This window comes from Meles meles, chromosome 6 (genome assembly GCF_922984935.1).
Source record: "Meles meles chromosome 6, mMelMel3.1 paternal haplotype, whole genome shotgun sequence".
NCBI lineage: Eukaryota > Metazoa > Chordata > Mammalia > Carnivora > Mustelidae > Meles > Meles meles.
This window is the reverse complement of record NC_060071.1, coordinates 5,351,418-5,471,570: the sequence shown is the minus strand read 5'-3', so window position 1 is coordinate 5,471,570 and position 120,153 is coordinate 5,351,418. Positions and strand designations below refer to the sequence as shown.

The window sequence follows — 120,153 nt, the reverse complement described above, 5'->3', positions numbered from 1 at the left end:
ATTTTGATGTGTGTGTGTGTGTGTGTGTGTGTGTTTTTTAAGATAAAAAACCCATTTTGTTTATTTGAGAGAGCGCATGCATGCGTGTGCAAGCTGGGAGGTGGGGAGGAGGGGCAGAGGGTGCAGACCCCCCACTGAGCAGGGAGCCTGACTTGGGACACAGTCCCAGGACCCTGGGATCATGACCTGAGCAGAAGGCAGATGCTTAAGAAGGCGCCCTTGGTGGGGTTTTGAATCATAAACAGATATTTTTTTCTTTCCAGAAAGAGAAGCAAACGATACAGCTGCATGGTGGTATTACATGGTTTTTCCGCTTTCGGAGGAGAATCGGAACCATAGGGGCTCCTGGACCATCTTCAAAGCCAAGTTTCTAGGAAGCACTGTTTCTACCCTGACTATACTTTCTCACCTATTTCTCCCGGTTCTGCATTCCCACTTCTGTCATTTCCATCCACCCACTGAGGCAGCTCTCCCCCGGGACCTCACCAGCGTCCTCGCCACTGTCACCCAACAGACTCCGTTCGGTCCTCGTCATTCCTGGCTTCCCAGGGCCACCAGACATCTGGGGCCTCTTCTTCCTTGAAACTTCCTTGAGTGTGGGACACCACCTCCCCAGGCCCTCTTCCCTTTGTGTCCCCCCATCCTGGGGGCCTTGGTCACTCCGGGTCAGCCGGGGATGTTCAGCAAGGGGCTCTCTTGAAGTCTAGGTGAACCACCTAGGTGAACCACCTAGGTAGAACTCAGAGCCTCCCCCAGGCCGCTTCTCATCTCCAGACACTCTCGGGCTCTATCTTGGGCTCAGGCTTCCTTGCGTGTTGTCTCTCTGTCTGCACTATGTAGACACTAATGAAAAATGCAGCCTCCTCTCGGGTTTCCCATGCCATGTAATCATACCCCCCACTGTGGGGTTATTAGACTTTGCTAAAGGTTTTGGGATGTTCCAGGTCAGGGGTCACGTTAGGCTTTGCACAGCCTCGCACCATCTTGCTCACCCCCTTTTCCTTTCATTTTTCTGTGGCAAATCCCAGACCTCCCCATGCCCTCAAGTGTCTCCTGGCCTCTGAATCCTGAGGGCTGCTGACTCCCACGCCATCGGGAGCTGGGGGTCTCACCTTCCAAAATAAATGCTTAGCACGATTTCTAACAAAGATTCTGCAGTAGACTGTTTGAGCGGGCACTGGGTGGCTCAGTAGGTGAAGCGGCGGACTCTGGATTTCGACTCAGGTCATGATCTCAGGGTCCTCTGTGCTCAGCTGGGAGTTTGCCGGAGACTTTCTCTCTCCTTCTGCCTCTCCCCCATTCATGTTCTTTCTCTCTAAATAAATAAATGAAATCTTTAAAAAAAAAAAATAAAAAATATATTTCTCCACCTTGTTCCAGCCTTGCTGTTTTCTCCTCACTCCAGACCTACACATCCTACGGATTCCTCAGACTCAGGGTGTCCAAACCGGAGCTCATCATCTCCCTTGGAAACCAGCCACTCCTCTCTCTGCTCCCATGATTGGCGTCCCCACCGGGTCAGGTATCTGGGGTTTCCCAGATTGCTGGGTCTGGGGTCCAGGCCTGCACCACGTCTCCGCCAGGGAAACTGCTTCGGCCGCCCCTTCCATCATCCTCACAGGGCGGCCACAGGTGCTCTTCCTGTGATGGGGGAGGGTATTAATAGCTGCTTTTCCCGTCAGAATATGTAAACACTAAACTCTCTGCGGAAGGTAAGGGAGGGGGAAAGGTGTGTTTATGTGTGGGTGTTGGAGTGGGGGGGGGGGGGAGGCACAGCCTGAGGGCGAGAATCAGGAAAGGATGATTCAAAGGGAAAAAACCAATGAATAATCATGGGAGCTTATCATTGAAGATTAGGGAAGTAAATACCAAAAGAACTAACTTAAAGAATGGGAACTTTGCGGGCTAGATCGGGGAGTGTTGCTGTTGAGCCAATATTTATTGTACCACTGACCAAATAAAAACTGAATTAGGAAAATAATTGAAACAGATCAACTCCAAACCACTGAGCTTGGGTGAGGAGAGCTGATCTGGTCCCACCCATCCCCAGGACTTTGACGGCACTTTTGGAAACTAGACCAACCACGGTTTCAAGAAATGCCCAGGAAACAAGGAGGAGAACCTCCAAATGCCTTAGATAAGATGAAGCCACTTGAACAATGAGTCTCTCTGCGAATCAGGATGGCAGAATTTTGCTGCACTTCGTTTCTGTAACGCAGACATCTCTCTTTTGCAGTTTGCTGGGCATTCGGATCTAGAAGAGGCTGGAGTCTCTCCCCCAAGCTGTTTTCCCTGAAACCTACCGACTGTCATGGCCCCACATTTAAGAAGCTGTGTTTATTGGGTGGTTTCTCCTGGCGGCAGGGGTGCCTTCCCAGTCCTCTGCAGAGAGGTGAGGAGGAGGAGGGCTTGCACAAAGGGGTGTGTGTGTGTGGGGGGGATGGGGAGCACCATTCCCAGAGCTGTCTTAGGCAATATGTAGGATTTTTTTTCAGACGTGATTCTGGCCGTTTTAAATCCAGGAAACTGCATGTTTTGGTTTGGTCCTTCCCAGGCCAAGTCTCTACACAGATTTTCAGCAATGTCAATGCATGATATATAATTATAGTATCTTTAAATTAGGAAGAGGCTGCGTGAAGATGCTAATACAGCTTGCTGCATTTAGAAAAGCTTTCAGCCCGAATCGTGTAGAACAGGGACCTATTTTACTATTTTATTTCACAGTCACATGTGAACTATGTCTTTTTTAAGCCTTAGAAATTCGTATGTATTTCTAAAGCCTGCAAAAGGGAGCATTACCCGTGTGGCCCGCCCCAGAGACTTCCAAGAACACCTCTACTGTGTTTGTTACACTGAAGACTTCTTGGAGGTGTAGCCCCAGGGTTTGTCCCCGTATCTGAGAACTCTCACACCCGCCACCATTCCCGAGAGTGGGGTTCTGCTGTCCCCGACCCCATGTCCAAGCACGCATGCTCCCAGAGCCCTAGGACAGTGGGGAGGGCTGGCCTGATGGAAGTGCTCCCTCTGGCCTGCAGATTCGGACCGGGGACACCCGAGACCCCATCAGCCGGCATAGGCACCAAACATGTTAGGGTCATGAAAAGAACCGTCATGGTTCAGCAGAGATGAGAAAGCCACTCTGCAAAGAGAGGGAGAAAGGAAAAGCAGATGCTCTGGGCAAGCAGAGAGGAGAGATCTCATGTCCTGAGAGAGGCCAGCCGGCAGACACCTACAGGCCCAGGAGACAGACAGACAGCAAGACAGAGAGACAGAGGCATAGACGTAGGAGACAAAGGGACAGAAGATCGGCCTTGGCTCCCCACACATCCCCCTACCCTCCCCGCTTGGCTACTCTCCGCCAACATCCCTGGGCTGGCCCTGCCACCAACAGGCTCATCATCCTTTCCTCTTAACCTAACGGACGGATGGGACTCTGTCCCTTCCGAAAGAGTCCTGGGTGAGTCAATCACCAGACAGTGCTTGGCATGGAAGGGAGCTAGGGCTGCTGTTTTGTGTCTGTTCTGGCAATCTATTTCATCCTTTTTTGGGGGGGAGGGGGAGGGTGGGGGAACACTCGGTGCTTTCTTTCCCCCAGAGGGCTGGGAATTCAGTATGTCAGTCAGTATAATAAAATTCCCCAAATATGTCGCTTTCTCCAGACAATGGTATTTTTCTTCCTAGTCATTAAGTCAATGCTGCTGTAAGGGTTGACACTGAAGTGACTGGGTTTTATTTTTGTCCCCAAGGTACAAAAAGTGCTGCTTACTTTCTTACTGTGTACAGGCGGGGTGATGTGTCCAAGGCGAACGTTCCGGAGCTTCGGAGGACTGGGAATGGTTGATCTGTGGTGAAGATCTGCCTTGGTCACGACCTCTGCAGTGTCAAAAATTCCACAATGGCATGTTGAGACGTCTGCCCACCAGCTCGTAGTGCACAGTGGGAACTCAGTAAACACACTGGAAAGGCTGGGCAAGGGACGCACATGTGAGTGCTTTGGATGGAATGTGGCCAACAGCCAGCAGGGGGGAAGGAAGGAGAGCAGGGGGCCGAGGATCTGGGCTTCAGGGGGCTTTCTTCATTGCTGTTCCTGCCCAGCAGGCATGTTGAGGTTGGGTCAGGGGCAAGCACCTGCTTGCCTCTGGTCTGGCTTACCTGGAAGGATATGAGACTTTTCCAGGTCCACAGGCACTGAGCTCTGGAGGGCGGGGGCCACAGCGGATCCAGGAGAGGAACTGAGCTGCCTGTTCCACATCACAATAAACACAAATGCGCCCGCTGGACTCTGAGGACGTCATCCCCATGAAGCCCTCCATGGCCTCCAGCGTCCCCTCCCCAACTCTCCTGGGGGAAAGGGGTACCCAGCCTGAGCCCACCCAGGGCACAGCATGATCATAGGTTCTAGGAAGATGATCTTGTGGGTTACTCTCCGGGGCCAAGGGGCCTGCAGGATCACAGAGCCGAAGCTGCCAGGGATGGGCTGGGCAGTGATCTGCCCAGCGGACTGCCAGGGAGGGTTGAGTCTGCCCTGCCAGGCCCGTCAAGGGCCAACCCTGCTCTGAGCGTTGGCTCTGTCTTCCTTCCCTTGTCACTCTGGGCCTGGACAGAGAAAGGACAGGGTGGGCAGGGCTCAGAAGGTGCTCCAGAAGTGTTGCTGGAGGGAGGAAGTGCTCTCCCTCTGCAGGTGGCCTTTAACCTCTGCCTTTGCCAAAGGCCCCATGAGGCCAGTTGTCCTGCATTCCCCACCAGAGATTTCCTTCCATTGTCTTCTGGGCTTCAGGAGTCCTGGGAGCCTCTCATTCCCTCAGCTCTGCAGTTTTCATTCCATTGTCTCAGGACTTGACTGTTGCCCTGCGAAGTTCAAAGCTGTCTGGGTTATCAAGATTTTGGAAAGTTATTTAATTTTGCATTTTCTGCCCAAAATTTGGGAGAAGTTTTTATTTTTTTTCCATCAAGTTTAGGGATCACACCAAGTTCTTATCTTAGGGTTAGTGGGCTTCTCATTTTAATTAGTGCAAGATGACCCATCTCAGTTCATTATAAAGTCTCCCATTCATTTATTTGACAAATATTAAAGGCTTACTATGACCTAGGCACTGTTTTGGGTTTTGTTGGTTTGGTTGTTTTTTTTTTTTTAAGGTGTTATTTATTTATTTATTTATGAGTGAATGAGTGAGAGAGAACACAGGTGCAGTAGGAAAGGGCAGAGGGAGAGGGAGAAGCAAGTTCCCCAGGGCAGGGAGCCCGGTGTGGGAATTGACCCTAGGACCCTGGGGATCATGACCTGAGCCGAAGGCAGATGCTTAACCGACTGAGCCCCCGAGGCGCCCCTCTTTGTTTTTTTAAAGTATACTCTAGGCCCAACTTGGAGTTTGAACTCGGCACGTGGAGATTAAGATCACGTGTTCCAGGGACTAAGCCAGCCAGGCTCTGCTGGATGAGGCACTGTTTTAAGTTCTGGCGAGACAGCCGTGAAGAAAACAGACAAGACTCTCTACCTGTGAGTGTGTGTGTGTGTGTGTGTGTGTGTGTGTGTGTGTGAGACAGACAGACAGCAGGTGGGGGGCAGAGAGAGGAGGGAAAGGAAGGAGGGAGGAAGAAAGAGGAAGAGGGGAAAGGAGGAAAAGGGAGAGGAAATATAAACTTGTTTTGATGATTGATTCTGAAATTTCAGGGACTTTTTTGTCGCCCTGTATGTTCACACTTTCTCCTGGAAGTCTGGCACGGTCCCCAGCTTTCCTTCCCTCTCTCAGTGATTTCCCCCACGTGCCACACAGGTTTCCCTGTCGCTCCTCTGTTTCATCATCCAGCCTCCTGTAACGCGATTCACCACAGCAAACAGTGGCAAGCGGAGGTGACAGGCTCCCAGTTCCCCTGCCCTGTCCTTGTCCTCCCAACAATAGGTAATAGCTGTCTTCTCCAATCTTTTTTCCTTTCAGTTGAGAGATCTATTTCAGAGAATAGGATTATCAACAAGATTTCACTGCCTTCTCCTTTTACTTTTGTGCTGGGGCTTTCTCACTGGGATCAGATTCATTTGCTTCCTCTTATATTCAGACTTCTTAAAATTCATGTGTAAATCCAGTAAAAGCAAGTGGATATTTAAAAAAAAAAATCACCGAGGGGCGCCTGAGTGGCTCAGTGGGTTAAAACCTCTGCCTTCAGGGGCGCCTGGGTGGCTCAGTGGGTTAAGCCGCTGCCTTCAGCTCGGGTCATGATCTCGGGGTCCTGGGATCGAGTCCCGCGTGGGGCTCTCTGCTCAGCGGGGAGCCTGCTTCCCTCTCTCTCTCTCTCTGCCTGCCTCTCTATCTACTTGTGGTCTCTCTCTGTCAAATAAATAAATAAATAATCTTTAAAAAAAAAAAACAAAAAACCTCTGCCTTCAGCTCAGGTCATGATCTCAGGGTCCTGGGATCGAGCCCCACATCGGGCTCTCTGCTCAGCGGGAAGCCTGCTTCTCCCTCTCTCTCTGTCTGCCTCTCTGCCTATTTGTGATCTCTCGCTCTGTCAAATAAATAAATAAAATCTCTCTAAAAAAAAAAAATCACCAAACCTAGTAGCATAGATGTGCTCAAAAGGGAAGAGAAAGAAGAAAACAGAAAGAAGGGGGCAGGGGAGGACAATGGAGGTCGGGCTGAGGTTCTGCCTTTCACACCTCATGGTGGGTGACCCTGAGGGAGCAACAGGAAGAAGGCGTGGTGGCATCTGTGGCTCTCTCAGTGGGTCGGGTCCCCTGTGCCTCTAACGCTGTGAGCGTCTCACGTGTCCTCTCCACACCACACGACCCATAAGGCAAAATCCAGCTACTCCTGGGGCTTCACCGGAGAGACAGTCATCTGCCCCCACTTAGCAGGGAAACCAGCTGAGCTGGATTTTTCTAGGTGGTACTGGAGAGAAATTCGTGGTAACGCCAGGGACTTTCAGGAGTCACTGACCAGACGGCATAATGCCTTACATGGAGAGTTTAAAACCCCATCCTCAGGGAGAGGTGACCCCACTGCACCAGGCACGTCAGCACCTCAGGCCCACTGGGGATCTCGCAGGCCCTTCTGATGGGCCGACATTGGCAGACACCGCCCCCCCCCCCCCAGCCCTTATAGGCCGTCCTGACCATCGGTGGCTTGGTACAAGTAGTCAAGATGACCTGCAAGATTCCTCCTGTCTGGAACCTGAAACTGGGACCAGCCCTCGGAGAAGGGGCGGTTAGCCGTAAAAGAGCTGAGGTTTGAAGGTGACGCACTGTCATTTCTGCAGGTCAGCCTTATTCACCGTGGGAGGGGACATCGTGTACCCGGTGCATTAACTTAACGTCCACGGGCTCTCGGGACGGGCCAGGCACCGTTCTAGGTACGGAGGATACAGAGATAAACCAGGTCTCAGTTCTCACAGCACCTACCCAGAGGCAAGCAGTAAATACACCAGCAAGATGGCCAGAGAAAGGCAGAAAGCCCTCAAGTGTGGAGCAGAGCCCTGAACTCCTTTCCCAAGTAAGCATTTTCTTTTTGGGAGATAGCTCTCAGCTCGCTACTGGGTTTTGCTGTTGTTTCTAAGTTGAAGTAGGAACGAAGGGTTGACGGAAACCACGGACTACTCTTCCTTGGTTTTGAGAATTCCCCATCCTCTGAACTCACGGCTCCCCGGGGTGGGATCAGATAAGTTCCTGGTCTCGTGTGCAGGTGGAGCAGATCATGTGACTCAAGATGACACCAATGAGAGGCACTTGCACGACACTAAGGGACCCTGAGAAGCAGGTGCCAAGGAATCTTCTCTGGAGAATCCAGCAGATCCATCTGGCTCCCAGAGGCGGCGGTAGCAGGCACTGCAACGGTGATCTTCATCCCAACGGTGGTCTCTGCCCACCCGGGGAACAGCTGTGTGTGTGTGTGTGCAGTGGGGCTCCTACAAGGAATGATCCCCACAAATGACCACCAAGCCTGGTTCTCTGCCCTCCCTGACGATTTCTGAGGTGCTTACTATCCCTTAATAAGTTCCTCTTCAGCTTACACCAGCCGGAAAGGAGTCTGTTGCTTAGAAGCAAGGGCTCGCATTGACACGTGAAGGGAGAAGGGCAATAACCCAAAACAAGGACAAGATCGGTTCAGTTCCAGGTCTGTGCTGTGCTGGGAAGAAGTGAGCACAGGGTGATGTGAGGGGCCTCTCCGACGGAGCCAAAGGAAAAAATGTAGCCCCACAGCACGACATTGGTACTGACTGCACATCTAAATACATCCGATCAGAGATTATGTACCATCATTCATGCAGGACCGACAGATCTGTCACAGCGGGGGGAAGAAAGCACGCAAGGTGATGTGAGACAGACACAAGCAGCGGTGGGGGCGCTTTTTGACAGGGTGCTCAGGGAAGCCTGTCTGAGGAGCTGCCATTGAGCTGAGACCTGAAAGGTCAGAGGGAACCAACCATGCAAGGATCTGGAAAGAGACTTGCAGGCAGAGAGAGCAGAAATGTGAAGGATGAGCTTGGGAGGTTGAGGGATGGAGGGAAGGTGGCTGGGTCTGGAGGCCAGTGCAAGGGGGCCAAGGACATGATGAGCCTGGGAAGTAGGCAAGGGCCCGGTCACGCCAGGCCTCCCAGGCCAGGGGCAGGCCTTCGGGTTTCGTTCTAAGGATGGTGGAAATCCATGAGAGGACTTCAAAGAGGGAACAGGCTCCTGAATGTCCCCCGAGCCTCACCTCCTGGTATTTACAGCCTTGTGCAAGCCCTTCCACACAAGAGGATGGCTGGTCTGTGCACCCACCAGGACACTGCAGAAAGGGCGGTGGGTGACTTTCGAGGCTAGGTCAGAAAAGACCGTCTGACTCTGCCTTGCTCTCTTGGTTCACTCCTTCTGGGGAAGCCAGCCGCCATGTGGTGGGGACGCTCAAGGAGCCCTAGGGAGAGGTCCACCGGCGGGGCCCTGGGGCCTCCTGCCCACAGTCCTGGGACCGAGACAGCTCAGAAGCGGATGCTCTAGCCCTGGTCAAACCTTCAAATGACTACAACTTCCTGAGACAGCCCCAGCCGGAACCACCCAGCTAAGCAGCTTCAAATTCCTGACCCGTAAGTGGGTGAGATCATAAATGTTTGTTGTTCTAAGCCAGTGAATTTAGGGATAATTTGCTACCTCTTTCCATTGTTCACAACTGGTGTCTGTTTTGCCTGCGGGGGAGGGGGGGCATGCTTTCATAGCTGTTCGGTATTTGGATTATCAGCGTGAGCAGGAGTCATCACATACAGGGGAGTCATGAGTGAGGTGAGACCAAATGGTAGAAGCAGAGAGAAAGGCGCACTTGTCGGGAGGGCTGAGTCACCCGTGCTGGTTGGAAGAGGGTAGAGCAAAGGCCTGTCACCCACCCGGCCTGACTAGCGTCTTGGCTCTTCCTGTACCCGGGTTGTTCTCCTGGGCTCCTGAGCTATGAGACTGAGCTATGATGCCCCATGACTTGGGGGTGATGGGAGTTTCCTCCTTGCTCTACTCAAGCAATTTTGACTCTGACACTGGAGGGTTGGGTTTCTGTTCTGGTTTCTTCTCCCGGGCTGGGGAGACTGCTCAGTCCAGCCACAGGCACAGGTCAGTGCCAGGAGCTGCCTTCTGTCTCCATACAGTTAAGGTCACATCCTGACCTCACAGCAGCCTCCCCAGCCAGGTGGATAAGGGCTTGTGTGAGAGGAATCAGCTTCATCGTTTCTTTCCATTAGGAGGGGCTGGGTCATAAGGACCCCGCATTCTGAGCAAGGCTCCCCCTCTCTATGCTGGCTGTGTCTTAGAGTTCCTTTGGGTTGATTTCAAGGACAAACGGGTTTCGGGATAGGAGGTACTGGAATTTCAGCTCACTGTAATAATTTCCGGAAAATCACACACAGCATTCCCCCCACCTGGGGCATTAATTTAAAAAATATTAAACAGAAAAATTTCTGATATGAAAACATAAAAAGTGAACCTGTCTTTCTCTTCCACTCTGATTCTTTAGAGCACACCCAGCATTTCTCGAATACAAACAGTGCTGTGATGACCATACTTGTTCGCCCAGCCACTGCCCTGAGTGGGTCTTTCCAAAGAATAGGTTCCTGCAAGTTTATCTAAACGTTTTACATGTTAGTAGGTTCTCCCAATGGCCCATCAAAAGACTCTACCAGCATATAATGACCACAGCACACAAGAACACCCCTTTCCTTTTGCCAACACTAGGTATTACCAATTTTTAAATCTACATTTCTCTGACCCCTAGCGAGCGCACCTGTCCCTTCTCAACTAGCGGCCATCTGAATTCTCCTGTGAGTTGCCTGTTCTTGCCCTTCGACCATTTGTATACTGGAACATACAGCTCTGTATTTATTATGAAGGGCCCCTCTGTATTTAGGGTCATTATGCACGTTGCGCCTGTTGTCTATACTTTGTAGTTTACCTCTGATGTGGTCTTTAGGGCTGCAGAAGTTTTAAATTTTTGAGGCTGAATCTGTCCATTTTTCCCTTTAGACTTTCTAGATTTTTGTGTCTTGCTTTAGGAAGGATTTCCCCACTCCAAGAATGTAAAAAATATATATATTTTATCACATTTTCTTTCGGTCCCTTACCTTCTGTTTGCTAGCTAACGTCCAGTGTCCTCCAGAAAGGTCGTGCTGATTCACATCCCATCAGCCTGTCTGCCCACGCCCTCACTAGCCCTGAGCTCCGCAGTCTTTTCAAATCTTTGGTAAGAGTGAACCCCCACTAGCTCCTTATTTTAATTAGCATCTCTTTAATTGTGAGTGAGGGCCAGGACCTTCTCAAATGGCTATCAGTTCCCAGTATTTCATGCCCGGAGAACTGCCTGATCCCATCTTGGTCCCAGTTTTTCGGTTGGGTGTTGGCCTTTATCTTACTGATAAAGGGCTCATTGTTTACAAGGGAAATAAGCCCTGCGTCCCACCTGTCCCCGCAGTTTGTCTTCTGTCGCTGCTGTCCTGCTGTCCCTTAGAGGCATCTGTCGCCAGCTGCTGGGTGCCCTGGATGGGGTGGCGAGCAAGTCCTCCCCACACGGCACCTGTCGCCTGGTGAGCTGCCTGGACCTTACTCTCCCTGCACCTGGCACACCCCCAGAGCTCCCTCTCTTCCTGACGTCTTTTCCTGACCATTTCAGGCTAGATTTTGACCTTCCACTGTCCTTTATTTCTCATCATCTCTGATACGGAAGGATATCGGTTTGCAGTTTCTAGTCCTATGGCAGAGGCTTTAAACACATACCTTCTCGGGCCTCCCCGGTGACTCAGTCAGTTAAGCATCTGCCTTGCCTCAGAGGATGATCCCGCGGTCCTGGGTTCGAGTCCCGCATTGGGCTCCCTGCTCGGCTGGGAGCCTGCTTCTCCCACTTCTCCTTGCTTGCGCTTGCTCTTGCTGTCTCTGTCACTATCTCTGTCTCTCTCTCTCTAATAAAAAGATAAAATAAAAAACAAAAAACCAAGACTTTCAGTCACGTTTCGAGGGTTGGGCTGGAGCGCAGAGGCCGCAGCGGGCTCTCAGCGGCCATCTTGACGCCATCTCTCCCGGCGGACGCCTACGCGCTCGCTTCCGTGCTCGTCAGCCGGCTTCTCTTCCTGTTCTCGGGGTGTCCGTCTGATGTTCTCTCGTGTGTCAACGGCACTAACGCATGTACATACATGTATTAAATGTTCTCCAGGTTTTCGGGCCTAGAGTCATGTCACGCGGAAATAATGGTCATGTTATCAGAAAAACATCTTAATAAGCCCCGCGTACATTCACACAGACTCGATGGCCAGGCAGACCATTCTGAATGGGAGGGGGAAAAAAATCAACTTCTGAGCCAGAGGCTGCCGGTCGGCACGTCCGCGGGGTCCTGGGGACCGGGACCCCAAGTGCGTAGGGGCCGCTCTTTACAGGCAGCGTCCCCATCTCCGCCCCGGATTCAAGTTTCGGGTGTTACTGTTTGTTGTCACTCGTTTATATTAATGCTGGGGATCAGATTCATAATCATTTTCCCGATGGGTCAGGGGCATCTCTCAGGCTTCCGTGAGCTTGAGCCCACAGGCGTCGGCGCAACCGCCTTTCGTCCTCTTCCGCTGCTCTTTCTCTCTGGTTTGGTTTTTTAGAGCGTCCGAGAAAGAGAGAGTGCGCGTGCGCGAGCTCGTGAGGGAGGGGCCGGCAGCAGGGGTGCGGCCGGGGAGGGGCAGAATTTCAAGCAGGCTCTACGCCCAGCGCCCAGGCCCACACAGGGCTCTATCCCAGGACCCGAAGATCCCAACCTGAGCCAAAATCAAGAGTCAGACGCTTAACTCACTGAGCTCCCCAGGCGCCTTTTTCTCGGTTTCTGATTCCTCCTCCTCTCCCCCCTTTTTGTATCTTTTCCAAGTCCCTAAGACTCCCCTGCAGCCTGCCCTCGCCCATCCCTCCCTGCTTCCCTGCCTTCCTCAGCGTGTTCCACCGAACATCTTACAAGGGGGTCCCACCAAAAACGACTTGGGGGTCCAGTCAGTTTCAGAAAAGCTGCCTTCCACCTCGGCCTCCGGGAAGCCTTTCCGGGAGCCTGCAGGGAACTCAGCTGTGTGTCCCTCTTTAGCATTCTGCTAGCCGGTGCCTGCCGGGCCTTACCAGGGAGGCGGTGAGAGGTGTGAGGTGTGCGACACTGGGAATTCCCCAGAGCTGGGCTGGGGACAGCTATCTCCAGGAAGAGCCTGGAGCAGGAAGGGAGGTGTCTCGGCAGCTCCCACCACCACCGCCTGATCCAAGGCAGTCAGGGGAGGCAGGGACAGCCCCCCAGGCTGGGGACCAGACCGTGCTGCAGTGGTCCCCACAGTGCTCCTCAGGAAGGCAGTCTCTGACTCTCCACCCCAGGGCGCTCCGAGGAGGTGAGAGGGGCAGACTGGAGGGACAGCTGGATACCCAGGCACGATACTGGGGGCCTCGGTGGGACCTTCCCTCCAGGGCACAATGTGACACCCAGACTTTCTGTCTCTCCCCCTCAAGCCTCAGATTCCCCGGAGAGGACGTCTGGCTGGCCCGGTGGATCCAGGGCCTGGGCAGCTCCGGCCTGGCTTCTAGAAGTGGGGGGCTCCGAGCAGACTCCAGCCTGCAGGGCTCCCCTCACTCGGGAAGGCCGGCGTGGGCCAGGTGCAGGGCTCAGGAGCAGAAACGAAGGCCCTGCGGAAGCCGGCGAGGAAGAGTCGGGGCTTACCAGGTCAGCCTGACCAGCAGGCGAGGACTAAGCCTCCTCTGAGGTCAGTGCTGGGCTCTGGAACCGGGGGAGAGCTGAGGGCGGCCCCCGCCCCCTGGCTAGATGGGCGAGTCACACCAGCGCCTTAGGGAGAGAGGGGGGAGGCCCAGCCGGGACCCCTCTGTGCGCTGAGAAAACTCTGGGCCGTGCTTCCTTCAGAGCGTGAGCTTGGTATTCTCAGCAAATCCTTCTGTTGTGTTTCTGAAGTCTAGGAAGAAAGGACCAGTTTAATAACGTGAGTTAGAGCCAACATGACAGATAACAGGTAGGAGGGGCTTACCAGGGCAGGTGCAAGCCTGTGAGGTGAGTCTTGCCATCCCTGTTTCCCTGCTGAGGAGACTGAGACCAGTGCCTTCGCAGCCAGGACAGGTGGGGACATGCGTGAAGCCAGGTCTCTGATTCCGGAGCCCATGCTCTTGGCCCCAGAGCAATGCCGCCTGTAGATCTTGTTCCTCGTGCACAGGCTGACCATTCAACTCTGCTTGCCAGGCCCCATTTACGCCCAGGGAGTGGGCACGCTCTGCCACCAAGCCCACATCAAGGCTTTGTCCCGGCACAGTCACTAACGGCATCTCCTTTCACTCTCACAAAGTGTCCTGGTTTGGATGACAACTTTTAAGGAAACTAGGTTAGCTGGAACCTAGAATATCCTAGCAAGATGCTGGTGGGCAGAGCTTGGAAAACTGGGTCTGCAGCTGCCCCTCACTAGCCCAGAGCTCTGGCTCCTGTGCTCAGTCTCCTGGGGCAGACCTCCATCGCTGCCCCCTGGATATCCGGGCACATTTGCAAACTGGGTTTCCATGATTTCTATGACTCCAAGCCTCTTTGTTTATATTCTCTCTGTCCCCATCCCTCTAATGTGAACTTACCAGAAATTCTCCCTGTTTCCCTTCTTTAGCTGTGAAAGAAGCTGTGTGGTCTCAGTGCTCCCAGGAAGGACAGCTGTGCTCCAAGTGTCCCCCGCCCCCACCCCGCAGTGGATACCAAAGCTTGGGGCTTCTGAATCTTCTTGTCCAAATTTGCAGATGCGTCGTAGAAGCAGACACTCAGACCGAGTTGTCCTGGAGAGGGTGCAGAGGGAAATGATGATGTTGGGTGCCATTTAGTTGGGCCCTGGGTTGTCAGTACTGGTTAAGACACAGTCCTTGCCTCAAGTTTCTTGTAGACTGGAGGGAAGGCAGAAGGCAGATGCTACAACAAAATCAGCCCTACAGTTAAGAAAGTGGATCTGTGGGACAAAGTACAACTCAAGCCCCAAAGAGGAAACGGACCGAAAAAGTGAACTGGTCAGCTGTCACCACAGTGCTGTGTAACAAGTGACCCCATCGTTCAGGGGCTTGCCTTGTGAGCACTTACTTCTGACTCCCACGTCTGCAGATTGCCTGGGGCAGCCCTGCTAACTTCAGCTGGGCAGCTAGATTGGCTCCTGGGCAGGGGTTTGGTTGAGGTCTGCCTTGTTTCATTCTTTTGGACCTGGTGGGTCCATCAAGCCCACGTCAAGGCTTTGTTCTGGGCCTGGTCTCCAAACATCTTGTTGACCAAAGGGGCTGGAGGTATAGTATTCCCACAGCGGGAGCGGGAGGGAATATGTCTTTGCCAAATGATGATCCAAGCTTCACAGAAGGCTGCATGGAGGAGGTGTCATTTGTCCTAGACCTTGAAGAAGAAGCTGGATTTTCCCAAGTGAAGGTAGGATAGGGCACGGCTGTCCAAGGGATGAGGAGCACGGGGGTTGGGGTGGTGATGGGAAGCATGGTCATGGAGGTTCCCCTGGGCTCGAAGCCTGGCATGCGCTTTCCTTGAACGCAATACTCTCTCCACCCTCACCGACCCATCATTTCCTTTATTTCCAGAGTCTGAAACTTCAGCCACGTATCAAGTTCAAGACTCGGTTTTCGACATGGAGTCACAATGGAAAGTGTAGTGGCCGTCTCCAACGGGGGAATTGTGCCAGTTCCCCCCTGCATAAATCAGCTGATGTTATGGTCCCTTACCCCCATTATGGAGCTCAGGTCTCCAGTCCTGCAGCACAGAAGCTCCAAGCCTGAAGCTGGGACCAACACAGCCCTCTTGGGGAAGGGACTCCTTGAAGGCCAAGTCTGGGCAGCAGGAGGAGCACCACAATAAAGCGAACTCAGCAGCGGGACTGGGAAGGCCATTTGGAAAGGGCTGGCAGGGAGCAGAGGACCCCTGTGCACACGGAACTGCGCCAGACAATGGTGGGAAGGATGGTTACAGGACAGGATGCAAACAGCACAAACCTTGACCATGTAAAAATAAGAAGTCACAGCTTCTGGGAGGGGAAGGAGATAGGAAGTGGGTGAGCTCATTTCCTCCTCCTAAATCCCAGGCTGTCAAGAGATGCCATCTACAGGGAAACGTGCTTCAAGAAAGGAATCCAGCCTCTTGGATTCCTTTTTCTTCCCTTTTAGGGAAATAACTTAGAAACATAAGGAGCACAATTATTTGCGGTCCGGCCATTTCTTTGGTTACATTTAGGCTTCCTTTCCTTCTGTGAAATTTAAATACTTTTCCCAGAAGAGCATGTATTGTACGAGAGCCCTTTCCTCAGAAACCTTTCTCGTTCCATCTACCTGGCCTACTCTCCGAAGATGGATGTAGAAAGGGGTCCCCGTCGGCGTTCCTGGGGGTGCTGGCTTTTTGCACCTCCTGGACGTTTTCTGTGTGTACTCCTCAGTGTGACATGAGTTTCTTATAATGAGCAGGCACGGCTATTATACAAACAAAGCCTTAAAAAACACAACACAATTCCGGAAAAGAGACGATCCCACAATGGGGGTGGGGATACCCTCCGAGCTCCCCAAGGGGCTGCCTCCCCATCTCCCCCTCCGCGAGGTCCCCGTGGCTTCCTGAGTTCTGCAGGCACCAGCCACAGGGAGGTCCTCACCCGGGGCTCAGAGCAGGTGACTGAGCCTCCCCGGGGCTGTGTCTTCCTCTGTAAACCTAGGAAGTCACCCTTGCCTTGCCTCGCTCTCAGGTGGCCATGAGGGACACTTGAAGTGCAGAGCCTGTCCTCCGTGGCTAAAGGGCAACGAGACAGACTTCTTAGCGTCCTCTTCAGCAGGGGATCCAGCTGGAACCAGCACTGCCTCCAGCCGGGGCTGAAGGCTGCCTGAGGTCGGTCAGGGGGCTCTCTGCAGCTGTTTCTGGGTCCGGACAGCCACTCTCACGGTCTCAGCTCCATCTAGTGTCCACACTGGGACACGGTCACTTGCGACCGACTTACCCTCATTTCTACACTTGGGAAGGTACAGCATTCATTGGGCAAAGAGGATGTACATAAGATCAATTTAAATCATTCCTCCCCGTGCTGAGATTTGGTATTTCAAAGCAAGCTTTATACAAGTTCAGTACTACCAAAGGTTTGTGCCTCCGGTCTTTGGAAGGATAGATAGCACATTCGCGCAACAAATAATACTTAGGATAATTGACATTTATTGAATGTTTACCATGTGCTGGCACCATTCCAGGTCCTTTAATTGTGTGAGTTCATTGTAGTGATGGGGTGCTTGTTGTCCCATTTTATAGATAGGAACACGGAGGCACGCAGGTAACAGTAAAATTCATCACTCTTGATTTGCGAGGGCAGGTAGAGGCCATGTCATGGGGCTGGAGATGAGGACGGAGCCCGATGGGAAGCTCCTCCAGGCTGAGTAGAGAGAGAATGGGGGCTGAGACAGCCCTGGGACTTGGGCTAGGTCTGAGAGGTGAAGGGGGAGGAGAGTGTGGGATGGCTCACGTCCAGCATTCGTGTCAGGAAGGAGGCTGTGGTGTGAGACGGAGCACACAGGGGTGGGCAGTTAGAGAATGTTCACTGAGCACCCAAGTGCCAGGCATGGAGATACAGACTTCGAGTGCGCAGGCCTGGCTCCTGTCCTCGCGGGCCAGAGCCCCGTGGGGAAGGTGGGTGTCAAAGGTGGATTCTGAGTGCTTGTTGGTGCACAGGCATCTACAAAGGACAAGGGCAGCTGGCGACACGGCCGGGAGTGCAGGTGAACCTGAGCTAACAGGCAGAGGGGTATGAGGCGGAAGGCGGGGGTCGTCAACTTGGAAGACTGGACAGTTGATCTGAAGAAGACGGAGGAGGGTTCGCAGAGGAGAGGGACACGTGAGCCGAAGGAAGGAGAAGGGGGTTTACTGGAGCCAGAGAGGGTTTGGGGGGAAAGTGAGTGGCCGTAGGGCTCGAGGGTCAGGGAAGGGGCAGGGAAGGGGCAGGAGAAGGACTGGAAGGGTCTGGGGTGTACTGGGCAGAGGGTGCTGGGCTGTGGATGCGAAGAGAAGGGAATGAGTAAAACATGAGCAACTCCTCCAGGAGGGAAAGCGGACAAGGTTGTGGTCCAAGGAAGGAGCAGCCGGGGCGAGGAAGGGTTGTTTCCTTCTGTTTGTTCTTCGCAAGGAGGCCACAAGGCATCTGTGTGGGCTGATGGCAAGAACATGGAGAGGGATGAGGTCTGGGGTGGGCAGGGCATCCTCGAAGGTCAGTCACACGTGTGGCGAGCGAGGACTAGACAAGGCTGGGGGAAGGTGCCAGGAGGGACAGAGATTCGGGACCTTTTGGGAAAGGGGACAGGATGGACAGTGGGTGGGAAGCCAAGGGAGCTGCCCCCAGGGGCCTGTGGAATTTCTGGGCCTGAGGAGAGAAATGAGAGTGCTTCTGGAGAGGTCTGGAGCCCGGAGCATGGCAGGAGAGGGTCAGGTCGGCAGACAGCATGGGGTTGCTGGTTTTCTCCTGCGGAGCCCCCATCAGGGAAAGGCCGAGGGTCAGGGCAGGAGGAGGGCTGTGACCCTGCTCGTGGAGGTCGCTGGCCCACAGGACTAGGCCAGGGAGGGGAGGGAAGCCAGGAGAGGACAAGGAGGCTGAGAGCAGGCATCACGGGCAGACCTCTGTGGGGTCAAAGGGCAGGGCGTGTGTGGACCAGAGGACTCGGTGGCTCAGGAAGTTGGGGTCCCAGACGGGATTTCTGAGTAAGACTTTGTGACCACCCGGGGTGTGGCTAATGGGTCTGAAGGCAGCATGGCTGTGGGAGGGGAGGGGACAGGCCCCGGGAACCCTGCGGGAGAGGGCAGGGGACAGGGCTGCGGCAGAAACAAAGCCAAAACCCTCGGTGAAGAGGGGACGGCTGGAGGCCAGTACGGGGCGGCAGGGCACTGAGGGAAGGCGCATCCGTGGCCTGAACCTCCAAAGGGGAGGTGTGTGAGGTGAGGGCTGGAGCCGGGGTCTGGCAGGGGGGCTGCCCGTGGGCAGCAGGAAGTGAGGTGCTGCCAGGCTGCCCTCTGTCCTCGGTCTCCTTGGCTTTGAAGGAACCCTGTGCCCCAACGTCTTTCGCTATAGTTTCTTGGACGCGGGCGCGATAGCACGTGTATTAACAACTCTTGACAGGTGGGCCGCGGGCAGGACCCGCCAAAGCCAAGGACCAGAATCCTGCCTGGGCCGAGGGGCACTGGGGGCGGGGCGCGGGGACAGCTTTCCACCCGTTCGCCTCGCCTGAGGCCGAAGAAAAACACCAGGTGCAGATACAACCTTACTGTGCGCTTTTAATTACGAAAGATGTAAAACGACGTATTATAAAACTTGGGAGCTACTTTATACAAATTCCAATCTTTAAATATTTTTTTTTAACAGGGGACCTGGGCGTTAGGGCACTGGCGGGCAGTCTGATTAGTTGCTGGGACGGTCCCACCGCGAAGCGAAGGAACCACCGTGCGTAACGGAGCCAACGAGGGAGTCAGAGTCGGAAGGGTCTTTAGATACGCGGGTGGGCTGGAACCCACGAGGCTTCAGCTCGGCTAATATACAGTAGACTTAGGAGAAATGAAACAGGACAGGGGAGAATTTATGGTCGTCGAGACGTGATCAAAAAAATTTTTCTCCTAACACCATGTGTCCTAAAAACCACAACTGTACGGAAAGAAAAAGCAGAACACAGGTAGGTTTTTAGTTCTATACTGTTTAACTGCTAGTAAATGAGAGTAGTACAGCCGTCGCTTTCTTGTAACAAGACTAAATATTGGAAGATCGCTTATCCTGATGTGCGAAGCTGCTTCCGATGCCGAGGACCACACCTGGTTTGTTGCAAAGGCAGCAGTGAGGGCAGACTTACCCGCTGAAGGTCAGAGTGACACCCGCCCACGGGTGTCCTTGATGCCATGTGAGCAAAGTGGGTTGGATAATGCCCAAAACCTTTTCACAGGAAAAGACTGGACCGGTGGACCTAAGGACAAATTTAATTCAGTGCGAAACCTTACTGTCCTCATTATATGCCCCCTGGGACACTGCACCGTTCCTTGGGAGCCTCCATTTCCATGAGTCACTGGGAGAATGCCCTGGGGGCAGTGTTCTTCATTGTGTAGGTCCCGGGGCTCCTGCCGTGCAGACAGAGCTGGGACCCCCCACGCCGCTGACCCCCTCTGGGTAAGGCACTGTGTAAAGTGTGGGTTACGCTGGGGCCTCCACTTAAAAAAAAAAACAAAAAAAAAACCAACCAAACTTCTATCATCAGCATCATTCCCTGTCTGAAAGGTCAGGTCAGATCTGGGGGGCCTCTGACCCAGGCAAGGCAGCGTGGAGCTAGCTAGCTTCATTCTCGGCACACCAGGGAGCGGTGTACCACGACAAGGAAAGGGCTTGTACTTGAACAGCGAGAGTCACTCCCTCCTGAGAGCCTCAGGATAAAGGGATCTGAAAAGTCCCCGGGGACTGGGGCTTGGCGCTCAGGCGAGGACCCTGGCTGGATTGCCCAATTCGACAGCAGAGATTTGGGGTGACTGTGAGGCTCAGGACTTGGGCCCCACAGAGGAAGCAGCAGGGACGTGCCATCGGGGTTCTTTGAGAGACCGGAGGTAAGGTGATCCTTCTGGAGACAGGAATGGGATGAGGTCTGGAGAGGTTAACAGCCCAGCATGCCGTTCTAGACTCTTCTTGCCCGGTGGCACTGGCCTGTCCGATTCAGACCTGCAGTACAGCCTTGCTTCTTTGGGCGGGGCAGACTAGCGAGCTCCAGCCACACTCCCGGGGTCTCCTGGAAGGGCAGTGGCTGTCCAGGCAAAAGTTCCAGCATCCTTTAACTCTCCTTCAGCACTCCTGTGCTCTCCGTCCCGTTTCCCATGCCCACACCCCTCCCCAAGGGTGCTCTTTGAAGCCAGCCGTCAGGCGTCTGGTCGGGGCTAAGCAGAGGAGGCAAGCGGTGCTGGAAACCCAGTCATACCAGTTTACGCTACGGTCCTGACGACTAATGACAGCTTCATGAATTAGGTCTTCATTTTACTGTAGATTTTTTTCTTCAACTTCAAAGAATACATCTCCTTTAAAAGCAATTTAGAACAAAACACGGATCTGAAAGGGAAGAACTTTTCAGGTACACGCCTGGCTGGGATCCCCGAGGTCCTGGCCCTGAGCCCCGAGGCCTCAGTGTGCCCAGCCATCCTGGCCGCTCCGAAGACGGTCTCCACCCGCCTGCCCTGGAGAATCTCCTTGAGGAGAACAGGGCCCGGTATCACCGTGGAGCTGGTCTCCTAGCGTCAGAAGCTTACTAAAGTGCAGGCCTCGCTTCATCACAGGCTCAAGTGTTAGAAAGGCTGAAGCTCCAGGATTTGGCAAGGAAGGGGGTGGCCGGGCACGTCCATTCACTTCTCCGTTCCTTGTTCAAGCCTTCGGGGCGCAGTTCCGCAGCATCTCCCCGGGGCCCACACCTGCTTGCTGCTGGGGTTTGGAAAGAGTAAGGCACAGTCCCCGCGCTCAAGGAGCTTACGGACTAGTGGGGTTCCAGGGACACTCTTGCTCCACAGAGAAGCAGCCTCCCCCTGCCGGTGTCAGCGGCTGGACAGGCCGACTCGTCCGGCTTCCCTGCGGCCGGCTGGCGGAGAGGGCGGCCTGCGCTGGTCGGGAGCTCGCCTGGAAGACATCGTGGGTCTGGAGATGCTGCCCCCGCCACCGAGAGGAAGGCTTTCTCCCTTCAGGCTCATTCATCACCGGGGGATTTTTTTTTTTTTTTTTTTTTCAGTGACTGAATAGACCAGTCCTCCTTTTCCCCTTGTCCACAGGAAAAGGTGTCCTGAAGCAACAGAGAGATTGCATCCGTGGAGAAAACAAATGAGCGTTCACTTCGCTTAACTCAAATCTGTTCTTGACATCGTGGTAAAAATTCTTCATGTTGGAAGTAAGGCATCGGGGTGATCGTGGCGCGGCCGGTCCACGGCGGGCGGCTGCCGGGCCGGGCCGGCGAGAGCGGGGAAGGCGTCGTGGTGCTGCGGGGCCGCGGCTGGCAGCCGAGTCAACCCCCGAAGGCCCGCAGCCCCTCAGCGCCTCGCAGGCCGGGCCGGCTCTTCAGTGTGGACTAAGTCAGTGGTTCTGGTGCTGCACACGCTACCGCGGCCCGTGGCACACTTCTGTTCTGCTTGTACGCGCCGACAGACTAGACGGCCGGTACGCAGACGTCCTGGTCCCGGTGCCGCCCGCCCGAGTCGTCGGACGCTCCGAGGTGGCCCACGTGCGGCCGCGTCATCAGGGCCGCAGGCCTAAGAGGCAGCGCGCAGCTCTGTGGTCTCGAGTGAGCCACGGGGTGTGAGACGGGCCTCGTGGGAACGCTGGGACTCACGGAACCGGCTGCTTCCATGCCAGAACCCAGGACCCCTCCGGCCCAGGGGGTGTAGCTGGCTCCATGCTGTGCCGTTCTAGTTCTGCTCCTTCGGCAACACATTCTGGCCCATTCCATCCTGTTCACAGTCGGTCAGCTCGAAACGTCTCTTCCACAGAGGGGTCAAGCAGGCCCATGCTGGAGTCACTTAGCATGTTGAGTCCGTCCAGGCTCAGGGGTTCAATCTGGAGCTCTTCTTCCAGTGGAAACGGAGTGTCTATGTTCAGGTTGACCTCGGGCATGCCCGCCAGTGCGCTGCTGAGGTCCTTGAAGAGGCTGGTACTCGAGTCTTCTGGAAGGAGCAGTGAGAGGGGAAAACAGTGCAGGTTAGGAGGCATGTACAACAGACAACTGCCCCACAAACGCCGGCCCTTCACCTTCCAGCCAAGACAGCGATGGCCTGCATCCCCCCCACTCCCAGGGTCCAGGCAGGACAGCGATGGCCCATGTGTCCCCCCCACTCCCAGCGTCCACTCTGCTCTGGACTCTACGGTCTTTTCCCTCAGTTCCACCACTCCCCGTTTTTGCAGGTTTTCTCCCTTTGAGCAGTTGCCAATCACTAAAGCTAAATACTTGAGAACAGGCTTGGGTCACTGGGCCCTTTCCCCACTGTCTCATGGTCTCTGGGGCCGGACACCTTGCCTTTCAAAAAGCTAAAGTTGAGCCCGGGGACTTTCATTTCTTTGCTTTATAGCATGTTGTTTAAACTCTCTTACAGTGGTGATCTGTGAAAACACAGCAAAATACAGACAGCAAAGCTGAGGGCTGGCCCGCACTCACCTGTCAGAATGGTGTTGGGGAAACTCCCGCAGTTGGAATACAGGTTTGGTCTCAAATGAAATGAGTCCTGTGGTTCTCGGGGACCTTGCTGCACCAGGGGCACCTGGAGGCATCAGAAGACACACGGTAAGGAATGACCTCTGCTTCCCAGGCGTGAAGGACACAACACGCTCCCAGAGCAAAACCAGACATGGAAACTGTCTTGGGGGCCCTTCTCTCAGGGATCCCACACAGAATATTCCTCTCAGGCAGGCAGGTGCTGGGGTGGAGGAGAGCTCCCTGAGGCGCAGTGTGGGTGACTCGTCCCTGCTCACACACAGCCCGGCCCACTAAGCCATCCAAGGAGACACCAGCAGTCATGGTCTCTGTGGCCCTCTGGTCTCACACACCCCTCTCTCCTAGCCACATCGAGGCCTTTGAAAACAGCATCTGTGGGAACCTCTCCAAGACTCCATCTATAACCAAGGAAGTGTTATGACCAAGGGGCTCTTCTGCCCGTTGGTTTCTAGGAAAGTGAAGCAAGGAGACCTTTTCCCTCTTCTGCTCACAGGGAAGAACCTCAGGCCCCTCTCCATGAGAAAGCCTCTGGGAGGACTGGTGAGAACTGGGGCCTATCTTAGGTGCCTTTCCAGAAAGTAATATGCCAAACTATTGTTTTAAATCTTACAAAAGTAGGCATTTCTATCATCTTTCAGGGAGATATTGACTCATCTAAACTCAACGGGCTTCTTCAGAAAACGAGGAGGCCCAGACTACTGGTTTATGCCGTGAGTCTTCACCGCGGCCCACTCAGGAAACATCTGTCTTTATTTTACTGTTGTAATTATTATTAAGATCTGTAAAATGCTCAAAACCCTTCCTTCTCTCCTTAGTCCATCCTAGAACTCAATCCATACTTAATGGACACTACAAAATCTAGAACCATTTTAAATGGTCCACATTAGGGAGAACCTACAAAGCAAAAGTTAGGGGTCGAATGAAAGTATCTTAGGGAGGGACGTCGGGCCCCACCTGGACTGAGCTCCCCTGGGAGGCCACACTGGGCTGGCTCCGGCTGCTAGGCCTGTGGGCTGAGCCCCTCCTGCGTCTCTGTCTCCTCTGCAGGATAGACCTGTGGACTGCGGTGGTCCCTTCCTTCCGAGCCACTCTACAATTCTAGAACTGGAGTGTCACCAGAAATCTGCTACCACTTGTTCAAACAATTCTTCTGCAGAGGCCTGACACCAAATAGGGCAGCCAGCACCAGGACTCTAGGGCTAGGGGACACTGCAGGGTCCCTCAGCCGCTGGGCACACCTGAAATCCGGGCCATGGGGTACCTGGTCTGTTTGGTGTGGCGGGTTCTATGCCCTGAGCAGCCCGAATGGTGCAGGTGCTGCTCCGAGGAAGAGGCCTGACTGGACGCCCGCTCACCTGTTGAGGGAAGGCCGGGCCTGGCCTCATGGACTGCTGGTCAAAGCTCACATCTGGGAAGAAGTTGGTCAAAGATGAACCCTTCAGGGAATAAGGAAGGGAACGTTTAGCTTGGAATTTGGGGCAAGGTAAGTGTTCCCTTCTGACCGGTGTCCCTGCTAGGACCCACCTGGGCTGTGAGGAGCGGGAAGCCAGACGGAGGCAGGGATGAGGCGGCCGGGGGCTCCTGGGCAGGGGGCTGCTGTAGGAGGGGCTGGGAGAGGTCCTGGGGGGCGGGGTAAGGGGGGGGCGGGGACACTTGGGCTTCCGTGGGCAGGAAGGAAAGCGGGCTTCGATCTGAGGACACCATCTGTAAAACAAAGCCTCTAGTTAGCTAGCTTCGATTGGAGTTTCTAAGTGGTAAATCCTTTGAAATCAGGAGGTGTCAAAGTGAGGGAAAAGCGTGAGTCCTTCTTCCCCGGGGTACTCGGTGCTACGCTCCCTGAAGCCTGCTTCTTTCTTCTGCTCCTTCAAAGTGACCTTAAATCTCACTTCCCCACCAAACATTTCCTATTCAACAACAGTTTCTATTGTCTTAAAACACAAAACACTCTTCAATTTAACCAGTGTCCTCAGTGAAAATCACGTTTTTTTGTTTTTTTCTTTTTTTTTTTAAGTCATACCTTCTGAGTTTAAGATGGAAGATTGAAGGAAAAAGAAAAAACCAAACTTAGCTCTGTCTCCCAAACCTCGACTAAAAACATTAAACAACAGGAGATGATCATGAACAACACCTTGAAAATAGTAAGACTAAACGGATAATAAACAGCACAAGGACAGAGATCGTGGCAGGGAAGAAAGTGGCAGCACAATCTGGAAAACGAAAAGCGACAGACAAGCCGTGACTGGGTTAGCAGAGCTGAGAAAGACAAGAGGAGGCTGGTAGTGGGAACAAGCCGAGAGGCAACGGGACTTCCATCACAGGGTCCCTAGGGGGCCTGCGGGACAGCAGAGGGCAGCGGAGAAGAGCCAAGAGGAGGCGAGGTCAGGGTTCACAGCTCTCGCCTGCGCGGGGACTGGGGGGGCGGCACACTGGAGAGGGCAGAGCTGAGGGTCTGCGGGCGGCACGCAGCCGCGCCCGGTGGGTGAGGTGCTCTGCTGGAAAGAGAGGTTCAAGCGAGCTCACCACTCAGTCTTGAGGCCCCCCCCTTTCTTTCCCACCCTGACTCTCAGGAGGCTGCAGTCCAGGGATGCCAGCATCCTCTGGAGATCGGACCAGCCGGAGACAAAATCCTGAAACTCAGGGCGCCCGAGGCTCCCCAGGGAAATGGCCGAGCGGGGTCGGTCTACAGTGAGGACCAAGCTCAACAAGCCCGCCCGTCTACGCAGCTTCTGTGCCCTGTTCTTAAAGATGAGCAGAGTGCCAGAAGTCACCAGACTGAGGAAAGCCTCTGAATGGAAATCAGAGACCAAGGCAGACATACAAAGAACAGGAACTTGGAGAAGTCCGTGCAGGAAGAAATTGTCATGAAAAAATTATGCCTGGGTGCCTGGGTAGCTCAGTTGGTGAAATGTGTGCCTTCAGCTCAGGTCGTGATCCCAGGGCCCTGGGATCGAGTCCTGAACCGGGCTCCCTGCTCAGCGAGGAGTCTGCTTCTCCCTCTCCCCACCTTCTGCCTGCGCTTTCTCTCTCTCTCTCTCACAAAAATAAATAAAAAATCTTTAGAAAAACACCAAATTATTATTATACTATTTAAACTATAAAAAATCCTTGTCCTTTAAAAATACATAAAAAATATTTGCGATGTGTATCTCTATATACATTTTTTTTCTCAAAGTGGGGATATGGATGAAACAAGATTTCAAAAATGTTGATAATTGTTGAGGCTGGATGACAGGTATAGAAGGATTCATACAATTATATTCTCTACTTTTATGGTACATGGAAAACTTACGTCACAAAAAAAATAAAAGCACAAACTAGAATGAAAATTACCACTGAAAGCCTCAGAGAGATGAAAAAATGATATTGCATCCATAGGACAAGTACAATGCTATAAAAAGGAACACTCACTCGGAGGACAGAAGAGAATTCTTGGGAATTTAAAAGGATGAACTCAGAAATGAAAACTCGACGTAACAGCGGGAAGATAAAGGTGAGAAGCTTTTCCAGACAGCAGGGTGAAAAGATCAGGAGAGAGAAGAGAAGGGAAAAAATAGGGTATGAGAGGGAAAGTATGGGCTGTCCAAGATTCAACAATAGGTGTTCCAGAAAGAGTGCACAGAGAAATCAAAGGGAAGAAACCATCCAGGAAATAATTAAGGAAGACTTCCCAGAAATGAAGGATGACAGGAGTTTCCAGATTGAGGAAACCCACCAAATATCCAGACTCATGTGACCCTGAAGCTTCAGAACTCCTGAAAATAAAAAGAAGATCCTACAAGCCTCTAGAGGGAAAAAAGGACATTTTGTTCAAAGTATTAAGAATTGGAGGGGCGCCTGGGTGGCTCAGTGGGTTAGAGCCTCTGCCTTCGGCTCAGGTCATGGTCCCAGGGTCCTGAGATCGAGCCCCGCATCGGGGGGTCTCTGCTCAGCAGGGTGCCTGCTTTCTCCTCTCTCTCTGCCTGCCTCTCTACCTACTTGTGATCTCTGTCAAATAAATAAATAAAATCTTAAAAAATACATATATTTAAAAAAAAGAACTGGAATGGTACTGGATTTCTCATTAGCAACTCTAGAAACTAAACGGCAAAGAATTAATACCTTCAAAATTTTAAGAGAAAATTATTTCAGATTTGAATTCAGTATCTGGCCAATTATGAGCTAAATGACGGGTAGAAGGAGGACATAGTTGAATCATGCCAGGCTCACATAGCCTTCCTCGGAAATCTACTGGAGGGCTTGTTTTTTTCCTTGTTGTTCTGATTTGTTTTAAAGATTTTATTTATTTATTTGAGAGACTGAGTGAGCGCACAGGCAGATGGAGAGGGAGAAGCAGATTCCCCGCTGAGCAGGGAGCCCTATGCCACATGGGGCTCAATCTCATGACCCTGAGATGAACTTGAGCTGAAGTCAGACGCTTAACCGACTGAGCCACCCAGGCGCCCGCAGAGGGCTTGTTTTTAAATCTACTGAGAGGAGATCTACCCGACTCCAAGAGGTGGGGTTGGGATAAGAAATACATACGTAGAAAACCACACTAACAAAAAAGTATATGTGCTGCCGAAGCGAGCACCCACACTAACAAAAAAGTAAGACATTTATTAACTCCCAGGAGAAAAATATTTTCCATTTTGTTATTTCAGGGCATATTAAGTGGTTCAACTCGGCGCTATTATAACTGGGAAAACACTAAACACTGAATATTGCTCTTATCAAAAAACAAAGCACAGTGCGAATGAGGAAGAAACGTGTGGGAGTGGGTGGGGTTTGGGGAGAGGTGAAAAAGAACCATATCCTAACGGTAGGATATCATCAGAAAATACCTAACACTAAAATTCCAGAACAAAACAAGCATGAAATAATATGGTTATACCAAAGAGATTAGCTAAAGTGTTGAAGGCGCCATCTCTAGGAAGTGAGAAGTACAAGGAGTCGGGGAGGGGAAGACAATGTTATTCCATAACAAGCCCTTTCTTATGAAACTATGTGCATGGATATCATTGATTTTTTAAAAAAATCTTAATATTAGGCAAACAAAAAAAATGGAAACATCTGGAAAAGGGTGCTCTTTATGCCTACAGCTCTCCTTAAAATGTAGCTAGAAAGCAAGAGTAACATTTTTTTTACATCCTATAAAATAATCTTGCAAAAGAAAATTAAAGGCAACCCAATAACATAAAAAAGAGCCATTAAAAAAACAATTATGAAATACCCTCTCACCCTCTCCCAAAAGGGATTACTCATGTTAAGAGTGAGTAATGACTAGATCTGCTAAGTCCTTCCGTTGTGTTCTGTCAACTCTTGCTAAATCATGACTCATTTATGGCGAGGTGGGGAGCAAATGATGTCACAGTGTATCTAGGGAGGGACCAATAGGTTGAAAATATATTCATTGATGATTATAGTAAGAACCACCCTAAGTGCTCAGAATAAAAACAAAGTCAACAAGACAAAAATATGATGTTTTGACATCTGAATTTCTGTAACAGCTTGTGATTTCAAAATGTTCCTTACTCCTTTTCTTTTCTCCTTCCTTCTTAATTTTTGTCTTATTTTACTTTTTAATCTCTATACTCAACATGGGGCTCGAACTCACGACCCCAAGATCAAGAATCACATGCTCTACCCACTGAGCCAGCCAGGGGCCCCAAAATGTGCCTCCTCCTGAACAGACTTCTTTGGGTCCTTCCGTGGAGGACCCTGACCTTTATTAAATCCCGACCATGCCCTGAGCAGTAAAAGCAGCTTCTCACACCTGTAGGCGTGATTAGGGAAGAGGCCTCACCCAATACCAAAGCTTCAGGGAGGTATTAAAGGTCTTTGGCTTTCCCCTGTGACTTAAAATACTCACAGACTCAGTTACCGATAATTTTCCACACCAATGTTAAAGCCCCGGCCTGGTCTCCCTTAGCCACACAAGACACGTCTGGAGCGTGTTCTCCACGCCCTCCCGGGCCCCAAGCCCAAGGTCGTTGCTTGTCCACCAGTGATCATCACAATAGACACCGGGAGGACACGGGCAGGGCTTCCCGAGGTGTTCACACCTGCTCCCCCCGATCTCAGGGGAGACCTCGCGGCCTCACCTGCTGAGGGGACCCCGATCAGGCCCCGCATGCCTCCCCATCGGACCGTGGCTTGGCTCTCACCTGCGCCGCGGGATACGGGTTCAGGGGGCTGGTGGCCGAGAGCTGCCTGCTGAAGGTCGGCTGCGCCTCGGGGCCCGGAGAGAGCGTGAGCGGGCTGACGGGGGGCTGCCTCCGCCGGGCCGGGCCGCTCAGGGCCGTGGTGGACAGGGACGGGTTGCTGAGGGAAAAGAGCCGGAGGGAAGGGTGAAGGGCGGAGGCGCCGGGGGCGGACGTCTGCGGGTGGCTGTTCAGGGAGGAGGACAGGGCCGTCTTATTGAGCGTGGCCTGGATGGAGGGGTTGCTCCGAGAGCTCTGCAGACCTAGGGACCACAAAGGCACAGGTCACTTCCGGTAACTGCAGGACAAAGCTTTCGTTTTCCAAAGACTCAAGAACACTTAACTTCCTCCTGTCAGTATCTGATGCCGATTCCGTGAGTGGGGCGGCTCTGGGGCGGCTGTCCTCCTGTGCACACAGTGGAAAAGGGCTGCGCCCACACTCAGGGCTGGTGGCAGCGGGGTGACAGGGAGTCTGACTCACGAGGCCACGTGTACACTGCCGCCTGGGCAAGAGACCCCTGGGCTGTGCACACATTCTGCTCAGAGCCCCCAATCCCTCTGTCCCGGCACCCTGCCCGGACCCTCTGCTGCCTTCCACTGAGAGTCACGGCTCTGGGGCGCCACCTCGGGGACCCTGAAAATACCCTGAATGCCCCAAAAGTCACAGGAAGGGACCTCCCTCTCACGTCTCCTGAAAAATTGTTCGTCACAGTCTATTCCAATTCAAGGAAAATGAAGTTTTTGCTGGTGCTCTGCTTTATTTGGGGAGAGGGGCTGTGATTTTTAGAACGAGTCGGAGAGTTTGGGAGAGGCATCTCCATGACACAGGCTGCCAGGGCACAAGTCGCGTGAGGCCGGGGACCATGTCCTGTGTCCTGCCAGAGCCTTGGCACCGGGCCTGGCACGGAGTGGCTTTGCTCTGTGACTTAACGATGCTTCTGTGTATCTCAGAAGGCAGTGCCTGTGTTTCAAAGTTCAGCCCATTACTCTGGGACCAGCAGCCCGGGTGCGTACAAATGTGTGTTCTTTTATGTTCATAAAAAACTAAGTGTTCGATAAGAGTTACTGCAATGGAACAAGGACAAAATAAAGCTTTTTTTTTTTTTCTCTAGCAAATGATTTTTCTAAACACAGGAAGGAGGTCTCTGGTAAAACCCTATATAGCTCCACAGAAAGACCAGAGGTTTGCTGACTCGAGTCCCGATCAGAGCTAAAGACGTGAGCTTTGGTTAAGAAACAAAGTCACTCATTCAGAAGGAAAGCTCAGACATGTTTGTGTGACTTTGTTCACCATGCATTTTAAGGAATGCCTAGAAACTATAAAATCTTGAATCCAGTTCTGGACAAAATGATGTTTTGAGGAAAATAACACACAGTGATAAACACAGGATTTTCAGTTGAAGCAAAGAGTCAGAGGCTGCCCTGGAGAATGCCAGCTTCCCCAAGACCCCAGGGAGCTAACTGCCGATGTTGCATTATTTGTGTGACCTTGGATGTCCTTGTTCACGCAGAATTCACCAGGACACTTGGAAGAGCAGCAGATTAATAAAATGACCTAAGTGAGTAAGTACAGGTTATCTCTAAAATCAATTCTTCAAACCTAAAATTATATGGGACAATGGCAGCACCTTCTGCAAGCTTTAGAGAACCTTCCAGATGAATGGTGTAAAGGAGACCTCTGCCAGGTGAGTGGTGGATTCTGATTTGCAAGGACAAGTCCTGTTGAACCCAGAGTGGAAACCAGCAGGCATGTCCCCCACTGGCGGACCACCACTGGGGACCCCTTCCTAAGGAAATGGTCCACACCACAGCTCTTCGGACCCGGACAGCCAGGGGCTGGACCGCAGCCCTGGGAGTAAGAGACCAACGCCTGCCTCAGACATCGACAAGGGCGTCTGTCGAGGTTCAGGTAAACATAGACAGGTTTCAACACGGGGTTTGGGCTGCGGGCGCTCACACGTGGTGCAGGAAAACCCGGGTCACACCATGGGCAGCACTCATACAGCCTCACGCGGACCTTTAAGTGCTTCTGAAAATCTGAACCAATAAACCGGCAGATTCCTATTTACTATACGTATCTCTGGAGTATAAAATGGTTTCATCATAGCCAGTATAAATGCTCTTAAATTCAAAATATTCTCTTCTGAAATCCGGTGGGAAAGGAGAGGGTTCTAGAGAGAGAGCTGCAATGATAAACCATCGTGGCATGTTCATAGGCGCCACTAATGTTGTTCAGTGAACACGGCGTGGAATGGACACTTTTTTCTTGGCTTTTGCATCTTACTCTCCAAGTCGCAGGACACCTGGGCTGCTGAAGACAAGAAGGAGGTCTAGCAGAGGGTTCCAGAGCTCATGGAATCCAGCAGAAACAGACCAAAGGGAAAAGTCAGCAGGGTCAAGAGCTCCAGGAACAGGTAAGTCGCTATCTCTAACTCAGATGAATCATTCTCACTCACTGGGACCACCTGTGATTAAGCCACCGGTGCGCATATGTGGGCACGTCCTCACTGAGTGGGGGACACTTACCAGAAGAGCTCCGTAGGCCCAGGTGAGTCATGGCAGCTGGCAGGTTGCCCACGCTATTCCCCACACTCATGCTACCGAAGACGTGGTCGCCGGGCTCCAGTGAGGCTGGCACGGGTGCGGAGTAGTGGAGGTTGGTCAGATCTGGCAATGACCCCCCAGTGTTCAGGGTCCCCAGAAAGGGTGAGGCGCCTATGTTTTGACCGTTGTGTGGAAAAGCACTGAAAAAAAAAGAGAGCGAAGTGTTACCTTCTGAAGTGCATTTGGTGGCTGGGGAGTAGGAGACACTTGTCAGGGAAAGGCTGTGGCATCGGACACCCAAGTCCTTCCAGAAGCTGAGACTCTGCCGCGTCCTGAGGACCCGCCTCCTCGGCTTAACTCTCTGAAGGGCGACGTTCTTAGCCGTTCAGTCAGACTAAGGATGTCATCTATGCCCACTCTGCAGGAATATGTTCCAAGACCAGATCAGACAATGGGTGTCGAAGTTCTCTGCAAACCATAAGGCCCTATATAAAACGGAAGGCACTACTTTGTATTTGCATGCTTCTTTTTCTAGATTTTAGAAGTATCTTTCCTGCACACACACACACACACACAAGTCTCTCTGCATCGAGCAGATACCCTCCAAGGTATATTTAGTTACAGTTTTCATCAATTTTAAAGTGAGAAAGGGATGTTAGCATTCGCTTATCCGCTGTGTGCCAGGAGCTGGGCTGAGCTGGTGGTACAAAGACCAAAGAGCCGAGCGTGTGGGTTCGGCGTCGGGCCTGCCCCTGACACCTGCAGGCCCGCGGCGAGAGTGCGCGTGGAGGCCCACGTACCATCTGTTTACACGTCTAAAAGTTATGAATCAAATTAACACACCCTTAACTGAACTATGTTCTATGTTTCTGTCCTGACAAATGACACCTCCGTAAGAGCCTGGAAGGCCAGATTCAAACTCAGAATCCCCCGGCTCCGGGAAGTTCTGCCCTGGGACATACGGGACGTGGCCGTGGTCCTCAGTCCGCCCCAGCCTGCCCCGCAACCACAGGGCCCCCGCGCAGCTCTGCCCGCCTCCAGGCCAAGCCCTGGCCATACTCTGCGTCCCCCCGACTGCATCCGTCAGGCAGGTGGTGTGGTCCCCAGCGGCCCCTTGGACTCCAGACCCCATGGGAATGGGGTCTTTAAAGGGTGGGGCTCTGGGAGGGGCCGCCTAGCCCCGGTCTGAGGGGCACTGCTCTTAGGGTTCACGGGCAGACAGGAGAGACAGAACGGTGGTAAAGCAAGCACTTGCCATGTAGAAGGAAGCACGGGGCCAGGGCTGAAGGGGGTGGGATGATCATTAGGGACCAGAATTGCAGGAGCTGCTGGGCTTGGAAGGGAACGCTTTACCAAGCACGTGACAGGGTGCTCAGGGCAGGGAAGCCTGGTGTGGCCAGGGTGTCAGGGCAGAGGGAGGAAGGGGCGTGGGTAGCAGGAGATGAGGTAGGAGGGGAGAGAAGCGAGCAAGGGTAAGACGACATGCTGTTCTCGAGAGTCCGGATCAGGGGCTGTGGGAGGTAGGGAGCCCAGTGTAAGCTGGAGAATGACACTTCAGAAATGTCACTGCGGTCACAGCTTAGAGGACGGCATAAGGGAGCAGAGAGTGAGGCAGCGATGGCCCAGGTCTGACCCACGAGGCTGAGGAAGAGAGGAGCTGGAGGAAGGAGAGGCTAGCGGGGAGCAGGGGAGGGGAATGCATGCCGCTGAGGGCGCCGCTGTCCAACAGCACCTCCCGGGGACCCGCCACGGGCATCAGGGCCACAGGAGACTCAGACAAGGCAGGGAGACAGCCACATGATACAAGTCTGTAGTGGCGTGAGGTGTGGAGGGGCTAACCAGAGGGCTGGGGCTCCCTGGAGGGCTCCTGGGCTGAGTTCCAAGACCCAGAGGGTCTAGATGGGAAAACCAGTTCCGGCAGAGTTCACGGCATGAGCAAAGCAGGGAAGCATGAAACCACACGGCGTGCCCCAAGAATTTAGATACAGCAGGAACTAACAGGAAGGTCAAGTTCAGGAGAGGTGGTGGTGAGGGAGGCGGGACTGGACAGGTAGGCAGAGAGCACATGAGGCTCAGACTGACAAGAAGCGGTGGAAGGTGGGAAGCAGGAAAAGACATAATCCCACTGAGGACAGTGTGGCTGACAGATGGGGGAGGAGGACTGGCATATGGAGCAGAGCCTGGCGGCAGAGAGGTGAGTGGTGGCTGGTACGGCTCGGTAGTCAAGGGAGACAGAGCGAAGACAGAGCGTGGGGACGGAGTTGAAGAGACAGAAGGCGCTACTGGAGAAGGACGCCCGACTTTCCAGCATGGGGACACTGCGGTCTATGAACAGACTGGGGTGGTGGGCGTGTGCTCTGGGGATGACAAGGAATCCTGTCTTAGACACCGAGTTTCCACAGGACAAGAGGACGCGTGCTAGGGACGTCTCCTGAGGACAGCTCCCTTGGAACGGTGCGGCTGGAGGCCAGGCCACGGTGGGCTGCAGAGTGGACAAGCAGTCAGGGGAGAAGCCTCGGGAGTAAATACTCTTTCCAAAGTGTGGCTAAGAATTCTGGAAACGAGCAGGAAGGAAGTAACTGTAAGTAACTACAAGGGAATGCAGGGCTAAGGAAGGTTTTTTGTTCTGTGCAGACTCCTTAGTGAGTACATTTAAACACAGAGAGAAAACCTACTAGGGCAGACAAGGCTGAACACCCAGGGGAGGGCAGGACAGGCAGGAGGGAGAGGCCTCAGAAAGGCCAGTGCAGACAAGGCCCAGGGTGTGGGTAAGGCGGTTAGCCTTGGTCAGGAGGACACCTGTGTCTCTGACACTAGGAGGAGAGAATGGCCAGGGGAATCCAGGCCAGGAGGGAAGCTGAGCCTACCTCCCTGGGGGCCTCCCTCTTCCCGGTACAGGTAGGAGGATGGACAGAACTGGCAGGTTTGGGAGGTCGTGGGGAAGAAGGAGAGGTGTCCAATTTGACGGATGAGGAAGAAAGATTTTGGCTGTAGAAAAACTGAATGTGGTACCTTGTCTTTCCGACTGGCTGGATGTAGGGGAATGGTGATAGGGTCAAAGGTCAAGGACTAGAAGAAAGAACTTGAGAACCCAGAGTGGCTCACCCTGACAGTGGACAGGCTCTCTGACTGATGGGCGGCCGGCGCTGATTTTTAAAAAACTGGTAAAATCTACCTGCCGGGAGGTTTTGAACGTCTAAGCGTGAGGCTCGGCGGCCGAAGTGCGCACAGACACGCGGTCCGTTTGCGTTGGCGTGTGTGTTCACCGAAGCTCGGCTGTGCTCTTCTCAAGCATATTTATGGCACTGTCGCTTGCTAGGGCCGTTCGGCCACTGAATTATTCGAAACAAATGAAATGTGACTACCGCAGGAGCTGCTGTTTTTGTGAACGTTCAGCTGACTTCCAAGTTACACCTAACAAGGGAAGGTGCTCAGAGTTTTGGGACAAAGTCCCAAGACTTTCCTTAGGGACAACCTTGGGGACAGTCGGTCTCTGAGCCTTGAACAGGAAGAACATGACTTACTTGCCGCCTCCAACATCACAGGATCGAGGGCGCCCTGACAAGGACTGAATCTGGGGAGAGACACAAAAAACCTGGGATTACTCACTGTAAAGTCAAATTCAAGTTTTTTGAAAGTGTCTTTGTAAGTGTCTTGGGCTCCCAGCACGATAAGGAGCACCCGCACGGGGCAGCCATTTCAGTTCGGACTGGACTTTTCCTGACACAAGGGGGGCATGACATTAATGAGTTTTCTTAATTTTTGCCTTGTTAATTTATCTCCTAGGTGAATACTATTTCCTTCAAAGAGGCCAATGTTTTGGGGCGCCTGGGTGGCTCAGTGGGTTAAAGCCTCTGCTTTCGGCTCGGGTCATGATCCCAGGGTCCTGGGGTCGAGCCCCGCATCAGGCTCTCTGCTCAGCAGGGAGCCTGCTTCCCCCCCTCTCTCTGCCTGCCTCTCTGTGTACTTGTGATCTCTGTCTGTGAAATAAATAAATAGAATCTTAAAAAAAAAATCCAAAAAGTCCAATGTTTTATAGAGAGAGTTTTTAAATCAACATTATTTTTCCAACTGGCCTCAGAGAAAAGGAAGAAAACAGAAAAACAAAACAGAGTGAAGGAGGAGGAAATTAACGTCAGAAGGAAACACGTATTTCCGCTAGAACATAAGCTTCAGGAGGGCAGGGTTTTACTCTGTTCACTGTACCATCCCTGCAGCTAGAGGGCCTGGTGACAGGGGCTCGATAAATAGTCTGCGGGGAAAAATGAATGTACCACTGACTCAACTCTTCTCCCAGAAATGGCTTACGGAGTACTGCAAATCCCTAAGAAGCAGGGTGAGCTGCTCCTCCCGGAGACGGCAGTCCCTGGCACCCGGGAAAGAGTGGGAGCTGTCACTCTTCCCGCTGGAGAAGATGGCGCTGCCCTCCCAAACCACCCGTGCCTCCCACGGCCCCAAGGACAGTATGGCCCCTCCTCCTGTTTAGTATGTTCATTTTTTACTTCAGTTTATTTAAGTCCCCTGTACACCCAGTGTGGGGCTCGAGCTCCTGACCCTGAGATCAGAAGTCTCGCATGCTCTTCTGACTGAGCCAGCCAGGTGCCCCGAAGTATGTGCATTTAAAATGACATCTCCCCCTCTCCTCCCCGAAAGATGAAACATCATGTACATCTTGCTTTTTATAAAAAAAAAATGTCCTTTCAAGCCCACCCTTAATGCTAACAGTGACTCTGGCTGAAGAAACTGGAATCTGACCATAAGGCAGTACAAGCATCCCTAATGCCCTTTCTTTCAAAGGAAACAGCTTCCCTACGGGAAGAGACGCCACGTCAGGTTCCATGGGGGCTCGCTCCTTCCACAGCCGGCGAGGTTCATGAGGGCCGTGGTGGCAGGCAGCTGGCAAGCTGTACACGCCAATACTCAGAGGCTCCCAGAAATCCCAAAACAGAGGACCGACTTACTGACTCCATGGACTCAGGTCAAACACCCTTCATTAAAGAAACGGGTATCTGGTGAACCAGCCACGCACAGACGCTGGTGATGGGGAAAAGGTTTGGCTCTAAAGCAGAAAAATCTGTCTATGACTAGTCATCAGACTTCGGAGCTTCTAGAAACACGAATGAGTGAAGGATGGCCAGGATTTTCTGAATGAGTAAACTCACCGAAAACTGGGTGAGTTCCGTGAACAGAGATCCCTGTCCTAATTCATCAACACAGTTGTGGTCAGTTTCATTTAAACCATCATTCCCTGATATACTCTTCCATCTCGGTCCCCTGACATCTTCACTTCCTTTTTTCTCGGTTCTTATCTCCCCCCTGCAGGATTTTAGTGACCCTGTAAGTGTAAATATTCAGTGATAACAAACACAGATGGCTCCCCTACCTCCTTGGTCTCCCACAGTTGTTTTGGCAGTGGCTTGGGAACATTTAACAGATTCTCTTCTTTCAGTGGGCCCGGGAAAGACAGCACTAAAGGGGGGGAAAAGACATATTCACCGCGTTTAGAAGGCAGCCAGCCCACCCTCAGCCAAACCATCCTCGCAAAAAAATGACTGATATGGCACTGTGTATTGACCATGGCCTAGAGAAGGGGCTGCAGCATGTCTGCGGGGACCCCACACAGGATTAAGACATGGATTCAGCCCAGCACTGCAAGGAGCAGCGAGGGGTGGCCTGGGAGAACCAAGGGTGCCAGGCTGCTGTGGGGTAGACAGGGAAAAAGCCGGTGTGAGCCTCTGCAGCCCGGCACCGAGCAAAGGCCTTTGGAGACACAGGAAAAGGGCATTACTGAGATGGAGAGATAGGGAAAAAAGGCCTAGGGTGCCTGAATGGCTCAGTTGGTTAAGCCACTGCCTTTGGCTCAGGTCATGATTTAGAGTCCCGGGATCGAGTCCCGCATCGGGCTCTCTGTTCCACAGAGAGTCTGCTTCTCCCTCTGAACTTCTCTCCTCTCATGTTCTCTCTCTCAAATAAATAAATAAAATCTTTTTAGAAAAAAAGAAAAAGGAAGAGAAAAAAAGGCCTAGAAACGAGGATAGACTAGAGGGTGGATGACTGTGGAGTCGAGCTGCTCTTCTCAGTGGAGCGTGGCCTAAGTAAAGGAGTGGTAGGAGATCCAGTTTAGAAGGTCAAGGCCAGATCGACGGGCCCCCAAACTTGGCAAGGAGAGCGTGGAAGCCGATGCGATGGGGATCGCACAGGGGCCCGGGAAGAGTGGCGGCGCCAGGAAGACGGTGGTCAGGTTTGCTCGGCTCCTCGGGCCTGCCCGAGGAGTGCTCCCAGGGCTCTCTCTTAATTCTGGTACTCCAGCCACTCTCTGTTGAAGAGCTTATTTGGCCAAGTTAAATCTCAGGTTATAGAGATTCAGAGAAAGAGAACAGTGCCTGGTTCCGAATGAACAGAAGAACCCTGTCACTCTCCCCTTTGTTAGTGGCTTCGGGGGTCATCTCGGTACATCTCGACGGCAGCTGGCTTCATGAAGCTCAGTATCTCCTGCCAGATCTGCAATTTCGTTTTGCAACCAATTTGCCTTTTTCTAGCATTGTTTACTTACGTGTGTCAATGACCAACTTGCAAAACTTTCTAAGTAGGAACAGACAGCTGAGAAGGAAGGGGTCTTAGGATAATTAATGGTCCGAGTGACCGACTCATTCCTACTTTCATGTGGATACAATTTTGCTTCCCTGCACAACCTTGTGACCGTGGGACTGTGAGGACTCAGGTGACAGGGAGCCTTTGTGATCTAAGTACACGGTTCCTCCCCCTGCCCTGGATCGTGGCTAGCCTGGATTTTATACAGCCTCTCAGAGAAGTGAACCGAGCAGCTGCCATGGGCACTTGGGAAAGTCCTGAGAGCAGGAGTCTCGGGAGTGTGAAGGGAGCCTAGAGATGCTGTGCTCAGCGCCGGCAGGTGACATCAGGTCATACCTTCCCCATGTACGTCGTTCTCACCATCACAGAAACCTGGTGGGAAAGGGGAAAAAAAACACACTTTTATGCGGTGCTTTCAATTTTATTTATCTAAGAATTAGTGACTCTTTCTGATTTGAAATGGAATCGTGAAAATTCCAGGGTGATTTTGGTACACTGATGCGCACCCAAGGTGCACTAGCATTTCTACTAAAATTAGAATAGGTATGGCCCATTTGAGTCTAGAGTTGGCTCCTTTCTACTTTCCCTTTAAAATGATCTCAGTCTTAATTTTTTTTAAACAGCCTCTGTCTTGAAAGAACAACGTACAAAGTCGGAGAACCTCTACTCAAATCACAAAATAAAGAAGTTCAGATCACAACTCTTGCAAGTCACGGGGGTGGGGGAAGGGCTGGTGACTCCAAAAGTCTACGTGATTGGTTCACACGGACCATGCGTGTCTGGAGGGACAGACTGCAAGTCCCCTGCTGTATGTTGTTATATATTTCTTGCAAAGAGTCAAGTTATTTTTAAAAAAATTATCTGCAGGGGCGCCTGGGTGGCTCAGTGGTTTAAGCTGCTGCCTTCAGCTCAGGTCATGATCTCAGGGTCCTGGGATCGAGTCCCGCATCGGGCTCTCTGCTCAGCGGGGAGCCTGCTTCCCTCTCACTCTCTGTCTGCCTCTCTGTCTACTTGTGATCTCTGTCTGTCAAATAAATAAATAAAATCTTAAAAAAAAATTATCTGCAGCCTCTGTCAATTTAAATAGCATATATGATAGCTATTCACAAAGTTTTAAACATTTGACTTGGAATAAATTCTGGCTGAATCAAATATTTTTAAGCCATAAAATATACTGCAGATGACCAACCACAGTATTTTCCATTGTTCTAAGCTAAAACCCATAAATTAGGCGACCATCCTCCTTGGAACAAATACACTAAATGAGTTTTCTTTCTTTCTTTTTTAAAGATTTTATTTATTTACTTGAGAGAGAGAGAGAAAGACAGAGAGACCATGAGGGGGAGAGGGTCAGAGGGAGAAGCAGACTCCCTGCTGAGCAGGGAACCCGATGCGGGACACGATTCCGGGACTCCAGGATCATGACATGAGCAGAAGGCAGTCGCCCAACCAACTGAGCCACCTAGGCACCCCTAAATGAGTTTTCAATATAAAATCAGGACAAAGTTTTAGATTCTGAGCCTTTAAATATACTTAAATGCTTACTTCAAGTTTAGATAAGTTTCTGGAGAACCTGATAAGCCTCTACAGCTTCAACACCAGGTGTAATGATCATTCCTTCAACATGGATTCATCAAGTTCCCGCCAGGAGGGAGTGCTAGGTATGGCCAGGTGGGATAGGCTGTGAGAAACTGGAATGCTGAAGCAAATTCTCGAAAACAGGTAGAAGACCGACCATTTTGGTAGAGCCCGGGGCGGGGGCAACACTGAGAATCCCCAGGAACACTAACAGGCTGATAAACCCAGCACGCTCATAAAGACAGAACTTCTCTCAGCCCACGGAGGTAGAACCCAACTTAGTAATTTAAGACTTTATTTTAGTGCACAGAAAGGCTTGGGTAAAAGCCTGTTAAAATGCAGCTTTGTGGGCCCAAGCCTCAAAGACTGATTCGGAGGGAGTGAGAATGGGCCCAGGAATCTGTTTTTAACGATGACCTCTGAGGACTGTCCGCAGACCATCCTTGGCCCACTTTCTGAGGGACCTGGACGAGGCTAGACCTGAATTCTGATTTGACGTCTCCGAAGAAGGCAAGCTGAGGGCTACCCGGTTGGCTCAGGGGAAGACCAGGCAACTTCTGATCTTGGGGTTGTGAGTTCGAGCGCCACAGTGGATGTAGAGATTACTTTAAAATCTTAAGGGCGGGGCGCCTGGTGGCTCAGTCGGTTAAGCATTCCACTCTTGATCTCAGAGTCATGAGTTCAAGCCCCATGTTGGGCTCCACACTGGGTGTGGAGCCCACTTAATAAAAATAAATAAAATAAAACCTTAAAACAAATAGACGAAAAACGAAGCAAGGTGAGCAGAGCAACAGAAAACGAGGTGCAGAGAGACGGAAGGTGAAGCCCTACAACGGGAACTGTCAGCAGGACGGAAAAGAAACTTCTGAGGCATCTTTTGGCTTCCTTGGGGCCCTCATCTTGGGAAGGGGCTGGGAACGTGACCATTCTGACCACTACACCGGGATTATCCCATTGCAAACAACAGACTGGCTTCACTCAGCAACCTGGCATGGTATGAGGCTACATCGCTTCATCCAGACCCCAGGCCCCCCAAGCTCCCTTAGTATGGCTGCCCTGGCCCTGGAACACGAGGACCCGGCGGAGGGCTACCTGATGAAACTGGGTGGCAAGCAGACACCCCACCTGCTCTCCTGTTCGTGCCACCCCTCTCCTTCAGATGGGCACAGAAGGAGGGCTTCATGGAGGAGATGGCACCAGGGTTAGGCCCTGAAGGATAGTGACGAGGACGACCATAATGAGAGCCAGCATTACGGCTCACGTACCACGGCCCGGGCTTCACAGCACCGCGAGGCAGTCCGTGTTGTCCTCACAGCAGCCCTGAGGCAGGCACCGTGAGCTGCGCCGCTAAGCTCTGGGACTAGAACTCTGGCCTGTGTGCCTCCAGGAAGTCCAGCTGCTGCCGTGGGAGGGATGTGGACACTGGGGAGTGAGGGTGAAGGGGTCGCCCCAGTGCAGAGATGGGAGGAGGAGGACAGGGAAGGGGACGTGAGGCCGAATGTGTCTGGCTGGAGCAAGAACGGCGTTGGGCTGGAGCAGGAGATGGGGCGCATGGCAGATGGGGCTGGACTGAAGCAGTCTGCCGGTGGCTCAGCAGGAGACACGGAAGGGGAGTGACAGGATGACAGCTGAGCTCTGGACAGAGTGTTCCAGCAGCGCGTGTGAGATCGACGGAGAGGAGAAGGCCCAAAGGCAGGGAGACGGTGTGGGAAACTGGGAGGCCAGTCCGGGCAAGAAGGAAGTGGGGGCTAGGCGCTGAGGACAGGAGAGAGGCCGCTCTGAGGCTCGCTGCAGGGCAGGAGGGCTGTGGGAGGGAGGGTGAGGCTCCCAGGTTCAGCGTCCAGGTAAGCAGAACAACGGTGGCGGCCATGACTGGTCTGTCAGAGCCGAGCTAACGCAGAGCCAACATATCCACGCCCGGATCTGTATCACTGGATGACAAAATCCCGTAGGATACAACTAGAAATAAAGCGTTGAGCCTAAAAAGGGAACGCTTTGTGGCTGGACATCCGGAAACAGAGGAAATTCACTGACATCTGTCCCACAGGGCTAAGGGATGGCCGCGGCCAAGGCTGCATCTGTGTTCTGGGCACCCAGGAGGCCTCAGAGCCGCTGGGCGCTGACGTCCTGAGTGCAACACAGACCACGTGCTCTCTGCCCGCTCCCATGCCGGACGGATCGAAAGTGCTCCAGCGGCTGGATTTGCAGAGCCGGTCCCTTCACAACAAGCCTCTGGGGCTTCAGCCTCCCCATTCGGGCACTCCTGCCATCTGGGTGACGCTTTTTGCTCCTCTTTAGGTCTGAAATGTTTGTGCCCTCCCCCTCCCCGTCCTTTCCTCCGTGCAATCAGGGGTCATTAACAGGCTCACTTCCTTCCAGGTCGTTTGCATTTTAGACCTTCTTCTTAACTGTGTGTTTGCCTGCGGACAGAGGATCGTTAAAACAGAGGTCCAAGACATGCCTCCTTCCCGGAGGAGCAGGTCGGAGCTACGGTTCCCAAACTGATACAACGCAGCATCCACAAGCTGTGGGTGCAGAGAAGACCATTCTCCCACACTCTTCAGTCCTGAGCTCCAGACAGCTCCTGGGAAGGACAGGGACCACTCCAGTCCCCATGTCCATGACCACGTGGGAGCGGGGGTAGCTAGGGGACAGGCCTGCGCTACAGGACAGAGCCAGGGTCCCAGCGAGCCCTTACGCTTGCCCGGCAGTGTGCACGTGAAATGGCAAAGCACCCTGGCCGCCAGGGAAATCTGGTCATGGCTTCTCTTCGTATATTCTGAATAATGAAAAGAGAAGAAACTAAAAGTCTTGTCTGGTTGTAGAAGCTTATTCCTGTCATTTACATCACCCACTTACCACTGACGCCTAATTGTCATACAACTCAATAACCATAGCATGCGGGGCATCTGGGTGGCTCAGTGGGTTAAGTCTCTGCCTTTGGCTCAGGTCATGATCTCAGGGTCCTGGGATCGAGCCCTGCATCGGGCTCTCTGCTCAGCGGGGAGCCTGCTTCCCCCCTGCCACCCCCGTCTGCCTTTCTGCCTACTTGTGATCTCTGTCTGTCAAATAAATGAATAAAATCTTTAAAAAAGAAAGAAAGAAAGAAAATTACTAAGCATGAACAGACCAATGGCTTCATTCTCTGGGGATACACAGTCCTGCTCACGGATGTACCAGTTTATTGCTCTTGTGGCTAAGTTAGGAGCAGGTGCTCCCTCATCACCGGCTTGCAGACAGACAGACAGACAGTGGGGACATGGTGGCTGCATCACTGAGCTCTGGAAGGATTCCCAGGGAAAGAGTGGTTACTGCTACTTCTGCTATGGAGCCTGAATCCTGGGCTTCAACTGCATTTTCCCATCACTTTTTAAATCCTTACTTTATTTGGTTGGTTCTATAATAAATACCTTTTTGCCAAGCTAGCTGGTATTTTTAAAATCCAAAGGGAAAGAAAATGAAAAACTTTTAATGAATTACAGGGGGAAAATACACAGAACTCTTTAAAATAGCTCCCACCGACAAATATAATTCTCCAGAAATAATCCCCACCCTTGGAGACTTGAATAATATTTTAAACACACTGGCTTTCCCATGTAAACACACCCATATTTGGCCGTGTTTCTGAGTGGTGCTGTCCTCGCACAGCAAGTGTGCACGAGCTGGCCCACAGCTCGGACGCTGGGGCTGGAGGCCCCCCCCACGCCCCCCTCCCCTGCCCGACAGACGCTGCGGCCCCACAATCTCCAGCCGCTGACTTGACAAGGAGTGACCACCTCGATTCTCGAGTCAGCCCCGGAATTCTGCTCCCGGATTTCTTTCTTGCTCTGTCTGCCAAGAGCAGCTCTGACACAGTTCTGCCTGATTCCTCCTCACTCACTCCTTCTGACCCTTCTGACGTCTCTCATCTCTCCCCTCGCAGGCCCAGCTGCTCCTCGTATGAATGCTTCACCTAGTCAATCTCTTTCTGTGCTTTCTCTCTCTGCGTACATGTCTCAAAGGCTCTTTATTTAAATTACCTGCAGTTGCCTTCTGGTCTCTAGGCCTCTGGCCCTTTCTGCAGAAGCATAAACTTTGCAGAGAGGGCAGGAGATACGAAGGAACAGCAGAGGCCGAAAGGCGGCTCTTTATCGGGGGCTCCGGGGTCAAAACCATCCATCTGGTTCCTTCCCAGTCCGGGGAGGACCAGGATGTCGCTCACTGTACTTCCTGGCACCTCCACTGACCACAGCCGCTGCCTTTCTGGCCTTTGTGTATATGGTCCCATCTCTGCCTCTCCTGGAGCTAAACTCACGCGTCTCCCCATAGGCCCTGCTCCTCCAAGCAGTGAGCAGCGGGCTCCTGTCCAGTTCCCACATTCCTGCCAGCCTGACGCTCCCGTTCCCATGGATGGAAACATGGCTAGATGGCCCAGACTGACTCTCAAAGATCTCGTGCTTGAAACATAAGGGAATGTTTAGGCCAAGGCAGTCATCTATGAGTGAGACCAACGGAACAAACACAGCAACAGTCATTACTAATCCCACCCCTACTATGTGCAAGGAAGACCTTGAACAGTCTCCAGGGACTATTTGGGGTTCAAATGGCCTGAAAAGTAAAGAAAACCAGCAAGGCTGGGATTATCTTGACCAAGATTTATTTCTTGCCCTGTTTTAAGACCAAACACCTAGCTTAGCCCTAAGTGTTGTGGACAAGAGTCAACCCGTGTAGGAAGGAGGTAATGCAAGACCATTGTTCCTATTCGATTATTGCGCCCAGAGGGAAAGGCAGGCTTGGAGTGCGTCTTAGTGAAGCAGGCTGGGTTCCTGGCAGGTGAGATGTCAGCCCCTAGAGTGTTCTAGCAAGGGCTCTGTGCCTGCAAGCCACTGTGTAATCTCTCCATCACTGAAGGTCACTCCTCTCTGCCGTGCACCGTGCTGGAGCTGAGACCATCAGGATGCTGACTTTTCAAGAAATCTGCACCGAGCAGAGGGAGAGAAGGCAGAAGGCAGCCAAGTGGCAGAGGTGCCAAGATACGCCTGAGCCCAGAGGAACTCCGGGCTGTGACAAGGACACGGGTAGTTCTGGGCTGGCAAAGGGAGGAAGGTCAAGGAAGGCCCCAAGGAAATGACAACAAAGCCAAGGATGTTGGTCAGGTAGGCCGGGGGGTAGATCAGAGAGGAAAAGACGGGGGCAGGAAGACACACCAAGAGTGGTTGTCGTGGCCGACAGAGGTGACTGAGGGCCAAATCCCGGAGCTGGAGTCGCTCCAAACAGAATGAGAAAGCAGACGCCGTGAGCAGTGGGCCTGTGTGTCTTACCCACGTATGGGGCAGGCCAGGTGGACTGGCCCCCTCCTCCGTAGGGGTCCTGGGGCTTGGCGCTCAGAGCACTCGTGTGAAGCGCGGAATCAGAATTGGTCCTAAGGGGAGGAGGAGAGAGTCGGACTGAAAATCCATTTTTCCTTAGGAAGAATGCAATATTCTTTGCCGAAAATTACCAACAGGAGAGAAGTCAAGCACCCATAAGATGAGGAGTCTGAACCTACCTGAAGTCCCTCACTTCGGTAACAGCCTCTGAGGGTCGCCCACACCCAACAAGATCTTAATCTGTACGTGTATAGTCTCACGCTTCGAAGCTAATGGCATAATGCTCTATTTCAACAACGCAGAGCTTGGATTCATGGCCTCCCCCAAGGGGCCCCCCATTCTCCCTGCGACGCAGAAGACAGCTGGGACCAGTGCATTCCTGCTCCAAATTCTCTCTATGTGAGAATAAGTCCTCCTGTGTGAAGGGTTCCCTACAGCCGGGGCTCAGGGGGCATGCAAGGTCGGGACGACTCTGCAGATAATACTTAATGTTCTTTCCCTTCCGCTCTCATTCTCTTATGAGCACAGCAGTTTCCAGCAGTGACCTGTGAGGTCACTAGGGACCGAATGCATAAACCGAGAACCCAGCTACTTTCAAGTAGTCGTGAAAGATATAACAGCACCCCCTTCTTGCTAAATTCTTCTTTTAGAAAATATAACACGCTTCCAAAAAATAAAAATAAAAATAAAAATAAAAAAAGAAAATATAACACGCTTCCTAAAAGAAGGCATCTTTTATGTTGATGTGTAATGAGTCTATTATTGCTATTCTTTAATTTTTAAATTCACAAGTATCTTATAAGCAGATAAATAGCAACAGACACAGCCATATATGCAAACACTCTTTGAGGGCCTCAGTGGTTTTTAAGACTGTAAAGGGGTCCTAAGACAAAAAGGTTGGGAACCCCGATCTACAGCAAATTTTGGAAATTGCGCCCAATAGCTCCAATTTCTACATAATCTTAACTCTAACGGATGATTATTTACTTTTTCTCATCCACGGGTCAAACTATCTGCCATGAAAAGAACTTGTAAGGGATGTCAAATTAGCTGAAAATGCTTCCTGTGGTCTGTTCTAGGTGACAGCCGCGGATGGCCATTAAGCTGTGTGGCCTGACTGCGCACCGGGGCGGTGCCGTGTTCAGACAAGGGGATAAGTGGGGTGGGGGGGGGGGTTGGAAGCTGCTTGAGGCAGCAGAAAGAGCATGGACCCTGGGATCTGAGACCCCTGGGTTTGGGTTCCAGCTCCTTCACAGATGCAAAGAGGCACAACAGAATATCAATCAAATGCAGAGAGATTTTCCCATATACTGGGAAAATCCGTATATGGCCTGGGTTTGGCTAATATGAAGGAATCACTGTTAATTTTGTCACATGTAATAACGGCATTGCGGTTGTGTTTTCTTTAAAAGAAGTTCTTATCAACCTTTCCTGTTAGAGACATTTACAGGGGCAGTAGTCTATCTGGCGGGGGTGGGATGGGGGTGGGAGTATGCGGCAGGACACCGATGAGGACCAAAGCTGAAGGGTGGGCACGGGGACTTCTGGTCGTGCTTTTCTCTCCTGTGTATGTTTTATATTTTACACTATAAATGGTTTTTTTTTTTTTTTTTTAAAAAGTCTCAGTTCCATCACATGCTAGCTACATTGCCTTGGACAAGTCCTTTAGTCTCTTAAAACAGAATGTAATATTCGTTCTTGAGGGCAGCTGTCAGGATCGAAAACACTGACCTCCACAACACACTCAGCCCTGGCATTGGGCCGAGCGTGATCACGACAGAAGGGAACGCTGGCCGGGTGTTAATGTTACCCCTGTTTCTCACAGATCTTATTTGATTCTCACACCACCCCCATGAGAGAGGCATGGTTCTCTGCCTTTTCCAGACGGGTAAACTGGGGTGCAGAGAAGTTACATAACTTACTCAAAATCACACAGTAAGACCCAACCCTGTAGTCCCCCCCAGGACCCCATCTATGGGATACTGGTACTGTCTGTGCAGACATTCAATAAATGGTGGGAGATTTAGGCTTTTTAAAAATACTTCCTATAAACACATGTGACAGGCATATCCTCTAGTAACTGGATAACACATAAAGAACATCAGGAACATCAAATCAATTGGTCTTCTCTAAATTTCTTTCTACGAGTGACCAACCCAGGTACCTGTTAAGAGCAGATGTCAGCCTGAATCCGGGGTGCTTCTCTTCTTTCCAAGGATGCTGTTGCCTTTAAAAACCAGAGTGATAGAAAAAGTAAAGATGTTCAATTCACAGGAGCAAAGGGGAGCCTCGGGCCCAAGTTGGAGAACTGGCTCTTCTACTCACCTGGGGAAAGTCACCCACGATCACTTTGCCCAACATTGTTAAAATGAGGTCAGACTGAGGGATCTCTCCGATTCCTATGATTCCTGATTTCCATGATTAAAAACCACCACAAATCCATAAGAACAGGATTAGCTAGCTAGTGGGGCATATACGGAGGTTTGGTTTGGTTTGGTTTGAAAAAGGGCCAACAAGCACCTTTGAAATAGTTCAAAATCCATGACCGTCTCCTCTCTAGGGGATAGGAGGTCTCCGTCCAGATGTGGAAAAAGTCACCGCTCAGCACACACCCCAAGATGCGTGTGGGGGGCACCCTGACAACCCTACAGGTGGAAAGCGTCTTCCCTCGGAGACACTGTGAGGAGGAACACAACTGGCACGGGGGTCCCACTCACGGAAACACTTCTCGAACTGCTCGCACTGTTCTGGGCAGCTGTGGACATTTCTTCCTTGGACACTAACTTTCAAAATATCGGTCTGGAGATGTCTTTCTCTGACTGACAGTACGTATTGTATTTATCCCACGACCCTGGAGCCCAGGATTCTTGAGGGCAGCTGAAAACCGCCTGGACGCAGGAGCCCCCGTCACCCATACAGACATCGCGGGTCCTGACTGTGTTAATCACCATAAGTGCTCGGTCAGGATTTCCCCAGAGAACAGACGGAGAGTCAACCTCAACGCCGAGAGCACTCTGAATGTCTCTTTTTTGATGTGTATACTTCAGCGTCTCCTGATTCTGACTTGGTGATCTGGGAACGTACCACACAAGCAATGGGTACACCAGTCTTTGCAGCTGGTTTTAGATTCCATCACTCTCTATACACCAAAATACTCAATTTTGGGGGGCACATATCCTCTGTATACAAAAATACTCAGAGACCCTAAATCGAACCCACTAAGCAAATCACATTTTGAGAAGCTTATTAAATTTTTCACTCCTTCCAACAGCTTACTAAGACACCCTGAGAAAGGTGGTGATTTTCCCATGTCTCAAATACAAGGACACCACTTCAGGTATCCTCTTGGTAGGTAGTCCGAGTGCATTTCCATTTGATTTTAAATATGATGATCTAGATTTTTTTAAATGATTTTTCATCTTAGACCTCCAGATCAGCCCAGAATCCTACCTGAAAGACCTGTTTTCTAAGAGAAAACAAGATTCTATGATTTATGTCAGAAAATTTTAAAACAATATTCAAGGTGGATAAAATAAAGTGAAATCATTGACAAACAACACATGCCCGCTTTTTAAAACACGGCTCGCTTACCTTGGCCAGCTCTCATCCAGGGGCTGTGAGGAGTAATTGGCTCCAAAAGTGTTACCATCGAAGTGAAATTTTTTAATAAAGGAAAAATATAATTAATGGGAAGTTGAAACCGAATGAAGGCGGCAGAATTGTGGAGAGTTAAACACCCGAGTTTCTGGTTCCTATCCCTCTACACCGACAGCTCTTCCTCCATGCTCTCTCTAAAAAGCCTGTTGGAAAATTGCCCCTGGAAAGCCTATTGCTCTCACCAGTGCCCTCTTCATGTGATTCATGTGGGGTCTTTTGTTTTTGTTTTTTTTGCCTGCGTAGCATCTTTTGATTTCGAGAACTGCCCTGCCCTGCACCCCCAACCTGGTAAGGCCGTCCTTCTGCGCAGGCCCCTCTATACCAGGTTCAGTATTTCCGGTCAAGGTACCTTATAGCCTCCGAAACAGTGACTGGCTCAGGGACGGGCTCATGACACAAGCCCAAAGAGTGCGTCGGAGAAAAGGGAGTGCTGTCAGCTGGTGAGCCTGAGAGTCCTGTAAAGGTCTGCAAGAGAAAGCCTGTCCACACGGGAAGTCTGCACAGACGTGGCACCTCGCAGACAGTCTCGATGCTATCAGATGAACCCCCGGATCGAGCCCTTGGGTTTCCAGTGTCATAAGCCAGTGAGTGTCCTTCTCTCAAGCTGAGGATTCCCATTACTTACAGCCAAAAGAGAGCTGCTTTAGATTTGTGGAGAAACGCTAAGCTCCTTGGGTTGTCAGGGGCTCCATTGTATAAATTCCGTGTTCTTCCGGGGGGGTCTAGCATGCCTCGGAACACATTCCAGAGGCACAAAGAAACAGACATGATGCTATCTATCCGTGCAGAAGGCAGGAGAGCTGTCTGGTTAATTACATTAATTACACACATAGAATAGTCTTCTTAAAGCAGTTTCCATCATGGGGCACCGCCCAAGAGGCGCAGTTGTTTAATTGAGCGACTCTTGGGTTTTGGCTCAAGTCCTGAGCTCAGGGTTGTGATCTCAGGGTCAGGAGACTGAGCCCTATGTCGGGCTCCACACTTAGTGTGGAGTCCGCTTGGGTTTCTCTCTCCCTCTGCCACTCCCCCTGTTCTTTCTCTCTCTCCAAATAAATCAATAAATCTTAAGACAAATCTTTTTTAATCATAATATTCTCCTGCTAAAAAATCTTTAATGATTCTCTGTAGAAGCTGTCACGTGCTTGGGCTCAGGACGGAGGGGAGGGGCCTATCCTGCAGGCCCAGGCTGGGTGTCCCAGAATGTGGCACTCAGAGCTTCCCAGTGATTTGGTGTGAGCAGCCTCCTTTGTGAGGAGAGGTGTCATGATCCCAGTTTCACCTTCCGTGTATCCGTTTTGCCCTATCCAGCTAGCTTACGCCTTCAGCTGACTCCAAGTCAACACAGCAGAAGAGATGATTTTCAGAAGAGAACCATTTCTTCAGCATTAACTGCCAGGCTTCAGGGTGGCGAAGTGCAGACTAGAGTACGCCACAGGAGACAGGAGAGGTGCAGGTGGTCAAGCAACAAGCAACCTCCCCCTCCCTCCCACAATGAAACACTCGAGCACCTTCGCCAGGAGAGCCATTAGGGAGGGGGCATGGACTCCCCCTCCTGTGGTTATCTAGCTTTCCCTTTCCTGCAGCTGGATGAATCTCCATCCAGAAAAGAGTCATTCACGAAGCCAAAGCTTACTGCTTCCCTCGGTACCCGGACGTCCTCAGTCCCCGTCACCTGTTCCGCTAACACTAGCAGCGAGCAGGGACACAGTGGGAACATCATGATCAAACACCAATTACTTCAATGTGGGGGTTCCTGTTAGCATTTCAGACTTTCTGATACACAGTAACGACATGAACATGCAGCGATCTCCTGACATGTCTTTCTTATGGGGGCTGGCTCTGCTGCCCGGGCTGGAGCGCAGCGGCTACCAACAGGCTTGATGGCCCCACTGACCTGCTCCGCTCTGCCCGGGCCAGGTTCTCCCCTCCTTAGGTAGCTGGGTGGTCCCCCACTCCTGCAGGTCACTGGGTCAGTGAGGAACTTAGCCTGCACACCTGACGGGCATGGCTCACTCCAGCCCAGAACTCCCGAGCTCGAGTCCTCCCCTCAGCCTTCTGAGAGGCCAGGGCCCAGGCACATCGCCATGCCCGGCTGGGGTTTTTAATACGACTGGGCCGAAGCATCAAACATGAAATGTTGTGACCTCTGAGCATTCTTAATTCTGTCACATCTCACATACTGCATATTAAAAAAACCCAGAAACTGTTGGCATCAAGGGAACCACAAGTGTTACTGACTTACAGTTAAAGTCAACCGGAGGGTGGGGCTCCTGGGTGGCTCAGTCGAGGAAGTGTCTGCCTTCAGCTCAGGTCATGATCCCAGGGTCCTGGGATAGAGCCCCACGTCAGGCTCCCTGTTTAGTGAGGAGTCTGCTTCTCCCTCTCCCTCTGCTGCTCCCCCTACTTGTCCTCTATCCAAAAAAAAATAAATGAAATCTTAAAAAAAAAAAAAAAAAAAAAAAAAAGCCAACCTAAGGACAACCGAGAAAAGGTTCATTTCTGCTTCTGAAGAGTTCAGAAAGTTCGTTCGGGCGGCTCTGACGGCTCCACCAGACTGAGAGGTCCTAGAGAACAACCTAAAGATGGGGAAAAGAGCCTATCTGTAAACCCGAATTTATCATTAATTCAACAAGCATTTTTGGAATGCCTGCCAGCTGCCAGCAACCAAACAGAAAAGCAGCTGGCAACAGGGTTTCCAAAGAGCCAGCCCAGCTTCTCGGCCATCCATGCCTCCCGCCCTCCCCCCGCCCAATCAGTTAGGGAGGTTGAGGACGGTCCCACCTGCACCTCTGTATCTGCCCTCATTCCCCACCCAGCCCCAGGGCCCTCCTTCCCAGCTCCTTGGCTGCCTCCTCGCCTCCCTCCAGTCCTAACGCTCCCTGAGTTCTGCGGCCCACAGCCTCTCAGTCCACACTGCTGGCAAAGGGAGCTGCCGGGGAGAAGGGCCGCAGAATTGCCAGGTGTCCCGCCGCAGGGAGAGCCCCAGGAGGCTGGACACACGTGGGGAGGCGTGAGCCGGGCCCACCCAAGCTCGCCTGGACGGGGCCCACCCTGGCCTCTGGCTGGCAGCCTGGGAGCCCAGGAAGTCACAAAGCCAGACCCCCCGCTGTCCCCCCAAGTCCCAGTTTCCTGCTGCCCCTTCAGCTTCGCCACCAAACATACTCCGGACTCTCCCTGAAAACCTCCTCCTCCTCCTCCCCGCGGGCACCTCTGCCCCTTTTGTAGTCCGTCCACCCGTATTTCATTGACCGAGGTGTTCCCCAAAAGCCTACAGCTCGGAAAGGAAACTCCTCCTCATGTTCCTGCCTCAACCCACCAACAAAGGGGCGCCCTTACTCCTTCTCCGCACGGGCAGTGGCAGAGGGAAGCTTCTTACTCATTCTTCCCCAGAGGAAGGGGAGTAGCTCTTCTGCTGATAAGACAGGACATCTGTTGGCCCACGTACCCATGGGTGGGGTCACTGAGCCACAGAAGCGCCAGAGAGTTCCACCCTCTCTTCTGGGCTGCCTGCTTCGTGGCTGGAGAGCACAGCCAGGCTTCTCCTTTCGGCTTCCTGTTCCCCTGTGGTGAGGGCACCTGGGGCAGGGCTCAGGAGCGGCTTGCTCCAGGCAGCCTGGATGCTGGCCACGTTCTCTCCCAGTCTCAGGGACTCTGGGTCCTCCCAGGGCCAGCGTTTCCGGGGCAGGCCTGGGACCTCCTGGGGTGACGGATCTCTGAGTCGGCTTAATAGAACCCGCCACCGAGACGAGTTCCAGGGTCAGATTTAAGACCTAAAGCTGGTCACAATTTGGTTCCTTCCTAATTGCTCAACCATGTCTTCACCATCATGCTACTTCCTCTTGCCCTTTCTGCTCCCGACTACGTCCTGCTAGAACACATCTTACATGTATTAAATTAAAAATTAATTAAAAGTCAGATGTTTGGGAAAGTGTCTGAGTGGGATCCTCTGGAGTCCTGGCGTGCATGAGGGCGACCTCCTGCTTCCCTCCGCGCGTGAGTGACAGCTGGGTGGCACGGGGAATCCTGGAGTCTGAAAACTCTACACCCCACCCCCATTTCCTTGTCCTTCACAGTGGAAATCCCTGATGGGTATTAGGTAAAAACTGGGTGTTGTGATCAAATACATTTTGTTAGTCCTGGCAAAAGAGAATGCTTCTCAACTGCACGGCTCCTTGGAGCCCTGACTTCAGCGGTGAGGCTCAGGCTGGGGGCAGAGACAGCAGGGCTTCTCAAACCTAACAGGCCGTGTGTGTCAAAGAAACAGTGTTCTATAAACCAGTGCCCTAAAATTCTCATCTCATTGTGTGAGAAGAATCAGGGCAGAGCCTGTTCCAAAGAGGAAAGCCATTCCGAACTGTGGCTGGTCCTCATGCCTCTCCTCGCGACTGTTCGTGATGGTTTCCCAGATACCATATGCTCTTGAACCTTGCTGGGAATATAAGTGAGAAATTTTCCAGACATCTATTATTTTTCCCTCTTTCTAAAAGTACATTTAGAGGAAAGAATTTTCTATGATTCTTCATTGTGTCCCCCTCTTTCTCATTGTGTTATCCACAGGGATAATATTACGTTAATTGCTCAGAAATTCAGCAAGATGGTGTTTGAGACCTGTGTCTGCGGCCCTTGAGGAGTGAGGAGGGTGGTGAAGGCATGAGCACTTGGGAAACGGTAGAAGAGCCTGTATTTTGAATTCTCAAGCCCGGGCCCCAGACAGGGACCAGGCAGTGCCTCTCCTATGCCTTGAGGGTGGCCCCAGGCCGGAGCCCAGCTGGACGGCGTTCTGGTCTTTGCCTTTGGTGGCTGCCCATGCAGGCAGCAAAGCCCACAGCACTTGCCTTCACTGAGGCCACGGCCGCCCACTGCAGAAGGAATCTCCCCATGCCGGAGCTCTGCCTGCTGTGGCTGCCCACTCCGGGAGGAAGCCGGAATATTCATTAAACAACGTTCATTTTATGTATCGTAGGACTGAACCCTTGTCTAGGCTGGTCTGCCCCTTCTAAAATAACTTCCAAGCCAAGAAACAGCTGAAAGAAAAGAATTCTGAATACAGTTTCTCTTTTTGTTCTAACAAATGTTCAAATCACTGTTAACACTTGCAAAGGACAGAAGCGGGAGACAGACGTTAGGAAGTTAACAGACACACGTGAAAAGCCACCATTTTAAGCAAATTATTTCTAAATGAATGCGGCCATGAAAGGAAAGATGGAATCTTTCTCTAACTTCTGCTGACTCTATTAGCATCTTCAACATAAAATCATCCCTCTCCTGTATTTCATGGGAGCTCACAGTCCCTGCGTGAGAGACGTGCTGTCCATTTACAGACAGGCCTAAGCTCAAGAGGCTTTTTTGACCCAGGAAATGTCCGGTCCCCGGTTAGGTGTGCAGGGAGCGCATACAGAGTGACGTCTCAGACCTATTCTGTGGTGAACTTTAATTTATCTGCATGTTTGACTTTTGCTCCCCCTGCCCTTTGGAGGTGACCGGTTTTCTGTGGTTGCTCCCATAAGGTGACCCGTACATGGGGTCACATTGTACCCGACGGTAGATCACGTGGCAGGAGATGGAGTCCCCTGAACACAGGGTGTAGTCGCTCCTTCTGCGACTCTGCACAAGACATTCCCTCTCCAGCAGCCTTCCTCTCTCTGTTCCACTTACCACCATGTGCAGTCATTTGCCTCAATCATTGTTTTACCTGTTTGCCTCTGTCCCCTCCCCCAGACTATAAAGTCATGAAGGCAGGGACATGTCTTATTCCCCACCAAGTCTCCTGTGTTTAGAACAACACTTATACAGGGGTGCCTGGGTGGCTCAGGCTGTTAAGCATCTGCCTTTGGCTCAATTCATGATCTGGGGTCCTTTGATCGAGCCTGGTGTTGGGCTCCCTGCTCAGCGGGAAGCCTACTTCTCCCTCTGCTTCTCCTCCTGCTCCTGCTCTCTCACAAATTAAAAAATCAAATCTAAACAACAACAAAAAAGAACAGTATCTGTACAGAGAAGGGACACTGTAGATATCCCTTCTGATCTCTGCTGAATACAGGACTGCATTATCCCCTAGCTTCTGGCTTCTCCTTCTAGCCTCGGATCTGCCTCCAGGCTGCCTTCTCTGGGTCCAGGCTGCCCCTCCTATGAGCTCACGCAGCCCTAGCAGTCCCGGCCACAACTCACCATACTGTGCTAGGAGCCCCGCGAGCACCGTGAGGGCAGGGGCCGGACACTGGTGAATACTTAAAAGGTTTTCCATCTGTCACTTTCCTTCGATCCCCTCCTCTTCTAAGTTGTTCCTTTGGTTAAAAAAGCGGTAAGCGTATGTGTATCCTGAGACCACACTCACTGCAAAAAGGATCTGAAATAGCTACAAATACGTATTTATAAATATGCCACATACGCACTACAATATTCAGAGAGAACACTGACAGGAGAAAAAGAGAATTGAGAAATTGGAGAAAGACATATTTAAATCAAGCAAAGAAACACTCAAAGCCTTTTGCTTGAAAACTCCCCGCTATCGAGACCACGGTCAGTTGGGCTCACGCCACCCGCGCATGCGCACCAGCGGGAGACTCGGCGGGCTTCACCTCCCCCTCGAGCGTCCTGTGGAAGTGAGGGCACATTCCAGAAGAGAACCTGCGGGCTCAGTCGTCATCTCCACCCTCCCTGACAGTGGTCACAAAGTACACAAGGACTACAAGTCAGGGTCTCTCGTGGACCAAATGTGCTGTGTCCCTGGGGGCGAAAGAGGGGAGAAACGGTTCCCTCCGTGGGTCCTACACCTCCTCCCGCAGGGCCTCTCTTACGGGTGTGTGTGAGTGTGAGTGTGTGTGTGTGTGTGTGTGTGTGGCCCTGGGGCTGGCCCACCGAGTAGTGCGGGGAGGGGAGCGGCCCAGGCACGGGCTCAGCTTGCCCAGGGTTGAACTTGTGCCTTTTCAACCTGAGCAGTGGCATCTCAGACAAGGGACTCTGGACGCTCAGTTTCCGCCCTGGAAAACGGGGGGTTAAAAAGAAACGAAAATTCAGTAGTTTTGAGCACTACGTGACACATCAGTTGCCCAGCACAGTGCCTGGCCCCGGTAGGTGCTCAGCAAACGTGCGTGCCCTCCCCCCACTTCCTGGTTTCTCGAGAAGCCAGCTCTGCCTTCACTGCCAGGAATCCGGCTCTGCAGTAACACGCGCCCCGCCTTCCTGCGCCTTCCTCCACCCGTGAGCAGCATGCAGGGAGAACTCGGGCTCTGCTGGGGCACCCTTCTCCATCCTCTCCCACAAGACCCGGCTCAGTTCTGTGTCCCCAAAGCCCTGAGCACAGAGCTGGTGGCCCAGCAGTGCCTGTCCCTGACCCCCGGGGCCCCGGCCTGATCAACAAAATTGTCAGGGGAATTCACAACCTCCTTCTCATTCCTACTTAACAGCATAGGATCTGGGGTATGCAGTGCCTAAGAATTTTCCTACCTACCAGCTTTTTATTTTAGGTGTCATTTGCTGAGTTTGAAACTCCATAAATAGAAGACCCCATGAAAGTTCCTCTTTAAGTTCTAATGGCAGGTCACCAGGTCAACAGAAATAAAAATCAGTCGTATTATACCTGTCTGTTTTAGCTAGACTAATTCTCTAACTTGGTTCAAAGTCAGGTGTAGCTCGGACCTGGCTGCTTTCTGAAGAAAGAACCGAGGAGGCCTTGCAATAGGGCTGAATTACAGGTTGTTTATGTTCCTTTCCTTCACTCAACTCAACTCTATCTGGGTTCTCATCAAGTAAATACCCGCGATGATCTTTCCAACTCTGAGCTGTGGAGATGTTTCTAGTTTCCAACTCACTTATTTTTATCGCCTCCATTCATCAGATAAATGAAGGCTTTGAGGCCAAAGGGGAACCATGGGGAAGATAAATCCTGAAAACCTTTCAAACATTTCAAAACTCATACTCCCGCCCCAGACGATGAGAAAGGATATTTGTCGTCCTGGCTTGTCCCCGGACCTTCGGTGGAGAGGGTGGAAGCGGGTCCTGGCTGGCCTCTCCACCAGCCCGTGGTGGCGGGTCCCGCGCACGTTATCAGCCTGGTGAAGGGAGGCCTGCAGAGAGAAGGGACAGGAGTTGGCCCGTGACCGTGAAATTGCCACTCACCGTCAAGGACAGCAACAGGTAACCACAGCAGATGAAAAGACTGATTTCAGCTTTCTACAAGTGTTTACGACTAGGCCTCGAGTGAAGGCAAATCAAATCACGTAGCACATGGGGCTGTTTCCATAAGGTTACAGAGCAATTTAGAACAGTCTTCAGTGTGTTAAGGTGAAAGCTGAAAGAACGGTAATATTACAATTTTAATATTAATGGTAATATTAAAACCCGAGGCAGGACCACGGGTTCATACACCACATCCCAGACAACTCAGAAGTACCCTTGAAATGCACTAATCTAAGCTGGAGAAAGGCTGGATACGAGAACGAGAATGGGATACCTACAGACCGTGGACTATTTGTCCTGCAGAGTCTTTTTAAATTTTTGACCGAATCAACAATGTTTAAAAATTCAGGGTTGAGGCTTCCAGTGAAAACCCCGAACCCTTTACCCACACCAATCCCACATTCCCCCGTAGCAGAAGGGACAGAAATCGAGAACGGCTGCTCTCTATAGGTGGGACCCCCGTTCTCATGCTTTTAATGCTTACACCAGACCACTGGATTGACGCACTGTGTCAGACATCAGAGTCTGTAGTCCCTGAGTTAAGCAAAGAGAGAAGAATACTACCTCAATACAAGTTGAAAAGATGCAACTCATTCCCCAAAATGGCACAAGTAAAACAGAAACAGATTCAGGGTACATCCATGCTCGATAAATCCAAAGTCCTTTGTTAAGGGAGGCTTGGGGTACATTTGTAACATTTTTGAGCCTGGCATCATAAAAGGCAATTTTTTTATTCTCAAAGACCAAACGCCAGGCGTGCCCATTATATCGCACGTGTGATATGCGTGTAATGTGTACACACTATTCTGCAAGGGCCGTGTTTGTGAAACAGCTAAAAACAGAGTTTCTTTTATGTAAATGGAATTATATGTAAATAGTGAGCTTACTCTGAAAGGAATCATACAATGGAATATGGTTTTCTAAGGGAGCTGCTTTTAGCTAAGAATGGGTCATTAATTTTTTGTTGTTGTTAAACATATGGATTTTCTCATGCTGGATTTGGGGATGACTCCTCTTTCCCTTCAGTGGGCTAATAAAATTTCTGGGCTAATGGAGTCTAACAGTTCTACTCTATTTTTACAACCCAAATCTGTTAACTCTCAAAATAAAGAGATCTTGGTGAGCAACTTTTTTTCACGGAGTGAAACAGCCACTGTGATGGGTAAGCAGGGCGTTGGTCTCGGGGGATCTGCACACCCCTCCAGGGAGTGACAGGCTGAAATAACCCTTTGTTAATCAAGAGGAGGCTTGCCCACACTTTTTCAGAGCCCGTTTACACAGCAGACATAAGAGACAGATGACTTGTTCCAGGATGAAAGGGAGGATTCTCCGGTAATGCAGCCGATGTTCACGACGGTGATGTTACACGTACCCGAAGACGCAGCATTTTCACCGAGGGCTCTCAGAGGCCGGCCTGCAGAGGTGGGCTGAGAGTCTCCAGAACCAGTTCCGAAAAAGCAGAAAGTTCTTAGAACGTCTTAGAGACTTCCTAAGACACGCACATGCGCTATTTACCCTTGTGCCTCTTTTGCATTCGTCCCCACAGGCCCAAATCCTGTAACTGCTACTTGGACTTGACTGGGGGGCGGGGGAATGGCCTCTGCTACTATTTTAATTTTCTTCTCTTCCTCGCTGTGGCACTACCGCAACTCTCTATCCCCGTGGGAGCTGATCCCTCCAAACGATACTGGGCTATTGAGCCTTTTCAACTCATGAACCGGCCTTGCTCATGAAACGAGCTCTAGCTGGTGTTCAGTCAGGGAAGCCGGGGACCAAAGTGGACTTGGAGCAAGGAAGCCCGTGAAACACTATGGTGTGATGCTTGCTGAGAGCTAAGACTGTTATTTATAAATGTATTTTTGGGGCGCCTGGGTGGCCCCGTGGGTTAAGCCTTCAACTCTTGGTTGCTGTGGGGAGTCGGCTTGGGACTCTTCCTCCCCACTCCCTGTACTTGCGCTTGCTTTCTTTCTCTCTCAAATAAAATAAGTAAAATCTTTAAAAAATGTATTTCTTAGATCAATTTTAATACAAATAAGAAATAGAGCCCTGACATGCTGAAGGCCAAGTACGTCATGCTTTCTGTTCCTTTTCAAGTTTTATTCAGCTTCTACAAGGCTCAGACCCACAGAGCACATCTATTTTCGTGGTCTATAGTCTGTACTCAACAGTATTTTTAAACAGTTTTCCGTATACTCAGTAACCCTTACAGTTCCCAATTCAGCAGGTGCACAGGGCTCTATTTCCAACGTCCCTAAGGCCCTTCATGTTGCAGTTCAAAGACCACGTGGAGTCAAACCATTCCAGCCCAGAACCCTTTCCTTACTGGCAAGTCACTTCACCTTATCTGTAAAGTGGAAATGATGCTGCCGATAACTTCCCATGGGCTTGTGGAGAAAACGAAATTAGATCATGCACTTGAAAGCTGCCTTATCCCAGGGATCCTGAGCATTACCGGCTGAAGCGTCCCCTCCCCCACCCCAATTCACACCCCCCAGTGTGGCTGTCTGTGGACCCAGAACCTTACAGGAACGTAATGAAGGTGAAATGAGGTAATGAGGCTCTCATCTAACAGCTCTGGGGTCCTTATGAGCAGAGGAAGAGGCAATGGGAGCACATACACACAGGAAAGGCTGTGTGAGGACAGGAAAAGAGGCCTCACCAGAAACCACCTCTGCTGACACCTTGATCTTGGACGTCCAGCATCCAGAACAGTGAGAAAATAACCGTCTGTTGTTTAGGCCACCCAGCCTGTGGTATTGTCAGGGCAGCCCAAGCCGACTAAGACCACTGGGCATGAGCAGAGGACACATGCCCAGGGGGGCAGACGCGGGGAAGCACCTTGTCAAAGGTGAGGCCACCCTTAGAGTCCCTTTCGGGATGGCCAGAGCAGCACCACGGTTAGGGGCTCACCCAGGATTCTGAGCCTCCCCAAGGATCCCCGAGGGACCCAGATCTTCATTAGGCACCCATGTCGGGTCACCTCTGAGAGCTGCCACCTGGGGATGAAGAGAATGTCAGCAGGGCCCTGTGACTGGCTTTGGCCAAGGGCTCATGAGCAGACGTGATACACATTTGTCCAAACAGAAACTCTCATACTTTTTTCCTCCTGCCATGAGAATTCCATGACCCAGCTAGGGATACTCGCTCAGCCTCTGCTCTGGAGAGGGAGAAGAGGCAGGGAGGAGAGCCACAGCAGGTGCGGTCACCAGTAGCAAACAGGAGTCAAAAAAAAAAAAGAAAGAAAAAGAAAAGAAAAAGTTTGCTCAAAGTCCCAGAGTTTCAGGAATGGTTGGTCCACAGCAGAGCTGACTAATATGGTAGTAACAGCGGAGAGAGGCCGTGATGAAATGGAGAGTCCTGTTTTTGTTGAAGAGCCCCAAGAAGAGTGCCAAGTCCAAAGGGCCTGCAGATTGGTTCCTGCATGTTTTGAGGATGGCCTCGGCTCGAACTCTGCCCAATGCCATCCTGTTTCGGAACACGGGAGCCAGACACCAAATGAAGAAGAGAAGGCTTCCGTGCCTCCATCTACAAAAGTTCCTCTCCCTTGAGGTCGGGGTGCCACAGCTGGACCGCCCACGGGGAGACCACGCACATGCTTAGGGCAGCGGCAGGGCAAGGGCGACACAGAGGAGGAAGGACCAATTTGAGAGGACGCCCGATGACGTTCCAAGTGCCACTGTGGGAAAAATCAGAATTGAGCTGGATTTCCTTTCCTTTCTGTTTGTCTTGGGATGGTGCACTGGTTTTTACTCTGAAATACAGGTGCAGACGGGAGGTCCAACCATCTCTACGGGGCCCATGCGAGCATAAGTCTTCACACGGGCGGCCGGGGCGTGAGGGAGCAGATGGGAACACGCGCCAGGGCAGGGCCCGTGTCAGCAGCCTGACGAGGGGGCGTGGCACCAGGATGCTCACCCGGGACCCTCACTGGCTAAGGTTCGAGCTGCCAAACTCAGCTTCACATTATGATCTAAGTGCCAGGGGCTGAGTGTGGGAACAAAGGACGGCGTGGTCACCCGAGGCAGGGGAAAGTCCCCAAATCTGAGAGAAGGCTGACGGAGGATGGCGCCCAGCCCACGGACCTCAACAGTGAGGGGCAATGAGCGGGGCTCGGGGTGGGGGGCAGGGGTCAGAGTGACTCCTGAGTTGGCAAGTAGACGGCCACAGCTAGTTCTTAACTAGTTTCTGTGGGTGGCTTTGGGGGGAAGGAGGCAGGTCTGGAACAGTTCAAGGCGCTGCTGAGAACTGGCTGTCCAAGGGCACACAGCCCTGCTCTCGGCTCCCGACTGTTTCTGAAGGTGTCTCCGCGTGGATGGCAACTGGTTCAGGTTGTGCAGGGATCAGGGTGGCTGCTGGGGGAGGCGGAGGCGTGAAGGGGCCAGTACTGATGGAGAATGCTTTCTGAGATGAAACAGGACGTAGGACCCTTCCAGACGAGCAGAGTTGTGCATTTCCGGGGAAAAGTCCAGATGGCAGAGAGGACCGAGTGCTCGGAGCAGCCCCCCAGGGGACCCAGATCTCATTTAAGCATCTTCGCGCGTGTGGGCGCCCGTCTGCTGCCCTCCTCACGTCCCCACGGAGAGCAGCGGCCCGGCATGAATGTTTGAAAAGCTGCGCTGACTTTCCTTACCTTTCCTAGAGGGAAAGTACCTCCTCGGATTAGCACGGCTCATCTCTCGACGTGCCCTGTATTCGAGGTACCGTTCAGCAGATGTACCACATTGATGGACTATCAGGTTGTGGTTTATTAGAAACCCCAGATCCTGCCATGTGACTGCTAAGCCATAAGCAGATTCCTACTAAGCCCTTGTTAGGAAATGAGCTCAAGTTTGAGAGTGGGAGAGCTGTTTCTTGTCCCCTCCAGGGGAAGATCATTATTAAAAGTATCCTAGAGTATATTCTACATACGCATGTCCTGTGTATGCTATAGCATGATCTTTTTTTTTTTTCCCCAAAGATTTTATTTATTTGAGGGGCGCCTGGGTGGCTCAGTGGGTTAAGCCTTTGTCTTCAGCTCAGGTCATGATCTCAGGGTCCTGGGATCAAGTCCCGAATCGGGCTCCCTGCTCAGCGGGGAGCCTGCTTCTCCCTCTTCCTGCTGCTCCCCCTGCTTGTGCTCTCACTCGCTCTCTCTCTCTCAAATAAATAAAATCTTTTTAAAAAAAGGGAAAAAAAGACCCCCAACGGGAGCACTCAGAAGGGAGCCCCTCAGGTCTCCATCACATCTTACCTGAACCTAATAAACGGCCACCCTGAGCCACGGGATGAGCAAGAGGAGGGAACGGGGCCTGCTGGATCGTTAGGGTGAGCTTCACAAGTGACGACAAAGGGACTACTGCGCACTGCCCACACCGGCCCCCCAAGCTCCATGCTTTCCTCCAGATGAGAAACTGGGATCCAGAATGGGGAGGGACGTTTCTCAGGATGCCACAGCCGGCAGCAACAGGAAACTTGGACCGTGGACCCTGAGCCTCATACAGTGTTGGCCTCACCTCGCCGTTTTTGCCTCCTTATCTAAGGAGCCTACATAAAATCATATTTTTGAGACTGTGAGTGATTTTTGCTGGCACACCGCAGACAGAAAGTAAAAGTGAGAAATTTTCCCGAAGAAATTACGTTCTCGTAAATCGACCGAAGAGCTCAGGTTTGAGGGAAGGACACCAGCCCCGCTGGGCTCTCAGACTGTCCGGCGGCATGAACGGCACAGCTACCCCCTGCTGGTGGACCCCAGGGCCATCTGCAGCAGGTGTCGAACCTCGTATTTTATTAAAGGTCAGCTGACAAGTCCCAAGGCCATTTACTGACCACCCCACGCTTCCTCCCAGAGAATTAAGATGCTTCCTCAATCATTCTAAATTGCTCTGTGTGCTGGAGCTCGCATCTGTGTCCCCACTCCCCAGCAGGGTGGGTGGGACAGCTGACCAGCAGGAAGTTTAACCTGGAGAGGGCGACCTCACACGTGGCCTGGAGGCCACACTCACACTCACTCTTGCGCGCTGCAGGACCCCCTGCCTGCCCGTGGCGGCGTTCTGCTTTAGTTCCCTGCTTCAGCTCTTGGGAGGTTACAAAAGACTGGCCACAGGGACTGATTGGACTGCTCGCGGGGAAGAGTGTGGGAAGTAAGGCAGGTTCCTTGAGCTTTAACGCAGACTCTGGTTAATGGAAGCTGCTACCGGCCCCCTCTTTGTCAAAGGGCAAGTCTAACAAAGGGACAACTGTGCCCCTCTTGGGAACCCAGTCGGGGATCATGATGCGGAGAGGGAGTCTCATTCCGGCCACAGCCTGTATCTCCTTTGGTTCTCATGATGCGGAGAGGGAGTCATGAGGACCTGCCCACAACAGGAAAGGGCTATTAACTCACTGCCTTGGGGTTACACGGGCCATTTTAATTCTACCTTATAAACTGTGCAGAAGAAAAAAGGATTTCATAGCTGGATTAGAGGTTCTGTTATACTACCATCAAAAGAAAAAGATTTTTTAAAAACCCTAACTCCTTTACAACTCTCCAGGGTCAGAGCAGCCCTTGGCCTGCTCCTCCTCCCTCCCTGCGGGCTGTAGGCTCTTCCTTTGTGTCTGTGGGTCAGGACCCCGCCGGGGCTGGCGCTTATACACCGGCCGGAGGGCAAGGTCTTGGCTCCGCCAGACTGTAAAGCTCCTAACTCCTGAGAACCAGGGGAGGCTTCTCTCTCAGCCGCGTGCCAGTGGGCACCGTCTGCGGGCCAGGCTTACTCCAGCCTGGCAGGGGAATTTGGCCCTCAAAGCCCCTGAATCACCACAGGGATGTTTTGGTTTTCGTTTGTGGATTTTTTAACCTGGAGACTCTGCCTTTTTGACCAAATGAATTTGGGATGAGATCTCCAAAGGACCAAACGAGCCTACCGTGAGGGTGCAAAGAAGTTACGAAGATGGGGGCGAGGGAAGGGGTTGCTGGCCCCCCACTTTCCGCTGGAGACCTGTCCTGTTACCACATCTGGGGCCCTTTATTCCCCCTTCCTCCTCCTTATTGTAAACGAAAACTAAAAGGGAAGTAAAGTTAATGAGATAAACTAAGATAAAAGATTACTCTAAAAAATGAAAGAGATAAAAATTTGTTTTTTACGGCAGCAAAAGTCCAAACACACACACACACACACACACACACACACACACACACACAGAAAGCAGTCAAAATGACTTCAGAGGGCCAGGAGAAATAATCTGTCAAAACAAGAAATAACAGCAAAGTGGGGCACCTGGGTAGTTCAGTCAGTGAAGCCTCTGCCTTCGGCTCAGGTCATGATCCCAGGGTCCTGGGACTGAGCCCCACATCGGGCTCCCTCTCCCTCTGCCGGCCCCTACCCCCTGCTCGTGTTCACACTCTCTATCAAATAAATAAACAAAATCTTAAAGAGAGAGGAAGAAAGAAACAACGAACAGCAAAGCATAAAACACGCCCAGACTGTAGGGCCCAGGGTTCACACTGGGGGCTCCTGTTCAGGAAGAGGCAGATGGGTCAGCATCTCGGGCCGGGCTGCACCATTTCTTCTCTGGAGAGGTGGGGATGGCACCCACCGGTGCAGCGGGCTAGTAGCCCTGAGACCCGTCGTCCTGCGCCCAGCACCTTCCCTCCCAGCACAGCGCGTTCTCATACATGTTTGCCCTATTATTACGTTTCCAAATAACCAGGCTCCAAAGCAGACTGTGTGCCTCTCAGGGGGGCGTACGAGAGTGTATGGGTGTAGAGAAGACACTAGAAGCTCTGTTTCCACTCAGTTTTTTCTCTTCTTTTTCTAAGATTCTCTTTATTTCTCTGACAGAGAACGCGGGAGCACAAGCAGGGGGAGGGGCACAGGCAGAGGCAGAAGCAGGCGCCCCACTGAGCAGGGAGCTGGACACAGGGCTCCATCCCAGGACCCCGGGATCACGACCTGAGCCGAAGGCAGCTGCTTAACAGGCTGAGCCACCCAGGTGCCCTCCGCTCAGCTTTCGACTTCTTGTGCACACGATGTAACAGCAAAGTGTAAATGTGTGTAATTTATAAACAGAGATATGCTGAGTGGGGATACAAAACTCTGTTTTACTGTTGGGTGCATGATCAGAAATTTAAGTGACCAAATGTTGGTAATTATTGAAACTGGCGACAGTCATATGCGAGTTTGTTATTCTGGTCCTTCGTCTTTTGTGGATGGCTCAAATTTTCCGTAATAAAATGATGACTTTCCCTTTCAGCCCCTCCGGGATGAGCGTGGGCATGGCAAGGCTAGTGTAGACCCCCAGCCTCTACGGGCCTCGTACTATCTTTCCAGGAAATGCCCCACGAAGGGAGAAGTCTGAGGCTGCCCATTCCCACCCCGTCCTCCCGCCTGGTGTGGTGTGTTTGGCAGAGAGGGAGGCCTTCTGCTGAGTGCAGTCTGACCTTGAACTCTGCTGCTGTGATCGTGACCCGAGAGACTAGTTCTGGGTAAATTGGGTCTGCCCAGTTATTTCCTCCAGAAGAAGCTGATTTGCCTCTTACAATGACGACAGTGATGTGAAGGAGTGTGGAAGCAAAGAACTGGGTTTTGCAAGCCACAGCCGGAGCGGTAAGAGGGCAAAGGAGGCCGGCCCGGAGGCGGGCTATACAGGACAGCAGCTGGCGGGCAGACTGAGACCACAGGTGTCCTCGGAGGCCAGAAGGGTCAGGTGGGTTGTTCAGATCAGGCAGGAAAGGGGCTCAGTGCCTGAGCCCAGCTGTATCCCGGCACCACTTTCTTCCTGCAGTAGCTAACGGAGGTGAGAAACACCCCCCACCGCTGCCGACCACCCTTCTCCTTCTCCCTCTGGCTGCGCTCCCAATCACGCTGCTACATCACTGTGACGGGACTTGGTAAGACACGTCACTGAGTCCAGAAGAAATCTGTAATTTGGAATTAAAAAAAAAAAAGCAAGGGGGGGATAAAGAAAACAAAACTGACACAATTTGAAAATTACTGGGGGATGGCAGGTGGGGGAAGTGGGTGAAGGTGGTCCGAAGGTACAAACTTCCAGGTTAAGGTAAATAAACTCTGGGAAGGTCACGGACACCATGGTGGCAATAGTTAACTCTACTGCACATCGGAGAGCTTCTGAAGAGTAGATATAAAAGTTCTCATCACACAAAAAATAGAGCTGTGCAGTGACAGATGTTAACTAAACTTACTGCGATGACCATTTCACAACACAGACATACAGCAAATCATTATGTTGTACACCTTGAACTAAAATACTTTATATGTCAACTGTATCTCAACAAAACTGGAAAAAAATATTGAAACTGGTGAGGAGTATGGGGAAGCGTTCATTATTCTGTTCCTTACTTTTGGGTACATTTTACATTTCCAAATGTGAAGTTCAATTTTTTAAAAAGATTTATTTATTTATTTATGTGTAAGAGAGAGAGAGAGCGGGCGCAAGCATGAGCAGCATGTGGGGGGTGGGCAAAGGGAGAGGGAGAGTCTCCAGCAGACCCCCACTGCGCACAGAGAGAGGGGCGGGGGCCTCGATCTCACAAATCCCGAGATCAGGACTTGAGCCAAAATCATGAGTTGGACATTTAGGACGCCTGGGTGCCCAGTTGGTTAAGCCACTGCCTCTGGCTCAGGTCATGATCCCAGAGTCCCGGGATCGAGTCCTGCATTGGGCTCCAAGCTCTGTGGGGAGTCTGCTTCTCCCTCTGACCTTCTCCTCTCTCATGCTTTCTCTCTCTCTCAAATAAATAAAATCTTAAAAAAAAAAAAAAAGAGTTGGACATTTAACTGAGCCACCCAGGTGCCGCCAAAAGTTAACTTTTCTAAAAATTAAAATTGTGGCACTGTAATAAATGATCGGTGCCTTTTTAAGCTTTACCCCAATAACTTCCAAAGACACGTGAAAGGAGAGGTTTTCTACCACAGAGCCAACAGAAATTATGACTAAAATACTTTTTTTTACATGACTTTAAAAGACAAAATCAGGGGTGCCTGGGTGGCTCAATGGGTTAAAGTCTCTGCCTTCGGCTCAGGTCATGATCCCAGGGTCCTGGAATCGAGCCCCGCATCCGGCTCTCTGCTCAGCAGGGAACCTGCTTCCCCCTCTCTCTCTGCCTGCCTCTCTGCCTACTTGTGATCTGTCAAATAAATAAATTAATTAAATCTTTAAAAGACAAAATCAGTGTATAATTTCTCAAAGGAGCTAGAAAAGTATCATGAGAAAATGTTTTGGGGGGGAATAAAATAATCTGGTCTATTTAGTTAGCTACAACAGCACATGGCAATTCTAAATAAAGCACATTGAGTTAAAAAAAAAAATACATCCTGTTTTCGTTTTCAAAGAGCCTAGGGTACTTTTCCTCATGTGGGTACCTGCTCAGGGACGCACTCGCAGTCACGAGAGTGAGGAAGGCCCACGCAGGTCGGCCGTGGCCGCCACACCATCCGCACCCGGGACCCTGCAGCCCCCCAGCAGCCGCGGGAGCCGGACCACCACTTTCTCAGGCCGGCTGCTTCTCCCTCATCCAGCCGTGCAACTGGCATGTTCTCCCTCGCATGGGGCTGGGACACGTCCCTGGGGGAATCTGAGGGACTCTGCCCGGATGAGAAGTTTCTAAAAATTCATCCTCATAAGAGGGTTCTTCTCCAGAAGGAAGCAAGCTGCCTCGGTGGAAGGCTGTGCTGGTGGGACCAAGTTCTTCACTGAATCTGAGTTAAAACTGCGCGTCTGGTTGCTTGTTTGGAGACTCTGAGTTCACTTGGCTGGGCATTCCTCTTGTCAACCAAATAGAAAAATGGGCAGAACTCACAAAAGGAAGCCTTTTTTTTTTTTTCTTATCCGCAAGGGCCCACCTCTGCCTACAGACGGGGAGGGGAAAACGGACATGAGCGGCTCGTCCTGTGTTGGATGGCCTACTGAGCTCCACGCCTGGGGCAGCACCTGATGCGCGTCGGCTCCCAGCGGTCTGGCCGGGTCTGTCCCTTACAAGGGAGGTGGCCTTTCTCCAGCTCTGGCCTGTGACCGGAGGGATGAGCCAGGTTGGCCCTGCCTGGGGAGTCTCAGGTGGCCTCACTTCTGGGAAGTGGGGGAGGAAGCAGGGGCCGGGCGGTTGTCCTATTCTGAGCCCAGGGCCCAGCTCCATGGAGCCTGGGGAGCTACTGAGTGGCCAGGAATGAAGGTCATAAAGCTAATGATTTGATCCTGTGTTGGGTCCCCACCAGTGCGACCCAGAAAAGAAAACGGTCACAACCAGCTTCCTCAGCTGTGGGAAGAGGGAGAGTTCAGCTGGCTCAGATTAGGTACTAACACGGCCCTAACATCAACTACTCCTCAGTACCTGGTACCCTAAAAAGTGGAAAACTAGCACTAGTGAACTTGGTTACGTCTGTGGGATTTCAAAACTTCGCAGTGATGTTCCACGGTGGGGTAGTGATCAGCGTGGACTATAAAACTAGAGATTAAAATATGTTCAACCTGTGCAGTAATTCAGATGTTGGCTCTGAAACCACAATGAAACACTCCTGAGTAAAGCTAAAGGTTTTTTCTTTCATTTTCAGTGCATTTTACTTGTTTGTTCTTTGGAAGATCTTTTGAAAACTTTTGGAGTTCCAGGCAATAATTTTTTCCATTTCTACACTTACGTTTTTATTGAATGAATTTGACACCTAACGCTGTGTAAGTTTAAATTATACAGCATGTTACTTTAATACATTTTATATATGGTAATATGATTGCTAATATAGCGCTACTTGTCACGTCAATAAAATTACAATATATTCATCATGCTGCCCCTTACGTCTCTATGGCTCATTTACTACTTGTGACAAGCTTGTACCCCTAAACACCATCACTCCTCTCCCCTCACCCCAGTCCCCTGGTCACCGCTGTTTTACTCTTTCACAGGTTTAATCTTTTTCGATTCCACATGTAAGTGGTAATGGTACAGTCCTTGTCTTTCTCTGACTTATCTCCCTTCCCGTTAATGAGCTCAAAGTCCGTCTGTGGCGTCACAAATGGCAGGATATCCTCCTTTCTCAGGCCTGAATAATATTCCATTGTGCATATGGACCATATCTTTTTTATCTATCCACCTGTTCACGGGCATTTGGGTTGTTTCCATATCTTGGCTATTGTGACTAATGCTGCAATTAACATAGGAGTGCAGATATCTTGTTAAAATCCTGTTTTCATCTCCCTGGGAATAATTTATAACCACCACGGAGAGACGGAAAGTCACAGGACTGTCACTGGGATGTGCCACAGCTGGGAAGGGGAGAGCCCGCGTGAAGCTTCTGCCTGCGTCAGGGTAAGGACAGATCCCCTTTCTCCTTTCCTTTCCCCATAAACCAGCTTTGTAACTGATACTGTAATTTATAACAAATACTTGGTTTTCATCCCTGTTTTTGGCACAGAGCTGCTAAAAGCCTCCTAATTTCCTAAGCGATGAGAGCAACAAAGATGTCTCCTATTATATTAATTAGGCGACTTCTGGAACACACCTAAGCGTGAGGGCTGGTTGTCAGAAGAATCCACCCCATGGTTAGGAGACTGGAACTTTCAGGGCCCCCCACGTCTCCCTGGAGGGGAGAGGGACTGGAGGTTGACTCAGTCACCAATGGCCAATGATTTAATCACTCATACCTAGTAATGCAGCCTCGGTACAAAGCCAAAAAGATGGGGTTCAACACACAGAGATTTGGGGAGAGTAGAGAATGCATAAGCTCGGTGTCCCTTCCCATATACCTTGCCCTGTGCCTCTCTTCCATCGGGGTGTTTATCTGCATTTTTCATTATATCCTTTTATAACGAACGGTCAACGTAAGTACTGTTTCCCTGAGTTCTGTGACCCGCTCTAGCAAATTAATTGAATCCAAAGAAGGAGAGGTCGTAAGAAACTCTGACCTGTAGCCAAGTTGGGCAGAAGTTGTAGGTAAGCTGGGGTCCTAAAGCGTGTGCATGTGAGGGGGAGGGGGGCAGTCAGGTGGGAAGTCAAGAGCCTTGCTCAGGTGGGACGGGATCCTGTCTCCAGGCAGACAGTGTCAGAACTGACGGGAGGAGAACCGCTCCCTGGTGCCCATGGTGGGACGGGGCGCGCCAAGGGGGCCACGTGGTGCCAGGCCACGCTCCTCTTCCCCGACCCCAGATCTGGGACTATCTGCTTCCCCAAGGGTTCTGGTCTCCCGTCGGGAAGAGGAGAGAAAAGGCAAAGATCCACACCTCACCGCATAAACCAAGGGTTTGCTTCTTAGTGGCCCGTGGATGCAGAGAAACAGAGAAATCAGAGACAATTACAGCTGTCACCAACTAAAACTTCTGGCTAAGCTTAGACCCAATGATTCGAATAAGTAATATGTTTACATTCTGAAAGAAAAAGGTACGCAGATGATAGTGGAGAGGCGACCTCCCACGCTTGTTTTCCTTCTATCCGGTTCCCACTGCCCAAAGGGTAACTTGCTTACCAGTCTCGCGGGAGCCCTCCCCAACATGGATTACGCATGCACAGAAAATAAGAATATACATTACTTCTGCTCCTCCGTTTACACAAATAGTGGCAGACGAGTGCACTTCTCTGTCCTCTGCTTTTAAACTTAATCACCAATTAAGCTTCTAAGTTCTTAGTTCTTTGGATTCAAAAAATGTAAGAAGAGCCAAACAAAAATATTAGAAAACTCCACAAAGTTAAAAGTCAAAACTGTCAGAGAACACACGCCAGCGTCCTAAACGGGATCACTCTCTTCTAGACCGTTCTCGCGGGCCAGCTTCTCTAAGTCCCTACAGACATCCCAGTGTTGCATCGGTCTCAAAGGGGATCCCAGCCCTCCGGTCCTCCGCTGGCTCAGCCGTCCACATTGCTCTCTGGTCTCTGCAGCCAAGCTTCAAGATGAAGGGGTTCCCGCCCGGACTGCCTTACCCCCCCCCCAACCCCACTCACCACACAGCTCCCTACGCCTCTACTCTGCTGAAATGTCGCTTCCCAAGATAACTGTGGACCTTCCTTGTTCCTAAAGCCAATGGTACTTTTCAGCACTGAAGTTATTCGACCTCTCAGTAGCGTCTGAAATTAGTGGCCATTCACTCTTTCAACTACGTTGTTCTTCGGGCTTCAAGACTCCTCCCGCATCTCTGGGTATTTCTTCCCAGTCTTCTCTGCAGACTCCCGGACCTCCTGCTCATCCTCCTCACAGCTGTCCTACAACTTTCTCTCTCTAGCCCAGAGCCCTCGCTAACGCCTCGGAACTCGGTATTCCACAGCCCAGTGGGCGACTCTTCTAGGAGAGCCCGCAGGCATTTCAAACTCAACATGTTTGGAAGTGAATTTGTCACCTTCCTCCAAAACCAGCCCAATTTCATCTGTTTTGAATCTCTGGGAATGGCACCACCCAGCTGCCTAACCCAGGACGCTTGGGGTCATCCTTGAGCACTACCTCCCCCAAACTTCCCCATCCCAGGCATCTCCAGGTCTGGCCACTCTGATCTTTCAAGCACCTCTCAAACCCACTACTGTCCTCCATTCCCTGTCTATCCATTCTCCTCGGGATTACTGTAACGACCTTGCAATTGGTCTTTTTTTGTCTCTAATCTTGTTTCCTCCAACCCGGTTTCCACACTGCAGTCAGAGTAATCTTCCTAAAATACCAATCTGATCACATTATTCAGCTGCATAAAACCCATTAATGACAGGATTTTTAAAAAAAGATCCGAGCAAGCCGATTTTAAAGTTCACCCGGAAAAATAAACATGCAAGAATAGCCTGGAAAAATCATTGAAAAAAAGCCTGAGAGTGAATTAACCCTACCAGAGCTTTAAGACATAGCATAAAGCTACAAAAATCAGTTAAAACTGTGAGATTCTGGTGTATGAATAGACACATAAATCAATAAAGGGAACAGGAAGTCTCAAAATATAATCAAAACACGTGGGAATTAGTATATGATAAGAGGGGCGTTTTACATTAGTGACAAAAAGATGATTACTCATAAACAGTGTTGGGCCAACTGGCAAGCGAACTGAAAAAAAAAAATTAAGTCAGATCCACACCACATGCCTTACATTAGCATAAGCTCCTGATGGATCAGAGGGTTTAAATCCAAAAATGAAGCCATAAAGTATTACAAGAAACAAAGAGAATATAGCATGACAAAAAAAAAAACAACCTAGAATCCACTTAAAAACATTAAATTTTGCTGCAGAAAAAAATGGAGATGTCTGCATGAAAAAAAGGATCCATCTTATAGAAAGCCAAAAAACAAATATCATAGATAAATGTCTACTTTTACTAATACATAGAAAGCTCCTAAAAACACCAAGAGGAAAACGATCAACCACCCAAAAAAAATTAAGGTCAAAAGATACAGATTGCTCACAGGAGAGATAATACACATGATTCATAAACATGGAAAAAACACAGCTCACTCATCATAAGAGAAATGCAATTTAAAAGTACACAGAAGCATGATTTTTCATCTACAAGACTGACAAAGATCCAACAGTTCGATAAAACACTGAGCTGGGGAGGATGTGGGCAAACAGCACTCTCATACATGGCAGACACGGATGTAAATTGGTATAACTTCTGGAGGGAGAGCTCACACTATCTACCAAACTTTAAATGCCCCAGAGAGTCCACTTCTAGAAATTCCTCTTGCAGATGTATCTGTGTGTGCATAAAATTATGTCTATAAGGTTGTTCATTGCAACACAGTGTGTATATTTTTTGAAAGTATGTTAAATAACTTAAATGTTCATAATTAGGGAACTAGTTGAATAAATTATGGTAGAACCGTAAACAGAATACTACTGAGTATTCAGAAAAAAAAAAAAACACCACAAGAATAAGGATGTTATTTGTGAGCTGATATGGAAAGAGCTCCAAGATCTATTAGGTGAAAAAAAAAAAAAAGGTACAGAAATCTGTATGGTGAGCTACCTTTGGGGAAATGGGTAGGATAAAGTGGACTACACGTTCCTATCTGCCAATATCTACATAAAATATCCCTGAGAGAATAAACAGACACAACAATACTGATTGCCTTTGGGGAGTACACTGAGTGTCTAGACTAGAGAGGGAAGGAATATTTATCATAGTGTAATCTTTCATCTTGAACCCTGAACTGCACGAACATATATATATATATATGGAAAAAGAATCCATCCTAAAGAAAGCCAAAAAACAAATACCACAGAAAAATGTATACATATATATAAAAAATACTATTTGCTTTTTGAATGCATATGTTCATGTTAAAATCAAAACCCATCACAAAGCCACAGTAGAAAGCCACATGCGGAATGCGGACAACAGGCGGCCGTATCAATGGAACAAGCAAGAAACCAGAAAGAACCATCTCTGTCTCTAATCTCACATCATAATGAATTCCAAAGTGGGGCCCTGGCCGGCTCCGTCGGTAGAGCGTGCGGCTCTTGGTCACAGGACTGTGAGTCCGAGCCCCATGCTGGAGGTAGAGATGACTTAAAAATAAAATCTTTTAAAAAACCACAAATTCCAGGGGCGCCTGGGTGGCTCAGTGGGTTAAGCTGCTGCCTTCGGCTCAGGTCATGATCTCAGGTTCCTGGGATCGAGTCCCGCATCGGGCTCTCTGCTCGGCAGGGAGCCTGCTTCCCTCTCTCTCTCTCTCTGCCTGCCTCTCTGCCTACTTATGATCTCTCTCTGTCAAATAAACAAATAAAATCTTTAAAAAAAAAACAAAAAAAAAAAACACCACAAATTCCAAAGTAATAATAGTATCAAAACAAACTATGAGTTGAAAAAAGATTGATGAATGTTTAAGCAATCTCACAGTGATGAAGGCCATTCTAAAACATACAGCTTGTAACACAGAAGCCACAAAAAAGGCCAACACGTTTGTCTCATCAAAATTAGAGCAGAAAACTCCCAAAGTGAGTCTCAAAGAGAGAATCTGTGAATACACATGGCAGACCGTGGTGGACAGACTCGAAGGTGTCACCCGACGAGCCCCAACTCCTGGTGTTCACGTTCTGCTGTACTTCCCTGCCCGTGAGTGAGGGCGGACCTGTCACCTGCTTCTCGTCAACAGGACTGATGGACTATTGCTCCGTGATTATGTTACGTTTTTGTAAGACTCTGTCTTCTTAGCAGTGCTGCTGGAGAGACTCTTCGGCGCTGGGCTGGAAGAAATCAGGTGCCATGAAGTCAGAGGCCATGCTGGAGAAGCCCACAGGGCAACGAAGTGGGGGGGGGGGCTCATACGAGTTGGGGGGGGAGGTCTCTGGCAAGAAGATGATACTTTTGTCCTGCAAGCACAGCGACAGCAATTTTGCCAACCGCCTGGAGAAGCTCAGAAGCATATTCCCAGCTCAGCCTCCGAGGAGACCACGGCCCCAGTCAGTATGTGGATTGCGGCTGGGGAGACCCTCACTAGACAGCCCAAACAAGCCGTAGCCAGACTCGGGACCTGCAGAAACTGTCAGATGATAAAAGGTAATTCTTATTTTATTGGTGGTCATTTGTTATGCAGCAATGGAAAACCAATACACAAAGAGACAATTTCTTTCATGTACAATAAATACTTCTTGTAGGCCAATAAAAAGATAAAGTACTCAGTAGAAAAAGAGGCAAAAAGGGGCGCCTGGGTGGCTCAGTCAGTTAAGTGTCTGCCTTTGGCTCGGGATCTCAGGTCCTGGGATCAAGTACCGCGTCAGGCTCCCCATTCAAGTGGGGAGTCTGCCTTCCCTTTCCCTTTGTCTGCAGGTGCTCTCTCTCTCCCTCTCACAAATAAATAAAAATCTTAAAAATAAAAGCACTATAATTTTTTAAAAAACAGGCAAAAGGCTTACGAACATAGTCTACAGAATAGGAAGTACAAATGGCCGGAGGAGCATAAAGAGAGGCTCCCTCTGGGTTTTGTGTTACGTCCTTACAGCACTACCCCACATACAGGGGCCACTCAACATTATCTGCCGAATAAATTAACACATTTAACTCGTAATTAAATGCCAAATAAAACGAGATACCAGTTTTTACCCATCAGGCTGGCAAAGACAGAAAAGATGGGTACAACTTGAACAGACAACAGACATTTCCCTAAAGACGATGCACAAAACAGCCAGCGAGCATCACTGAGCATTACGGAACTGCAAATCGACCACCGTGAGGTACCACCCTGCACACACACTGGGATGGCCACTACCCCTCCGGTAATGGCATTGGTGAGGATGTGGAGAAATTAAACAAACCCTGTCTGCACTGCTGGTAGGAACATGAAGTGGGGTGCGACTATGGAAAACAGTATGGTCACTCCTCAAAAAAAAAAACACCAAAACGGGATTCTTATATGCTCCAGCAATCCTGCTTCCGGGTATACACCCATAAGAACTGGAAGCAGGATTTCAAAGAAATATCTGCATGCCCATGTTGACAGGAGCATTATTCACAATAACCAAGACATGAAAGCAACTCAAACGTTCACTGATGGAAGAAGAAATAAACAAAATGTGACAGATACATACAATGGAATACAATTCAGCTTTAAAAAGGACAGACATCCTGTCACATGCTTCAACAGGGATGAGCCTTGAGGATATCCTGCCAGGTGAAATGAGGCAGCCACAAGAAGACGAGTGCTGTACAAGTCCACCTACATGACTTACACAGAGGAGTCAAAGTCAAAGACAAAAAACAGACGGGTGGTTGCGGGGGTGCGGGGTCAACGGGGAGCTGTACTTTGATGGGTACGGAGTGTCTGCTTTGTAAGACGAAACTGTATGGGGGCGCCTGGGTGGCTCAGTGGGTTAAGGCCTCTGCCTTTGGCTCCGGTCATGATCCCAGGGTGCTGGGATCGAGCCCCGCATCGGGCTCTCTGCTCAGCAGGGAGCCTGCTTTCTCCTCTCCCTCTCTGTCTGCCTGCCTCTCTGCCTAGTTGTGATCTCTGTCAAATAAATAAATAAAATCTTTAAAAAAAAAAAAAGACGAAACTGTCTGGACATTGGCTGCACAATACTGAGAATATACGTAACATTCCTCAATCGTACGCTGAAAAATGGTAAAGATGATCAATTTATGTTTCTTACAAGTGTGACAATGGGTATAGGTCTGGGATAGAGAACAGGTACTCTGACGATACCGATGGGAGCCAAAAATGTTATCTCTATAGTGAATAACTTTACAATATCTACGTTAATTTTAAATATGCAAACAATCCTACCCAGATGCTTTCCTTCTAGGAGCATGTCCTACAGACACCTTATAGAAATACTCAAAGACAGGTGTAACAAGAACGCTCCCTGCAGTGCTGGTTCAGTGAAAATGTCTGAATGTCTGAAGGTCCCTCCATAAGAAACTAGTTAGGTAGATAATGGAGAGCGAGATGAAGGTGTACAATACAGCCACGGAAAATAATGTGTATCTTTATGTACTAATCAGGAAAAACGTCCAAGATGTTCAAGTTCCCTTCTTGAGGTGGGAGTTACGTGGTATGGCGTGCTTTCACTGGTGTGAAGAACAAGTACGTGTGTATGATATATGCCTGCATTTACGCAGGAAACTTCTGGAAGGGTGCTAAAGAAATAGGAGGTACCTCTGGGGATCGCGATTGGGGGAGGATGTGAAGGCGAGGGAAACCTGAACTTTTCACTTTGTATGTTTCTGTATTATCTAAGCTTTTGCAACAAACATGTATTACTTTCATATAAAACTTACTGTGGGGGGGCACTTCGCTGGCTCAGTTGGAAGAGGCTGCAAATCTAGGCCTCAGGATTGTGGGTTCGAGCTGCACGCTGGCTGTAGAGATTGCCTAAAAATCTTTAAAAAATTAATTTGGAAGAATAAGTGAGCCAGCGGTCAAGTAAATAAGTATTTTCCAACAGCTTTACATTGCCCCTAAGACAAAGTCTAAATGAGAAAGTAAGGTCCTTCGTGATGTGGTTCCTACTTCAACCTCCAGCCCACCCCTCGCCACCACACCTCACACTCAGCTATGCTCCGCTCTCACCCAACTTCCCATTCCTCAGACAGGACAAACACTCTTGCCTCTCAACTTTGCCAAACACTGCTGCTTTTGCTCAGGTCCCGGCTCAGACGCCTCTTCCTCCAGGAAGCCTTCCCGGGTATGCCCCCCATCCCCCACCGCCCCCGGGGCTCAGCCAGGCAGCACTCAGATGCATTCAGTCCAATCTCTGAACTCCTCTACCCTGAGTCTTTCACTTGGTCCTTCTCACAGTGACTTGTACAGACACCTGCCTCTCCCACTGAAATTCAACCACACAGTGACCGCGCCTGTACTGGTCGCAGACCTATCTCCAGCAGCAAACGCAGAGTCTGACATGTAGATGGTGTTCGGTAATTATTTGTCAGGTTGGACTCTTACTACAAAGGAAATACAACCACATCGTAGACAGTTGAGGAGTCCAGAAGGGGGAAGGTGGAATTAAGATCCTACCGTCCAAATACAACCACAGTGTTCCGCCAGGAGTTACGCTCCCTGGCCCTGTTTTCTCATGGCTGTATTCCCAAGCTAGACATTCTGACAAGACCCTTGGGACACAGTCATTTTAGTTGGAGAACATTTTGCTGCACCCTGTCAGAACATGAGGCTTTCATTAGCCAAAGTAAAGATGACTGTTTTTATCATCAAGTAATGTGTACAGCAGCCCACAGGCATCACAGACCCTTTCTCACCACAACCTACCTCTCATCCCTGGGGACTTCCGCTGCGGACTTAACTGATTAGTTTACAGCCTCGTGGGTTGTTTTGAAAACTTACTGTTATACCCCCAAAATTATCACTGTAAAGAAGTGTTAGAATATTAATGTAACGTCTGTGTTACTGAAGAAACTGTTAAGAATTTCACCGAGGACACCACTAGCAGCGGTGAGGAAAGAGTAAGGGATCATGCCCATGTGCGCACATCCTTTCCCGTCTCCTTATTGAGGCTCTACCCCAAGAAGGTCAAGTTGGAAGACAAAGCCACAAAAGATACCGGTGAATCCTCGGAGCCCTGCCTTATCCCTCCCTACGCCCCAGCCTGTACCCCCAGCCCAAGGTTAGAGGTTGGCCAGGGGGTGAGATCCAGGTATGGGATTAGGTTCTATGCTTTGCTCATTATTAGATTTTTTTTTCCTTTTTTCTTTTTCTTAAGCTTCATGAAAAGAAAAAGTAGTCTCAGAGTGCCACCTGTCAGAAAGGCCCTGGAGACAAACCAGCTATGTCCTAGCAGCTGTGTAGAAGTGTCCTGCGCTCCCATAATCGCCGGGACATACGGTCTGTACCTCCTTTTCAGTTTTTTGCTCGACGCCTCCTCAGGTAGCTGTAGAGCCTTTACAATCAAAATTTTACCTTGTACTGAGCAGGTGTATGATTCTTTTTTAAAGATTTTATGTATTTATTTGACAGACAGAGATCCCAAGTAGGCAGAGAGGCAGGCAGAGAGAGAGGAGGAAGCAGGCTCCCCGCTGAGCAGAGAGCCCGAAGCGGGGCTCGATCCCAGGACCCTGAGATCCTGACCTGAGCCGAAGGCAGAGGCTTAACCCACTGAGCCACCCAGGCGCCCCCAGATGTATGATATTTTACTCAAATCAATGATTTGCAATGAAATATCATCCTGCAACATTATCAGGCCTCAAGTTTTCTTTTTATGCCCTGGGACAGTTTCTCAGGATAAAGCACCGTAAGTAGAAGTCATCAAAGAGTAAGAATACCTTAGGGGTGTCTGGGTGGTTCGGTTGGTCAAACATCTGACTCTTGATTTCAGCTTAGGTCACGATCTCGGGGTCACGAGATCGAACCCCATGTCAGCTCTGTGCTGGGCGTGGAGCCTGCTTGGGATTCTCTCTCCCTCTGCCCCTCCCCCCACTCATGCACGCTCTAAAATAAATAAATCAGTCCTTTTTTAAAAAACTATCTCTATACTCTTCACACTAAATATCTTCACTCTTCCTTCCTAAACTGCTTCCAGAAATGTGTGTACCAGCTGACAGCAACAGCTAGAATGCAGACAAGAGCACGTTTCATCAGCTCCGAGGATTAACTCAAAATTTTTTTCCTGATTTAATGAGCAAAAGGCTAAATTGTCACTTGGCTAATAATTAACCTTTACTGGCATCTACAATGTTCCAGGTACCGAACCAGGCCCTTCCTACCATCATCCCATGGGAGCATCACTACATACGGCCCTGTGAAATGGTCCTATTCCCATCCCCATCTTACACTCCTCAATGCGTAGCTCACAAAGGGTGGAGAAGGCTTGGAACCCAAGTTGTCTAAACCCTATGGCCATACGCTAACCACTCCTGCTTCTGGCGTCTCCTTACTGTCCTAATCTGTGTGCCATGGCTTAGAGCGACAACAAACACACTCCCCAAGCTTTCTTTGCTGGGTGGATTTCCTAACGCCTGATTTTTCTGTCCCTGGAAAACATTAACAAGTCCAAAGGCTCAGACATAACTTGAGAGCTGCCATTTCAGAGCCACGGTTCTGACAATGAGCAAGACAGGGTTTACAGTGAAAGCAGATGAATGAATGAATGAATGAATGAAGAGAAGAACATTCGCAGTAACTACACAGCCAAGTCTTGGGGCCTTCGCAGCCCATCTCTCCCAACCGGCCGGGATGGGGAGCTCCGCGGGCTTCAAGGCCAGGTGCAGAACGGACAGAACCAAAGACGACGGTCGAGTGCCCGATCCCCCGAGCAGCTTCAGAAGTTCTGCAGAACTATTCCCACTTTGGTCTCGTATGTGAGGGCAAGAGGGCAGCTGGTACCAGCCCTAATGACGTCCTGGGGCTAACAAATGAAGAAATCAGGAAATGATTTCTTTTTTTCTTCAAGAAACACGCTGGTTGAATTTCCTCAACAGGTTTCAACTTCTGCATTCAGAGAAAATAGTTCTGTTTTAGTAATTCAACAAAAGAACAACAACAAAAACAACCAAAGAACCTGCCAGAAGGATAGCTAGGAGTTACAAGGGTGCACTCCAGAATCAAAGAGCCCGGATTTGAAATCTGCCTCTAGTCTGGGTGTGTGATCTAAGGAAGTTGCTTAATCCTTCTTAGCCTCCACCGTATCCCCCACAAACAGAGACAGTAACTGCCTAGCTCTGGGAGTACCAGGAAAATTACATAATGTGGACCAAGCACTGAGCCACAGTACCTCGTGCCAATTCAGTGCGTTTTCACCAACAGTGGGAGTGGAAGGAGCAGCAGCAGCACTTACACTAACAGAGGTAACCCTGTCTGGAGGGAGGGAAGGATGAAGGGAGGGAGGGGGAAAGAAAGGAAGGAAGAAGTGAGTAAATTTCCTTTTTCACTGTGTTCAGAAACAAAGCGAAATATGTTGGTCCAATGGTAGGAAGTGGTTGAAAATCTCCACACGAAGTGAGCAGACTTTGATCCTAGCACCAGCCACTCACTATCCTAGCAGAGTAACTTTAAACTAATTACCTAATTTTTCTTGCTTTCAATTTTCTGACCTATAAAGCAAGAGTATTACATCAAAAGAGCTACGGGGTCTATTCTGGTTCTAAGAATTCTAACTCATCTGCCAAGGGCGAGTAGTCCTGGAAAGATCTCTGTTCCAAATGAGAGCCGTCCATTACTGGCAGAAGCCCAGGCGAGACTGTTTTGCTTCCCATAAATGTTCCCCCTTTAATATTCTCTCTGCTTTGTTTTGAATTACATTTTAACTTAGAAGCTGCTTCAAACCTTTTAAGTGATAGGGCTAACTTAATTAATTCTAAATTAACGCCCCAAACTACTTAGAGACTGAACAGGCACAGACTAGTTGAAGGCATCTCTTGGGCAATTTCATGAAGGACAAGATGGCAGATGGGAGATACCGGGAAGACGACACGATCTCTAACTCAGCATCGGGTCCCCGAGCTCTCGAGGCCACAGGCGTCCGGGCAGCCTCCGTGGAGGACAAGTCACGACCTGTGTGGCTGTGTCTGCTCTGGCAGACAGCCCCTCACTGGCTCTAATGTTCTGGACCCCCCTGGGCCTGCTCCTTCCTTGGCTAACCGATTCCTTTCCTCTACCCTGGCTTTAGCCTCCCGGGGCTGGCCTTCCCTGATCACATTCCAGGGTGAAAATCCTAGTTTGGGGCGGGGGGGAGACTAATCTAAGGATAGGCGAGGGCTGAAAGGAGGATTAAAGTAGCAAAGAGCTGTCTCAGGTAGCTGAGGGAGTGAACAGAGTAGAAGCTAAAAGGAGAGAAGCAAGGGTCACACTGAACTACGCATCTGAGGGCCCCTGGAGACCAGAAAGAGGCAGTTCTCCAGGCTGAGAAAAAGGGAGACAACAATACTTTTCCTAACTGAAAATGAATCGGTTTTGTGTGTCTCTATTTGTTTCATGTGCAAAATACGAGCAAAAGCCTGGGAAAAATAAATCTGGGCTTGATTCCTGACTCTGTCACTGAACTTTTGCATGACCTTGGGCACATGACTGAACGCAGCAGTGAAGGGGGAGGTACTTGCATCGAAGGGCTCCGTGAGGACAGGATGAGGCCGGGGCTCTGGCTGCGCTCTTCTCCCTTCCGCTGTGGCACTAACGGCCGTCTCTGGGGAGGGGTTTTCCCCAGCACCCCAGCAAACCAGCATGAAAGCTGGTGGTTACCGCGGTGACGGCCCCCCGGAGAGGCTGCAGGAGAAAATGGGCCCGGGGAGCAGAGCGCTTTCTGCACTCGCGTCCCGAGAGGCTGCGGGTAGAGACAGAGAAGGGCTCGGGCGGTCGTTAGCTCGCTGTTGTCCAGGCAGCCAACTTCCATACCCGGGGAGTTCCTGGAGGCACAGACTGTTGCCTTTGAACAGGGAAACCACTTTGGTATCTGGCTTCAAGGCCTGTGTAGAATCTTCCACAGATGTTATCATGACTCCTGGAAAATGTCCAAAGTAATCATAAACAAGCAACAGCTTCATTTTAAAGTTTAAAGTATGAAAACTGGCTGTTTCATAACACAGGGACCGATTCTGACTCCCAACTATTGTGAAACTGCAGGGAACAGGGACAAAACTTTGGCGGGTTCCACGGCCAAAAAAAATGTGAGAACTTGAAAGTTCAGTTAGAGACGGCCGTGGCTCTGCGCGCAGTGCTTCTCCCTCTCTTTTATGACTTGGCAGTCCAAGGATGGACTGGGGAAGAAGGAGGGGAGGGCTGCTTCACATGAATATGACTTGAACTGCATGGGAGTCAAAGGGCGAGGGAATCCGGGGCCGGGGCTAGGTCCTGGTGCGAGCTCTGCTGTCCGCCAGCCCTGTCCGCCCTCTGGGCATTCCCTCCGCCTCTCCCCGAAGCTGCACGGGATCAGGGCATCGGCACACAGCCCGGCTAACCCCGGGACAGGCCCAGGGACTTTCAGTGAAAGTGGTTTCATCTAGTCAACGAAGAACGAGTAGGATGTAACCAGCCTGTCTGGAAGAGAAGAAGCTTCATACAAATAGCTAAAGCTTCGGTCTCTAGCCCCGAGGGGGTACCTGTAATGAAAGAGAGGACGGGGTGCCTGGGGGTGCGCAGTCGGGGGGGCAGTCTTGGTTTCCACTCAGGTGGTGGTCTCAGGTTCTGGGGTAGAGCCCCACATCGGGCTCCATGCTCCGCAAGGAGTCTGCTTGGGATTCTCTCTCCCTCTGCCCCTCCCCCTGCAGGCTCTCTCTCTCTCTCTCAAATAAATAAATCCTAAAAACGAGAGAGAGCGAGCAGTGATGTCAACCATCTGTTGAATCAAACTGGAAGGCAGGGAGGCCCAGCTGCGGGTCCTTCACTCCGCGGGAGGAGAGCACAGAGGCCGCTGCACGGCATTTACTGGGCAGTAACTATGTGCTGGGCGCGGTTCTAAGGTTATACATGGATTAACTCATTTATTCCTCACACCAACTTTCTAGTGGGTCCTATGGGGCAGCCCCGTCTCAGAGGAGCGGGCGGAGGCACGGAGAGGTTAAGGATTGTGTCCAAGGGCCAGACGCTGGTTAGTGGTGAGACCAGGAACCAGGTCCCTGGCCGGACTCCTGATCACCGGGTTGCGACACCGCAGCACAGCATGAAAACTGGGTTTACTCTGACTCGCTGGGGGTGTGGGTTGTAGAGACGCAGGGAAGAGACTTCTCGAAGCTGCCTTTTCAGAGCAGGGACTGGGTGTGGCATCTAAGGTTTTCGAGGGACCGTGTGGCTGAGCTCCCAGGTGGCTGACAGGACCGTTCTGGGCTGAGACTTTCCCACAGACTCGCGCTGAAACTGGAGCACAGGTGACTGTCAAGGTGCTTCCAGGATTCGGACTCAAACCAGGCGCTGTGGGCGCTGCGTCCGCTCCCCTCGGCTGCGACACTCAGCCCTGTGAGGCTCTGGGCAGCCTCATCGGAGCAGATAAGCTGGGCGCCCGGTTTCTGGGGCTGCCTGTGCGGCTCACCCCACAGGGGATGTCTGAGGAATCTGTCAGCTGCCCTGTTCGTGCTGCGTCGTTGCACGAGGCTGGGGTGAGCTGAGAGCAAACTGCCCGCAGAGAAGACAACGTATGCCTGACCATCGGGAGCCAAGCCCACAAATTCCAGAACTCTTTTGAAATTCCCGATTATGTGGCCAAAGTCTGGGAAATGTTTGAGTCTACTTGACTCTAAGAAAACACATTCTCTTTCAAGAATCTGCTAAAACCGAAGCGGAGAGGCACCGTCAGTGACGCAGACTGAAAGCCAGGATGGAGGGCTGCTGTCCCAGCTGAGAGAAGAACCCACAGAGTTCTAGCACCCAGTAAATATCTGTTGAATGAATGACCGGTATTCCCACTGACCTGACCAGTCACGAACACTGGACTTCTAACCATACGAATAAAGGAAGACTCCAAAACACCAGAAGACAGATGCCAGTGTGAGAGAAACTCTTTGTAACACATGGAACCACCTGTACCTCTAATGCTCAAAGAACTCCTGCCACCTGAAAAGAAAGAGAGAGAGAGAGAGAGAGAGAGGAGAAGAGAGAAGTGTGCGAAGCTTATGGACAGGAAATGGCCAGGAGAAATGCAAACAGCCAATAAATATGTGAACAAAATATCAACCTCTGACCCATGATCAAGAAAATAATGATACGATGAAATATGAAAATCACAGAGCCGCGATCTCACACAGTCTTACCAAAGAGATAGAATCACTGCCCGTATTTCATAACTGAACTTAAGCCTAAAGAGGTTTTAACTCAAACAATAGTTGACAGTCTCACAAGTCTAATAACAAAGTGCGTGTTTGTTCCAATGTGCTGCCCTCTCCGAATATTTGTGTCATAGCTCGGATCCTGTTAGTTAAGTCACTTAGCCTAAGACTCAGTTTCCTCACTGCCAAAATGGGAATCCCAGAAGGACCATCATCCAAGCGTGTTGGGAGGCTGGATGAGAAAGCGCATGCCCAATGTGTGGGGCAGGGCTGCCCCATGTGCCCCACAGACACTCAGTGAACTCAGACCCTGGCTGGGCACCATGTCAGGCTTTGGAAATGGCACGTGAACCCAAGTGCCCTTGCCCGCAGCGAGCTTGCTTTCTAACGCAGTCTAACAAGGACACAGAATATGAACAAGATAAAGTAGCAGAAACGTACAGTAGGGCTGGAGGAGCCTGTCCTGGCAGAGATCCGAGGGGCGGCCCAAGGAGCAGAGAAAATGGGGAGTGTGGCTGGAGCAGAGCGAGGGAGCCAGGAGCTAGACAGATGTGTCGTGGGACAGAGTGGAGAGGGAATCGGGCCCTTCCCGGGCAGCACTGCACTTCGTGCTCTGAGAGGAGAAGCCGCTGGAGGGCTCTGAAAAGACGAGTGATGTGGTCTGGCTCCTATTTTAAACAGGTCACTTGGATGTCAGTGTTGAAGATAACTGGAAGGGACAAGGACAGAAGCCAGGAGGGCGTTCGGGAGGTTCTCTGCAGGAATCTGGGGCAGAGATGACGGGGGCTGGGACCGAGTGGTCAGAGTCAGGATAGATTTTTAATGTAGCACTGAGAATTTGCTGAAGGCTCAGATGAGGGATGGGGCATGCCAGGGGAGCGTTAAGAATGACTCCAAGGTTTTGGGGCACCTGGGTGGCTCAGTGGGTTAAGCCTCTGCTCTTCGGCTCAGGTCATGATCTCAGGGTCCTGGGATCGAGCCCCGCTTCGGGCTCTCTGCTCAGCAGGGAGCCTGCTTCCCCCTCTCTCTCTGCCTGCCTCTCTGCCTACTTGTGATCTCTCTCTCTCTCTCTGTCAAATAAGTAAATGGAATCTAAAAAAAAAAAAAAAAAAAAAAAAAAGAATGACTCCAAGGTTTTGGCCTGAGTCACTGAAGAATGGAGTTGCCATGTGCTGAGATAAGTGTCCAGAACAGGGCCTTCCTGACTGCAGGCCCCGCAGAACAATGAGAGATCTGGGGCACTCTGGAATCCCGTCAGAGAGGCGAAATCAGGAAAGTGCATCGGTCACACTGTGTTTGAGGGCAGGACTTCAGTCCCTGGGAGGGAAGCTGATAAAAAACCCGGCACTGGGATCCGAACAGGTTACCATGGGATTCTGGCACCCAGGAAGCAGACAAGAGTCCAGTTATCAGAGCTGAGGCACAAGGCCAACGTGGTGACTTGAAGCCAACTTACAGAGTGTGAGGCAGCCTCAGGCCCTCGGCCTCAGACGGGGCTGGGTCCTAGAGATGGGCGACAGGCTGGCGCGTCAGGGGTCAAGTGGTCCCGGAGCCTGGGAAAGGAGGCTAGCACAGAAGCCAGGAACCAGACAGACCTCGCTCTATCCCCGCCCACAGCCACATCATCTGGTGACACTGGTATATTACAGACCGATTCTAGGCCTTTAGGACGGGCAGGCCACAAGACCGGTCACTCCGCGAGAGGTCCAGGCATGCCAACACCCCACGAGGAGGCCCCGTTTTGCATGTGTCTGAGATCCTCATGGGAAGGGGGAAAAGGCAGGTCCTGGGGGGGTGGTGGGAGGACTCAGGGGTGCTAGTTTCCCAGAGGACAACAGAACAAAAGAAAGAAGTGTTCTGGGGGCCAGCTGGGAGGCATCCATAGCTACCGCTACCTCCCTGTCCCTGAAAGGAGAGAAAGCGACCTCAAGGAGCAAGAGCTCAGACAACAGGGTGAGGGGGAGCTGCTCTTAGACTGCGGCGTGGAGGGCCGGCGGGACAGCTGTGTCGCTCAGAAGGTGCAAGGTTAAGCAGATTAACGTGTGGATTGGCCCAAGAGAGGTCTCTTCTGCTAAGCTTGTTCTCAGGCCCTAGACACGGGTGAAATCATTTTACCCACACTCTCTTCCCTAGCTGGGGGACAAGACATGCCCCCCCCAAATAAAGAGAACTTTGTTTTAAAATTAAAGCAAGCAAGGGGACAATATCTATAGCAGTTCACTGTCTGATGATTTCATCTGAGTATTTATTTTCCTATTTTCTTATAAAGATACATGTCAACCATCTCATAATTCACTATAAAGAGGAGAATTTCTTCAGGCAGTACTATCAATGAAATTGCACTTACTTTCCAGAAATGACAGGTTCACCCAGACTACCAAGCAATTAGTAACGCAGACTTTTGTAAATACTCACTCTTGTTAATATGTAAACATCTGTATCAACCCCTGGTTTGCTCTTGGGTCACATTTCTCTGACAGAGATGTTCTCTGCATATTTGTACATCATAAATTAGCAGCCATTTTGGTTTTCACAGAAGTTCTCCATATTAAAGAAAGAACTCGGTTTCCAAAGCCATGTATGAGAGCTACTCCAGAGAACCATGAAGCCCCAGGGAACAGGTGCCAGGCAGCCTGAGTCACTCATGGCCAAGGGACCGAACTGTACACACAACAGCCGCAAGGCCCATGTGATTAATTCTGTGCTTCAGTAAATATGCAAACGACTTTATGTCATGAACTTTGGAGTCATTCTCGAATAGTCGACACCTGGAATGCTCCATGTGCAAAGGCCCTGGATCTCTTATGGTTAAGGTAATAAAAATCCAGAGCGAAACTAAGCAATTCTGTAGGTCAGATATCTGTGCTGAAAGGCAACAAAGCCACGTGTATTAATAACCTTACGAATATTTCTACTCTTAAAGAGAACACAATATTTCTACTCTTTGGCTGGATAATACCGCCTGTGGAAATCTCTGATCAGAAATACAGATGACTCACACACCAAGGTGTTTATTATTACACTGCTCTTAGTAAAGAAAAACTGGCATCCACCAAAACGTCCAACATATGGGGGAGTGGTTATAAATCATATATAAAACATCTTGCTATTAAAATTATATTTATAGGGGTGCCTGGGTGGCTCAGTCTGTTAAGTGTCCAACTCATGATCTCAGCTCGGGTCACAATCTCAGGTCCTGAAATCAAGCCCCACGTTGGGCTCCGTGCTCAGTGTGCAGTCTGTTTGAGGTTATCTCTCTTCCTCTCCCTCTGCCCCCCCTGCCTTCTTTCTCTCAGAAACAAAAAAAAAACAAAAAACAAAAAAAACCTTAAAAAAAAGTAAAATAGTAAATAAAAGTAAAATAAAATTCTGCTTGTAAAATATTTTAATAATGTAGGGAAATAATGACTATATAATGGCTGAAATGAAAAAGAAAGCCCAATAGGACAGAAATATGGAGAATATTACCTATACATAAGCTGCATGAAAATTTTTAAAATATCTCCATTAAGTGGAAATTTTTATTGATGAAATATAATTTTTTTTCTGTATTTTCTTTTTTTTAGTATATGTGCTGCCGAAGTGAGCACTTTTTCTGTATTTTCTTAATTTTTATGTATTTTCCAAATTGTACACAGTGAGCATGTATTACTTTTATAACAAACAACAAAGAATTATGGAATAAGCAATTACTTTTCCTGAATGTCAAAGTCTAAAAATGGAAGCGGAAGGAAAGGGTTTTCAGCTGCAATTTTTGTGTCTACGACCTGTCGTCCATCAAGCTTAGCTGTAATGGACGTTTTCTCAATAATCCTCATAAGCCCAATAATCTCTCATTCATAACAGGCACTCAATCAATATTAATTAATGAATAAGAAGCCAGGGCAAGTTCCAGGAGCTGTTTACTATAGTGAATAATGACTTCAGCAGTCAAACACGCCTTCTCCTCGCGTGGACGTGCGTCTGGACAGGCAAGAATGGCTCGGCTTTGGGGGCGGCCGCCTGGCAAGCCATGGGGGAGGAGGGCAAGCAGGTGGGCCACGCAGAGGAGCGTGGATGTGGGAGTGGGGGCTGTGCCCTCTGCGGCAGAAAGCACCGCACTCCACCACCAGCGAGTCTCTAACACGCTCTCTGCCCCCACACGGGGCACTCAATGTTCCGATGTTGGACCCGTGTGCTCACCGGTGTCCCCGGGCTGTGCCCAACCCCGGGGGCGCAGGCCTGCTTTCTGCAGGTGCTCTGCATGTCCCCAAATAGGGCTGAACAGCAGTAATGTTATGGTGGGAATAACTCTGTCCCAGCTTTTTTTTTTCTTTTAAGATTTATTTAATTATTTGAGAGAGCGAGCGAGCACATATATGTACATGGGAGGAGGGGAGGGAGGGAGAGAATCCCAAGCAGACACCACACTGAGCGTGAGCCCAGCTGACAGATGGATCCCACCTCCCTGAGACCGCCACCTGAGCCCAAACCAGGAGTCCCACGCTAAACTGACTCTGCCACTCAGGAGACCCTCTCGTGACTTTTTAAAAATACATTTTAGTGGGGCGCTTGGGTGGCTCAATGGGTTAAAGCCTCTGCCTTCGGCTCAGGTCATGGTCCCAGGGTCCTGGGATTGAGCCCCACATCGGGCTCTCTGCTCAGCAGGGAACCTGCTTCCCCCTCTCTCTCTGCCTGCCTCTCTGCCTACTTGTGATCTCTGTCTGTCAAATAAATAAATAAAATCTTTAAAAAAATAAAAAAATAAAAATAAAAACACATTTTACCCGTTAAAAAAGGACAAATTAACCTTTGACACAACTTGCGGTGGAGGGCACCGTCCCCGCTAAGCCACCGCGGTCACAAGAGGGACGTGGGGGCCGGCACCTGCTGCTCCCGGTGAGGCACAGGGCCTCCCTCGTGCTGTCTGTGGACCTTATTCACGCCCCTGCTCAGAGGCCGGCAGGCTTGAGTAGCACACCCAGCTGCTGGGCGGCGGGGCCAGATCTCAAGCCTGGGGACTTGCAGGAGCGGCTGCAGAGGGGACTACGGTGCGGGGGAGGGTGTGTGTGTAACAACCCTGAGAGGGAGAGACTCCCCCACTGTGCTCCCCTGGGCCCGGCTCTGCTCAAAGAGTGTTAGACACATTAATTCATTTACTCCTCACAACAAAACTCCGATCTTAGCATGACCACTCTGACTCTCTGCACAGCTGAAAACTGAGGCGAGGGGAGACCTTAAGGGACTGGCCAGAGGTCGCAGAGCTGGAAGCGGCAGAGGCCGGATTTGAATTCAGAGTCTGATCTTCTAGCCCGTGAGCCTCGAGGCCACTGTATTACCCTAAAGCTTTAATTTGAAAATCAAACTTATGCTGGTGCTTTGGTCCTCACGGAGCTTCTTTGCATTGGTTTCACCTGAAAGACGGACTTCGCAGAAGTTCTCAGCTCTTGCAACTTTCCTGGCATTGAAACTTTGTATTAACGGAATATAGGTCAGCTCCAAAAGCACTATTTGGCGTACCCATGCTGTCCCTGACCCTCCAGTGCATGAATAATTGGGAGCACGTGAAAGGCGGAATGAACGTGGCAATATTCCAGTCCCCACGCTCGTGTTTCCATGGGCGCAGATGTTTCTAATTCGGTGTGTGGGGCTGATGTTTTCCTGCCCCTTGTATGATTTCAAAGACCTTCATTCCCAACTGCTAGAGATTCATGAGTGGTCTACTTTCCTCTTTCATCTCCTAAGTCTTCTACTCAAGAGGTTAGGTAAAAACAGAGGGGGAAAGTACTACCCAAATCTGTATTAAAAATACGACTAATCGAACCATAAGAGACTATGGACTCTGAAAAACAACCTGAGGGTTTTGAAGGGGCAGGGGTGGGAGGTTGGGGGAACAGGTGGTGGGTGATGGGGAGGGCACGTTTTGCATGGAGCACTGGGTGTGGTGCAAAAAGAATGAATACTGTTACGCTGAAAAAATTAATAAAAAGGGAAAAAAAAAATACGACTATTGGGGCACCTGGGTGGCTCAGTTGGTTGAGCACTGGACTCTTGATCTCAGGTCAGGTCTCGATCTCAGGGTCGTGAGTTCAGGCCCTGTGTTGGGTCCACACTGGGCGTGGAGCCTACTTAAAAAAAAAAAAAAAAAAGACTACCATATTCTTGGTCACAGTTCCTATTTTGGGACAGATGCGCATTCCAAAGCTATTAAATAAGCCCCTTTCTGTGCATCCCACGATTCCCTCAAGCAGAAGAGGGGAACATGTGGCTGGAAGTCAAAGTCAAAGCTGAACCAGTGAGCAAGTCAAACACAGAGACAGAAACAGAAGAAAAAAGAAAGAAAAAAGTCACAGTTCCAAGGTGCACGTGGATTAGGAGGTACGGACTCCGAAGCATAATTCGGGGACAAGGTCAGAAAAAAGTCATTCTCTGAAAAAGAAACTAAGCCATAACATAAAATAGCTATTAGTAATCAATGAAAATCTTTCCCCAAAACATGCTAAGATAACGTGAGAATGTCTTCTACATCTCCTGCAGGAGGTCACTGCCCGATCTCACTGTATCTACTAGTATTTGGATAAAAGGGTATTGTTTCGTGCTGGCGGAGAGCATGCTGTACCCAAGCGCAGGGCTGGCAAAGGTTTACGACCTTGGGAACAAAATTCCCTCTCTCTTCTAACTTTTGAGCAGATGACTACACCATGGAAGCCAGGAGCTGTGACGAATGAGCACACGCAAACAGGGCTTAGTTAGCGGCTTGGGAAGGAATCAGTTACTCTGCATCCTCGCTTCTTTAAAATTTTTTTTTCTTTTTTTCTTTTTTACAGAGAGAGAGAGAGAGAGAGATCACAAGTAGGCAGAGCAGCAGCCAGAGAAGGGAGGAAGCAGGCTCCCTGCCAAGCAGAGAGCCCGATACGGGGCTCGATCCCAGGACCCTGAGATCATGACCTGAGCTGAAGGCAGAGGCTTAACCCACTGAGCCACCCAGGAGCCCCTGCATCCTCGCTTCTTAACTTGCTCTGGTTCCCACAGCTCCTGCTCATGCCTCTGTGTCTCCCACCCCCTCCGCTTCCCCTACGGGTAACTATCACTGTTCTCACACGGAACAGACGGGCCGTGGGGTGAAACAGCAGGGCCAGGACGCAGGCCGGGGCAGCGGGACCCCCGAGACCCTGCCTTATACCACAGCCTCCTCCTGGGCAGCACCCGGCAGAGCAGAGGCCTGGGGCCAGTGTAGCCAAAACTCCAGGGGACAAAAGAACTGATGAGGGGTCCTCAGGCCACATGAAGCGGTGGGGGCTGGAGGCAGAGATAGAACGTCTGAAGAACATGAGACCTCTGTGGACACTCGGGAGCTCACGGCTTGGGGACAGCTGGATGCGGGCCACCAAACCTCAGGACGTGAACCTGGTGGTGTTTGGCGAGGACGAACCGGGCCGCCGTGTTCTGGGAGAGGCTGGCTTCATGGCTTCTGTCTCCCACGCCTCGGGCAGAAGGGCCAGATTTCTGCCATCACAGCAGGTGCTTAAGAAATGGGCACTGAACTGATTTATGATTTCTCTATCGGTCAGTTAATGAGAAGCAAAAAAGAAGAGTAGTAAGTTCTCTTAGAGGAGGGAGCAGAACACAAAGCCGTCTCCGGATCGGTCTGTTCATTTAGATGAACACCTACTCCTGTGTGTGCGTGCGTGTGTGTGCGTGCGTGTGTGTGTGCACGCGTGTGTGCGCGGGTGCATGTGTGTGTGTGTTTAAAGATGAGCCTGTCCACACAGGCTTTCAGGTTAACTGCCGCCTTTCACTGTGAGACATTCTGCCCACTAGAGATTTGATTCTGCAAAGCATCCTCTTTTGAAACGCATGCGCTACAGAGGAGGCAAAATTTTTTTTACAGCTTTTATTTATTTGAGAGAGAGACAGAGAACAAGTGGGGGGAGGGGGAGGGGCAAAGGGAGGGGGCGAAGCAGACTCCCCACTGAGCTGGGAGCCCCACACGTGTGGGATTCCGATCCCATGACGTGACCTGAACTGAAGGCAGAGGCTTGACTGACTGAGCCACCCAGGTGCCCTGCAAAAAATTTTTGTATGAAATTTAATCGACATGTTCTTCTTATCATCCAAATGAGCACTTTAGCCAGGACACAGGAATTGGACTGGCTGAGGAAGGAAAAAAAGGAGGGGAAGATGGTCTTCGAGCAGCAGCCAGGACAAGAAGGGGAAGCCTGGGCCAGTTGGGGCTGACTGGGGACGAGAGCTGGGCACGAGAACGCTCCCCGGCTGGAGAGGCGCTGCCCAGCACCGTAGCCGCCAGCCGTATGTGGCTACTGAGCACTTGAAATGGGGGCTGTGTGACAGAGAAACTGAATTCTGAATTGTTTCATCTTAATTAATTTAAATGTAAACAGTCACATATGGCTAGTGACTACCATACCTGGAGAGCGTAGTCATGGGGGTGCAGGGGAAGGAAATAGAAAGAGTGCAGATGAGGCGCCTGGGTGGCTCAGTCGGTCAAGTGTCTGCCTTCGGCTCAGGCCATGATCCCAGGGTCCTGCAACCGAGTCCCGCATCGGGCTCCCTGCACAGCAGAGTCTGCTTCTCCCTTTTCATCTGCCTGCCACTACCCCTGCTTGTGTGCTCATTCTCTCTCTAAGACAAATAAATAAAATCTTAAAAAAACAAAACAAAGGGATGCCTGGGTGGCTCAGTCGGTTAAGCTGCTGCCTTCTGCTCAGGTCATGGCCCAGGGTCCCGGGATCGAGTCCCACACTGGGCTTCTTGCTCGGCAGGAGGCCTGCTTCTTTCTCCACCTCTGCCTGCCACTTTGCCTGCTTGTGCGCATGCACTCTCTCTCTCTCTCTCCCCCCGAAAAATAAATAAATAAATAAAATCTTAAAACAAAAAAGAACACAGACGAAAATGAGTGGAAAGTGGTAAATACAACTTTCCTACTTCAAAAGTGTTTCTAAGCAGTATTTGTGTTAGCAACTGCTGGTTGCTTCGGCCACCAGTTTCCAAAGCCCTTCTGCTTTTTTTCTGCATTCATGAGGTCCTTAGAACAAAGACTCATTGTCATTATCACCATAAGGCTCAGAGAATTCTGTGATTTGCTTAAGAGGACTCAGCGGGAGGGTGGTCTGCAGCCCCTCCAGAGCCGCCCGATGGGCTCAAGGAGCCTCAGCTCTTGCTTTCGGGCAGGTGGACTGCCAGATGCACAGGTATGCGGGTCACCTTGTCGTCACGCCCCACGCCTCTGTGGGGATATTCTGGGAGAGTCGACCGCTCCTGTCTCACTGCAGAGCTTCTCGCCTGCTCAGAACATACCTGCTGCGGCCGGGAGTGTTCTTTGTGCCGCGGGGGCACAGCCCTCCGTGGCTCCCCAGCGCCCTCTCAAGCCCTCACAGCCTACCGTTCGGGGGACAGGAGCCGGCAGAGCTCTGAGCGGGGAGCTCTGGCTGCAGGAAGTGAAGGTGTTTCAGATTATGCATGGCGATACCTACATGCTACTTACAATATTACTCTGAAATTCAAAGACACAGCTCTCAAGATCTGGCTTTCAAATATACGTCCAGGACCGGGGCGGGGGCACCTGCTTGGCTCAGTCGGCTAAGCATCCAACTCTCGCTTGCAGCTCAGGCCAGGATGTCCCGGGGTCCAGCCCCACATCAGGGTCTGTGCTCAAGCTCATGGGGAGTCTGCTTGAGATTCTCACTCCCTCGTTGTCTGCCCCGCCCCCTGCCCCACACACTCTTTCTCTCTCTCTCTCTCTCAAAATGATTTTTTAATGAAGATTTTAATTATTTCCATGACATAGAGAGAGGGAGAGCACAAGCAGGCAGAGTACAGGCAGAGAGAGAGGGAGAAGCAGACTCCCTACTGAGCAGGGAGCCTGACGTGGGGCTTGATCCCAGGACCCTGGGATCACGACCTGAGCCAAAGGCAGATGCTTAACCAACTAAGCCACCTAGGAGACCCTAAAATAAGTAATTAAATATATATATATATAAATATGTATATAAAATATATTATATAAAAATTTTTATTTTATTTTATTATATACATATAAATCTATTAAAAATATACATATATATGTACAGGACTGGATTTTCTGCTTGAGGACAGAGGAGGTATCAAAAGCTGCTAAAAGGCTGCTTGAGGATTAAGGGAGCAAAGGCAAAGATTTCAGTTAACTCCCTTTCTGCCTGGCCAACCTTGTACTAAGTTACTGAAACACTGTCCACAATTTTCTTTGGATGCCTTTTACAGATTCAGAAAACCAGGCATGGGGAGATAAGGAAAGTGATTTTTTATATTTAATAAAAACTTATGAATAAATGTAAATCATCTTAGGCCAACAATTCTTCACATGGGATCAAAATACATGCAAATACAAGTGTAATATGTTTGAAATTATTCCTAATAAAAACTTTAAGAAAGTGAGTGAGGGGCTCCTGGGTGGCTCAGCTGGTCAAACAGGCAGCTCTTGATTTCAGCTCAGGTCACGATCTCAGGGTCCTGGAACTGAGCCCTGAGAAGAGCTCTGTGCTCAGCGGGGAACCTGCCCGAGAATCTCGCTCCCTCTCCACCCCCCTCCTCCCACTTGTCCTGTCTCTAAAAATAAATACATCTTTAAATATAAATATGTAAAAACAAAATAAAATCTTTAAAAAAAGAAAATGAATGAGACCAGGTGTACATGTGTCTATATTTTTCTCAGGTGGGACTCACAGCTTCCATCAGATTTTCAAGGTAAAGGCTACCTTTTAGCTCTTTATAGTCTCTCAGGCTTTACAGATTCTTTTCATACAGTTCTTGTAAGTTTCTTAAGTAAAACAAATGTTTTCTACATATATACATATATATTGTTAAGCTATTACAAATGTGACCTTTTTTTCCCTTTATGTATTCTAACTAGCCATTGAGAACATATCTAATAATTTCTTAAAGGATTTAAATGTTTGACCAGTTGGATTTTTTAAATAATTGATTACAATGTTGTCAATTTTCTTTGAATTCAATTTCTCATTTTTTTAAAGATTTTTATTTATTTGACAGAGATCACAAGTAGGCAGAGAGGCAGGCAGAGAGAGAGAGGAAGGGAAGCAGGCTCCCCGCTGAGCAGAGAGCCCGATGCGAGGCTCGATCCCAGGATCCTGAGATCATGACCTGAGCCGAAGGCAGAGGCTTTAACCCACTGAGCCACCCAGACACCCCCAATTTCTCGTTTTTTAATTTACTGATAATTTCTTTGGCCTAGTGCACAATTTATACACACACACACCCCATAAATAAATAAATAGTAAAAACAACCCAATGTCCAATAATTAGGGGGCAGTTAAACTAAGGGACATCCATGATAGAATATTCTTAAGTCACCAGAAATTAAACTTTTAAAGACCATTTAAACATACAGGAAAATGTTTACGATGTCAAAAAATAAGATATGAAATCATACATGTAGTAAATATGATGCTGATTTTCTTAAAAATATTTGTGGTCCTGGCAGAAACTATTGAAAGAAAAGAGCCAAAGGGGCGCCTGGGTGGCCCTGTCAGTTAAACGTCTGCCTTCCGCTCAGGGTATGACCCCAGGGTCCTGGGACTGAGCCCTGTGATCAGGTTCCCTGCTCGGCAGGGAGTCTGCTTCTCCCTCTCCTTCTGCCCCTCCCCCGCCTGGCCTGCCTCTCTCTCTCACAAAAAATGGATAAAATCTTAAGAAAGAGAGAGAGAGAGAGAGAAAAAAAAAAAAGGGGGGGGGATTGGGGGTAGAGAAAAGAGCCAAAATGTGAACAGGGATGTTACCTGTTTTCTGTGGATCCGGCAACTGTCTGGCATGATTCGAGTTTCATGTGCTGAAGCAACACAGAAATATATCTTTTTTTTTTTTTTTTTAAGATTTTCTTTATTTATTAGAGAGAGGGAGATAGAGAGCATGAGAGGGGAGAAGGTCAGAGGGAGAAGCAGACTCCCCATGGAGCTGGGAGCCCAACGCAGACTCAATCCTGGGACTCCAGGATCCTGACCTGAGTCAAAGGCGGTTGCTTAACCAACTGGGCCTCCCAGGTGCTCAGAAATAAATCTTGAAATGCAAAATGTCCTAGAAAAATGAGGAGACTGGCCCCTGGCAGTAAGAGTCCCAGAGGGTTTTTGTGAAAATTAAATAATCCACGCAGAGAGTGTCACGAAGCGTCTGGCTCACAGCACCTGCTCAATAAATGCTATTATCCACGGTACTCTCGGATTAATGCTACCATGTTTTCCATTTACTGGAATTTGACTCATATATCTTTTGCCAATCTTTCTTCTTCTTCTTCTTTTTTTTTTTATTAAGAATCTTATAAAAATCTGGAGGGAAAGCCATAAAAATTGAACTAGGAACCAGACTCGATTTTTAAGTTCTGGTTTTCCCCCATACCTACTGCACAGACTCTGGGCCTCATTATCCGCTCTGACGCTGGCTGCCAGCAGGCGTCGAGAAAAATCACTGGCCTGGACCTGGCCCTCCCCGCCTCTACTGCTGTGCAACACAGCTTTCTCCCTTTGGCTACCAGACTGTTCCCTAAATCAGTTAGAACTTACAATCCCTCAGCTATAAACAAGATGACGCAACTTTATTAAAATGCAGTCATCAGAAATATAAAAAGTGCCATTATATTTAGCGATCGAATTCAAAAGGACAAGGTAGGTTGCGTGGAGGATCTGAAGGGTCATAACTACACCCAAATAGCCCTACACAGAGAGCAGCCCTCTGTCCCTCTCTCTGCAGCGGCCACACAACCAGCAGGTGCCTGAGCTCTCAGGCAGGCTGGGACACGCCGCAGAACAGTCCACTCTCCCCTGTGTCCCCGAAGACACGGCCCTAGCTTTCAGAGAAGATAATGCCATTTCCTCCTCTCTGTCTTCAATGTATACATGCTGGGCCCTGCCTAGAGACAGGAGGGCTATAACCCTAGCCACCCCTGACTGATGACCCACCCCTCGCTGAGGATTATCAGAAGGCAGCCTGAAAAGCTTGCTTTGGCTTACTCATCTGATAAGTCCCTGCTCTCTGTGCAAGTGCCCAATGGGTGAGAGGAGAAGAATGTGCTTTGAGATCCTCCATTAGGATAGAAAATTGATCTTGAACCAATATTACAACAGTACTGTGCTTACCAAACTAATGTTGTAGTAAAGATCAAGTAAAACAACAAGATGTGAAAGTATTTGGTAAACTCCGAAGGGATCCAGAAACCTAAGAGGAAGAGGACTGTGTTTAAATAAAAAATTCAAGCAACTTCCCTTGAATCCCAATCCGTACCACGTTTATGGGTTGGGAGACTCATTATTACCGAGATGTCAATTCTCCCAGACCTGATCTACAGATTCCACACCACCCCACCTAGAATCCTGGCAGGCTTTCTTCGTAGGAATCAGCAAGCTGGTTCCACAATTGTGTGGATAAGTAAAGGAACTAAAGTAAGTCACACAACTTCAAAAAGAACCAAATTGGAGGACTCTTACTCCCTGATTCCAAGCCTTCCCGTAAAGGGACAGCACTCAAGATAGTTTGGTGTTAGTAGGATCTCATTTATGTGTGGAATCTTAAGAGGGGGGGAGATAGATGAAATGGGTAAAAGGGGTTAAAGGGCACAAGTTTCTAGTTATAAAATAAAAAAGTCATGAGGATATAATGTACAGCATGGTGACTATACTTAATAAATGGTATTGCCGGGCGCCTGGGTGGCTCAGTGGATTAAGCCGCTGCCTTCGGCTCAGGTCATGATCTCAGGGTCCTGGGATCGAGCCCCGCATCGGGCTCTCTGCTCCACAGGGAGCCTGCTTCCTCCTCTCTCTCTGCCTGCCTCTCTGCCTACTTGTGATCTCTCTCTCTGTCAAATAAATAAATAAAATCTTTAAAAAAAATAAAAAAATAAAAAAAAATAAATGGTATTGCCTACTTGAAGGTTGCTAAGAGAGTAGATCTTAAAAACTTCTTATTACAAGAAAAACAATTTTTGGTAACTGTGACAAAACTTAACTAGTCTTCTTGTGGTGATCATTTTGCAATCCATACAGATATTGAATCATTAAATTCTGTGGCCGCCTGAAACAAATATATCATTATATGTCAATTACACCTCAACTTCCTATAAATGTGTGGTATTAGGGACACCAGGCTGGCTCAGTCTGTAGAGCATGCAACTCTTGATCTCAGGGTTGTGGGTTCAAGCCCCACGCTGGGTGTAGAGATTACTGAGAAATAAAATCTTTTTCAGGCAGATGGATAAGAAGTGTGGTATTAGCAAAACGAGAGACCTAGAGATCAGTGGAACGGAAGATGGAGTCCAAAACCAGATCCACACATACATGGTCACTTGACTCTGAACAAAGGTGAGAAGGCAATTCAATAGGAAAGAAAAGTCTTCTCATATATGGTGCTGGCACAATTCAACCTCCATATGCAAAGAAAGTGGTCCTCAACCCATACTCTGCATGACTTAAAAAAAAGTTAACTTGAAATTATCTAAGTGTACAACCAAAAACTATAACACTTCCCAAAGAACACACAGGAAAAACTTCTCCGTGACCTTGAGTTATGCAAATAACTTCTAGATAAGACGTGAAAGGCACAAATCATAAAGCAACAAAATTGTTCAACTGGGCCTCGCTAAAGTTAAAAACGTCTGCTCTTCAAGACTTTGTTGAGAGAATGAGAAGATAAGCCACAGACAGGGAGAAAATAGCTTGCAAAATACATATCTGATAAAGAAATGGCATCTGGGGCACCTGGGTGGCTCAGTCCGTTGGGCGCCCGACTCTTGATTTCAGCTCAGATTTCGCGATCTCAGGGTCACGAGATGGAGCCCTGCCTCAGGCTCCGCACTGGAGGCTGCAAATGATTCTCTCACCCTCTGTCCCTCCCCCACAACCATGGCGCCGCGCGTGTGCATGCGTGCTCACTGTCTAAGAAAAAAGAAAAGGGAAAGAAAAGGAAAGGCATCCAAAAATATGAAGAACTCTCACAACGTAACGGGAAAATGAACAAGTCATTTAAAACACTGGGCAAAAGCTCTGAACAGACATCTCACCGGAGAGGCCGTGAGGTGATAATCACACAGGAAGATGTCCAACATCATTAGACATTAGGGAGACGCCAATGAAAACCGTAAGAAGACAGCGCAACACATCACCGGAACAGAAATCTTTTGAACTGAGCCACCACCGCCTCGCACCCATTCGGACGACTACTGTGAAACCAAGAGAGACGCACAGAAGAGGACAGGCGCTGGCGAGGATGGGCACGAACCCGAGCCCTGCGCACCGCTGGGGGGAGCGGACGGCGGCGCAGACGCAGTGGAAAACGGTAGGGCCGGTACTCAAATACTTAAAACAGGGTTACCGTATGACCCAGCGATGCCACTTCTGAGCACACACCCGAAGAACGGAAAGCTGGATCTCTAGATGTTTCCAAACCCGCGTCTGTAGCTCATTCGCAAGAGCCAGGTGGAGCCGACCAGGGATCCGTGATGGGTGAAAGGACAAGCAAAATGTGGTCTATACATTCCGTGGAATGCTCTTTACCTTAAATAAGAAGGAAATCTTGCCACGTTCCATAATAGGGATGAGTCTTGCGGCTCTGATGCGAAGTGAAACGAGCCAGTCGCGAGAAGACAAGCAGCGCATGAGCCCACTTACCTGAAGTGCCGAGAGTCGTCAGCACACAGAGGCAGAACGCACAGCTGTGGCCATGGGGCCACGGGGGAGGAGGGCATCAGGAGTTGTTGTCTAAAGGGTACAGAGTTTCAGTTTTGTAAGATGGAAGACTTGCACAACACTGTGAATACACTTAACACCACTGAACTATAAGCTTAAAAATGGTTAAGATGGTAAATATTGTTATGTTTTTTTGCCACAATTAAAAAACAAAAAAACAACCCTGAAATACTGGGATATGAAGAGCCGTGCAGAATCAGTGGAACTTTCTATACTGCTGGTGGGGAGGTTAAACAGTACAGACACGTCGTAAAACAGCCGGCAGTTTCTCGTAAAGTTAAAGATACGCACGTGACCCAGCCATTTCACTAAGTATTTACACAAAAACCACACGTGAGTGGCTTTATCACGACTGCCAAAGCGTGGAAACAATCCAAATGCCCGTCAACTGAACGGATAAAGAAATGACAGTAACCCCCACTACGGAGCACTACTCAGCAATAAAAAAAAATAAACCACAGATAAATGCGATGCAGCAAGCCTCCAGCACCTGTGACTGGGATCTTATTTAGAAACAGAATCTTGACAGAGGTAATCAGCTTAAGAGGAGGTCCTATGGGATTAACGGGGGCCCACGACCTAAGGACTGGTGGCTTTCAGGGACAAGGCGGGGACAGCTTTGGCAAAGAGACACGGGGAAGAAGGTCCTGTGGAATGGAGGCAGAGGCTGGAGGGAGGGAGCCATAAGCCCAGGGTGCCGAGGACTGGCAACAACCAACAGAAGCTAGGGAGGGGCAAGGAAGGGTTCTTCCCTAGAGCCTCCAGACGGCCCCGTCCTACCGACACCTGGATCTCAGCCTTCCAGCCTCAGGACTGCGAGAGGACGAATTTCTGCAGTTGTAAGCCTGCTAGTTTATGGCACTTTGCTAGGGCAGCTTGAGGAAACGAACACATGCAACAATCCACAGGCACCTCAAATGCGATATACTAACGACGGAAGATCTCCAAAGAGTACACACTTTCGATTCCCTTTATAGGGCACACTGGAGTAGGCCAAGCTGCAGATCAGTGGTTTCCAGAGCCTGGAGGTGGGGGGTGGAGGAAGATTACAAAGGGACATACAGGAACTTCAGGACGGGGATGACGGAACTGTTCTATATCTCGACTATGGCGGTGATTATACAACATAGAAGTGTACCCCTAAGAAAGGTCATTTGAGGGGCACATCCGACTCTTGATTTTGGCTCAGGTCCTGGGGTCGAGACTCTCATTAGGCTCCACGCTCAGTAGGGAGTCTCTGCTGGAGATTCTCCGCCCCTCTGCCCCTCCCCCTGCTCACGTGTACATGGTGCGCACTCTCTCTCTCTCTGCCCCCTAACAATAAATACATAAGTAAATCTTTAAACAAAAATGTCAGTTGTACTGTTGGTAAATTATACCTCAAAAAAGTTTACTTAAAAAAAAAAAGCAAAGATAATGTGAGCGCCCAAATCACAATATTAGTTCCAGATTATAAGCCACTGAATAAAATCAGAAGCCACAAGACCAGATACACAGAAATAAATAAAAGGATGCATGAAAGTCTGATGAGGGTCAGGATGGAGTATCTCCTCACAGAATAGCTGTTAACTATAAAGGGGACAGTGACTTCAACATGAAGAGGCCTGATACACACCATTAACCGATAAAAGTGAGCACCGCTGGTAACAGGACAAAAGAGTCATCCACTTACAGGGGCACTCAGCGTCATTCTGTGCTCTTCCTGCCAAAGACACAAATCTGAATCAAATCATGAAGAAGCATCAGACAAACCCCAACTGAGGGATATTCTACAAAATACCCGACTGGTGCTCTTCGAAAGTGGCAGATATAGTGAACAGAAGGGCCATCTGTACCCCATGTTCAAAGCAGCAATGGCCCCAGTCGCCAAACTGTGGAAAGAGCTGAGATGCCCTTCAACAGACAATGGATAAAGAAAATGTGATCCATATACACAATGGAATAGTACGCAGCCACCAGAAAGGATGAACACCCAACTTCTGTATCAACATGGACAGGACTGGAGGAGATTATGCTGAGTGAAATAAATCAGGCAGAGAAAGTCAATTATCATATGGTTTCTCTTACTTGTGAAGCATAAGGGATAGCATGGAGGACATTAGGAGGAGAGGAGTAGTGAGTTGGGGGAAATTGGAGGTGGAGACAAACCATGACTGTGGACTCTGAGAAACAAACTGAGGGTTTTGGAGGGGAGGGGGATGGGATGGGGGGATGGGCGAGCCTGGTGGTGGGTATTAAGGAGAGCACGGACTGCATGGAGCACTGGGTATGGGGCATAAACAATGAATCTTGGAACACTGAAAAAATAAAATAAGTGGCTAAAGTCATAAAAGTCAGAAATAATTTCTTTAATGTCAAAAGACCGAAAAACTTTCAGACTGAAGGAGACTACAGACAGTAAACACAGGTAATTCTGAATTGGATCCTTTTGCTGCAGAAGATGGCAATGGGCACACGGTGAAGCCACACAGAAGGCCCGTGGCTCAGATGGTTATAACATTCCACTGTTAACTTCCTGCTTTTGATGGCTCGGTTTGGGTTATGAGAGACAACGTCGTTGCTTGCAGGAAAATACACAGTGAAATATTTGGAGGTGAAAGAGCACCATGTTAGCAACTTATTTTCTCAAGGGGGAAAAAAAGTTATTTGTACTGAACTTTCAACTTTTCTGTAAGTTTGTGATTGTTTCAAAGCAAAAAAAAAAAAGTATTCAGGGGCGCCTGAGTGGCTCAGTTGGTTAAGCATCTGCCTTGAGCTCGGGTCATGATCTCAGGGTCCTGGGATCAAGACCCGCATCAGGATCCCTACTCAGCAAGGAGTCTGCTTCTCTCTCTCCTTCTGTTGGTGCTCCTGCTCTTTCTCAAATAAATAAATAAAATCTTAAAAAAAAAAAGGAGGTTAAAAAAAAAACAAAGTATTCAAAGAAAGAATCCTGGGAAGGTCAAGGGCTATTAGTTCATGCGACCCCCACTCCCCACTGCAACAGGACAGGGGCAGGATAGTAAGTTCTACCTACAGTCCTCTGAAGTTGACTACCAAGTATACCACAAAGTCAGGATCTCAAACACAGCACACGTCGGCAGCGTTCTGTTTTCAGAAGCATGAAATCCAGCATAAAGCAGAGACCTGCTTTATCTGGATACTGAATGATCCAACAGGCCAATGCAGAAGATCGTCTGGTCTACCAAGGAAGGGCTCTGATACCAGCAGCACAGTGGGATTCCAGCGTCAACGTAGGAAAGACAAGATCCAGGGTAACAGGGTGTACGTCTGTCCACATTTTGCCTTTTCTAATAACCGTTATACTTAAGAGCCCCTGTTAGCTCTCTCAAACGGAAGTCTCTATTTTAAATAATACTTTTGCTTTCAAACAAGTGAACCCAGCTTTTAACAGCAGAGAAAGAAGACAGTGCTTTTAACACGGACAGGCATCCAAATAAATCAACTTACACCTTGTCTTAAAGTCCCCAACTTCAACACCAAATCTTCCATTGTTTAATTAGAACTATGAGAGGTACCTTATTTTTCAGAGACTGGGGTGTCTAATTCGGATCTTAACAACAATATCCTATACCATTGTCTGAAATATCGATTCCATGTTATTTTGAACAAAGTTCTTCAATGATATGAACGATTGAGGTACTAACCTAAATGCAAGAGGCCACGTATCCGAGCCTTAGATCTGCATGTCCAGCATAGCAGAGACCGACACACGAAGGTACGGAAATCCGGCTAGTCTCAACCGCAACGAGCTCTAAGTGTACAATGGGCACCAGCTTTCAGGCTTAGTACAAGTTTCAAAAAGAACGTGAAATAGCGCATTTGTGTTTGTTATACTGATTATACAATGAACTGATAATATTCTGGATCTACAGGGTTAAATAATAACTTATTTGAATAATATTAAAATCAACTGCACCTGTTTCTTCGTCTTTACTGTGGCTACTAGAGAAGTCTGATCACGTACGTGGCTCACGGTACATTTCTCCTGGACAGTGCCGCCCTAGCCAGCCCGCGAGGTAATACTAGGTCAAGATGTAGAAACTAGGAGAAGGAATGATGGGCTTCCCAGAAGAACTCCGAATGGTACTTAGGCCCAGTTTACCCTTCAAGATCCCATCTTTCTGAGGACAACGGCTGCCTATCCTTCCACACTCGACGGGCCTGAAGGGGGAATTCTGGAGGTACCTGGAACTCCGCGGCGCTGCCCCGAAGCTGGCTCACGTTCGGTAAGGACCCGCCGTGGTACTGCGTGAGACGCAGCTGCTGAAGCTTCTGAAACTGGACCTGGAAACAGAGAGATTTCCAGACGGTTGAGAAACGACAGCAAAGATCTGAGAGACGCACTGAAGTATGGGTACTTTGTAGCGAAATGGTTCAAGAGTGAAAGTCTTGGTTTCAGTTTCTTTTCTACCTAAAACCTGCAGGTTTCCAGTGCCTTCTGATTTGTGACTAGTCTATTTTTGGGAAGAATTTGCCCATGTTCCAAATGTCCCAGGCGCGGTGATAGTGAGGTCTTTGCAAGGTCTCTGAGTGTGCGTGTATAGGTGGGCACCACCTTGAACAGCAGTAGAAGAGTCTCTTAAAGGAAAACTAAGCCATTCTCTCCGACACTAACACAGGAACCGTGCTGCCTTCCCTGGTGCCCGTCCACTCTCCGCTCACACGTGTGCGTAACACCTGCAGGACAGTAATCACAACTTGGGTGCAATCTCGCAGGCTTACATCTTAACTCTTTCCTACGGTATTAATCATCTTTAATGGCTATATAACATTTCTTCTTCCCAATTATTTCCTAAGAACACATTCCAAAGAGTGATTACGGAGTCTCTGCATCCAGGCCTTTCAATGGCTCTCAATATGCGATCCCAGCGGGTATACTAAGTACGTATGAGAAAACGGTTTCAGGAGAGAACTCTCACTAACACTGAATATCATCCTTAACTGGGGAAAGGAGGAGGCTAACTCAACAGGTATCAGATGGCATCCTGCTGCTTTCAGGTGCCTTTCTTCTGCAAGCGCTTCCTTGCTTCATTTTTCAAAAGGCAGTAAACTGGTTACAGTTCTTGTAAACCCCCAAGCGGTCCGATTTGGTCTTTGAGAGTTCTCTGTGGTTACGTAACTCTTGGCACTTATATTCACGTGGGGAAGGAAGAGGCGATGGGAACCCTGAAGTCTTTCATTATTAGACCCTTTGTCTAATAATAATAAAAGCTACCAATAGAAGCCCCTGAGATGAGCCAGATGCTGTCCTCAGAGGCTCTGCCCGTTTCATCCCTAACCCGCACCACGACCACCAAGGGAGACTGTATCATCCTGCCTTTACAGACCTGGAAACCCAGACTTAAGGAAGCTCAACATTTGCCCAATGTCACACAGCTGGAGGAGACCAAGCTACGGCTACTTCAGAACCCACATTCTTGGGGCCCTGGAGGCTTCAGCTGGTTAAGTACTGGACTCCTGACTTTGGCTCAGGTCATAATCTCAGGGTTGTGAGATCGTCTCCGCACTGGGCACGAAGCCTGCTTAAGATTCTCTCTCTCGCTTTCCCTCTACCCTCCCACTCCCCTCCCCAACCCTTCCCTCTCTTAAACACACACACACATCATTCTTGTATCTGCCACGGTCGTTTTCTTTGTTCCATTTGTCTCTTTTTTAAGATTTATTTATTTATTTGAGAGAGAGAACACAAGCAGGGAGGAGGAACAGAGGGAGAGGGAGAGGGAGAGGCAGACTCCCTACTGAGCAGGGAGCCCGACATGGGGCTCAATTCCAGGACCCCAGGATCATGATCTGAGCCAAAGGCAGAGGCTTAACCAACTGAGCCACCCAGTCGCGCCCCCCCCCCCCCATTTCTTTCAATGATCATACTATTTACAAGCTCAGAGAAAAATGAAGTTTGGTTGACCAAAAGCATTGCTGGGCCTATGCCGATTTTATTATTTTTATATTTACTATGAAAAATTCAAATATATACAAAATAGAGATGAGTACAACGAAACCCCATCTAACAGCTTCCAGCTTCCACGATGATCTCATGTCCATCTCATCTCATCTCATCTTTACCCCCTGACGGCCCACGGCACCCCACCGAAAGAAATCCAGACACTGTATCATTCCATATTTCAGTATGCATCTCCAAAAGATAAGAGCCTATATTTGGCTGGAGGTTTTAAAGGCATAACAAAACCCCTTGGTGGCCTTAACTTCCTTGTACCCACAGTATTTGATTTCCCAAACACACTGCCCTGGGAGGCAGCTATAAACTATTCATCGGAACCCAGATCCAAGAGTCAAATATGAGAAGGAGGACAGAGTGAGCCTTTTCCATCTATCAGCTAAATGACCACAATGAAGTCTGAGCTTTTGATCTTAACACTCTTAAAGCACTTACCAGAAGCATTTGACTCTCCATCCTTGAAATTCTCTAGACAAGATTCTTGGCCCCCTTGATCGTAAGCCTTTGATTCCTTCTTCCATCAATCCATCCATTTATTCACTTACATAAAACATTTAACTGTGGGGCGCCGGGCTGGCTCAATCAGTTGAGCGGCTGCCTTCAGCTCAGGTCATGATCCCAGGTTCCTGGGATCAAGCCCCGCATCGGGCTCTCTGCTCAGCGGGGAGCCTGCTTCTCCCTCTCCCACTGCCTCCCACTCTGCCTACTTGTGCGTGCTCTCTCTCTCTCTCTCTGTCAAATAAACAAACAAATGAATAAATAATTCTTTAAAACACAAAACCAAAGGCATTTAACCGTGTATGTTAGGTACTGTGCCAGACGTTGTCTTACTAAGATGAACACATGCCAAGGTTCCTGCCTTTACAGAGTTCTCACAAAGGCCTCAACTTTTACCGAAAAGCTTTGACACTTCAACCAAGTTCTAAATCGAGCTGGACACCTGCCTTCACCTGAGCCTAAGACCCTCCCACCGTCTCCCATACCTGCTCTCCCTCCCCAGATGCCTATTCTAGAGTCGTCAGTCTTCAGAGACCGCTGTGCTTTGGAGAGAAAAGTCCTGCGCTCGGAGCCGGAAGACCTGACTGTGTGCCTTGAAGCTCTCACGTAGCTGGGGAAATTACTCTGCCGTCTACTCCACAAAGACAACAGAAGGATTAAAAGAGAGAAAAGACATGACAGTGGGGTGTAAAATGGAAAGCTGTGGACAACTTCTCGAAGTATCGTCACCCATGATACTCGCCGCTACCTCCTAAACCCCTGAGTAACTGTGATATCTTCCTCTTTTGAGATCTAGAATCCATGAATTGGGAAGAACCTTAGAGACTTGTCTTCAACACCATCCTGCTTCCTGATGATCAAAACGGGCACCGAAGAATGAGTAGCCTAAGCGGAGATGACGGGTTGGCAGGCCAGGGGCCACGTTTAGAGAGTTCTGTTTGACCCGTAAATATGATACTGACCCACTCAATGCTTTAAACTTTCATTCTGGATTGGAAGACTGTATAAAAACCTGGATTTCCAACATCTCTTGACTGCAAGATCAAGCAGGAGTGGATGTATGTCCCTGCGTGGCAACAATGCATGGAGCTGAGAAGCCGCTGCCCACCCCCCGCCCCCGCACACAGCCTGAGCTCCATTTGCCCAAGACCTCACTGCGCCCTATCGTTCCTCCACCGCCGCCTGAGATTGGCTACCACCTACTCATTCCTGGCTCCTCCACTGCTTTTCCCTACATGCCTCATGCTGGAACTTAAGTTAGCAGCCTCTAGCCTGTAGCCACACACTTTAGTGGAACGTCCTTTAATGTCTGTACGAAATGAAATCCAAGCCTCACTAACTCCCTTTTTATAAAAAGTCTCACGAGGGCGCCTGGGTGGCTCAGATGGTTGAGCCTCTGCCTTCGGCTCAGGTCGTGATCTCAGGGTCCTGGGATCGAGCCCCTCATCGGGCTCCCTGCTCAGCGGGGAGCCTGCTTCTCCATCCCTCTGCTGCTCCCCCTGCTTATGCTCCCTCTCTCTCTCTGTCAAATAAATAAAAATAAAAAACCTTTAAAAAGATAATTAAAAAAATAAGATACAAAGTCTCACAGCGGCCAATCCCAAACAAAAATCCCAGCAGGCCTTTTTATAGAAACCGACAAGATCATCCTAAAACTGACCTACGGTAGTCAAAGCAATTTTTAAAAAGAGCAAAGTTGGAAGGCTGTTATCTTTCTTCCAGACTTACTCTAAAGCCACAGTAATTCAAGCAGGAGCAACTGTCACAGAGAGGTGGGGAACAACAGGAAAGAAGAGAGAGTCCAAAAACAGACCCACACAACATCTGGCCCAATTGATTTTTTTTTTTTTTTAAAGATTTTTATTTATTTATTTGACAGAGAGAGATCACAAGTAGGCAGAGAGGCAGGCAGAGAGAGTGAGAGGGAAGCAGGCTCCCTGCCGAGCAGAGAGCCCGATGCGGGACTCGATCCCAGGACCCTGAGATCATGACCTGAGCCGAAGGCAGCGGCTTAAACCACTGAGCCACCCAGGCGCCCCAAGCCCAATTGATTTTTGACAAAAGTATCACAGCAATGCAATGGGGAAAGTGTCTTCAACACATGCTGCTGGGATAAGTAGCTATCCTGGGGGGGAGGGGAATAAAAGCGGTCAAGTACACAGACATGCAGGGTCACAGGCACACTCAAACCCCAGCTCTGCCACTAATCAGCCATGCAACCGTACCTCTCCAGCCTCAGTTTACTCATCTGCAAACTGACCAGTAATCTAGATATACATTCCCTAGGGGCACCATGAAAACCACAGGAGATAATGGATGTAAAGGAGTCAAGAACAGCATCTGGCAAAGAGATGGCGCTCAATATTTAGCCCAAATCCAGTATGTCTACTCTTTTCTCCTCTTTTTTTAAAAAGATTTTATTTATTTGTCACAGAGAGCACATGTGTGCAGAAGCAGGGGGGAGGGGCGGGGAGAAGCAGACACCCCACTGAGCAGGGAGCCTGATGGGGGGCTCCGTCCCAGGAGCCTGGGATCATGACCTGAGCTGAAGGCAAACACTTCACCGACTGAGGTGCCCCTCTTTTCTCCTCTCTTAGAGGTCTCCCTGCCACAGAACACATCTAATATTTGTTTGTTTTAATATAAAAATGATTCTCCCCAAATATTCAAGCTAATTGAATGCTCCAGGCTGATGTGCTGTGTTTACACCACCGTTTCTCAAAACTACGAGTTGTTCTTCAAAGTTGAACTTCTAGAACAAGCTCCCAATCCTGTCTCTCTCTCCTTCCATTTGGTCCTGGCTGCCTCGCAACCTCCATCCCCACCAGGTCACTGGGAACACAGGGGCTCTCACCCAGATGACCAATGGCCTCCACTTGACTAGACCAAAGGACACGTCCTTAACCTGTCAGACCGAGTCTGCAGCTTTGGGCTTAGCGGCTGGACATGCTCTCCTTTCCCTCTCTGGTTGCTCTTTGGTCTTTTCTGCTGGCTCCTTTCTTCTGCCTCCCCTTTCCATGGTGGAGCTCCCTGGGTTTCCCTTGGCCCCCTCCACATTTCACTCTGAAGCAGGGCTCACAAACTCAAATGTCTACAGGTGCCAAGTGCGGAAGAGAACTAAGGGAAGCTCCTGGAACCACTGTGAGGAACACCACAGGGAGCGGTGGGGACTGAGGCAAACTGAACACGTACATGCACTTTCCAGGGCAGGGGAGCCACTATGGGAGCTCCAGGCAACTGCTACCACGTGGAAATGGAGTGAGTGTTATTAGATGATTTCATTTTTCAAAAGAAGCCAGAATCCAAACTTTAATATAAAATCCCAATATTCGGGTGCCTGGGTGGCTCAGCTGGTTAAGCAACTGCCTTCGGCTCAGGTCATGATCCTGGAGTCCTGGGAGTGAGTCCCACGTCGGGCTCCCAGCTCCATGGGGAGTCTGCTTCTCCCTCTGACCTTCTCCCTTCTCATGTTCTCTCTCACTGTCTCTCTCTCAAATAAATAAATAAAATCTAAAAAATAAATAAATAAATAAAATGCCAATATTCACCGTTGGTCCTAATTAAAAACAAACAAACAGGGCGCCTGGGTGGCTCAGTGGGTTAAGCCGCTGCCTTCGGCTCAGGTCATAATCTCGGGGTCCTGGGATCGAGTCCCACATCGGGCTCTCTGCTCAGCAGGGAGCCTGCTTCCCTCTCTCTCTCTCTGCCTGCCTCTCTATCTACTTGTGATCTCTCTCTGTCAAATAAATAAATAAAATCTTTAAAAAAAAAAATAAAAAATAAAAACAAACAAACAAACAAAACAGATTCAGGCATACCCTGTCCCCCCTACCCCAACAAGGACCAAATTAGAATTTAGGTCACCAATTTGCAAGATATGTTCTAGAAATTCTTTTTTTTTTTACTTTTTAAAAAAAATTTATTTATTTGATAGACAGATCACAAGTAGTCAGAGAGGCAGGCAGAGAGAGAGGAGGAAGCAGGCTCCCCGCTGAGCAGAGAGCCCAATGCGGGGCTCGATCTCAGGACCCCGGGATCATGACCTGAGCCAAAGGCAGAGGCTTTAACCCACTGAGCCACCCAGGCGCCCCTGTTCTAGAAATTCTTCTTAGGCAGCTGAATCTACTACCACAACCACACACCAAACGTACCCACATTTATATCACTAGCCTAGACTTCCCTCTTTAATTGGAGATCCTTGTATGTCTTCAGGGCCATATAAACAATTGCCTGCCGGACCATCTCCACTGAAATGCCCCACAGGCACCTCAAACTCAGCATCTCCTGACACTGAGGCACCTGCTCCCACCAGTGCTCCCCCTCTTAATGCAGGACACCTTGAAATGGCTCAGGTCTGAAAGCTGGGGATCATGCATTCACCCAGTTTGGTCATTTCTAGCTCTGAGTATTGAGCTGCTCAGCTCTCTGCCTCCCTCTCACGACCACCCGGGTGTCGAGGCCATCATCACATCTCCCGGACACTACCTCGACCTCCCTGGGGTTTCTCTGCCACCTCCCCCGCAGTCCTATCCACCGCTCTGGAGCGACAGGCATCCTTCTAAGACGCAAATCTCCCTTACTTCAACCCCTTCCTGTCCTTAAGATCAAGTCCCAAATCCTGTCTCTACAATCTGCTGCTTGTGAATGCCTCAACTCAAACCACCCTCTTTGTCCCCTTGCTGAACCTCATACCCTCAAACGGCTTCCCCACCCCATGGTATGAACGGTAGGACTCCCCACCATTCATTTCCACAGCTACAGCTGCTTCCCCGTTTGTAATAGTCATTAAAATGTGTCCTTACTTGTCAAAGGAATATCTTCTCCATTAAATCCTAAAATCTATGAGGAGACTGTGTTTTGCTTGCTCACTATTATAATCCCCAATGTCTGTCCTAACCTGGACTCAGTAAGTATTTGATGAACAAATTAATAAGACCTTTGAAGCACCATGTCTTCATCTCTGCCTACACACAGACCCCACTAACCACAGTGGGAACTCCAGCACTGACAAATGAATGAATGAACAAAGGAACAAATTCTTTCCACTATTGAACCCTTCTTAGCATCCCAGGTACCACCACTGAAGTAAGCCCACTAGCACTGTCTTCTCAAAATATTCCCACTGCTTCTTAATAAGGCTGAACCGCTAAAGCTAGAGTGAAAAATTCCCCATAATCTAGTCTCTCCCACCTACCAGGCAAACAGGATTTAACCAGAACTCTGAAGGATTGACTCTGATTATGTAGAGAATGCCCTGGAGGCCAGCAGAGGCTCCGAAAGAAAGACTGATGATCGATGTCTGATAGTGGAAAATCAGTGTATCTGCCATCCAGTGACCAATAATGAACTGGCTGGGGGCACCTGGGTGGCTCAGTGGTTAAGCATCCAACTCTTGATTTCAGCTCTGGTCATCTCAGGGTTGTGAGACTGATTCCACACTGGACACAGAGACCACTTAGGATTCTCTCTCTCCCTTCCCCTGGCTCTCATTAATAAATAAATAAATAAATAAATAAATAAAATCAGTTCTCGTTAATTAATTGTGAATGAATGAATGAACGAACGAATAAAATGAGCTCGATGGATTCTTCTCCATCTGGGATCTTTGGACGCTTGCAGGTTTACAGATACATGATGGGGAATCTACGTGTTATCTAAGAGAAGTGCTCAGTTCTGTAAATTGCATTATGAAAATAATCTTTCACATTTTTAAATAAGAAAATACAACTCAGCAAATGCAGTGTTCTCATTTGCCTTTGTTTTATAGGTACATTTATAGCGCCTGGCTGGCTCCGTCAGTAAGGCATGTGACTCTTGATCTTGGGGTTGTGAGTTTGATACCCAGGTGGATATCACTTTTTTAAAAAAGTGGAGATTACTTTTTTAAAAAATTGAAAATACACTAAAAAATATCACTTTTTTAAAAAAGGTGGAGACTACTTTTTTAAAAAATTGAAAATACACTAAAAAATATAAACACAGTGGACCAAAGTAGTATTATTTTATCAGCAACTGGTAGCAGAGAAAGAACGCGGAAGGAATTAACACATAAATGATGTCCTATACCGGGTGAAGGGCAAAGTGACATCCTAATTTTGTAGTAATTAGAACTCAGAACATGATGGCTGAACTGACTTACCCCGTGGGGCATACCTGATCAGCCTTACTAAACTCAATAAAACCTAAATTATACGTCTTCGCGTCATACCCATCCTGAGAGTTTCAACTGAGTTCAGCAAAACAGCATATGTCGTATCAAATTAATGATGTGAATTTGAATTTATTGCTTTTTTTAATGTTGAGTGAATTTATTTTGTGCATGTCTTTTAGTTATGGTTGTATCACAGTTATAATCAAAGGACTTTATGTACAGTGGATGTTTGAGCATATTTAAGTAACATAACCAAACTCATTTAAATAAACATGAAGGATCTGTGAAAAAATTTTGCCTAAGAAGAGTCCATACAGCGGTGCCTGGGTGGCTCAGTGGGTTAAGCCTCTGCCTTCGGCTCAGGTCATGATCCCGGGGTCCTGAGATGGAGCCCCGCATCGGGCTCTCTGCTTGGCGGGGAGCCTGCTTCCCTTCCTCTCTCTCTCTGCCTGCCTCTCTGCCTGCTTGTGATCTCTGTCTGTCAAATAAATTTTAAAAATCTTACAAAAGCAAAAAAGACTCCATACATTACTCATGGCTTTATCTATCAGGGATGCTTTAAAGAGGGTTTATGAATCCGGTGAGAGATAGGATCAACTCTAAGGGTATAGACAAACAGTGCCTGTATTTGCACACACACTTTATCTAAACAACACGTAACAACACACCTCCCAGCATTAGCCCTCAGCATTCACCCAACTGTTCTCAATGTGCTCTGAGCTCATCACGTCCATCCCTGAATCTAACCAAGGTCACACACGTATATGCCTGTGGACACCAGGCAGATAAATAAATGAGTGAAGCTATTTAGGGCATGAGGATAAACTTCTATCCAAATTCTCAGCTTTGGGTGCCGGGGTGGCTCAGTAGGTTAAGCATGTGCCTTTGGCTCAGGTCATGATCTCGGGGTCCTGGGATCGAGCCCCGGGTGTGGCTCTCTACTGAGCAGAGAGTCTGCTTCTCCCTCTGTGGTCTCCCTCTTTCTCTCTCAAATAAATAAGTAAAGTCTTTAAAAAAAAAAAATCCTCAGTCTTCTTTCTCTCTATTTTTACTTCGCATAAAAATATAAATATATAAGAAATATTTCATTTCCTGTTCATTTCATGAAAGGAAAACATCAAAAATATGATAAATGGCCAATGACACCTAGCTTCGGCGTGGGAGCTCATGACAGGGTGTGTCAACTGTGGCCAACTAGAGAATCCACTTCCAGCTGTGGGGGCAACCACCACCCAGCTCCGGGCAAAAGCTGTCTGTCATATGGGAATTCAGGATGACTTCTACCGGGTCCCCCAATTTTAAATATGGATCTAAAGATAGGAAAAGAAGAAAAAGAGTGGAGAGACCAGGGAAGGAAGGTGGGGGGTGGGAGGTAGGGAGGGAGAGAAAGAGGGAGGAAGGAAGGGAGAAAGAAAAAAAGAGGAAAGTTTTTTTTGTTTTTTGTTTTTTTTTTAATGAAAATCTCCCAATTAAAAGGCAGCAGATTCACGAAGTTTTCCCAAACCCCGTACTTGGCCAAAATAAAAGAAAAAAAAAAAGTGTCTGCAGCTGAGTGAGCGGGACCCGCCGCGTGCAACTCGGCTCTCAGCTCCCCTTCAAGCCTGCCCCCTGCCCAGCATCTGCATATCCTCCCCCGGGTTCGCGATGGTCCTTCAAGGTCAGCATTCGGGAGCCTCAAGGCCTGGCCCGCTCCCGCTGACCCTCCTCCCTGCAGCCCTGCGCGGACACTCCTCTTGGCTCTCCATCCTCCACTGCCTCCCTCAACAGTTTCCCAACCTCCGGGTGTTTGTCCCGGCTCGCGCCTTACTCACTGCTCCTGGACCCTCCTCCGTCACCAGCGACGCTGTGCACCTTGCCAGTTCTCGTTAAATCTCCGCGCTGAGCGCAGTAAAGCGGAGAGGAAAGCCTCCCTCGGCTCGCAACGCCTCCCCGGTGCCCCCCTCGCTGCCCTCGGCCAGCGCCGGCGCCGGGCTCACGGTGCACCCGGCTCCCCCCCGGCCCGGGCCCCGCGGCCCCCCTCGCCCCGCCGTCCAGAAGGGCCGGCTGGCGGAGGATGTGCGGAGACACGAGAAGCCGCACCGCCCGCCTCCGAGCTGTTTGCGATTTCCTCCCGGGGCTCCGTTCGCCCTCCCCCTCAGGCCGCCCTCGCGCCGCCGCCCCGCGCGCCCGGCCCGGCCCCTTGCCTCTCCCCGCTCACCCGGCCCCGCGACCCTCGCGCCTCTGCGGGCTGCGCCGGGGGCCGGCGGGCGGGGAAGCGCCCAGAGGCCGAGGCCGCGCCGACCCCACTCCCCCGCGCGGCCCCGGCCCGGCCCCGCCGCCGCCGCCGCCTCGGCCCCGCCGGCGCTCGCCTGCCGCGGCGGCCGCCCCCGCCCGCCCGCGCCCCGGCTCCGGCCCCGGCCCCGGGCGCTCACCCGCGACAGGGTGAGGTCGGTCATGAGCTGCTCGAAGGCCCGCGTCTCCTCGGCCTGCCTCTGCGTGTGCAGCGCGATCTTCTCACTGAACTTCCGCGGGTTGGCGCTGCCCGAGCCCGGCGAGGCGGCCATGGCGCGGGCCCGGCCCGGCGGGAGGGGGAGACGGCGGGCACGGGGCCTGCGTTTCGGCCCGCGCGTCCGTCCACAGGCCGCCCGAGCCGCCGCCCGAAGGCCTGTCCTCCGGCGCGACCCGGCAGAGGAGCCGCCGCGGCCCCACAGCCAGCGAGCGGCCGGGAGCGCGCCGAGGTCCGCCCCCGCGCGGCCGGCCCCGCCCTCGGCGCGGCCCGCCCGCCGCCTGCCGCCCGGCCCCGGCCCCGCCGCCCGGCCCCGCCGCCCGGCCCCGCCGCCCGGCCCCGCCGCCCGGCCCCGCCGCCCGGCCCCGCCGCCCGGCCCCGCCGCCCGGCCCCGCCGCCCGGCCCCGCGCTCCCAGCCGGGCCCCGGGCCTCCGGGGCGTCGAGACTCGCCGCGAGCCCGGTCGGCAGAGCACGCAGGCTCCGACGTGCGGGAGCCGCTGTGTGACTGACGGGCTCCGGAGCTGGGGGCATCCTGGCCGCGCGGTTCGCGTTACGACTTTCCAGCCGACGTCTGGCCACCCCTCGTGCCTCCCCGAACCCCCCGGGCCGCCGCTTTGCTCCCGGGGGAGACGACTGGGCGCCCCGAGCTCGAGCCTTCCCTCTCGCGGCTCCCGCGCTGCGGGGCGTCCGGCCGCCCGCCCGCCAGGCCCGTCCCCGGCCCGCGCCGCCCTCGGTGGGCTCAGTTCACGGTCCGTTCGGGCGCGCGCGCAGCGGAGCTTCCCAAAACACCACCTGGTGAGGGGCGCACCCGGGAGCCGCCATCCCCGCCCTGGTGCGAGCTCTTCGCTCCTCAGCCCCGGCCCCTCATCCAGGTTCTTGCCGAGTCTCCCCGGGACCTCCGCAGAGCGCGGCTCCGGCCTGGGGCCAGCCTCCCCGCCGTCCCCCTACTTCTGCAGCCCCGGGGCTGCTCTCCCACGACGGCGCCTGCACCGCGCGGACAGGGGGGCTGTGTTTCGTCAACTAGACAACACCAGCGACGCGCGGACGCTCCAGAAGAGTCCACTGACGACACCCACGCCCCCCACTCGAGATTAAACAGAAAACATGCCGCTTCGTTTACTTGGTGCTTATTGAAGAGATATAAAATTAGACCTAAGTAAAGCCCCACCCGTAGTTCTCCTTCCTCCCCCGGCACTGGGCTCAGGCTGGTGCATCGCGTTCCTCCCCGTGTTTTTATAGCGTTATGACAGACGGGGCTCTGCCAACTGTACAGAGCTCCAGTTGTCGATTTTCAGTTTTTCAAAATGACATCATGCTGAGTAATCTTTTGCAACTTTTCTCACTTCCTATTATGTTTTTGAGATACATTTGTGTTTATGGCTTTTTTTTTTTTTTAAAGATTTTATTTATTTGACAGACAGAGATCACAAGTAGGCAGAGAGGCAGACAGAGAGAGAGGAGGAAGCAGGCTCCCTGCATAGCAGAGAGCCTGATGTGGGGCTCGATCCCAGGACCCTGGGATCATGACCTGAGCCGAAGGCAGCGGCTTTAACCCACTGAGCCACCCAGGTGCCCCTGTGTTTATGGCTTTTAACTACTGTGCCGTATTTCGTTGTTTTTCATGCGTCTCCTAGCATCCAGCCGCATTTTTTCGAAATTTTAATATGAGAATCTATCTCTGTTAGCTGGAGTTTAGCTTGTTCTAGTAATTATAATTGGATTTATTCTCGTTGTAATTGAATTCTCTTTTATTTGGGGGGTATTTAACATATTTTTTCTTTATATTTTATTTTCTGCATTCCTGTTATAGCATCTGGGTTCAGTTTCAGAGAACAGAATTCATTCTAGATAGCTTAGGTACAAAGCATTTATTATCGTGTATAAAATGGCTAAAGGGCTTCTCTGGAGGGCGGGAGAAGTAGGGTCTAGGCTGAACCTTCAGGAGTGAGGTGGAGAAGCATGCTGCAGGATCCGCCACCAAAAGAGCCACTGGCCCTTACTGGCCCCATCTGGAAGCCACGTAACTGAACGGCTGGCTAGTGAACCGCATGGCTAGTGTCCTGATTGGAACCCACCACGAGAAATGAGACACCCCTAAGGCAGTGCTCACCCACAAAAACAGCACACACCCACACTCTGCTTCTCTTCCACCTTACAAATCAAGTAAGAGAAAATTTGATCAGAAGAGCCCCAAAACCGAATCCAGAATCCTAGCTTTTGAAATACAGGAGGGCCCAGGAAGACGCAGGAATGGGTTATGAGCTAACTCCACCATACTCATCCAGCGACTCACCGAAGCATTTATCTACCATGCATTTTATTGCACTGAATGACTGGTTTTTACTTCCACATTTCCCGGATCTGATTCGGAAGATACTCATTCCATTTCTATTCTTATTATGGTTGTTAGCCTGATCATTTTCAATTTTTTAAATAAATACATGCAAATTGTTTAACAATAGTTTTACAAGGCCTATAATCTTATTTTTAAAAAAAGATTTTATTTATTTGCACACACGAGAGAGAGAGAGACAGAAAGGAACACAAGAAGGGGGAATGGGAGAGGGAGAAGCAGGCTCCCCACCAAGCAGGGAGCTGGACATGGGGCTCGATCCCAGGACCCTGGATTGTGACCTGAGCAGAAGGCAGACGCTTAACAACTGAGCCACCCAGGCACCCCAAGGCCTATAATTTTAAAAAGAAGTAATTCCCATTTTCCCCATAAATAAGCTTGTCCTGCTGTTTTGTGATTTTTTTTTTCCGTGTTAGATATTGACTATTCCTTTTCTACCCTGAAGAAGGACGCTCTGGCTATTTTGTATCCTCAACAAAAGTTTGATCATCCTGCTCCCATTCTTTCAGTGTCGTTATATAATAATTTTTGGTAAATCAGTAGTAAGTGCTTACCTAGCATACCATAGTTTCATTTTTCTACAGTTGTGGGGGCAGGGGAAGTTAATTACTGCCTCTGATTTTAATTTACTTAGATTTCTCTCAACCCGTTACAAATCCTTTTCTCCCACTCTCCAGCAGAACAGTGGAAGATATGACTGCATCTGTGAATGGTCGGTCTGGCGGGACCTTCCCTTCCAGGGCACTTTGACTTTTTGTCCCACCCAGACCGGTTGCTATGTGGGTCGACTGCTGCCCCACCATCATCCTGAGGTCCCTTCACCCCTTGTCCATCCTCTAACCTGCTTCCTGCAAGCCCCCCGCCCACCCCGGCCCGATTGTGCTGGAGCCTCACATACTTCTTCACTGTAGCGGAGAACATTCCCCCCTAGTTTCTTGAGCAAAGAAAGAGTACATTAAACCCTTGCAACTGTGTGTGTGTGTGTGTGTGTGTTGTGTGTGTGTGTATTTTACCCTCATATTGGAGTGATAGTTTGGCTAAGCATAGTCTTCTTCACTGGAAATCCTGTTCACTTGGATCCGCGAACACATTGCTTCCCTGTTTTCTCACTTCTCACATTGCTATTGAGAAGGCCATTCGCATTCTGTTTCTTTTGTGGGTGACCCGGTTTTTGAGGGCCTTATTGTTTATTTTTGTTTTGTCACCCCCGTTCTCTGAAGGCTTAATGTTCTGGTGTTTTACGATGATTTGCCTTGGTGTGGGGCTTCTGTCATTGTCCATTGTGCTGGGCAGTGATGTGTATGTAGAAACTAGACGTTCGTGTCCTTCAGTTCTGAAAAATTATCTTATTTTTTAAAAGATTTATTTATTTGAGAGAGAGAGCATGAGCAGGAGGAGGGGCAGAAGGATAGGGAAAACCAGGCTCCCCATTGAGCAGGGATCCCCACCAGGGGCTCAGTCCCAAGACCCTGAGGTCATGACCTGAGCTGAAATCCAAGGTCAGCTGCTTAACCACCCAGGGACCCCCAAATCATCTTATTTTTTGATAATTTTCTTCTCATTTACTTTGCTCTCTCTTTTTGGAAAATCTACCAGCCAGTTAACAGATCTTCTAAATTGCTAATTGCTAATTTTCATATACTTTCTCTTCTATTTTCTATTTCTTTTTCTTTTGTTGTCGCTGTTTCCTGATACATTTTCTCAACTTTATCCACTGACCCTGCTATTGAACTTTTATTTCTGCTATATTTTTAACTTCTAAGAGCTTTTTCCTGGTTTCTGAATATATTCTTTAAGATTTTATACTTATTTGAGAGAAGAGAGAGAGTGAGACTGAGCAGAGGGGAGGACAGAGGGGAAGGGAAAACAGACTCCCTGCTGAGCAGGGAGCTTGATCTGGGTCTCGGTCCCAGGACCCTGAGATCATGACCTGAGCCAAAGGTAAAGGCTTAACCAACTGAGCGACGCAGGTGCCCCTGAATATTTCTTTTTTAATAGCATCCTGTACTCATTGCATGAATGAACTATTAATTACAGATTATTTATGTCTTTACCTTTTCTTCTACTCCTTACATTGTCTGCCTCTGTTTTGTCTGAGCTCATTTTTTTTTTTTTTTTTTTGGTTTATTTTGACCTCCATCTAGAGGCTTTCCCCAAATCTCTGGTGATCCTTGACTCTAAAATCATAATTACGACAGAGATGATAAATATGTATAGATTCCTTTTTTCTGGAAATAAACACATTTTAAATATATAAATTTAAATATTCTGTAGTAGAGATTGCTAGTTGTCTCCCCATACTCATTCTCTCCTCCTTCCTTTATTAAAAGTAATCTGGAGATTTAGCTGGGTTCATCATTGCCCAACTAAAGCCAGCTACAGACTACATTTCCCACTCTCCCTTGCAAAAAGGTATGGTCATGTGCTTATGTTCCACCCAATAGGGTATCCTTTGCAAATAAGTGTGGTCATGCGATTCTGTTCCTCCCCAGAGGGTGTGAACAGAAGTAGTATAGGCAACTTTCTCAGGCAGTTGCTTGAAAAGGGGGAGTGGCCTGTTTTCTCTTCTCTCCGGCTCACTGGCTGGAATATGGATGTTGTAACTAGATCGGGAGCAGCTATCTTAGATCATCAGATAAAAACTCTGTGTTGAGAATGCAGAAGAATGGTAGCAAAGGGACCTAGGATCCCAGCACTGTGTAACCACAATATTAGCTCTGGACTGCTTCTAGATCATTACATGAGTGAGAGATAAGCATCGATTTTGTTTAAAGCCCTGTTATTTTGGCCTTTGTTACAGGAATCAAACCAGGATCTTTTATATTTAAATACAAAAATTTGTATAAACATATCAGGATATGGTTAACTATAATAGCTCCCTTTGGGGACGTAGGGACTACTGGGAAACTTTTATTTTCTGCTTTACACATTTCTAAATGATTTGTATTTTTAAAAAGCAAGTATGTATTACTATCAACATCACAAAAAAGTAAGAAAGAACAAATACCCCTTAGTTTTAAACTGACTGTAAGCTATGTGTGCATGCATGCGGCTCTTTTTTCTAAGTAGGCTTTGCACCCAGCATGGAGCCCAACACATGGCTTGAACTTGTAACCCTGAGATCAAGCCCTGAGCTGAAATCAAGAGTCG

At 49.9% G+C, this 120,153-nt stretch overlaps 1 protein-coding gene and 1 long non-coding RNA gene across 8 annotated transcripts; one reads left to right on the top strand and one right to left on the bottom strand.

Moving 5' to 3' along the window:
- The first annotated feature begins 1,909 nt into the window (after positions 1-1,909).
- On the top strand, positions 1,910-18,614 carry LOC123944951. Of its 5 annotated transcripts, none has more exons than XR_006818878.1 (9): positions 1,910-2,392; positions 3,784-3,984; positions 7,252-9,054; positions 10,584-10,688; positions 10,917-11,028; positions 12,956-13,206; positions 13,692-13,830; positions 14,101-14,891; positions 15,056-18,614. It is a non-coding gene; the product is annotated as an uncharacterized LOC123944951 (long non-coding RNA). The 5 variants fall into 5 exon arrangements; XR_006818876.1 differs by lacking the exon at positions 13,692-13,830 and having other exon boundaries at positions 1,913-2,392; positions 7,252-7,484; positions 7,674-9,054; XR_006818877.1 differs by lacking the exon at positions 13,692-13,830 and having other exon boundaries at positions 1,911-2,392; positions 3,747-3,984.
- Positions 18,615-18,738: 124 nt separating this feature from the next.
- On the bottom strand, positions 18,739-114,837 carry CRTC3 (CREB regulated transcription coactivator 3). Of its 3 annotated transcripts, none has more exons than XM_046010431.1 (15): positions 114,577-114,837; positions 103,746-103,844; positions 56,534-56,653; positions 48,525-48,586; positions 47,098-47,160; positions 44,886-44,986; positions 38,344-38,379; positions 36,800-36,885; positions 34,941-34,990; positions 31,399-31,616; positions 28,837-29,135; positions 24,218-24,397; positions 24,049-24,129; positions 22,637-22,739; positions 18,739-22,148 (listed from the first exon to the last, which is right to left on the bottom strand). In XM_046010431.1, exons 1-15 carry the CDS (start codon positions 114,706-114,708, stop codon positions 21,940-21,942), a joined length of 1,839 nt encoding a protein of 612 aa, XP_045866387.1. In that variant the 5' UTR covers positions 114,709-114,837; the 3' UTR covers positions 18,739-21,939. The 3 variants fall into 3 exon arrangements, with proteins under 3 accessions (XP_045866387.1, XP_045866388.1, XP_045866389.1); XM_046010432.1 differs by having other exon boundaries at positions 18,739-22,145; XM_046010433.1 differs by lacking the exon at positions 114,577-114,837 and adding an exon at positions 105,952-106,063.
- Between the last annotated feature and the right edge of the window lie 5,316 nt (positions 114,838-120,153).

Coding starts and splice junctions, on each gene's coding strand:
- CRTC3 (XM_046010431.1), bottom strand. CDS start 114,708: ATGGCCGCCTCGCCGGGCTCGGGCAGCGCCAACCCGCGGAAGTTCAGT. Junction 24,398..28,836: donor ACCCGTATCCCGCGGCGCAG/GTGAGAGCCAAG, acceptor TTTGTTTTACAG/ATGGTGTCCTCAGATCGAAG. Junction 22,149..22,636: donor CCCCAACACCATTCTGACAG/GTGAGTGCGGGC, acceptor TGCTCCTTCCAG/AAGACTCGAGTACCAGCCTC.